At 48.9% G+C, this 113825-nt stretch overlaps 1 protein-coding gene and 1 long non-coding RNA gene across 23 annotated transcripts; one reads left to right on the top strand and one right to left on the bottom strand.

Moving 5' to 3' along the window:
- Nucleotides 1-428: 428 nt before the first annotated feature.
- On the bottom strand, nt 429-84532 carry LOC111845281 (voltage-dependent P/Q-type calcium channel subunit alpha-1A). 22 transcript variants are annotated; one of them, XM_072711989.1, is made up of 50 exons: nt 83687-84532; nt 83297-83581; nt 61424-61529; nt 61110-61249; nt 48377-48468; nt 47985-48137; nt 47694-47881; nt 46969-47072; nt 46272-46387; nt 44350-44406; nt 43732-43821; nt 42948-43151; nt 42234-42346; nt 41574-41686; nt 40971-41102; nt 40776-40848; nt 40330-40447; nt 40057-40124; nt 39549-39655; nt 38808-38858; nt 38225-38357; nt 37528-38141; nt 36833-37209; nt 35292-35436; nt 35063-35192; nt 34641-34700; nt 34324-34430; nt 28519-28618; nt 28156-28316; nt 27767-27904; nt 27460-27661; nt 27217-27381; nt 26811-26921; nt 26050-26133; nt 22688-22804; nt 22509-22574; nt 22166-22263; nt 21916-22066; nt 21695-21822; nt 18859-18955; nt 13986-14091; nt 13386-13493; nt 12846-12946; nt 11520-11629; nt 11283-11418; nt 9466-9579; nt 7360-7398; nt 6374-6530; nt 4415-4647; nt 429-3768 (listed from the first exon to the last, which is right to left on the bottom strand). In XM_072711989.1, exons 2-50 carry the CDS (start codon nt 83578-83580, stop codon nt 3205-3207), a joined length of 7161 nt encoding a protein of 2386 aa, XP_072568090.1. In that variant the 5' UTR covers nt 83581; nt 83687-84532; the 3' UTR covers nt 429-3204. The 22 variants fall into 22 exon arrangements, 21 of the variants coding, with proteins under 21 accessions (XP_072568090.1, XP_072568089.1, XP_072568100.1 ...); XM_072711988.1 differs by having other exon boundaries at nt 83297-84532; XM_072711999.1 differs by lacking the exons at nt 18859-18955; nt 83687-84532 and adding an exon at nt 18057-18153 and having other exon boundaries at nt 83297-83583.
- On the top strand, nt 69961-75107 carry LOC111845284 (uncharacterized). The gene is made up of 3 exons (XR_002838583.2): nt 69961-70047; nt 70135-70264; nt 75003-75107. It is a non-coding gene; the product is annotated as an uncharacterized lncRNA (long non-coding RNA).
- Nucleotides 84533-113825: the final 29293 nt, after the last annotated feature.

Genomic DNA, 113825 nt, shown 5'->3' on the forward strand with positions numbered 1-113825 from the left:
GAGATGAAGGTGGCAGTAGTGCTAACCAATCAGCATACTGCTGGCTGGTGTGCTTGATGACAGTGAAGAACATGCTCACTGCATCGAAAGCCCAGGGGAAACTAAAGTCAAGTATGACTGAAGAGGCCACGTCTTCTTGTCTCCAGCTCAGTAAAAACAAATGGGTGAACAGCTTCAGATTATGAAACTAAGGACAGCAGGCTATCGTTACAGCACCTCCTGGTGTCTAAAAATAATGAAGAGCCCTGTCCTCTTAAGTTGCTCCCCAAAGACTCAACAGCACCACCCTACAGTCAATGAACAACCAACACTCACCTGTTTCACATTTCACATACATGTAGCTTTAAGAAGCACTGCTTCACATTGTCTAGTGTGTTTCCTTATGTTTCTGGAAGTTTTCAGTGCATTCAGAAATCAGATGCCCAGGGTAAATTTTGGAAAGGATTTTGAGGTGCTTGATCATGCCTTTAATGACCGATATTCCGATTATTGTTTGTTCACCCAAATTTGGAACTACAAACACAGACATCTTGAAATTCATAGTGTACGGAAAGTGTGCATTCCATCACCTTCAGGCAAGCAGGAAACTGAACGAAACATTCTTAAACTGAGTTCGAGAAGTGCCTCAGATTGGTACAGGATGCCTCCAAGCACAATTTTTTTTTCAGGTCAGGTAAACACATTGAAGGCTTGGAATCTGGGATCAGGGGTCGCTGTTGGGTCTTTGAGAAGGTGTGGCTACATCAGCTTGGCTGAAGCTTGACCCCTCCAGTATGGTTTCAGTCCAGTTCAGAACCCCAGTTGTGAGGATCAGTTGAAGGTGCAGGCCAAAGGCATGAGTTTGATTTCAACACTGGTAGGGACCAAATCGGCCCCCCGTCCCTCTAAATATACATGGTAATCCCAAAATTTTGGTAGGGGCATGTCCTTGCCGTCCATGCCCAAATCTACACCCTTGGTGCAGACCTGCCTCCATGTTCATGCTACTTTCACTATAAACAGGTCAGAACCACAAAAAGCCAATGTGGTCCAGCACTCAATGCCACACAAGCCCCCCCCTCCATTCTGCCTTCTTAGTCATTCAGAAGGGTAGCAGTCTCAGCCCTCACATGGCTCTTGGTGCTTGGAGCTAAGAACTGGTTTTCAATGCCATGGCATCTGTCCCACAATGCAGCTGTTTGAAGCAGATGCATTGTGTTCACAATCCCAGGACCCGAACAGCAAACAGAGAAAAACAAATGAGAATACAATAATGGTACCCAAAGTGACCACAGCTGACTCCAAACACATAAAACAAGTTTACAAGACATTCACTCTCTTATAATCATCATCATTACCATCATTATATATATTTACCTATAATAATTTATTATAATTAACTCTAAAAGCTGAGAAATTCTCCCTTTCTCTCTTCTGTACATTCTCCTCTTTTTATATTTTCTTTATTTATTTATCTATTTATTTTTTTCTTTTGGGAAATCAAAGACACGAGAGCTCCACTAGGGGCCGCTATGTACAAACCCGTTCAACACCCCCACCCACCGGTAATGTGTATTTATCAATATAAAAAGCAAATAATAATAATAATAATATAGTGCATACGTTTCATGGTACATTTTCTCTGCTACCATTATTTTGGAATGACTTACAAAAATACAGTGGAATAATGTGTCATTGTCCAATTCAACAACGTTTTATTCCGATAGACAGAGAGAAAGAAAGAATTTCTACAGACTTAGAAAAGGACTGGGAGATACTCTCCCATCATACAGTAAAGCTTCTCTCTGTTAAATATATATATATTTATCATTCATGCAGGATTCCATCAGATTTTACTCTAAAGGGTCAAACAAGGCTGAACAGGTGCAACAAAATAATCAAGCTCGAATGTTCAAGTAGAATTAGACGAAGCAATAGAAGAAATACTTAATGATTTGTCAGTTTTTTTTTTTCCAGGCGAACCCCTTCCTTCTTTTCCATCGTTCTCCTGGTTTGGCCCAGTATAAGGGACTATGGAAAGTGGGGGGTAGGGGGGTGGGTGGCAGAAGGCATTCATCTTTACATCCGCCCAACCCCCCCCCCCCAAAACACTGTCCTGATGTCGCCGTGCTACACTGCTGCCCGAAAGGGGAGCTGAAGTCACAGTCAGCATTAGTGTGACTAACAGTAAACAGTGATGATAAAACTCATCGAAACCGGCCAACATGGAGGTTGGTTTTTGCAGTAAATGCAGTTCAGTCTTTGAAGGAAAAGTGGCCGTTCTCCCTTTCAGTTATTTTTTTTCCAAGGTTGTTTTCTTGGAGGCAAAGGGTGTGTTTTTGTTGTTTTTTCTTAGTTCCCATGGAAACGGGACAAGGATGTGTGCGTGTGTTTGCTTTGGGGGTAGGTCGTGCATTACGGGGTGGGGGGGGATATTTCCTGCCGTACTGGGAACAGCCAATAAGCTCTGGGCTAGGCGTCGGACAGCACCTTCATATCAGGCGGCGGCAGCTCGACCCGGAAGTGTTTCACTCGGACAGGAAGTGGATGTTGGTGTACCAAGACAGAATACCAGTAGGGGTGCTGTGATAAGCACATTGGTATATTAACAGCACGGTTAGTTAAGCCCATGCTCCCACCGTCTCAGTGGAAATGACCCAAACATCATATTGTTTGAAACATTTATAGAAATGTACGCTAAATATATATATTTTTTTCATGCTTCATACACAAAAATATAAGTTTTGTTGTGTGCCGTACAGCACAAATTCACATTTTGTTATTTCTTAGCTGTTTACTCCTGCTTAGTGCACTGAGTCGTACCTCTAACATGTTAGTGCTCAATGTATTTAATGCCGAATGAATGAAATCCTGAAAGTACGTATCAATAAAAAGCCGGAATGTTTCTGGTGGTAGAGGGGGCCTTTCCATAACCTCACGTGAAGGTGCTTCCAGACAGCTAGCCTGTAGCCTTTAGCATCCAGTGCAGAGCGACGCGGCTTCTCTCATGCCTGCGTCTCCCCTCTGCTCCGGCTTCCTCCGCCCGGTGATCTCCTGAGACCGCCTCCCCATTTCTCCAGCGGATGGAAAAGACAAAAAAAAAAAAACAAACCAACATGCCGCCTCTCCCGCTTTGCAGTTCAAGGTCTCCTCAAGCTACTGCCTCTCACTCCACCTTCTCATGGATCCAGGAGCCCCACAGCACCTCCCCACCTGCCCCCGTGGCTAGCACCAGTCGTCTTCATCGGTCTCACTGTACGGTTCATGAGGTCCTTTTCTGGGTCCTCTCGGGTTGGGGGGGCGGTGAGTTGCCAGGTGGGGGCTGCGTCGGTGGGGGGAGGGTGAGGTTGAGCGGTAGCCATTGGGCAGACGGCGGGGGGGCGGGTGGACGTGGGGGTTGGGTGGATGGCGGGAAGTCCTAGGTGAGTGTGGGTGCGGGTTGCCCTGGGGGGTGCCCTGGTCATAGGCGGGTGGCTCGTGCCGGTCGTACTTGTAGTCCTGGCTATAGGGGGCGCTGTCATTGTCCGTGGGGGGAGCCCAGTGGTGGGCGTGGCGGCCAGAGCGTGGGGAGCCTTGCTTGGGCTCGGGAGAAAAACGGCGAAGGGTGGGGGAGGCCAGTCGGCTCTGCTGGCCCCCCTGGGGGGGATTGGCGCCCTTACGGACCACGGGGGAGTAGGTGACATGTGGCCGGGGTGTTGAGGGGGTGGGGGGCAGCTGGCGGCGGCCGTGCCGGGGCGTGCTGGTGCCGGAGGTCGAGGGGACGGGACTCCCGCTCACAGAACTACTGCCCTACACGAAAAGCGAAACAAAGCAAATAAAAAGGCACCACAAAATTACCAACAAAAGGAGAAGAACAAGATGGTAGCCAGACCATAAGACGAAGAAGACGACGAGGGGAGAAGGGGGAGGGGCAACATGGAAAATAATAAAACACCGGAGAGAGAGAGAAAGAGAGAGAGAGAGGCGAGGAATCCCAGAGAGTAAACAGATGCACAAAAAAAAACGACAAGGACAAAATAAGATAAAAAACAACAACGACAGAGAAAGAGAAATTGTTTTATGTGAGCTCTCTGGAATTAAATCGTCTGATTTCTGCACTCAGGCTGGCTCTGAAGCTGGGGCTCGTCTATGCAGACGGACATGTGACACCGTGGGGACGACGTCATCGGGGAACGGCTAAATGCCCATGTGCGCGTCACATAAATAAAAATCTATGGAGACAGAAGCTCTAAGGTCAGTGTTTAAGGTATATCTGTGAGTGCAGTGCAAGGGCACCGGTAGGGTGGTAAAGGTGCCCCCCCCCCACATTTGCCCATCTCTAGTGATGCTCCTGTTACAGTGTATAACATGGTGTGTAACGTGGCTCAGCATGGGAGTACAGGGCTAAGCGTGTGTGTCTCTGCCCCCGTTTGGATTCAGTAGGCATGGGACCCACCTGTCTGTGGGTCCGGCCCTCGCTGGGAGAGCGGGACCAGTGGCGGTCTCTGTCGTGGAGCCGGCGGCCGGGCTCTCCTCGCTCGTGCCCGTAATGTTCCTTGTCCATGGAGCTGTGGTGGTGATGGTGGTGGTGGTGGTGTCGCCGGTCCTTGGCGCGGCCGCGTTCCCGGTCCCGGTCCTTGGCCGGCAGGTCCCCTGACTGCGTGGTGGTGCTGAGGTCGGTGCCGAGCCCTGCCGATCACAGCCAGTGAGGGCCCAGCTTCTTCTAGACTCACTGTGGATCTACTCTGTGTCTCATTCCCTCTCGTACCAAAGCTACGGCATTTCTGTATGCTACAGGGGGGTGGAGGTCTGCTTCGGCTGCAGCATATATACACATGTGTCTGATAATTCCCGATTACCCTTCCTGCTGTCCCATCAACCAGTGTTTCCCCACTTGGTCCTCAGCGACTCCCCTAGACAGTTCAGGTTTTCGCTCCCTTCCAGCTCCCTGCCGGGTACAAATTTGGCCAGTCTGGGGGTCTCCCAGGACCAGGCTGGAAAGCACAGCCCTAAATGATGCCCTGGTACAGGCTTCAGACTCTTTGCAATCCGCTACTGGATGGGTGGTTATGGATATATAGACATTTATCCTCCGTTACTTTTAATGAGGAAAAATGCATCCAGTGCAGAGTTTTGTGGGAGAGGGCAGTCTAACCTAATCAGCAGAGGGCACCTGTATGGGATATTAGTCCACACACACACACACAGACACACACATGTAGGGTAAACATATCCTTATGGGGACCGCTCATTCATTTCAATGGGAAAAATGCTAATGCTAACTATGACAACCTTAACCCCTACCCTGCCCTAACTATAACCATAAGTAACCTAACAAAATACAAAAGTTTTTGTTAGTTTTTTCATGGCAGTCACCGATTTTTATAAAATAGAGTTTTCCCTTATGGGGACCAGGAAACCAGTCCCCATAAGGGAAAAAAAACAGATATTTATCACGTTATGGGGGGGGGACATTATGTCCCCATAAGGATAGGTAAACCCACTCACACACACAGACACACACACACACACATTTGTAATTATATCCTTGTGGGGACTCTCCATTCATTTCTATGGGGAAAACTCTAATCCCAACATGACGACCTTATCCCGTACACAGCCAGTTGTGATTGCATTTGCAGATCTTTGTGAGGACCAGAACAATGGTCCCCACATCAAAAAAAACAGGCTATTATGACATTGTGGGGTAGATTTGGTCCCCACAATGTAATATAAACCTAATCCACACACACACACACACACACAGTTACACCCAATGGGGAATTTAAACACACCACGTCACCCAAACCACATGTGTTTGAACAGCAGGAGGAAATCTATGCCACTTGGGGGGGATGCAAACGGAGCACAGAGCCTGGGGGTGTGAGGTGACAGTCATCTACTGAGGCACCATACTGCCCCCTACATATTTTACTGAAAATTAATGCAGTTTCTCATTTAACTACATTCAATTGGCATATATGGATGCAAGCTGTACTTATAATATGATATATATGAAGGAACACCCCCCCGGCAGGGCGTCCCTGATGGGCCTCAGGGTGTGTCAGTCTGTCTCCCAGCAACAGCAGAGCGACACACCGTCCTTTCAGTAGAACCTACCGTGTAGCTCTGCAGATGGATTGAATGCACAAGTTCTTGTATCGATTAGTTAGGTCTGAATTTTCTGGTTATATAACTGGCTGTGGATGATTGTGACGCCCGTGACCTCTGACCCCAGTGTTCCTGGCCTGTACCCGGCATCTTTATCTCTCTGACTTCACGATCCTTTTCCTGGACCTGCAGGCGTCGAGCGGCACGTCCCTGAGTGCGTCCCTGATCCCTGTCACGTGTCCCCGTGCGGCCCAGGTCTCCACGAGGCTCCACGCGGACCTGGGCCCCTGCCGCCCACACTTACAGCCCTGACCTGTGTCTGCGTCGGTGTAGCGGCTCAGCGACCTCTGGGAGGCTAGGTGGCTCCGCTCGTGGTGCCGGTGCCCGTGCCTCTGGCCGTCCTCGGGGATCACCCTCTCCAGCGAGTAGTCGTCCAGCTGCATGCCCCTCCCGGAACGTCCCTGGTAAAGGAAGCAAGCGAAACACGTCAGGGGGGAGGAGTCAGCGATGGTCTACGGAGGGATAGTGGACATTGGGGGGGGATCAAGGATTATAGTGTCACTGGGGGTTTGCGCTCTTGCCCCCTGTGGGCAGGGCTGTCAGCGCAGACATGCGTCGGGATCCCGGACGGTCCTGCCCTGTAGGGGGTTTCCATCTCCAGGCCCTCATCTTCCTGGCTGTCCCATCGCCGGTCCAGGTGGTCTGCACCAGTGCCTCGAACACGGCTGTCTGCCTGCTGGCGTCTCTCCTCGATCCCGAAACCCAGAGCTGCTCCGCCTCTCAGCCATGAGGCTGGGCGACGGAGGGTCCCCCGGCGCCCCGGACGATGCGGGAGAAGCGACAGCCAATGGGAACAGGCCATGTCGCAGGCAGGGAAGGAGCAGGACAAAGAGAGGAGTTCCTCCGTCTGCGGTGTCCCAGCAGAGCAGCATCCCGGCCGCAGGACGGCTCTGGGCGGCTGCAGCGCTCGCAGGCTTTACTGCAGTTATTATTGCCGATTTAAAACTGGTTTTAGTGTCACCCTCAGGCCGAAAAGGGCCTGAATTTGGGGGAACATCTGTGATCTTGTTTTTCTTAAAAGCAAATAATTATTTTGAATTAAACGCAGGGGGAATTATATTACATAGAAAAAAAATTTAGAGATGAAATTCTTATTCCGTCAGCCAAATACAAGTGGGCTAATTGCCCCCAAATTTGGTCATATGATCTGTGCCTGGGAGGAATGCCCCTGTAGTGGCATAGCTAAATTGGGGTTTATAGGGCTGGCAAAGTGGGGGGGGGGGTACATACACTGAGGTTATTTCCATGGGGTCTGGGTCGTCTCCGCTGCTGAACAAGCAGGCAGGCAGGCGGGCGGTTCACAGACACAGTGACATTATAGGGACAGACGAGCACAGTACAGGGCCACCGAGGAGACGGCCAGGAAGAAGGAGGAAGAGGGACGGGGTGCAAGATTGGGTTTTAGGGCCAGAGAAGAGTTAAGAGGTTGAGGGTGAGAGGAAGCATAACATTCGTAACATTCCCCCAAGGGGAGAGTGGAAAGGAGGGATAAGCGGTGGGCATGCAGGAGAAAAGAGCAGGCAGAGGTATCAAGAAGAGAAGAGCAATAGAAGAAGGGGCACCAGAAAAAAGAAAAAAATGAAAGAAGAGGAGAAAGCAGAAAGAAAAGCCAGTTAGACAAAGAGAGACTGGAGACCGCAAGAGACGGAAAGAGAGATGGAACGGTAGCACGGCTCACAAGGCCCCGGGGGATACCCCACACACACCATGAGGGATAGGGGTCAGGCCCCGGGGGAATCCCCACACACACCCTGAGGGACAGGGGTCAGGCCCCGGGGGAATCCCCACACACACCTTGAGGGACAGGGGTCAGGCCCCAGGGGATACCCCACACACACCCTGAGGGACAGGGGTCAGGCCCCAGGGGAATCCCCACACACACCCTGAGGGACGGGGGTCAGGCCCCGGGGGAATCCCCACACACACCTTGAGGGACAGGGGTCAGGCCCCAGGGGATACCCCACACACACCATGAGGGATAGTGGTCAGGCCCCGGGGGATACCCCACACACACCATGAGGGATGGGGGTCAGGCCCCGGGGGAATCCCCACACACACCCTGAGGGACAGGGGTCAGGCCCCGGGGGAATCCCCACACACACCTTGAGGGACATGGGTCAGGCCCCAGGGGATACCCCACACACACCCTGAGGGACGGGGGTCAGGCCCCAGGGGATACCACACACACACCATGAGGGATAGTGGTCAGGCCCCGGGGGATACCCCACACACCATGAGGGACGGGGGTCAGGCCCCGGGGGAATCCCCGCACACACCCTGAGGGACAGGGGTCAGGCCCCAGGGGATACCCCACACACACCATGAGGGATAGGGGTCAAGCCCCAGGGGATACCCCACACACACCATGAGGGACGGGGGTCAGGCCCCGGGGGAATCCCCACACACACCCTGAGGGACGAGGGTCAGGCCCCAGGGGATAGCCCACACACACCATGAGGGATAGGGGTCAGGCCCCGGGGGATACCCCACACACACCATGAGGGATAGGGGTCAGGTCCCGGGGGATACACCACACACACCATGAGGGACGGGGGTCAGGCCCCAGGGGATACCCCACACACACCATGAGGGATAGGGGTCAGGCCCCGGGGGATACCCCACACACACCATGAGGGATACGGGTCAGGCCCCAGGGGAATCCCCACACACACCATGAGGTATAGGGGTCAGGCCTCGAGGGATACCCCACACACACCATGGGGAAACTCCACATGCAAGCACACACACACGCCACCCTGGTCTCTTGCTGTGTTGCCATGGTAACATCTTGTGGGGTTTATTTTGACTGCCCCCACAGCTGCCCTGCCTACCTAGGCTTTAAAAAGGAACAAGCACATGCCCATTTTGGCGAGACGAAGGTTTGGGCACCCTGACCACCTGGTGGAAATGTGACAGGAAAAGCCTGACACATCAGTTTCTGAGACTCGACCGATGTAAAAGACAGGAAGAAGGAGACAGGGAAAGACAAAAACAGACGGCGATTAGGGTTACAAGTGTGTGGGTGGCATTCTATTGTATTGGGTGTCTTGACTGCATTCTTCCTTTGACTAGGTCGCCTCTCTGCAATTCACGTAGGTGTCTGCCTGTCCCTCACTCTCCAGCTTACAAATATTCCAGTACCAAATATTCTAGAATTTTTATTAACAACCCCACCAGCACCTCATGGACGTGATACTCCTCCCCTTCTTTGGAGATCCTCGGCTCTGGACTGAATTCCGGGAGACAGACCGAGCAACAGAGCGTGCGGCGACGGGCCAGAGGTGAAGAGTGGAGAAGATGGAGAGAGGTGGGGATGGGGGGGGGGGTGATGCTCACTTGGTAGTCTGCTGAAAGCCGGGGCATGGAAGTGGCCCTCCCATGCCCTTCCACTGGGGGGCAGTGCTCACTGTCCGAGTAACCATCACGCCTCATCTCTCTCATCTCTACTGTCTGCAAAACAAAGGGGGGGCAGGTGTGACTATCACTAGTCTGGGGTGGCCAAAGTGAGGCCTGGTTTAGCCCAGGTGTGCATCAGTAGGCACCCGGGGAGGAAGCCAGACAGGGCCCCAGCATGCCGGCATGATCCGCCGCTGTACCGGACCCCCGAACGACCCCTCCATACATCCATCTGCGTGTCCATCGGTGTCAAAGCCGGGTCGCCACCGCAGGGCTGGGCTGAGGGGGGCGCTCTGCCAGGGTGCGGGACATGGGTGTGGAAGGGACCCAGGGCGGGAGGCAAAACTCAACAGTGAGGATGGAGGCTCATTTGTGAGCTGATTTTTTTTTTTTTTTTTGGGGGGGGGGTGTACAGATGGAACTGCGTGAAGGCTGTTGGAGAAGTGTAGATGGTGTGGGGGCATAAGATTTCATAGACACAAACTGAATTGTGGGTTGGGCACATCATGGGACTGATCACATATGATCTGTGCCTGATTTTTAAGACTAAATAACATGGCTAACACAGACTGTTTGAGTGTTTATCACATTATTCCTGTTAAAAGAGGGCTGTAGGAACCCAAGAGAGGCAATATTCTGCCCAGTTCTGTTGATCATGTCTGCAATATGATTAATCGTAATTGTGTCAGGATCAGCCCCTACCCTGTCCTGTTTTTTCCCTGTCTGGCCAGCAGGTGTCACTGGTCACCCCTTTCCTAATGCTTGAGTCCTTCATGATAATGACACACACCCAAGTCTTGTTAGTCCTGGCTATACTGTTTGAGGCCGTTGTATTTTTAATGTCCCTCACCTGTGCCTTGCTGCTCCCAGCCACAGTGTTTGGTTGATTATAGCCCGCACCTGTCCCTTGTGGAAGGCCTTGCCTGCGCTTACTCTGTTCTCCAGTTGGTCATTGTGTCGCTTACTGCCTGTGCTGCTTTGTGTTTTGTTCTCTGCTTTGCTGGTCCCCACAATGTAATATAAACATAATCCACATAGACACACAGACACACACCTATAATGGAAGTTGACGAGTGTCCGCTTTGTACACAATGAAGAAAGGTTGTAATGAAATATCTTCCTCACTGTTTTAACTGAAAACAGAGTTTTCAGCTCTGGTGCCAGACATTTGCATTGTGTAATACATTAACCCTGCACAGTCATACCTGCGCAACGGCGTTACCAAGATAAGACTGGACTTCTAACTGAGCAACGCAAGACTCTTCCAGATGCTAATGACGGCCTACACTGTACCGCAAAATTCTGACCACAGTCCTACCGGGCATCTCACCGTCTCCAAGCTCTTTCTGTCATTTTTTTGGTGGCATCAGTGAAAGGCACATATTCCTCAACAGGATTCATTTCACCACCATGGGCACCATTTCTACCAGCACATTTCACAGCCGCCTGTGCCCATTGCATCCAGAACCTTCCACAGGTCTCTCTAAAGGAGAGTCAATCACTCGCAAGTGGCATATGAATGTGACTCAGCACAGAGATAATGCACTGGTGTATAGAGTGAAGATCAGTTAGCTTCAACAGTCCATGGGTTCTCCTGGATTCAACTTTAAATGTTATCACTTAAACACGGATATTTTTTGGTACTAGTCCAAGTTCGTACATTTGATAATTTTTGCCCTCTGTGGCTGTTTGAGACACTGCAAAATTTATCTGCAAATCTATATTTGGGGTTATGTGCTTGCGTGCACATGTCTTACCCCAGGGTCATGCTGGTTGCTGTGCAAGTCATCCAGGTGTGGCCTCTCTGGACTCCAGCTGTCAGCTTTCCGGAACATCTCCTGTGAGCGTGAACCCACCCAAGGCTGGCTGTCTATCATGCCTCCCGCTGGGGGCCTGTGAGAGTACGACAGGAAATCTAAGTTTGGAGGAGGGGGGGGGGGCACTATGGTCCACCTGTGGCCTTAAGGAAAACTACAACAGAGGAGACGACTTACAAAGCGCTGACTGGTTCTGGACGTGTTTCCGGGGGGAGGGTGACTCCTTGGCCTCCGTCCTTGGCTGGGGAAGGTGGCTCCATGCGTTGAAACATTAACGGCGTTCGGTTCTGTGTGATAAACGACATGGTTCTATAATTGGTATCGCACTCTAATGGGAAAGCGGATCACAACGTCTGCAGTACAAACGAAGGGCTCCGGCAACAGCAGAGGCACAGTCCAAAGGCTGTGCTGTCATGCAGGCACCAGAAACTGACTATGCCAATATACAAAAAGACTGGCCGGCGAAAGAAGTATTCCAACAAGTTCGATTCAGCGACCCTGTGGTTCTTATAAGTTGGGCACGTTGCATTATTGGAGAACAACAAACCACAGCAGTATGTTAGCTAAAGGCACAGAGACACCAGAGAATAATTATGTTCTCCAGTATATCAAAAAACAGCTTAGAGATAATTACGTCTTGTCGCCAACTGATACCCAGGGATTCATAGAATTGCCTCAAAATGTGTCTAATCCTATGGCACAATGGTACTAAAGATGATGAAGAGTGCTGGGTCCTTCAGAGTTCAGTGTTCACCAAAGAGAACAAACCCAACACGTCAACAGCTAGAAATGGAGGCCAGTGAGAGGACAAACAAGCAGAAATGTGCATCACCGATCTGAAATCAACGGAGGAACTTGTCAGTCAAAAGTCTAGCACGGTTCGAGCTGTGCATCGGAGGCTGGAGAAACACAGGACAGACATACCAGAACAAGTAAGAAGGGGTGCAGAAGAATTCGAGGTATGGAAAGAAGTCAGGCCATGGGCTGGAGTGTCTGAGGAAAGCTTATACACCGAGGGAACATGCGGCTCATACACAGACTCCAGCTTGGAACAGAACCATCCATGGATGTTGAGAGGACTTGGTCTCTTTATTGAATACAGGCTAATTATATTCTTTATGGGCCTCCAGTCACCCTACGCCTGAAACCGACAGTATGCATGATCTACTTCATAACAGGACCACAAAGAGGCACCAGAGTAACCACTGAGCTTGTCGTTCTGTCAAGGAGAAACAAAGGCTGCCTATTTCAGGTAAACATAAATTTGAACAATCGACTGTTGGGACAGATGAGCTCTAGTTTTATAGATTGCAGCAGGGATAAGGCAGTGATCACATGTACGGTGCGGTCTCTAAAGCGATGGAGAGCAGGGGTCTGCAGGAAACAGGAGAGGAAGAGAGGATATGGAGACCGTGAAGTGGGAGGCAGAGGTGGAGGTAGAGCAGGTTCTCCATGCGGTGAGAGAGCACATGGAGAGCCTGTGTGGTGAAGCCAAACCAGTACCTGCTCCTCCCTCAGAGCCTGAAGCTTCTTAGCCTTGCTCTGTCGGTAGTACTCCATGATCATCATGGCTGCATAGATCTTCCCTACGGTCAAGTCGGTTGCTGCCAGGAGAAACAAAAAGTTACCATGAGTGATTAGTCGATGTGAGATGGGCCTCTGGCGGGGGGAACGGGAGCGGCGGACGAGATGAAGCACAGACATGCTAAGTTGCATGCAATATTTCCTCGCAATCAGGAATGTTCTAGAAAACCAGCTTTGATTCTGAGTGGATTTAGCATTTATGGGAAGGTGTGGAGTGGTCTTGGTTGCAGCATATTGTGTCACATGATGCTCCCAGCAGTCACTGAGAAGGTACTGGGTAGTACTGTATAGGACTGGGCTGGGCTCCAGCACAATGCTGTCTAACAATCTGGAATACGGAAGCAGAAATGGCAAGCCATGCTTGTTCAGGGGGTCCTAAGCAGTGAATGGTGCTGAATGAGACAGAAGCTGTCTTCTAGTGGTCAGGTGATTTGGGGAACCAATCCCTTTGCGGCTCACCCTTGTGCGGGGTAACCAGCATGTCCAGGTTCTTCTGAGAGAGGTTGGGCCATATGGCCATCATCTCTTTCCGCAGCTCTGCATCCATCTGGTGTTTGTCTGCGCCCCCTGTTCATGGGCATCGACACACACGCACAAACATTGGACACACGGGAGGACAGGCACCCACACGCGCATACAACAGCCTAAATACACAGCTAAATCACAGGCATGCATCTGTACGTGGGCGTGGTTATTTTTGTGGATAAGTGCTTGTAGACACCACCAGAAGGTTGCCCCCACTGTGATTACACTGTCTGGGGGAGGAATTGTCTCTCTAACCCACGTCACGCCAATGGATCTCCAGCCACAGAGATCAGCAGAAAAGGCTGATTTCCTTTAGCCACCCTAAAATATTATTATTTGTATGCCTACTTTTGCGCTACTTATAGGAATGTTGTATTAAATGTTAATATAAGGCTATTTCTATTGTTATCACTACAGATGGATAGCTATGTCTAGCGGCATAAAGGCTTTACTTGTAATGGATTTTTCAGTGTTTAAATGGCAGCCTGATGACTGTAAGGCGAACGAGGACTTTGAGATACTTTACTCACGTACCCTTGGCTATCTTGATATCCAGCGCTGTGCGGATTAAGGCCATGAGGGTAGAGTTGAAATAGACAGTGTTGTCGTCACCGACTGGCAGGTCCATCCTTAGCAATCTCTGTGGAGAGTCAGTCAAGGTGGATGAGGGAGGGGGGTTTTGGAAGGTTGAGCTGGCGTGTTCTGATCCTCATGGAAGGGGGGAGGGACAGGGGAGGCGAGATTCGGAGGGGGGCGCTCTATAGACTTTGACGTCTTTATGCTTCTGCGTTTGGCGTCATTTAAAGGCCAGAACCAACATTGCTTCACCGATTCTTCTTTATAGTTCCAGAATTTGGGAGAAATCAAGCCTAACCTATTGTCACTTTCATTTCCAGTCAATTGCCATGATCAGAATGCACTGGAACCTACTAGTTTTTGTGCTAATCCATTCAAGTCCCTGAGTGCTTGTGAGGGCCATGATTTCCAGTCCAAGAATTGAACTGGTGGCTATTAATTTACTAATTCTGATCCCAGGCAGGAATCCACTCTCAAAGTGCGCCAGCAAGCGCTGTCAACCCGTACGACTTCTGCAGATATACAGCTAGGTGTGTTTCATTTTAAGCAATACAATTAGTTGTAAACACAAGCTGCAGCTTAGCAATTCAGTGTAATCCTATAATAATGCATCCAAAGGAGCCCTTCTGTATAATACGTTTATAGCTGTGTAAATGATGTTTATTGGTATACAATGAGTCCTTACCACTAACGCACAAATGTTTGGGTTTTAATAAATTGTCCTAATAAGGGCCCCCACAAGCATCGAACAGCAGCATCGCGGTCAGCGTTTCAAATGTTCTTATCTTAGGGTGATATTTGGGCGGGGGGGGGGGGGGGTAAACCCCCCCAGCCATAGAGCACCCCACCTCGAAGGAGGTTCCCTGATTCTTCACAGAATAGTTCCTCGCTCAAACCAACAGATAAACGAAGGATTGGAAACAGTGAGCCGAACGCTTTGTGTTCAGCCTTCGTTTATCGTTTCTCTGGTCCACCACAGAGTACCGAAGCACATGACTGGCAGCGTGTCAGGCTGGCCGCTCAGCACGCGTGGGCACGTGTCGCCACGATGCAGCCCGGCACCTCCACTGCCCAAGCGCAGCCATGCAGCAAGACAATTCCCAGACCCCATGCAGCATGCAGCAGGCGCATAACACTCACTACGGGACAAGCAGCAGCGCAACCATGCACAGAAAGCGTTGCTGGTTTGGTTCGGTTATTTTTATTTTTTTAGTTTTTATTAGTTGAGTACAAACTTACTAAGACTCATTCACTGCTAGCCTAAAACAATGGTGCAAATCAGATTTTTTTTTACAGATAGTCTGACGTTAGTGCAATTTATAGGGTTAGACTATATTAACATTCCTCAGAGAAAGTGGAAAAAAAGTAATGGTTTGACCAACCAAATTTAGGGCGAATAAGCAAATGCAGGGGAAAATGTTACTGTAAAGTTATGGGGTCATACTACAAAAAAGGTACAAGAAAGTGCATCGTTAGAGAATCAAAGAAAAAATGTAGTTGGAGTCATGGAAGGGAGGTGGGAAGAAGACAAGCAGGAACAGGATGAGGAAATGTGAGGCAAAGAAATGAGGAACGATATCCAAGCTGGCCAACGATATCCAAGATGGCCAACGATATCCAAGATGGCCAACGATATCCAAGATGGCCAACGATATCCAAGTTGGCCATGTTCACTAAGCAGGGGTCATACTGAAGGGTGAAGCTCCTCAGCAGGAAAGATCTGGGGTGACTGGGGGGTGCTGGATGTCATACGATGCCACGGGCTTTCACTTTCACTTTCAGATTAGGGGAAACGGTCTCATCAGAGTGCTTGGAGGTCGCACACAATGATTTGCTGGGAGCTGACATACAGCTCTGGAAAAAATTAAGACACCACGGCAAAACTTTCAGTTTCACTCATTTCTCAGTTTATGGGTACACGCCCGTGTAAAATATACATTTTTTTTTTCTAAGCTGCAGCCTGGCTTTTCTCTGTTTCTTGTTAATGAAGGGCTTCTTCCTTGCTTTCTGGGTCTTCAGTCCTGCTTCTAGGAGCCTGATATGAACTGTCCTAGCAGTGCACTTCACAACACAAATGTTTCACATTTTTTTGAAGGCTACTTGAGGTCACCCTCCGATTTATGAGGCACTGCTGGATAAGTTGACAGTCATCTCTGTCATTAGAAAGTCACTTCTGCCCTCTGCCTGGCTGGTCATTGCCAGTGTCTCCTGCTTCCCCTGGTTCTTGTGTACTGCTGTCTTAGAACCTTTCAGCTGGGAAGCAGCCTGCCTTGCAGTGTAGCCTTTTTCCAGCAGAACCAGGGTTATACCAGGATTTAAAAATGCAGAATTTTTTTAAATAGAGTGGTCTCTTAATTTTTTCCAGAGCCGTATGTTTCATCTCCTATGCAAACCTATTCCTCCCCCATTTAATCAGTACAGAAGCCCACAGTAGCTGAGCTGTGGACCTTGGGAGCGGTTCCATTTGGACAACAGGCCCAGAGCCGTGGGAAAGCAACCACAAGGTGGGGCAGAAGATTCAGGTGAGACGGAGAAGCAGTGGCAGAAGAGCATTAGGGAGGATGTGGCGAGGAAGCGAGGACCAGGTGATGCGGTCTCCTTTCTGGGGTGAGCTTCTGCGGAACACTCTCCCAAAACAGCTTCCCTGTCTCCCTCATGACCCAGCATCCTCTTAAATATCCTTCTCCTATCTACTGTGTCCTACTATATGCTTCTACTGGACACTTAGCTTAAACCTTCAAACCGTGCAACCGTTTCCGCTGCTCCGTTTGCAGCCCAAGGCTTCATTAATCATGGATTCGGCCACGAAAGTGTTTAGACAGCAGTGACCTGGACGTCCTGCTGACCCAGTAGGCGAAACTGAAACAGGAGCTGATCTTGTGTATGAGGGACATCAACCATAGATAGAAAAAGTAACTCTGTGGGGTGTGGCCAGGTAAATGGGGAGAACAGGAAGGGGGGGAGAGCAGCGAGGGGGGGGAAGAAGGGCAGGCCTGTCTGCCAAGGCCTAGTCTGACCCCATGCCACTAGGAGGGGGGGAAGGGGGCGGGGGCTAGGCATGGTGGTTAAAACTTAGGGGGGTGGCATGCAAAGCAAAGGGAAGAGATACTAGGCACAGCAGGTAGATTGGAGGGATCAGAAAAAGACTAACTGCATTGATATAAACAAAGAAAGGACAGGAGGAAAAGTCAGTCCACAGGATCCCTACACTGTCTGCTAGGAAGAGACTCTCATTCAGTAAAATGTCTGCCTGTTAGCACTGTAACTGACATTAGGCACCTGTTATTTTAAACCTTCCCATTCGAACATGATTGGTTCTCCTCAGCCAGTGGAAAAGCTTTATGTGTGTGAATTAATGTACACAGGATTCTGGGAAATAGAGAGAAACCCAGCCTGCCTGCCGTGTGTGTGCGGGACGTTGCCGGGTGGCTGGCCGCAGGAAGGGAAGACATGGGGGACCGAAGAGCCGCACCCCTCATCCGCCCCTCTGCATCTGCACGGCTGCGCGCACGTTTGCACGTTTTCACGTTTGCGCGTTTGCCCGAGCGTGGCTGACCTGCGCGACATGCGCCCGCGCTGGGGCCCTTCCTCGAGGAAGCCCTTACCGCCATCCTCGCTGCTTTGGCTTCGAAGGCGGTCTCATGAAAAAATCACGCGCCATACATTAGAGTTTCCACTTTAATGTATCTTTTTTTTCATGGGTCTCGGTGGGGGAAACACGGAAAAAGCGGGGGAGCCTTTCGACGCGTGATACTCCCGTTCGGCCGCGGTCGCCGGCACGCTGACGGCAGCCCAGAGCTGGCCCCTCGCCTCGCAGATTACGGCGGACGTACGTGGGCAGAGTGCGGCACAGAGAAGCGGACAAGGTCGCCCCGTCCCCCCCTCCTAGCGGACAGGCTGACCGGGCTGGCTTCACTGACCCTTCACAAAACCACAACCACGACCAAACCCCCCCACCCCGGGCAACTCCAAAAAACACCAACACTACAGACAACAGCGCCACCAGCCCCCCCATCCGGCTCGCTCTACCTTGTAGGCAACCCGGGCCGGGCATTTCTTCCCCAGACCCAGGGGGGGGGGCATGAGTCTGAGCATCTGATACATATCACTGTAACTGATCCTGCCACTGCAGTGCCAGAAAACACACGGGGGGGAATATATGGGATTTAAAATGATAGTAATAATAATAATAAAATGAAACAAACACCAAAATAAGAGGGGAAAAGAAAAGGAGAAGAGCAAAGTTACTGTTTTGGCTGGTCAGGTCTGGGGAGAGATTTGATCTGATTGCGTTTAATGGTTCTGCACAGAGGAATATGGGAGGGAGGAAAAGGTGGGGCGATATTAGGGTTAAAAACAATTCTATGCAAGCTGGGCATAGAACAGCAGGGGGTATTTGGCAGGCAGAAAGCACCCACTACTTGTCTGTACAAACGCAGTGATGTCAATGCAGTAAAACACCACCACTCCCCCCTCCCCACCCGGGCCACCGCCGCCCCCACCTTGATGCAGGCGGCTGTACCCACTGTGCCAAGCCACAGCCGAACAGCAAGCCAAAAGAAAAAAAAAAAAAAAAAACAATGTGGACACGCCGAAAAATCAGACGCGCTGCGCTTCTGGTTCTAAGAAGAGCCTCTTTAAACGGGCCCGCCTCATGCGTCTCTGGGCGGTCGCATTGCCCCGCGCATTCTCGCTTTGAGTTGGCATGGAGGAGAGGGATGGAGGGAAAGTAACGGAGTGAGAGAACGGAACGGAAATGAGAAAGAAGACAAGCGACATTCATTCCAGTCTCGATGCTAGCAGTTGGTTAAGGTTTTAGCGGAGTTCAAACCTTGCAGGCCACCCTATGGGGGCATTTCTTGCCTAAGCCCAGGGGGGGGTCGATAACTCGCAATAAACTGTACATATCCTTATAATGAATGCGCCCGCTGGAAGAAGAATACAGGGAGTTAGAGCAGGGAGAGCTGGAAGAAGAGCACACAGTTAAGAGACACAGCAATAGCACACAAGACTCCCTGTCCCAGCTTCAGGTCCGGGGTGCTGTTCCAGTGCAGGTTCCTCTTACCCGTCTCGGAGCCGCAAACGGCGGACCCCGAGCACCACCACAATGGTTAACTCTTCGCACGCTGATCCTTGACCTCCTCCCTCCATTTCATTGGCTACCCTCCTCTACGTCTACTGCCGAAATGATGAAATGTAAATTTTAAGACATAGTGTGTCCCTGAGTGTGAGAGAGACTGCGGCATCGTTGAGAAGCGCACATGCTGTAGATGAATGTTCATTACTATACTTTCATTTCTTTTCGTCTCTCTCTGTTTAATTGGATGATGCTTTACATTAACTGCACCTTCATAATGAATTCATTACTGCATTCATAGAATATTCAGTGCACCTTCGTAGTGCATTCGTAGAACATTCACAATCAGCATGTAAGTATACCTTAACATCCCAACATGCTTTAACGGCAACAAACATTATACGACTATACGATTATAATGTTTATTATTATCATATCTTATTTGTTATTAATGTATAATAAAGCTGTAAAGGTATGTTAAGAGGTATACTAAAGCATTGCAAGTCCCACTCCAAAGTACTGAAGTACCAAAAAAGTACCCCAGCTGGTTTGGTAGTTTAGGTACTGGAAAGTACCAAGTACTGTACCAAAAGTATGGTACTTGGTGTGGTGGAAGCACCCTTACATGCTACTTATGAATGTTCTATGAATGCTTTATGAAGGTGCACTGAATGTTCTATGAATGCTTTATGAAGGTGCACTGAATGTTCTATGAATGCTTTATGAAGGTGCACTGAATGTTCTAGGAATGGATTATAAAAGCATAATGAAGGTGCCGCTAATGTAAAGCGTGTAATTGTAAAGTTTAGGCTACATGTGGCTTCTGTTCATTTGTTCATGTATGATCAAACAGTAGCCATACTGCTGGACCTGGAGAGTTTATGTTAATAATAAACGGCAAGCATTGTGTTAATCCCCATCCCAGTGTGAATGTGGAGTTTTCTTTAACATCTTCTTTGAGCTATTTCAACCGAGAAACAGAAACCCAAACTGATACATATTTAACAGTCCCTATAAAATTAAAACGCCATTTAGCAGAAATGGAAATCTTGCCACTGATTCTTCTGTGTCTTTGCATTATTCCTTGGGCTCCATTTCCCACTGTCCCGTGCACCATTCCTACCCCCAGGATTTCGCAGAGCCATCCCTGGAACAGCACACTAGGGATGCAGGTACCGGGGAACATCGTGTTTAAAAGCTTTAAGCTTTCTGGGTGGGGATGGGTGGAGTTGGGGGGAGGCACAGTAAGGATTTGGAACTGAGGCAATTCCACAGGGAGTCTTTAGCATACTCAACTCACTAGATGCTGCGGAAAGAAACACAGAGGGCAGAGGGAGTGAGGGGGTAAACAGGTTGGTGGGAGAACAAGAAACACCCAACCTGTTGTACCTCAAGGTGTGTCTCGCTCTCCACCTAGTCTCACACACTGCCACACTGGCAGCAGGTTTAAGGCAAAAATGTGGGCTTGGGCTAGCACCTAGGGAAAGGTATGGGCTTGGGCTAGCATACAGGCAAGGGTGTGGGCTTGGACTAGCACCTAGGCAAGAATGTGGGCTTGGGCTAGCACCTATGCAAGAGTGTGGGCTTGGGCTAGCACCTAGGCAAAAATGTGGGCTTGGGCTAGCACCTAAGCAAGGGTGTGGGCTTGGGCTATCACATAGGCAAGAATGTGGGCTTGGGCTAGCACCTATGCAAGAGTGTGGGCTTGGGCTATCACATAGGCAAGAATGTGGGCTTGGGCTAACACCAAGGCAAGGGCGTGGGCTTGGGCTAGCACCTAGGGAAAGGTATGGGCTTGGGCTAGCATACAGGCAAGGGTGTGGGCTTGGACTAGCACCTAGGCAAGAATGTGGGCTTGGGCTATCACATAGGCAAGAATGTGGGCTTGGGCTATCACATAGGCAAGAATGTAGGCTTGGGCTAACACCAAGGCAAGGGCGTGGGCTTGGGCAGATTGCCTGAGTCTTTCCTTTATTGTTTTTTATATGTTGGGGGGGGGGGGGTTTATTACCAAACATTGAATTGTTGTCCCAAACAACAAAACGTAGTAGCCTAAGGGCAACCTGACATGGGTGTAAGGGGAAGGCTTATTATGAGAGAGGGAAGTGGTAATCCTCTTATAGTGACCCTGGGTGGCTGGTGACATGGTTGCAGACCAGGTGTTGCTAAGGTCCCCTTTTGGCCTCCTGTGTGACACTTCTCCCCTGGTGAACCCTGTATCTGCTAAATGGACAGAGATAGTGGTGCTGATATGTTAATGTGTGTCTGGGTGTGTGTAGAGAAGAGGCACATTCAACAATATAGGTGTCCTAATCATTCATATCTAGTTGTTCGTGTCTATGTGTCGACAGAATTTGAAATCCCACTTTTAGCTTAAATAAGATCTGGACTGGCATCGTTGCTACTGCTGTAAGCAGATTATACTTCTGAGAGAGCAGAAGGTAAAATGACTCTCTTCCATATAGTTATCATGAGCGTGACTTTACTTGTCTGTATATGAAAGTTTCTATGTCTTTAAGAAGCATCCTGTTCAAAAGGTCATCGAGTGCCAGTCTTTGTGTGTGAGTGTTGTGACCATTTAGACCCTTACCAGGCAGCAGGATCATACTCGGCCCAAATCCTAACATACTCGTCCAGGTGGTGAGGTCCCAAGATGGATGAGTCCCTTGTCAAGTACTCAAAGTTGTCCATGATGACAGCCACAAAGAGGTTCAACATCTAAACGCAGAGCAGGAGATCCAGATGAGAACTCATCAAAAATGAATGTCAATTGATGTAGTCTAGAGTTTTATGGGTAAGATACTTCCTTACCAGGAACGAGCAGAGGAAGATGAAGGAGACAAAGTAGACATAAGCAAACTCGCTGCCACACTCCGGGTTAACATTGCCAGAACGTGGATCGCATTCCTTCCCTCCAAGACATGCCAGCATGATTTCATGCCATGCCTCTCCTGTAGCGCTCCTGTGTCCATGGAGTTGTGTGATTGGACAAGGTCATTATGGAGGAGGTGGGGTTAGAGCACAGAGAGCCAATCACAGCTGAGTAGAAGCACAGGAGTACCTGAAGAGCAGCATGAGGGCCATAACAAAGGTCCGGAAGTTATTGTGCTCGTTGATCGCACTGTCATCGTCCTCGATGAGGGCGAGGTTCCCAAACAGCTGTCAAACCAACAATGACTGTCAGATCCTGCTCTAAGCCAGAACATTTCAGCTTGTCTTAAACCAGGGACCTCCTGTTAAAAACAGTCAATAGCAAGGGTGCCTCCTACTCCTAATGCATCACCTGTTTTCATTCCAACTGGGGGGGGGGGGGTTCCCTTTGAATGTTCAGTACTTATAGTCATACCAATATTTCATACGTGGGAACATGTGGGATTAGGGCAAAGCATCAGCCGGTTACTAACCTGCATCCCAATGATGGCGTAGATGAAGAAAAGCATGGCAATAAGCAGGCAGACATAGGGCAGCGCCTACAGGGACAAGCAAACATGCCAGTCATCCAACCAGAGTCTCCAGGCCTCGGCTGCTGAATGTGCATGGGAGGGGGGTCTCCTCGTGGCTGCGGCCGGCGCAGTGCGCGTACCTTGAAGGACTGTACGAAGGTCCACAGCAGGATGCGGATGGTTTCTCCCTGCCTGAGAAGTTTGATGAGGCGGGCCGCCCGGAAGAGCCGCAAGAAGCTCAGGTTGATGAAGTTCTCCTGGAATGCAGAAGTGTGTGACCGCAGCAGAGAGAGAGACAGAGAAGGAGAGAGACCAAGAGAGAGATAGAGAGAGTGAAACACAAACCAGACAAAACACATAGAGGGGGAGAGAGAGAAAGAGAGAAATGAAAGGAGGAGAGAGGAAAAAATATGTTAGTACGTCGCCAATATGTTCCCTCTCAAAAGCCAAAAAAGTTGGGGGAAAACAAAAATAGACTGAAGGGACTATGGGAATGGAAGAACCCCTTGTTTGAACTGAATATAACTAAAGGAGAACATTAACATAGGAACTAAAGAATCAAACCCTCATCATCCAAACGGGGAGAAAAAAAAATCTAGAAAAAAAAAGACAACCAAATGCACTGATCTTTCAGGACAAGCAAGCCAAGCAGTCTGAAGGCGGCCCAGGACACTTCAGCAGGCTGCACACACTGAAAGCAGTCAGCACCTTTACCCAAAAAAATGCTGCCTGGCTTCCATGGTCATGTGACGCTCCATGGTTCACAGTGTCATGATGACGAGCGAGAAGATGACGGCTGGGGGGTGGAGGTGAAGGAGCAGGGGTGGGGTGGAGGTTCAAGGGGCGGGGGTCTATGTATGTGAGGGTCTGTGTAAGTGTGTGTCTGCGTGAGAAAGTGTGTGCGTGTCTGTGTGAGCATGTGCGTGAGTGAGTGAGTGTGTGAAGGAGTGTGTGGCTGTGTCAGTGAGTGTGCGTGAGAAAGTGTGTGAGTGTCTGTGCAAATGAATGTCCGTGTGAGTGACTATGTGAGTGACTGTGTGAGGGTCTGTGTGAGGGAGTGTCTGTGAGTGAGTATGTGTGAGTCTCTGTGAGCAAGTGAGTGTGTGAGTGTCTGTGAGAGTGTCTGTGTGAAAGAGTGTCTTTGTGAGTGAGTGTCTGAGAGAGTCTCTGAATGAGTGTATGTGTGAGTGCGTGTCTGAGTGCATGTCTGTGTGAGGGTCTGTATGAGTGAGTATCTGTGTGAACGAGTGAGTAAGTGTCTGTATGAGTGAGTGAGTGTTTGTGTCAGTGTCTGTATGAGTGAGTATCTGTGTGAACAAGTGAGTAAGTGTCTGTGTGAGTGAGTGTCTGTGTGCGTGACTGTGAGTGAGTACAGACCTCCCAAATTTTTAAAAGTTACAATATCTTCCTGCGTGTTTCTTTAGAGGTATCATTCCATATACAGGCCATGGGTCTCATCATTGTATTTTTTATGTTCCAAAGGGGTGGGGGGTATTTATTCCTTTGTTTCCACGTTACACCCAATTTAAGAGCAATCCAGTCAGCTGTTGACAGGCCGCAGGCAAGAGATGCAGGCGAAGCCTAAGAGATGTGTGAGCGGCTGCTAACTACCCAAGCCTGGATGTCAGCTCACCATCGACCCCACGGGCAGAGAGTGTGCAGGGGGCAGGGCAGTGAGCTTGGGGGGAGCGTCACATTGGAGCGTTCATGCAGTACCGTCTGCTGGGTGGTGGGGGGTGGGGGGAGCATTGCCGTGCGTCACAAGACTGGTAAAAATCCTGTCCAGAACATGCAAGGACAGGCAATGCGGCACCCGCATGCTGGGGCGGCTCGGGGACGAGCCAATGAGATTAGACAGTGGCGGATGGACATGGTGACGGAGGAAGCCTTCTGTGCATCCCGTGTCCCTCCCCAGGGAACGAGCGGGTAAATAGTTCGAGCGGCCCAGGGAGGGCACATGACTCAGGAATGAACACAGACGGACGTGGGGCAGTCAAAGCTTTCATTTAGCTTGTCAAATAGGGAGGAATTGCTTTTTCTCTTTTCAGTTACATCGTAAATTACATTATTTGTGTCGCTTCGTCAAAACAGCTCGTGTACCACATATTGTCATGGTCTGCCTGTAGCTACTGTGTGTGTGTGTGTGTGTGTGTGTGTGTGTGTGTTTATCATGGGCATTTGTGTGAGTGGCAGCATTGTGTATCTCAGCGCGCCATTGCTACTGACACAGGGCTTCTCCGTGCCGTGCTCCATGTGCTGCAGCATAGCAGGGCGTAGCAGAAAGCGAGCGCGCGGGCTGTCCGTGTGTGGCCATCTTGAGGCCCGCAGCCAGACGTGGACCTTCTGCTCGGTGCACCGCATGCAGGAGCATCCAATCACGATTCCTGGCGGCAGGACAGGTCAGCGTGCACGGCCTTTGTCCCAGAGTCAGACGCCGGACGCCCGTACGATCTGCCCCTCCAGTGTGTTGTCGGCCTTGACTCCGCCCCCCCCATCAGACACGATATGTGTGTGAACTAATGGTGTTTGTGTCTGTGCATGTGTGTGTGTGTGTGTGTGAGACAGTTCTACATCAGGCATACAGGGCTCAAAGCTACAAGGCTACAGAAGCACATGCGATGAGATCACGCAGTAAATGCACTAGAGCTATATGAACTACGAACCAACCGGTTGCTATACGTAGACGTGTATGAGCATATATATGCATATATATATGCATATATATATATATATATGCATATATGAGCATATATACACATACATATATAACAATAGTTTAATATATATATATAAATATATTTATATAATATATATATTGAGATATATGGGTAGGAGTGCATTGATTAGCAACCAGAAGACATGGTTGTTATGGAGACACCAATTCATGGATGGACACGAGTTTTATAGTGCATTTTGATTGGATGAATTTATCAGAAGGCGTAGACGCCAACAAAGCAGTATAAAGAAAGCATGTAAAAAGATAAAACAAGAAATAATCATTATGTTTATACTGTAGGGATAAACTTAGTTTAATCAAATGTTTTCACATATGCAAGCTATCATTTTGTGATCACATGTGTCATAACAGGCAGAATTTGACTCAAAAACTCCCATTTACACTAATGCTGGTATAGATGTTTTAGACATATACAACACATTTTCACACCAGACACAACGTATACCGACTAGATACAGTAACTACATCTCCAAATATTCATACAAAAAATGCTGAATTCTTCTTATTATAACCTGTACACAGACAGACATTTAATCAACAGAATCACTTTAACATTATCCAACCATTATCCTGATTAACTTCTGTATTCTATGATTAAATGTTAGTCATAGCAAAGCGATTCTTTGTCAGAAGCTACTCTTGCAGTAATCAATGAGACAGTTCTAAGGGAGTTTCGCCTTTTTGATTCATAATAGTTCATGAGACCATGCTATACAGTGGACACAAACATGACCACACCTCCCACACCCACCTGCCCCTACTTACCCATATCTCTGTCACTAAAATGTCAGTGATGCTCCCAAGGACTGTGACACAATCGAAAATATTCCACGCATCTTTGAAATAATTCTTTAGTAGGAAGGGAACAGACAGGAGGAAGCCTGTTAGCATATTAGCATGTACAGAATGGTGGCGATTTAGTCTTCAACAACAAAGCCATGTCACAGTCAACAAAAGCCAGCACGAGATCCGACCTACACCTCAACCAGAACCACAACACCCATACGGCATGTGTATACCTTTGATTTATCCCAAATACTTTCTAAAATCTATCAGAAGGTTCTGCTCAGTACGGTCTGCCTTACTCATTTCCTTTTCTCTCTACATCAGCTTCACGAGGCCATGTACTGTTCTTAGTTACAGTTACAACTGCCTCTGCATTTTCACACTTTTTGTACTTTGCTGCAAAATGTAACCCTGGCAGGTACAACCCTATAAACAAACAGGATATGACAGGATCGCCATCTCTGGTCAGCTGGCTGGAGTGAGATTTTCGATTCGCTGCAAGTCTGCACACACATGCACACGCATTTACACGGATGTGACAATTTTATTACCTTATAAATAGTCTGTATTGGCTTGCATATTGCCCCAATGCTTTTGATGTAGCGAACTTTAGGATTATAATTGAATAATATAGATTTACTGTAAGACTTCTTGCGTGAGGGTGTCACGACAGATGCCTGAGAGTTGGCGACCCTGCTCTAAACATAAAGCTCATGCCTTGTAGATCATCGCACACTCACCAGAAATCCAAAGGCAATGATCTTCAGCACGCACTCCATGGAGAAGAGGGAGGTGAATACAATGTTGAGGTACTTCAGAACCACGTCATATTCATTGGAGGATCCGTCATACTAGGTTTACACACAAATATATGTGCATGTCCATAAGTAAAAGTAACCAGAAGAGAGACATACAAAACAGAAAAGAAATAGGAGCAAAAAACTCACATGCAGCAGAACAGGAAGTGCTGAATAAGCAAGGATCCGTATATATAAACTGCTATACTAGTTTTCATGAATCGAAAGGTTATAAAAAAAAGTTTGCCATTCCAAAGCATCAGAGTGATCACGGATTAGATATGTCCACCATATTAAGGTGACATAAATGCCCTTGACTGTGTTTGTTGGCAGTAAACCAGAATCTCACCTTCATCATGAGGACGATGGTGTTGAGAGCGATCATGGCCATGATGGTGTACTCAAACGGGGGAGACACCACAAACTGCCACATCCGGTACTGAAAGCTCTGCTTGTTCTGTGGCATGTGACGCGTTAGAGGCTTGGCATTGATGGCAAAGTCTATGCAGGCTCTCTGAAAAAAAAAGCACAGAAGCAACGCATGTGACCCCCCTGTAAAGATGCAAGGTGGCATTTTGGAAGAGGAACTCACCTCGTTCTTTTCCAAGCTGTAGTCTTCCATCATTTTGTCTCCCTGCTCCTGGAAGGTGATGATGATGAGGGCCACAAAGATGTTGACGAAGAAAAAGGGGAATACAACGAAGTAGACCACGTAGAAGATGGACATCTCCATGCGGTAACCCGGGCTCGGGCCCTGATTCTCATAAGTCGCATCCACGGAATGTTTCAGAACGCTGAGGAAGGGAGAATTAACAGATGGGATGTGTGTGTGATCCCTTTTGTTTGAGAGCTATATAAAGGTAAGAGTGTGTGTCTTCGTGAAGGTCAGAGACACTTACTCTGGCCATCCCTCTCCAGTAGACACAGTGAAGAGGGTAAGCAGGGCCCAAAGGACGTTGTCATAGTGGAAATCATACTTTTTCCACTCCCGTTTCTCTGACCTGACCACCTCCTTTTCATACACCAGATATTTCCCCCTGAATCAGCAAAGCACATCATAAACACTCCCAGAGACATGAATGCATCACTTTGCCATTGACTTTCCACAACAACGCATACCTCCAAGAGTGCTTATAAAAAACACAGCCATTAAGAAGAGAATCAGACAGATCTATAGGTATGCAAACTCTAATTAAGGCCCGCAGCCAGAAGCAGTTACACTTGGCCAATTTTGGTGGCATCTGAGTGTGACATTTGTCACCACTTCATGTCCTGACCCCCACCCCACCTGCAGTCATGCTCAAACTCCTTGGACTCGTCGGAGCAGTAGAAAAAACGGCCTTTGAACAGCTGCACGGCCACCACGGCAAAGATGAACATGAAGAGCATGTAGACGATCAAGATGTTGAGGACATTCTTCAGAGAGTTCACCACACAGTCGAACACAGCCTGTTCCGGGGATTGGAGAGAAACACGAGCTTAGGTCATTGGGGAGGGGCCAAGGAATAACCAGTGTAACTTCAACACACCCGCATACAAGTACACTGTGTTGAAATACCATTTCCCATGAACCCCTTATGGTGATAGACACAAGTACAACACAAGTACAAATATAGTACAAAACTATGTTTGATTTGATCAAGAACGGTACCTTGAGTTTGGGCAGACGTTTTATGGTCTTCAGAGGACGCAGCACCCTCAGCACTCGCAGGGACTTGATAGTGCTTATGTCTTTCCCCTTACTGCTCCCCCTGTTGGTCAGCCAGAACATAGCAGTCAAGAATGGAGGGAAGGGGTAGACTCACAGGCTGGCAGTGACAGTCAGTTAAAGGATGTTGCTCAGCTCAGACACCCATACAAGGACAGCGATTCCGGAAGTTATAATTCCGAAGCCATTCTTCTGGACTGGAATGCTACCGTAGGCATGTTTGATAACTCCTGGTTTAAATTGTAAACATTACGCAGGATTACATTTGAAAATATCCTTCATGGTGTTTCATGGTGAGCACCCCTGGTGCCTTGGTGAACATCATAAAGTGATGGACAATAGAAGCTGCATACTGCATAGAGAGCACCATCTTGTGGGGTCAGAAAATACAGCAAGTGGTTCATGGAGTTTCATTTGGCCATCACTATTAGAGGTTTTAAAGAATGCAACACAGAGTCTGATGACCTTCATGGCTATCCACCACTCACAACAGTTCCTTCACCCACAGAACCACGGCCTACATGCTGCACCTCCGTTGTCAACAGTACCTTGGTTAACCTTCTCCATTCATCTGTATTCCTCTGTATTGTCAACCAAAGCATAACACTGATTGCAATAATCTGTACCCCAAAAAGCATGCCAGTGTGAATGTGATTCAGACAGAAGATGCCAACCATTCAAGGAATGAGCAAATGCTCTAGAGGATTACTATGTAAAGATATCTGTTTTTCAGATATTCATCACATGTCTCCAGGCCCCGCTCTGTGCTTAACAAGTTTTTCTGACATCACTGTTAATATCAAACTGTAACTTCCTAGTATATTTGTCATGAGGGAGCAAAGAAGTTTTCAACGTCATTCATTCATTACTGTTGTGATCATTCATAGAATCAGCAATAGACTTGGATATCTACAGTGCATTCTGTTTGGTCTCTAGGGCAGGCCGTAGACAGACTAGTGGCATTAGAGGGAAGAAAGAACTAGGCAGACAAAGAGCCAAGAGGAAGGCCAGGTAGATGGGAAAAAGAGAGGAAAAGCCTTCTGGGTGACAGACAAACCATGCAGATCAAGAGGAAGAGAGCGAGGAGGAGAACTTTACCGGGTGCTGCTCCTGTTGATGTGGTCAGGTCGAGAGAGGGAGGGATCAGTGACAGCAAGAGAGAGGCAGGAAGAGAGCAGAGAGGAAAGAGAAGGGGGGGGCAGGGGAGGGATCCGGCAGAGGAAAAACATCCATATGAGAGACAGACAACAGAAAGTGCAGACGGCAAGGCCCATCCCAGTTGCAATCCCCAAAACTCCACCCAACCTCACCTCAAAAAGCCCATCTCTAAGCATCCGTCTGGTCTACGCTACACAATGTGAGGACACAGATGGAATCTGACAATCACAGCCTGCTAGGTCTGTCAAAAGAGCCCACTTTTCTTCATGGTCACCAATTGCCTGGCCGTCAAGATTTGTATTTGAGCTTCGAATAGCTCGGAACGGATTCCAAAAGTCAGGTCGAGCCCAGGAGTCTATGGAATGTAGGCTGGTTTATTCCTCGCTTCAGATGAGCGGCTCTGCACAGCATCCTGATCACCAGGCATCCTGATCACCAGGCTTGCCCTGCACTCCCCTCAGTGCTGTTACATCTGTGTTCCACCATCCCAAGTACCCTGTCCTCGGGAAGCACCCCAGCTCCATCCTGCCACCTGTCCCCCCCCCCCACCCCACCAAGCCAGCTGACCAAGGGGAGGGGAACTTAGTCCTCTGACAGCGGTGGCACGTGGAACTGGGTTTACGCCATGCAAGCAAAATGGGCAAGTGCGCCACCTTGTGGATATGCCCCGCCCCTGCAGCGTGGGACGGCAGGCTGCCCCTTTAGCGCCCAGCCCTGGTCACACTATGCCTGACATTCACAAACACACCGAAAACACGGTACACTCTAAGCTGAAGCACTCCCATATGAGTTGGCTCTTCTATAGTAGAGAGGAACAGTACATCACAAAACCATGTGAGGCAGCTGCTCAGATGTCTACTATAGAGTCCTGGAGACCTGGGTTCCACTGTGATACTGGTACACCAGGGTAAATATGTGAATACCCAGTGACTAGCCCGGAGCCCAAGGGGCTTATGGGTAAATTGGTTGCAAAAGTAGCTGGGAGTTTTTGGCAGTAGCTCTGCTGGAATAAGCCTGACAGCAGTGGGCTCTAGGGGGCGCTGTGCTGTCAGTAACCCAGGTCTGGTGTGGCCTCATATGGAGGGACATGGAGTGTGTAAGCTCTGGCCCCAGAGTCTTACGTGGGAATAGGCTGGTTGGGTGGGGGGCAGGCTTGATGGGGGCAGTGTCATAGGCGGCCCCCGGAGATTGACTCTCTACCCCGACCGGCCTCGTTGGCTAATGAACATGTGGCGTGTGATCTCGCGGTTACGGCAACGCCTGCAACACGCCTGCAACACGCCTGCCTCTCTCCAGCTATGATACTCAAAGACAAGCTTCCACCGGCCACCTGCATACTGAGGGCTGCAGGTCTGACAAAACATCTTCATTACATACACTGTGTCAAAACTGTACCTTCAAATATCTTGTATTACAATATACTCCCATTCAGGTAAAATGCCTTTCTTAATTAACAGCTTAAACATAAAGGGCTCCTACTGAGTGGGTCAGGTTATCTGTCTGATCTCCTTCTCATCACTCCATCATGCTGCCTTCTGGTGCTGACAGATTTTGGGCATCAGACGCCTACCTGTGAAGTCTGCGCTCTGAAGCGATGGACAAAAATATCTGCCCCAAGCAGATATTTTGATGAAAGAGCTCATTTAATTTTGTTCCGAGCATCACTGGGGACAAACCGTCACTTGTACACGCCTTTGTTGAAACAATGAATGCATACTTATCCACTTCGGTTTATTTTCCATCAACAGTATCACTTTCTAGCCTTAATTGGCTGTATCTACATGTCAATCACTCTGGGTGGGTGCTATCTATAAGCCCTGGTCCAAAAGCTTCTTAGCTGACCAGTCTGCACATTTATTAGGCTGTATTCTATAATTTGATGAGTCTAAACAGCACATTCTGATTTTGCAGAGTTCGATGTGTCTCTGGGTCAACAAGTGAGGGGTTTGAGCTTGACTTATTTAACCAATCAACGTCTTCATTGTATGACATCACTGCATTAATTAAAACCAGTGTTTTCTGTTAAGTGGCAAGATGTACAGATTTCAAAAGTTAGTTATTATATTTGATAGCTAAACATCGACAAAACAGGAATATACTTACCAACAAAGGCTGAACAGAGCAATGTAAGATTGCGTCTTTATTTCATAATGATAATAATAGTAATAAAAATAATAAAACTTGAACCAGCAACTTGAACTTAAAGCCTTACGTCATTTAATGTCATACCTCAAACAATGTTATTGGTTAAAGAACTGAAACGCAAACCCCTTCACTGGTGACCCAGGAACACATTGAAATTAGGATGCCTAGTCTAAAAGAGTCCCTTCTATATAAAGGTCAGTTGCACTGGCCCAGTCTAACAGGATAGGTTCTAGAAGTTTCAGTAACTCAGGCTCTATAAATTGTGTTTTCCCACAACAGCATTAATTGAAATAAATTTATTTTTATATAGCGCCTTTCACAACACAGACTTGACAAAAACTTCAAACGTAGGCATTCTGCATTCCTACAGGCCGCTGCAATCCCAGGGGTGTCTCAGACCAGAACATCCCAGATTTACAATGTCATGCCGACACATACGCGCTATACCAGACTGCCTCCAGGCCTCCCTGCCGCTAGAAACCCAGCCCTCCGATCTACAGCAACTTCCGCAGTCCAGGCATGACTGACTGCCTTCTCCTCGGCCAATCACTGGCCAGAGGACCCTTCTCCTCGGCCAATCCCTGGCCAGAGGACCCTTCTCCTGCACAGTCGTCCAGCCCCTAGCAGATGGAGGGAGGGGAGGGGCGTCCCCTGAGGACAACATGCCGGAAAGAAAGCGCAGTGGGGTGATTTATTTATTTTTTTTAAAAATCGGCAAGTTTACAAACCTATCGGCCCGTACGTATTCGCCATACTGGGGACGTCGATAGGTTTTTTTTCTTTTTTGTCCAAATGCCACTATCTACTATACAGCCATTCACATCTAGATGGACACACATATATACCATATTCATACACATTTATGTACGCCTTCCTCAGTCCTGTGGTCTCCGGCCTCCTCGCCCGTCTCCTGACGCCCTGCTCAAGGGACTTGGTTAGTATTACAAGTCATCAGGATCAACATGAAGAAACACGGCAAGGGGAGCACAGGCCGGATGCAGTGTGAGGGTCCCCCCAGGGTGGGGTGGCAATACCCAGCACGTACGTGCGCATCGATTGGACGGGAGGCGGATCGACGGACAGGCAGGAGGCGACACGGAGCAGCAGAGCGGGGACCTGGCTTCCGGCAGGGACATGCCAGACTATGGACATGTGGTCCATTTCTCGGGTTTCTGTTAAGCATCCTCGTGAGTTTTTTCAGCGTAGGCTTCCCATTTCTGCATCCAGAGGATAGGCCCAACGAGCGGTGAGACAGCGCCCCCTTTCTGTTAGGCATATTCTTTTTTGGGGGGTTGGGGGGAGGTAACGGTGACAGGAAACTTTGTGTGGCTAGGCCGTTCAATGACTCGCCAGGGTCCCGCCCACTGGATGCCATAATACATGGATCCTCGTGATCTTAAAGAGACAGTGCAGTGCATGGGGGGGGGGGGGGGGACGCGTGCATGTGTCACTTCGCGCTCTGGGGGTCGGTGTGCTGCCGTGTCACCTCTTCGGGCATTGCAGGATCCCAGTCCATGTATTACAATGCAAACTTAAATGCAATTTTTTATTCAATTATCTTTTGCAGTTCCTTGCATGAAGCCAGAGCACAGGCGTGTGCAGGACCTGAGGGAACGAGGAGGATGTCCATATCTGTTAACGTGTCTTAAGCACACATATGTCCGTGTTTCTGGACATTGGAGATAAGAATCATCCTACCACTAGGATGTATCAGACTCCTCCTTGGCTCCAGCTCGCCCCCCAGGTCCCAAGCCCCAGGCCGCGCCCTTCACCCACCCACATCCTCCCCTCATCCGGGCCCCCCCCCCCTCCCAAGCAGGCTCCCCAGGCCGTGCAGAGTAAGGTGTCTGAAATACCTGCTCCGAGGGACAGTGGCCTGCTGCTTCTGAACCACCTGGGCACTAAAGGGTTAAAGGTGCCTGGTGTCGTCCCCCCCACGGAAATGAGCCATGGGTCGGCCAATTGCTGAGCAGGGGGAAGGTGCCAGGGTGGACCAGGGGTGGGGCTACTGCTGACACGAAATGACTGACATATGAAGAATGCGGTTATATGAAGATGGAGGGAGGACGTGGCCTGGTGGACTGACACTGTTATGGTGCTGTGAAGGACCAATCAAATGAGGGAAAGGTGGAGCCACGGAGAAACCCAAAGAGAAGCCAAGGGGGATGACTGCAGACGAGCTTAGAGAGTCAAGAGAAGAGATGCAGAGCAGAGACGGGGCCTGGATTAAATTGCTCTGGCCTGAGCAGGCGGGTGCAGGGGCCAGCTTGCTGGGGGGGGGGGGGGGGGGGTACACAGCACAGTGAAGTTTGTGGCAATCACGTGGGTGATGACGGAGGAGGTGCAGTGGGATAGAGAGGACGGCTGAATGGCGTGAGTGGAGGACCAGGCCCCGAGGGAGGATGGCTGGGCGTGTGTGTCAGGGGGGGTATGAGGAGCACTTACGTGAAGGCGAAGGCCACCAGGGCACCACTAACCACTATAAAGTCCAGGATGTTCCACAGGTCGCGGAAATAGGAGCCCTGGTGCAGGACCAAGCCTAGGACCACCATCTGCAAGACAGAGAGACGGGCGTGAGCTGGCAGCAGCTCGGTCTGAGCCAGACCTCCATGCAGCATGCGGGCAAACACAGCTAACCCTCCCATGACATCAAGAGAGCCCATTGATTCCTAACTCTTACAGAGATTATCACGCAAACCGAGTCTGCCCAGGTATTGCCAGCTCCCTGAAAGTGGCACGTGACGGCAGTGTTCAGAACTCACCTTGATGAGCATCTCAAACGTGAACACGCCGGTGAACACATAGTCGAAGTACCGCAGCACCTGAGAACACAGAGCGACAGCTTGGAATGAGCCGGAAGCCTAGCAAGGGTAAAAGCTGACGAGCGCAATGGAAGGTAGGGAGAGAAAATCAGGAAAGGGAGAAAGCCACAGGGTAAAAGAGTGTTCTAAAGAGTGCACGTCCAAACCAGTCTGTATGTCAGTCACAGCTTTTAGCAAATATGTTCCAGAACATTGTGAGGTCAAATCCCCAATCAAGGAAGCAGAACAGCTGCATGAAGCAGCAGCTGCCATCTTTATTTTGATAACAAAGACATGCCACAATTACAGGACACCCCCAAGGAAGGAGATGCAGCAGATGTATTAACAATGGACAGGTCGGGCGGCTGGGGGGGGCAGCTCACATTATTGCGGGGGGAATCTGGCTGAATGGGGTCCTCCGCCGCCAGGGCGATGCTGCTCATGGCGATGACGGACAGGATGCACATCTCGAAGTAGCGCAGCGTCACGATGTAGTGGCACATCCTGCGGAAGCTGCCGGCGAAACACGAGACGGCGTCAGGGGCCAATCAGCAGCCGCCTCCACCGAGATTCTGGGCCAGCGGTCATGTGCGTGACGGCGGGGCAGCTTACGGGTTGGTGGTGGACAGGATGAACATGGAGCTGTAGGGGGGCATGGGTTTGGGCCCGTCTTCGTCGCCCTCTCCGTCTCCATCCTCGCCCTCCTTCTTTTCCTCGTCCTTCTTAGGTGCCGGTTCCGTGTTGGCGTTCTTGTTCACTGGCAGAACCAGGTTGGGGTGGGGGTGCGGTAGTGGAAATATATTTCATTTAATAGGCATTCATTCTTCTTTTATATATCTTGTCCTATACAAAATCATGGGGGTCTGAAGCTTATCCTGGAAACAAGGAAGGGGTAAATCCAGGACTGGGAGTGATCCCATCGCAGGGCACTCACATGGATGATCGGACAACTCCTAATCATCATAGCGGATCATAGAGGAAACAGAACAGTCACAAGCAACTAGGGACTAAAGTGTCCCGAAATTAAAAAAGCTACAAACCAGCACAAACATTTCTCTATTCTAGATGGGGGGCCAGATTAATAATCTCAGAGTAGTATGAGAGGGGGCATATTTCAGAACACAGTTCAAAAAAAGTTCTAAGAGTATTTAGAAACACATAATAAAAATAAGAAACAGTGACTCAGATGTAGGATAATTTTGGAGTGAATAGGGAGTACTGACACATTAATTGTTTCCTCTGAATTTGTACATAATTTGTATGTATCTTTATTTTAAATGTCAGTTTATTTTGTCCATAGATAGCAATAGTTTGACGTGGAATTAATAATAACATTTTGAGAGTGGTGCTGTACCATAACACAGGCGTTTTTATAAGGGTTTCTAAGTACATGCTTCATTATATCAGAGCTGTTTGTGATTTATGTCATTAAGGCTGCTAGTGTTTCTTATCGTATTCGGTTAATGAAAAGAACAAAGTAAAGCAATATCTTAATTACGTACTGCTACTATTTAAGAGTGATTCTGCCGACGTGATTCTTCTGTATCTTTATTTTTTATGCTGCAGTTTTTAAAAATAGCCCACTTTCGTCATATGTTCCCATTTTGTCAATCCCCCCCATATTTTTACCTGGAATTTACACTTATAACACTTTTCTCATAAACGGCGTAGGTGGAGAAGCAAGATGTGGAAATCTAACGAAAAGCCTGAAGTGACACAAGCCACTGACTGACATGCGATTATTTTTATCTTGCTGAAAGACCAGTGGGGCAATGGAAGGGGGACACCAGAGATGTCAGGGGGATACCCCATGATGTCATGGGGGTAGCACACAGGGAATCGAACCTCAGGCCCCAGGAATGTGAAGCCACTGTCCTAACCATGGTACCACTGTGACATAATTAAAAAGACAATGAAATATCTTGAATATGTATGCATGTAGGTCAAACAGATAGACATCTGCCAGTATGGAGGGTGAGAGAGGCATGTCTTCGAACCAGTACTGTTAGAAATTCAGAGAGTGCCCTAGGTTAGATTTGCTGCTTCTGAGACAATGTGAAATATGCTTGTAAGTCAGCACCCCACCAGAAGGTGGCGCCCTATGCAGTTGCCTATGTTGCCGGATGGGCAGGCCGGTGCTGCTTCCTCCTTACCCTGCAGGATGGCATTGCTGGAGGGGTACACAGGAGGCATGTCCAACACTGTGTGCTCCAGCTTGTTGGCCACGCTCTTCCTTAAGTTGTCGGGGCACATGGGGACAAAACCACCCTCGGGGGCTCTCCCGGGGTTACCGGCAGGCACCTGGGGACAGGAGATGGGAGCCCCGAGCTCCCCAGCGTTAATGGCAGGCAGGGCTGGCGGGGAGGGGCTGCGGCTGAGTCCCACCGCGGTCCTCATGCCCGGGGCCTGCGTGGCCAGCTGGCTGTTCTTCACGTTGTCCATGTCCTCACTACGCTGGCTGTCCTGCCGGGGAAGTCCTTGCTGGACCGGCCGCATGGTGGACAGGTAGGGGCCGTTGCCCTGGCCCTCTCTACCATGGGAGGGGGCACGGGAGAGATCAGAAGAATGAGGCTATGTTTGCAAATATTATATCACATCATTACTCACACATAAATCAACATAATATCCGTCGATCCCTCACAGCTGCTTATCCAGTACAGTGTCACAGTGAGCCTCGATCCTATCCCAGGAAGCACAGAGGACACACTCATACTCAGAGCTAACTCATACCCAGCCTGCTAACTGACTTTACCAGCCTCCATGATTACCTTCACAGGTTGATTTTGCTCTCTTTGGTTTGGTACCGTGCTCTTTTATCCCATCTTCTCCCAGCTGCCTGCATACTCACTTCCTGGGGCGGTGAGGCCGCATGTGCTCCCTGTCCCTCCTCCCGTCGTTGTCGGCGCTGGATTGCACACCATGTCGACTTCGCCTCGGCCTCCTCTCCATGGCGTCTGCATTGTCGCCGTCCTCCACCTCATCGGGTCCTCGGCGCCTGGCCCCCCGGCCTCCCCCTCCTCCGTCCTCGTCCTCCAGTGGCCGGCGGTGCTGTCGGGGCCGCCACTGCTCTGGCGGGCCCCCCCCCTCTCCGCATGGGGTTCGGCTGCGGCCTTCCCTGGGCCGGCCTGCTGGATTCCTGTGGGGCTGCCTGCGGTATGGCTCACAGCTACGGCCTTCTGGACAGTCCAGGTGGTTGAGTGACAGCTGGCTCTGGCTGTGGGGGCCCCGGTACTGCTCCCTGGAGTCCGCCCTCTCGTAGGACCTGCCGCCCCCTCCCCCACCCCCGGCCCGCTCATTGTGGCGCACCTGCTTGCGTAGGAACTCTTCAGCGCGCTGCTGGCTCAGTCGCTGGTCCTGAGACACTGGGTCACTGGGCCTAGTCTTGTTGGTGTTGTTGTTGCGGTTCTCCACCACCAATGGCCGGTCCAGGTGGGTCTTCATGTGTCGCGAGTAGGCCACCTGCTTACAGACCAGATATCATAGAAGAATTTGAGTCAATGCTCACTACCAGCCTCTAACTTCATCAGCTAATTGCTAATCCTCACCTTCCATTGGTCCTCGGGGTCCAGTTCATTGTATAACGCCTCACGACTCGTCATCAGGTTATGCCTACGAATCTCGCTAGTCCGCTGTTCCCACACTGATTGGCTGGCCCTCTGGTTCTTCTGCTGCTCCTTACTAAACAGAGTTAGGAATGAAAGAACATCATGAAGCATCATAAATATGGCTTAGGTGACACCAAAAAGGTATTGCTAACACCTGCAGCTTTGACAAAGAGCTTTGGCAAGATGGTGCACAATGCCAACAGCCATCTTCCTCTCAAATCCAGGAGTTCTGATTTGAGAAAAGCCACGGAGCTTGTAATGGTTTGGACAATGAAAAAGTGATGAGGAATAAAAACAATGAGAGTCTCAAAGAGAGTGCAGCAATCAGCGGAAATGGGTTGGGAAAAGTCACTGCTGTCCACAGGCAAACCAAACAAAATGCTTAGCCTACGATGCCTCAGGGTGTGTGGCAGAGCTACAGAGAAGAGCGAGAAGGAGCAGACAAAGAGAGACCAAAGAAGTGGAGAGGAAACATTAACAGAAGAACAAAGGAAAAGAAAAGAATCAGTAAATGAATAAATACCAGTTCAGAAAAGTCTCTGTGGTGCTGAGACGCTCAGTGTTTACTGTCACTCTGAGGAGGAGACAGTTGGGGTGAGATGACACTATGGACCATGGGAATGTAAAGAGAGCCCTGATAGATTCCTCCAAGGTCTTTCCACAGTTTTTTTCCAATCTAGGCTCAAGTGCATAACATGCGAATGAGCTTAAAACAATCCTCATCTTCTATTAATGACATCTTCAAAGTACTAAGACAGTGGTATCATGGTTCTACGATTTACAGAACAGTACAGATTTAGAAATGGTCCCAGTGATTCCAGATTCTAAGTTCTCGTGTCTGCTGTCCAAGCTGCAAAGTACCCATTTACATATTTCTGGCATGTTTCCAGTGCCGATGTAAAGATAGTCACCATGGTCACACCTTGCCTGATGTTCACAGCTCGCCTCACCATGATAGTCTGTTTCTATGAAGCCAAAAGCATCACATCTGAGCCCAGAACATGACTTTGTGCGTGTGAGCTTGCTGACTCTCCTATCAATGGTAGGATAGCCCCGGGACTCAATGCGCTAATAAAAGTGAGTAAAAGTTCCTCTCTCCTCAAATGTCAAACTGGAGTGATGGAGCAGCGATTCTACGCCCATTTTCCGCAAAGTAATGAACTCCTGATTTCTCTGGATGTCTGGGAAGCATCAGCATCCACGGCTAGTAGACAGATTCTCAGCATTTTTCACTGTGACATTCACTTTAGCAGAAAGTACTTACGCCGCGATGGAGAGATTGGCTGCCGACAGTGGGCTGACCTCTGCCATCTCCTTGGCTTTCTGGAGGGCGATCTTCTGGTTGGTGGCTTGTTCCTCCTCCTCTTCATCCTGCCGGAGATTCCGGGGAGGAATGCTGAGATTGGTAGCAATTACACCTCCAGTGTACAATACTGGGTGAGAGTAAACTCTTACGGAAGTTGATTTCGGATTACAAGTTTCCTCGGCAGAAAGGTGTACTTCTGATGTACACAAACATGAGGTAGCTTTAATTAGTAATTTATGACATTTACTGTATGAATGTATGACGTTAAATTGAAACTTTAGAAGGATAAAAAAAACAGAAATGATACAAACACACGAGATGTATTAGCGTACAGGACATGAGATGAGCCTCCTAACCAGTCATAACTAGGAAGAGAATGAAGGAAAAATGAATGAAAGTTTGGGTGATACCAGCAGACTCCTATGAGCTGAATTTGGAGTGGGGTGGGGCGGAGGGGGGGTATTACCTTAGTCAGCTCTTGTGCATTGGCCAGGTTGTCCACAGCGATGGCCAAGAATACGTTGAGCAAAGTGTCTGAGATTGAAAAGTTAAAGAGTACACACCATATATATGACAGGCTTTAGCTGTCTGGGATTAGCTGCAAAGCCCTCCTGTATCTCTGTACTGGGAAAGCAGATGGGAGATGATTGGGTAGGTGTGACAAATACAGGGTTTTTAATCTTTCAGTGATACACTTAGTGCTGCGTCTCCACACCAAAAGAGGTACTGATCAGGATACAGTTCCCAAAGAGCGTGAGGACAATGAAGAAGATGGAGTAGATCATGCCATTATTAACGCCACCCTGAGACTTGATTCCGTAGTACATCACCACGTTCCAGTCCTCTCCTGTTAAAATCTTGAGGGGGGGGGGGGGTAAATTCAATCCATCAAGCAACATCAAATATGAAAACAACAAAAACTGGGATCATTACAAAAGGAAAACCACTAACGATATAAATTAAAGACTATAAATGAGCTGTGACAGTGCTGAAAGATTTCATTGTAATCTTTATTCTCTGACATATAAGGTGCTGTCACCGGTGCCGTTCCATCTTCAAAATGCAAGAGGATGGAAGTGATGGACAGTGAGAAAGGAGGACAAACTTCTGGGATGCTACCACCACATGAGAAAAAAGGCGGGAGGGAGACTGAATCTGTCGTCACTCGTCTTTAATGATTCTTACCTGAAACACTGTCATTATTGCTGCTGGGAAAGTATCAAAGTTGGTGGATGGAGTGCCTGACTCAAAATTGAACCTGCAATGGGAAATTAAAAGGGAAGGGGTTAGGAAGGCAGTCAGATCTACTAGGAGTGAAGCATGGGGAGGGGGTGTTTGTGAAGGGGCCCTCTGGGTGGGGGAATGTGGTTTGGTACTGACTGGCCCCCGAAGAGCTGCATGCCCAGCAAGGCGAAAACCACAATGAAGAGGAAGAGCAGGAACAGCAAGCTGATGATGGACTTCATCGAGTTCAGCAGGGACACCACCAGGTTGCGCAAGGAGGACCAGTATCTGCAATAAAGGCACCCAGTTACAGACTCATGGTTATGGTCAGCTTCCTCATTGCACAAATAAAAATGACCATCATCATGTTCAAAGTCATCATCACCATAACCATCATCATCATATCATCAACTTCTTCATCATCAAAGTCATCACCATCATCATCAGTCATTACCACCATCATCAAAGTCATCGTCATCATCACCATCACTGTCATTGAACTCATCATCATCAAATCATCATCAACTTCATCATCATCATCAGTCATCACCATAATCAGTCATCACCACCACCATCAACATCATTATCATCATCATCAAAGTCATCACAATCACCCCTGTCCTCAGGGGATATCAGACCTCAAAGTAAACATCAGACTTTGCACCATATGATTTCACACTGAGTGTGAAAAGGGACGGGCCAACACACAAGGTAGCGTGCATGAAGCGGGCACGCTAGCGCCCCCGTGTGGCGACTCACTTGGTCACTTTGAAGATCCTCAGCAACCTGAGCGCTCGCAACACGCTGATCCCAAAGGAAGTGCCTGGCTTGATCATTGCCCATATCACCTCGAATATGCTTCCCACAATGACCTGCCACACACACACACACACACACACACAGCTTTGTGTTAATTACTGTACAACACTAAAGCTACACCCATTAGTGTGTATGGTAGCATGGACTGGCTGCAATGTATGGTAAAAATGCTCAAGCTAATCTGGCCACAATCTAGAGCAGTGTTCCTCAATCCAGTCCTCGAGGAACCACGGTTAGTCCCGGTTTTTGTTTCAGCAAAAATGTGCCCTGTCTGTGGGACCCCGAGGACTGGATTGGAAAACACTGATCTACAGTAAGCACATTTTAGTGTCTTCTGATAATACATTTATTTATTAGATGCTTTTGTCCATAGCACAAGTACAGACCAGACAGCAACTGAGAGAGCAAACTAGGCCAGTCACAAGGCCAACTGGGGTCAAGGGCCATGCGCTGAAATCGCTCTGCTGACCACGAGAGTTAAATTGCGACCCTGTCATCCAGAGCCACAGAGAAATTCACCGTCCTGAATATGTTTATGAACCTGATCATAGAGGCTAAGCGAGCCTCCATTTGACGAGCACGAGGCAGAAAGCGACTCACGGCACAGTCGAAGCAATTGAAGGAGGAGTGAAAGTATGGCTGAGTGCCCAGTCCGTACATCTTTATCAGCATCTCCAGCATGAAGAGGCCCAGGAAGATGAACTCAGCATAGACTAGGACGGAGAGGAGAGGAGAAGGTAGCAAGGGGAGCGAGGGATTGAGTGAGGGAAACAAAAAGATACATTACTGATCCATGTGGGGAAATTCTCTTTATGATTCCCCCAATGTGCTCTCTGTAGGTGAGAGCAGGCTGGCCACGAAGGGCAGCCACCCATAGCAGCAGCCATGGAGCTGAGGGTTAAGGGCCTTGATCAAGGACCCACAGATGTGCTAAGGCTGGGGCTCGAACCAGTGACCTTCTGATCAGAGACACAGAGGCTTAGCCCAATGAGCCACGCACAGCCCCTCATGTTACAAGCTATATCACATAAATCACTTTGGTTCCCTCTTTTCGGGGAGCCAGGAGTTTTCTGTCCCGGGGTGCAAGCTGGAGAGAGAGAGGACCTGTGGTGGCAGAAAGAGGGCAGCGCTGCTTCACCATCAGATGCTGGGCTCACAGGAAGATCATCGATTTAATGCACCAGGATGAGCCGGGATTCAGCACTCGGCAAAATGGAGCAGTATTGACAGCTCAGAAGGTGACTGAGAGTCATGGGATGGGCCTGAAATCCCGGCAGGGTCTGGGGGGCGGGAAGGGGCAGGGGTGGGACTCACAGAGGAAGTCGGAGAGCAGCTCCGGCTGGTCGTAGTGCACGATGGCCACGCACAGCGTGTTCAGGCCCACCAGGCTGAGCACGGTCCAGTAGAAGGCCTGAGTCTTCACCATATGCCGGATGAAGAACCGTAAGCGACGCTCCTTCTTGCTGAAGTTGGAGCCCTCCTTGCCACTCTTGATGCTGGCCCGAGCGAAGGGGGACCCTGTGGAGGGGGATTGTGGGTAATCCGGCAGGGTTACGTGAAAACCCTGGAAAGTGCTGACGCCGTTAAGAGCGTGGCGACGGCGTGCCAGTGTCTGCTTGCCGCTCTGCTCGTTTTAAACGTGAAATCTGCATTTTTAAGGCAACCGAGAGCTCCAGATACATGCTGGTCCAGCCCAGCTATACCTGGAAATTCCGAGACAGTTTTGCAGGACCATTTCCCTGGGCCTTTTCTGGGTATGAAACCTAATTACACCTCCATTATGACAGCTAATTACACCCATGGTGGGGACACTCTGTCATTCTAATGCTACTTCATGTCATGCTGTGAACTGAATGCAGTAACAATCCCCCTGTCTTTTCTAATTGTGAGCTGTTAGGGCTTTTCTACAAATGTATTGACTGGGCTTGCAAGTTGTTATGCTGGTTAAAGACAGAAATTTCTCTACGGTGTGAATCACACTCAACAGGCAGGTTCTGTGCTAATACACTTTGTTTTAAATTTGCCGCCCTCCACACACCGTCGACCCCCCCCACCCCGGACAATGTAACCGTCTGCCCCCCCTGCGGGGCTCTCTTACCCACAGTCATGTCCCCCAGGGGGTCCTCCCCTTCCTCAGGGTTCAGGAGGTCGGTTTTGCTCTTCTTGATAGTTGGTCTTCGTCGTGATCCTGAGTATGATACACACACACACACACACACACACACACAGGTTTGTAATTATATCTTTGTGGGGGCTCTCCAATCATTTTTATGATGAAAACTCTAATCCCAACATGACAACCCTAACCCCTACCCAGCCCTAACCTTAACCATAAGCAACCAAACAAAATGTGAGACTTTTTGTATTTTTAGTTTTTTGATTGCATTTGCAGATCTTTGTGGGGACCCGAAAAAAGATCCCCACAATGTAATATAAACCTAATCCACACACACACACACACACACACAGACACACACACACACAGACACAGGTGATAATATCTTCTTCCTGGCCTCTATTCTACACCCTTTATTTAATGCCTGCTCTCTGCCTTCTCCCTCATTTGTCTCCTTATCTCCCCCCCCCATCACGCTGGCCTTCGGCACCCCAGCACGGCCTGTTCAGCTGTCACTGCTATAAGAGAATGAGAGGAGGCGTCCACCCCACTGGAGGGACAGACAAGAACATGAATAAGGGATAAAGGAGGAGAACGTACCGTCAAAGGGCATTCGGTCGCCGGTGACATTCTCCTCCTCCGCCAAGATGACCTCCTCTAAACAAGGGGGGAGAAGGGCTCATTCAGGCAGCCAGCCAAAGGCAGCTCAGCTCATCACTGTGTCCCCAAAATCAAACTGTCAGGCTGCATGTTAGTGATTGTCTCACTGTGCAGATCAGTCAGCGTGTCAGTCGCAGTGTCAGTGTGTCAGTAAACAGTGTCAGTCGCAGTGTCAGTGTGTAAGTCAGAGGTGTCATTGTGTGTCGGCATGTCAGTCAGCGGTGTCAGTCGCAGTGTCAGAGTGTCAGTCAGCGGCGTCAGCATGTCAGTTAGCGGTGTCACTGTGCATCAGCGATGTCATTGTATCAGTCAGCATGTCGGTCAGTGTCGTCAGTGTATTAGTCAGTGTGACAGTCAGCGGTGTCAGGGTGTCAGTCAGTGGTGTCACCGTGTCAGTCAGCATGTGAGTCAGTGGTGTCAGTGTGTCAGTCAGCGTGTCAGTCAGTGGTGTCAGCATGTCAGTCAGTGTGTCAGTCAGTGGTGTCAGCATGTCATCAGTGTGTCAGTCAGCGGTGTCAGTCAGTGGTGTCAGCATGTCAGTCAGTGTGTCAGTCAGCGGTGTCAGTCAGTGGTGTCAGCATGTCAGTCAGTGTGTCAGTCAGCGGTGTCAGTCAGTGGTGTCAGCATGTCAGTCAGTGTGTCAGTCAGCGGTGTCAGTCAGTGGTGTCAGCATGTCAGTCAGTGTGTCAGTCAGTGGTGTCAGCATGTCAGTCAGTGTGTCAGTCAGCGGTGTCAGTCAGTGGTGTCAGTCAGTGGTGTCAGCATGTCAGTCAGTGTGTCAGTCAGCGTGTCAGTCAGTGTGTCAGTCAGCGTGTCAGTCAGTGGTGTCAGTCAGTGTGTCAGTCAGCGTGTCAGCATGTCAGTCAGTGGTGTCAGTCAGTGGTGTCAGCATGTCAGTCAGTGTGTCAGTCAGCGTGTCAGTCAGTGTGTCAGTCAGCGTGTCAGTCAGTGGTGTCAGTCAGTGTGTCAGTCAGCGTGTCAGCATGTCAGTCAGTGTGTCAGTCAGTGGTGTCAGTCAGTGGTGTCAGTCAGCGTGTCAGCATGTCAGTCAGTGTGTCAGTCAGTGGTGTCAGTCAGTGGTGTCAGTCAGTGGTGTCAGTCAGCGTGTCAGCATGTCAGTCAGTGTGTCAGTCAGTGGTGTCAGTCAGTGGTGTCAGTCAGTGGTGTCAGTCAGCGTGTCAGTCAGTGGTGTCAGCATGTCAGTCAGCGTGTCAGTCAGTGTGTCAGTCAGTGGTGTCAGCATGTCAGTCAGCGTGTCAGTCAGGGTGTCAGTCAGTGGTGTCAGTGTGTCAGTCAGTGTGTCAGTCAGCGGTGTCAGGGTGTCAGTCAGTGTGTCAGTCAGGGTGTCAGTCAGTGGTGTCAGCATGTCAGTCAGTGTGTCATTCAGCGTGTCAGTCAGTGTGTCAGTCAGTGGTGTCAGTCAGTGGTGTCAGTCAGTGGTGTCAGTCAGTGTGTCAGTCAGGGTGTCAGTCAGTGGTGTCAGTGTGTCAGTCAGTGTGTCAGTCAGCGGTGTCAGGGTGTCAGTCAGTGTGTCAGTCAGGGTGTCAGTCAGTGGTGTCAGCATGTCAGTCAGTGTGTCAGTCAGCGTGTCAGTCAGCGTGTCAGTCAGCGTGTCAGTCAGGGTGTCAGTCAGTGGTGTCAGCATGTCAGTCAGCGTGTCAGTCAGCGTGTCAGTCAGGGTGTCAGTCAGTGTGTCAGTCAGTGGTGTCAGGGTGTCAGTCAGTGGTGTCAGTCAGTGGTGTCAGCATGTCAGTCAGTGTGTTAGTGTGCGTGTCAGTGTGTAAGTCAGTTTGCTGGTGTGTCAGTGAGTCAGTTAGCATGCTAGCAGCTCAGTCAGTTTGTGTGCCAGTCATCCTGCATACCTGCTTTGCAGATCCACTCCAGATATCCATTCAGTTCCCTCTCAATCTGCTGCTGCCTCCTTAACTTGAGAAACTCGCTCCTGTTCTCCACACGCTCCCTCTCTTTGGCAAACTCCCTGTTACACACACACACACACACACACATAGTGTGTCAGGGCAAAATAACAGCTCACTGCTGTCACCAGAAGGGACAAGTTCCAATCGTGCTGAAAAGCTGTGATTCCGATTTAGTTATTCTGCTGAAAGTCAACTTGTGTCGTTTGGGGAAGACAAGTGATGTGTCTCACACCTGGCACACTTCCACACTACTGCAGCAGCATGGGCGGGTGGTCCAGGGCCCTCCATTCAGCGCTCAGAGTGAGCGATACAGTACGATGAAAAGGTCGTGTCTGACAGGTATGTGTGTGCGTTGCTAGAGCAATCAGAGAAAATGTGCTGTCTAGAGATTAATAGATTTCTCTTTCATTTTGTTCACTTGGTCTTATTAATGTCACGGCTCTGTAGTGTAAAATATTACGTGACTGGCCCACCTGATTGTCTGCTGGCCCACGCATGCTATGATTTCTGGCTCAGCCACTGCTTACACATCGTATGGTCGTCCCGTTTTCTGTCAGCGGCACTCTTTCTCGTGTGCCATGTGTACGGGGACACAGATGGACATCCTTTAGGTTAGAGCAGGACAGGTGGCCCAACTCACCCGGAAAGGACCCCGAGGACCAGGTTCAGCATGAAGAAGGAGCCGATGATGATGAGCGGGATGAAGTACATCCAGTTCCAGGCGCTCCCAGCGGCGTCGTTGCTCTGGAAGGGGAGATGAATTGGTTTGGGCCGCTTTTCTGCAGTGAGCCTAGAGTCGGCTACTAGGACCAGCATGCAGTGACGGGCAGTAGTGGAGGGGTGTCACTGGAGGGTGCTGTGCATGTGCTCCAGCAAGCCTCCATAACGTCGCACTGGCCAGTCGGGGCTGGGGTAGCACAGTGCCTGCCCCCCTCCTCCCTCTGCCTTTTTCCTTTCTCTTATACACACCTCATCTCTCTCCTCCCCCACACTCCCATAAGGATACCTGTGGCCAAGCAGTTGACCGAGACTGAGAAAGGGTGAAACAGGACAGCAGAGAACGATGAGCAAGGCGATGGGTCGAGAAGAAAGGGGCCTGCTAATAATGAAACTGAATAAGCTTGTCTGCATTTCTGAGTGTATCTGTGCCTGTTTGTGAGCGCCCCCTTGAGGCAGCCATGAGTAATGAGCTGTCAGGTGACTCTCTGGTGTGTGACTCATCGTGACCCAGACGGAATAACGCCCCCGGCTTCCAGGGAGGGACATCCCTCTTAGCAGCAGGAAGGAGAGTGTGAAAGAGCACATGGATGGGACAGGATCTGATGGGGGGGGGGAATTGGCTAGCCAGTGAGGGCCATCACTCACGTAGTAGAGAAGGTCGGTCCAGCCCTCCATGGTGATGCACTGGAAGACGGTGAGCACGGCGAATAGGATGTTGTCAAACTGTGTGATGCCGTAGTTGGGACCCGCCCAGTTACCCTTGCAGTCTGTGCCGTTGGGGCATTGGCGTGCCGATTCGGAGATTCCGCAGGGCAGCTCATCTAGCGTCTCGTCTGGAGAAGCAGAGAGAACAGGGTAGGGCTCGTGGGCACCTCACATGCGGCCGTCAGTCTGCGGGGCGGCGGCGCTGCGGGCACGGCCGGGCGGGGCACTCACTGGTGTCGTTCTCGTAGCAGGTGAAGTGGAACTTGCCCATGTAGAACTCCAGGCCAATGATGGCAAACATGAGGATGGCGAAGAAGAGCAGCAGGCCGATCTGCAGCAACGGGATCATGGCCTTCATGATGGACTTCAGCACCACCTGTAGGCCTGGAGGAGGAAGCACAGATCAGCTGCAAGGCACACACCATGTTACTATAGCAACCGTCTACATCTTCTGAGTGACTCGAACCCAGGTTCAGATGTTAAGTAAATGAGAAAACCAACACTGTGCTTTGTAGCCAAAGATCAGTTAGTCTACTTTCCTGCATTCTGCCACTTCCTCTCCTCCAGTAGCTAAGACCTCGCGCGCCCCCCCCCCCCCCCCCCGGCCAAGGTGCTTCACTCACTGGGAATTCCAGACACCAGTTTCAGGGGCCTCAGCACTCGGACAGCACGCAGAGTCCGCAGGTCAAAGTCTGACCCCACCCACGACAGGATCCTGTGGGAGAGAGTGAGATGTCTAGATGATTAGCCAATGGGAAATGCTCAATGGGTAACAGAAACAGCATAACACACTTACATTTTAACATGGGGGGGGGCACTGTCATTTTAGCCAAGCTAGTACAGCAGGCAAAACAAGGACCAGCGGTGATCCCACCCTATACAGAGTTTGGAACCTGCCAAAGCCACTGTTCCTGTCAGTCTGTAAGCTGATGTCACCAATACTGTGTTAGCAGTTCAGACGGAATCGACGGTTAGAAACTCCTGTTGGACCTTTGAGTGGTCTGCCTTGTAGATCATGTTAGCTGCTCTAGGTAGAGCTTTCAGGTAGTTAGTAGCATTCTGGTGAGCATACACTCATTAACACAGAGCACAGATTCATAAATACCTAAAAATAAAAAATACATACATACTACAGAGAATAAAATACGGAAATACATACAGGTAAGGCAAGCCTTACATACATTCAGGGAGGATTCACGACGTAATTTCCATGAGGGCTATTAATTAATATTTAGATTTCCCAGCTAAATGGAGCGGTTTGTTTTCCCAGCATGCACCTGGAAGGGTAAGCGGCGTGAGAAATTTCTGGGGTTTGTGTGTGTGGGGGGGAGGGGGGATGGGGGACAGTACACCACACAAGTGAGCTGAAAAGCTGACTGCGAGTATAAATGGGGGAGGACAGAAGGTGGGGGGGGGAATGAAATAGGGAGATTGGAAAGAGGATGACAGGGGTCAAGCCAGGGCATGGATCTCCATTCACAGAAGCACCCCCACCCACCCGCCCCATCTGGTACGCAAGATGCTAATTTCAGTAAAAGCTCATTCATTAAAAGCTGTGATATACAGCCCTGTTACTCATTCAGCCAAAAAGATTTTAACGGCACCAGCCCGGGGCCAGACGTGGAGAGCAGTGAACAACAGGAAGCGCAGCGAACACCCGCCCCGCCTCCGTCCCAGCCTCTGTCCCCGCCCCGCCTCCGTCCCAGCCTCTGTCCCCGCCCCGCCTCCGTCCCAGCCTCTGTCCCCGCCTCCGTCCCAGCCTCTGTCCCCGCCTCCGTCCCCGGCTCCGCCTCTGTCCCCGCCTCCGTCTCCGCCTCTGTCTCCGTCTCTGCCTCTGTCCCCGCCTCCGTCTCTGTCCCCGCCTCTGTCTCTGTCCCCGCCTCTGTCCCCGGCTCCATCCCTGTCCCCGGCTCCGTCCCTGTCCCCGCCTCTGTCTCTGTCCCCGCCTCTGTCCCCGCCTCCGTCTCTGTCCCCGGCTCCGTCCCTGTCCCCGCCTCCGTCTCTGTCCCCGGCTCTCTGTTCCCTGTCACCTCTCCTCTCCTCCTATCTTTTTATCTACCAGCTGTAAATCAGCATGGCTTTGCCGCCCCCTCCCCCAGCAGGCTCACGCCAAAGCGCTCCCTGTAGCTGTCCGGTCAGGGGAGCGCGTTCGGGAACTAGAGGGGCCAGGCTTTGGGGGGGTGGGTTGAATGGTACCAGCCCGCACTTACAAGGACCTGCCACTAGAGGGAGAGGTGCACTCTCTCTGCTGGGCTACACCTACAAGGGAGGGGGGGGAAACAGATGGAGAAATGATGGAAAGTGGAAAAAACTAGTCACACGGAGAGAGGGGAAAAAGAGAGACAGAAGGATAAAGAGACGTACAGTCTGTTAGGACGGGTGACCGATGACCGGGGCATGTTAAATAAGCAGCCGACACCCTGCTTGCCTTGAGGGCCATCATGGCATCCTGCCATTGGTTCTCCAACAGTGATATGCAAATTAGGGGGTGTGGTTTCTGAGCTGGCATCTGAAAAGGCCAAGCGGTTGTGAAGTTATCTATGACAAGGGGGAGGGTTTGTTTATAAGGCAGCCGTGACTGGACTATCCTGACCCATATTTATTATCCATCCATCCATCCATCTTCCATAACTACTTATCCAGTACAAGATCACTGTAAATCTAGAGCCAGTCCCAGGATGCACAAGGGACGAAGCAGGGGACACCCTGGACAAGATGCCGGTCCATCCATAGGGGTACATTAACACACAAAGGGCACTTGAGAGATGCCCATTCACTTAACTGTGTGGCTTTGGACTGCAGGAGAAGTCATGCACTAGCGTGGGGAACCGCATACACGGAGCCAGGGGCAGCAGCTGGACCCCGACCCTGGAGGTCCGAGGCAACTGTGGTATCCCTGTGGAACCTAGTATATATGGAACATGCAGGCCAAAGAAGCTCGATACCGAACGAGTGAAAGTAGGGAGGGACAGGCGTGGTGTTTTCTTTCAAACTCCTGCCAGTGGAAGAAAGATGGTGGTAATATTGGGGTGACACTAGGAATGATGGGAGTCACCATATTGTGTCAGGGATGCTGGGAGATGTGATGACATCACTCTTTGATATGTGTGACATTTTTATCTATATATGGAACTAGATTGCTTTTAGTGAGACAAAGCTGGTAAAATCTGATGACATTTCTCAAAGGTACAACAGCCTGCCCTTCCGGGAACCACAATTCTGGATTCACTGGAAAAGGCCACCGTCTGCCGGAAGCTCTGGGAGGGATCTGCAGTGTGAAATGGTGAAAACGGAGGGAGTCATTCTGGGAAGGGCCCCCCCCGCTGCGTTTCGGGGAGCCCGCTGATGCAGATTGAGGGGGGGGTGTAGGCGATGGCTGGGCACATGGAAGGAGAGATTCACACCGAGCGGGGAGGTGGTTGGCAGGCGTTGACGGCGGCACTCTCAGCTGGGACGCAACCGCCCAGTTGGGAAAACAGCGAGATCGCACCGTGAATGACAGGGAGCCGCTGCCGGAGAGACAGGCCGGGCCGGAGTGGGCGTGTGTTTGTGCCTATACATATCCGGACACCTGCCAGCAAACACCACCCCCCGGTGGCAGGTCGCTCTAACTGCAATCCAGACTCTGGTTCCTCTAGGTGTCTTTCCTGGAGGGGGTCCTTTATCTGGCCTCTCACCATAACAGGATGAGGAGTTTAGTGATCTGGAGGAACTTCAAAATAGAGCTGCTACTTCAGGCCACTTGGATGGCTGCCTAGGGAGCTGCTCCAGATGGGCCCCACAGGGCAGAGGCCCTGGGGCCGACCCTCGACACTCCAGAGGGATTATCTCCCATCCGACTTGCGGACAGCTGGGGATCCCCTAGAGGAGGCTGGAGTGTGCAGCCATGGAGAAAGATGTCTGCTGTGACTGCTGGTCATGCTGCATCAAGACTCTCACTAGGACAAGCGTTGGGAAGAAGGTGATCATATGTTCAGAAGTACAAGTACTATTCCTAAAAGAGAAATAGATTTTCTCTGGGAAGACCCCTTTGACGGTGTGTGTGTGTGTGTGTGTGTGTGTGTGTGTGTGTGTGTGTGGGAGAACACTATTTCTCAGTGGCACAGATCTGTCTTGTTTAGTGATTAGTTTGCTAGTTTACTTATTATTTGAATGATGATGATGGTGATGATGATGATTGAAGTCTCCCACCAACAGTCTTTTTTTAATTTGTGGCATTGCCATAGCAACGGACCGTTCTGCACTCACCCGGTTTCCACGGTTACCGGCTACCTTTCATTCATAACTGTTTCCTAGGGAACAAGGTCTTAGCTCATTGATAGAATCTTGGCATTAGCACAGCAACCAAGGCAGAGCAATGGCTCGTTTACCGTTTTCTCTTTTTTTATATATGTATAAATATTCTTATGTTGCTGTTCTGTCGCACAAAAGGCACCGAGAAGAGCAGAAGTGCCCAGACGGACGCTCAGTAAAACAGCCACCTACGCAGACGCATACAACTGACTCAAGAAGAGTCACCAGATTAAACAATCACGTCAGCAATGTACCTGCTTGTGTGCGCACATACACAAGAGGATCTTACGACCAAAATAGGCCAGACATGCACTTCTAAAGAAGGTTGGCACACAAGGATAAAACTGCGGGAATGAACATATATGTTTGGATTTATCAGCATGTTTGGCTTGTGTCTATATTTTTAGGTATGTGCTGCGTGCGGGACTCTGACTCTGTATCTGCCTGTCACCCTCTGACAGTGTGTGTGACTCTGACTCTGTATCTGCCTGTCACCCTCTGACAGTGTGTGTGACTCTGACTCTGTATCTGCCTGTCACCCTCTGACAGTGTGTGTGACTCTGACTCTGTATCTGCCTGTCACCCTCTGACAGTGTGTGACTCTGACTCTGTATCTGTCTGTCACCCTCTGACAGTGTGTGTGACTCTGACTCTGTATCTGCCTGTCACCCTCTGACAGTGTGTGTGACTCTGACTCTGTCTGTCACCCTCTGACAGTGTGTGACTCTGACTCTGTATCTGCCTGTCACCCTCTGACAGTGTGTGTGACTCTGACTCTGTATCTGCCTGTCACCCTCTGACAGTGTGTGTGACTCTGACTCTGCCTGCCATCCTCTGACAGTGTGTGACTCTGACTCTGTATCTGCCTGCCACCCTCTGACAGTGTGTGTGACTCTGACTCTGTATCTGCCTGTCACCCTCTGACAGTGTGTGTGACTCTGACTCTGTATCTGCCTGTCACCCTCTGACAGTGTGTGTGACTCTGACTCTGTCTGTCACCCTCTGACAGTGTGTGACTCTGAATCTGCCTGTCACCCTCTGACAGTGTGTGTGACTCTGACTCTGTATCTGCCTGTCACCCTCTGACAGTGTGTGTGACTCTGACTCTGCCTGCCATCCTCTGACAGTGTGTGTGACTCTGACTCTGTCTGTCACCCTCTGACAGTGTGTGTGACTGTGACTCTGTATCTGCCTGCCACCCTCTGACAGTGTGTGTGACTGTGACTCTGTATCTGCCTGCCACCCTCTGACAGTGTGTGTGACTGTGACTCTGTATCTGCCTGCCACCCTCTGACAGTGTGTGTGACTCTGACTCTGTATCTGCCTGTCACCCTCTGACCGTGTGTGTGACTCTGACTCTGCCTGCCATCCTCTGACAGTGTGTGTGACTCTGTATCTGCCTGCCACCCTCTGACAGTGTGTGTGACTGTGACTCTGTATCTGCCTGCCACCCTCTGACAGTGTGTGTGACTGTGACTCTGTATCTGCCTGCCACCCTCTGACAGTGTGTGTGACTGTGACTCTGTATCTGCCTGCCACCCTCTGACAATGTGTGTGACTGTGACTCTGTATCTGCCTGCCACCCTCTGACAGTGTGTGTGACTGTGACTCTGTATCTGCCTGCCACCCTCTGACAGTGTGTGTGACTGTGACTCTGTATCTGCCTGCCACCCTCTGACAGTGTGTGTGACTGTGACTCTGTATCTGCCTGCCACCCTCTGACAGTGTGTGTGACTGTGACTCTGTATCTGCCTGCCACCCTCTGACAGTGTGTGTGACTGTGACTCTGTATCTGCCTGCCACCCTCTGACAGTGTGTGTGACTGTGACTCTGTATCTGCCTGCCACCCTCTGACAGTGTGTGTGACTCTGACTCTGTATCTGCCTGTCACCCTCTGACCGTGTGTGTGACTCTGACTCTGCCTGCCATCCTCTGACAGTGTGTGTGACTCTGTATCTGCCTGCCACCCTCTGACAATGTGTGTGACTGTGACTCTGTATCTGCCTGCCACCCTCTGACAGTGTGTGTGACTCTGACTCTGTATCTGCCTGCCACCCTCTGACAGTGTGTGTGACTGTGACTCTGTATCTGCCTGCCACCCTCTGACAGTGTGTGTGACTGTGACTCTGTATCTGCCTGCCACCCTCTGACAATGTGTGTGACTGTGACTGTATGTGTGTGTGCGTGTGAGTTTGCATGCACGCGTGTGTGTGTGTGTGTGTCTGCATGCGCGCGCGCGTGTGTGTGTGTGCGAGATGGCAGTATGGCCATGCCATGTGTTGTCTCAGCATGAACTCCTGTCCACTCAGCCTGCTGCCTCTCCCAAACTCCCGGTTCCACATGATCACCTGACCCACAAAAGACTGCTCCTGCCACACACACACACACTCACACACACACACACACACTCACTCTCTCTCCCTCACTTATCCAGGTCACTCTGACAAATGGAGGCTCTGTATCTGAGCATTCAGCTATAAATATCTTAATTTATGAGCATCAACACAAATTGCATTTAATTAGAAACATAAACAGCTGTTCTTGTCTGGTTAAGGTGTCCAGATTTTAAATTCTCCATATTTACATTACGCGGTAAATGTGCAAATTCCAGCATTTATGTCTCTATGAGCCATCAGCATATTCCAGAATGCAGATTTGTCCCACCCTTGTACACGTGAGCCACTCACCAGCCCGTCGTCACAAGCGCTACGTCGTTCCTGAGTGATGTTGGAAGGTAAATTTCCATGGGACACCTGCACAGCAACCCCATGTGGTAGAGGTGGGGGGGAGGGGCATGACACGGCCCAGGACCAGCAGAGGGGTAGGTGGGCACGCCAGGCCAGCTGCAGTGGCCAGTACAGCAACCAGCTTGGTGTAGGGGAATTCTGGGAATAATACTTGGTCTGTAAGTTCTCCTTGCCTGGCTGATCTCCCCTGCCTCCAGGCCTTTCCAGTCTCGGGCCCCCGACCCACCGTGGGGCCCCACCCCGAGACCTAGCCTGACCATCTCCCTGTTCGCTAACAGTACCCCTCCCCCGCCCCATGAAGACAGCCCCCCATACCTCCACCTCTCTCACAAATGGAAGGTAGGCTCAGATCAATATATGTTTCCTCCTCTCTGCTCCTCCAACCGTCACCTTTCTAGCTCCCATCAGCTACATTGCAGAGTATGCCTCCCCTCCCACTCCCCTACCAGCCCCCCTCTCCTACTGGCCACACTGGGGTCTGCGTCTGCGTCTCCACAGAGGAGGGTGGGATCTCTGGTATGAGAAGAGCAGTAGTGTCCATCATCGCATGCCACCTGCGTTTGTGTGTCCACATGTGGCTTAATCATGTTGTCCTTTCCATCTACAATAGTCACGATTGAGACCCCCCCCCCCCCCAAGTGACACTGTATAGAAGCTGATGCCCCCCACAGCTGAAGCCGCTGCTTACTTCCCTCACCATTAGCCTTCATTAACCATCATCATCGCCACTGATTGCCAAGCTGTGATTTCTGTGCTCCAGCTCCAACAGACAGGCATGGAGGATGCACACCGAAACTCCCATTTTGTGCACTGACATATTTCATGATGTAATCATCTGTTATAAATAGCTCAAAATCAGACACAACAGTGGATTCTAGCTACATCTTCTCATGTAAAAAATCAGCCAATCTTTGAATCAGCTGAACTTGATATGGTCACATATAAAGAATCTTTATGGGACATACATCCTTCCATCAATCCATCCATTCCTCCATCCATCCATCCATCCATCCATCCATCTACCCATATCTGCTTAACCAGTGCAAAATTACAGTGTAGATATTTCATAGGGACTCAAAGACAGAAAAAAACTCCTGTATTTTTTCCATGGGGCTGAGTTTTGGGGCAGGCATGACAGACACTACAATGAGGATGTTGCAATGAGGGTATTTTTGGGGGGATGTTTGCATGTGACAGCGTACGTACATGGGGGAAAAGTGCCAGTGAGCTCTCCCCTTCTCTGGGGGCCATGGAAGCAGCAAACGTGGCCACGACTCACCACTCCACCGCAGGAGGCCATCCCAGAGATGGACAGAGCTCACCGCTAATGACAGGATCAGGGCAAGACCCCAGCAGGACGTCCAGAGCTGAGTATCACAGGATGACAGGAATAGCAGGTCCAGACCCTCTGCACCAGAAACAGAGCTCAATATCAGAGGTGGAGCTCAGTATCAGGGGCGGAGCTGAACATCAGGGGCGGGACTCTGCATCAGGGGCGGAGCTGAACATCAGGGGCAGAGCCGAACATCAGGGGCGGGACTCTGCATCAGGGGCGGAGCTGAACATCAGGGGCGGTACTCTGCATCAGGGGCGGGGCTGAACATCAGGGGCGGAGCTGAACATCAGGGGCCGGACTCTGCATCAGGGGCGGAGCCGAACATCAGGGGCGGGACTCTGCATCAGGGGCGGGGCTGAACATCAGGGGCGGAGCTGAACATCAGGGCCGGTACTCTGCATCAGGGGCGGGGCTGAACATCAGGGGCAGGGCTCTGCATCAGGGTGGAGCTCTGTATCAGGGACGAAGCTGAACATAGGGCAGGGTGGAGCTCTGTATCGGGATGGGGCTGAACATCAGGGGAGGGGCTCTACATTAGGGTGGAGCTTAGTTTCGGGGTAGGGCTGAACACCAGGAGAGGGATTCTGCATTAGGGTGGAGCTTAGTTTCGGGGTAGGGCTGAACACCAGGAGAGGGGTCCTACATCAGGGTGGAGCTTAGTATCGGGGTGGGGCTGAACATCAGGGGCGGGGCTCTACATCAGGGTGGAGCTTAGTATCGGGGCAAGGCTCAGTATAGCAGAACGACATGCCTAAGAAGAACAGAAACTCAGCACTAGACAAAGAGCTCAATATTAAGGATTAGGTTCAGAATGAGGGGCTGCAGAATGAGAGATCTGCACTCTGCTGCTTATCTAGGCTCAAGACAGAGATAAGAAGCATGAAAAGAGCTCAACTGTAATAAACTGACTGGTCTTTGAGCCAGAGGAGCTAAAAAAAACCACAGTGGCTGATTTCAGCACCAAGGACAAGAACAAGGCTCTCTGCAAACAGCATAGCTAGGAATCAGGAACAAGGCTCCAAAAATGGCTAGGGAACAAAAAAGAACAACAGGGAGCTTGGTGCCAGGAACCAGCCAAGAAATGGGCTCAGAACTGTGGGAAGGTGTTCAAAAGCATGAATAGTGTTCAGGCCCCTGGACAGGCTGTCCATAACCAGGGAGAGAGCTCAGAACCAGAGAATAATTCAGGTCAGTTTCTGTCCATAACCAGGGAGAGAGCTCAGAACCAGAGAATAATTCAGGTCAGTTTCTGTCCATAACCAGGGAGAGAGCTCAGAACCAGAGAATAATTCAGGTCAGTTTCTGTCCATAACAAGGGAGAGAGCTCAGAACCAGAGAATAATTCAGGTCCAGTTTCTGTCCATAACCAGGGAGAGGTCAGAACCAGAGAATAATTCAGGTCCAGTTTCTGTCCATAACCAGGGAGAGAGCTCAGAACCAGAGAATAATTCAGGTCAGTTTCTGTCCATAACCAGGGAGAGAGCTCAGAACCAGAGAATAATTGAGGTCCAGTTTCTGTCCATAACCAGGGAGAGAGCTCAGAACCAGAGAATAATTGAGGTCCAGGTTCTGTCCATAACCAGGGAGAGCGCTCAGAACCAGAGAATCCACAGAATCCACAGAACCAGAGAATAATTCAGGTCCAGTTTCTGTGCATAACCAGGGAGAAAACTCAGAACCTGAGGATGAGTTCAGAACCACAAACAGTGGATAGGGTTCTCTGGAAGCCCAGACCACTGATGCCTGGCTGGATGTATGATGCTTGGAGGTCGATTGAAGGGATCCATCAGAACAGCAACAGTGAAATACCCTGAAGCCATGTTGGAGGTGGGAGGGTGGGGGGCAGTGCCTTTTAAAAGCATTTACGCATGCAGCACTGTTAAGACCCTTTACAGTCTGCCATCCACACTCACTGTCACCGATCATCACGGTTATTCTGCTTGTAGTGAGAAATCACTCTGCGTGTGAGTCACTCAGGCGTGAGCCCCCGACCCAAATTAAAAAGCGGGCGACGCTCTGCGTTAATATTTAAACGTGTGTGTCTGGGCACGGCTGTGGGTTGCAGGAGTGGGCGGACATGCAAACGACAGCCAGAGGTGTTGCAAGGGGGTGGGGGGCGTGGCCTTCCACTATAATCCATTTAACACATGGGAAGGGAGGATCTGACCGTGTGTGTGTGTGTGGATCCTGTATATATGTAATATATACAGTATGTGTATATATTGGGGACATTTTATTTTTACGTTGTGGGGACCACCTTTTCGGTTCCCACAAGAGGAAACTCAATTGTATAAAAATATGTGACAGCAATCAAAAAACTAAAAATGCCAAAAGTATTGTATTTTGTTTGGTTGCTTATGGTTAGGGTTAGTACTGGGTAGGGATTGGTTGTCATTGTTAGGATTTTTCCCATAGAAATGAATGGATGATCCCCAAAAGACATTGTGTGTCTGTCTAAGGGCTAAGCACAGCCTTCCCTGCTCTCTCAGAATAAGTGGTTTGGAAGTGTGAACCCCATTAGGTCACAGTACAGCACAGAGTCACATGACCTTCTGCTCATGGGCCCACAGTAGTACCCACCTTCCCGGTCTCCCTTCCCCTCCCCCGCGCGTGCCCACTCCTCTCGTCTCCTCACGTCTCTGCGGGGCCACACCCACCCTTGGCCTCCTGGAGGCCACGTTCCCAGTCTGGGTTTATGCTCCCGGCCGCTAGCTGCCTTGCTGGAACATCCAGCCGGATAATGGAATGAGTCTGAGGGGGGCGGCGAGGCCCGCGTGAGGGTGCAGCTTAATGATGTAATCCGCGCCTCTCTGCGGCTAATGCTCTCCACAGCTGCCTCTCCCTCACGGCTCTCTCTGCTCCTTTAATCTCTCCCTCTCCCGCCCCCCTCGGCCCTCTCCTCAGCCCCCTCCCCCCGCCCTGTCACTCCTCCCTCCCACCCTCAGTAGCTTTCGTTCGCTCTTCTCCAGTCTCCTTGGATCCTTTCATCCTCCGTGATCTCTCCTTCCTGTCTTCCCCCCGTTCTCCCCCTGCCTGTCTCTCTCTCTCTCTCTCTCTCCTCAGGTGACATTTTCCTGGGTGGCCCTGGTCGGGCCCTCCCGCAGTTGGGCTGTGATCACGGTTGCGTCTTGCCTGCCTCATTAAGGTTGCAGAAGCAGCGGGGAGCAGCGGGGAGCAGTGGGGAGCAGCGAGGAGATCTTGTTAAACAGGGGGCGCCGTCACCCCTAGTGACATCGCCACCGCGTCCAGGGAGCGCTTGACACACTTTAGTGCATTTCTGTGCTGAATATTTTGATGTAGTCATATATTTACATTGTACATTTTTATTTATCTGGTATTTTAATTATTTAGCTTTTATCCAAAAGCGACATACATTTGTGCAATTGGTGGCCTCAATTAAGGGCCTCAATCAGGGGCCCAACAGTGACAGCACTCTGCAGACTGTAGGATTTGATCCAACAACCTTTCGATCATGTGTAAAGCATTCCCTCAGTATAAATACGCTTTTGCAAACACGGATGCATACATGTAGATGCACACATATGTGATGCACATATGCATATGTCATGTGTTGCTGTTGCCCCTGGATTTTCAGGCAGGGGGGTAACGGCGTCGCCGTCCGGGCCCCCAGCACCTGCCGGTATCCGTATCAGAGGCATAAATGGTAGCGCTCTCCTTAGGTGCCTGATTCTGCTCGGGACGCCCTGCCGGACTGCACATGCCCACTTACTGCTTCCCTCCCACTCCCCCCACCCTCCCCCCATTACAGAGGAGATCCTCTCAGCTCCTGCACGTTTATATCTGCACATCACACGAAGGCGGGGGAGGAGAGGGGAGGGGTAGCCCACTCTCTCCAGTGGGAGAAAAGGGCATTTCTCAGGCTCTCACTCACTCACCTCCTGAATACTAACAAAGGTGTTCCTGGCTGATCAACAGAGGCCTGCACACACACACACACATACACACATACAGACACACACACACACACACACACATACAGACACACACACACACATACACACATACAGACACACACACACACACACATAAACAGACACACACACACATACAGACACACACACACACACATACAGACACACACACACACAGACACACACACACACACATATAGACACACAGACACACAAACACACACACACATACAGACACACACACACACACACAAACACATAGACACATATAGACACACACACACACACATAGACACATATAGACACACACACACATACAGACACACACACACACACACACAAACACATAGACACATATAGACACACACACACAAACACATAGACACATATAGACATACACACACACACACACACACAAACACAAACACATAGACACATATAGACACACACACACAAACACATAGACACATATAGACATACACACACACACACACACAAACACAAACACATATAGACACACACACACACAGGTTTGTAATTATATCTTTGAGGAGACTCTTCATTCATTTCTATGGGGAAAACTCTAATCCCAATTACCTTAACCCCTACCCAGCCCTAACCTTAACCATAAGTAACCAAACTAATATGAGACATTGGCATTTTTAGTGTTTTGATTTCATCCACACCTGAAAAATGGTCCCCAGATCATCAAAATAGCAGGTTTTTATTACATTGTGAGGGACATTTGGCTCCCCACAATGTAATATAAATATAATCCACACACACACACACACACACAGTTCCATCCCCACCAAGTCCTCACGGTTTGCATTTCTTCCCCAGCACCTCCTTTGGCAGCATCCTGACGGCATGTGGGAGTGTAATTTGTGTGTCCACAGCAGCCGCACACTGCCCCCCCCGCCCCCCCCCCAGCCATGCTGCCATATCGACCTTCAGTCTACTCACTTAGCATGTCTGACTTCGACAGGTTGTCCTTTTCACCGCGCGAGACCCAATGTGTATGCGTGTGCGTGCGGGTCACACTCACCCAGTGAGCACCACCACAAAGTCCATGACGTTCCAGCCGTTGCGCAGGTACGAGCCCTTGTGGAAGGCGAAGCCCAGGGCCAGGATCTTGATGCCCGACTCGAAGCAGAAGATGCCGATGAAATAGGGCTCCGTGTCGTCCTGGGGAAGGCAGGGGCCGTTGGAGGGGGGCGTGTGGGGACATCCATGTACACACAACCCCCCCGTGCACGCACGCACACCAGTCATAGCCACGCTGAGGTTTGTTTTTGTTGTATTTGTGTGTGTGTGTGTGTGTGTGTGTGGTGTGTGCACACGCGCGTGCAGGCGGCTCACCAGGCGTGCAGACATGGGCGTCTTGTCGTCCTCGGGCAGGTGCTGCTCCAGAGCCAGGACGATGCAGTTGGCGATGATGGTGGTGAGGATCATCCACTCAAAAGGAGTGAGGATGTGGGGTCAAGGAGCTCCACAGACGTATAAGGCAGACAAACACCACCCAGAGCAGCCTACGCCCAATCAGGTACTCACTGACAGCCAATCACAAATAAAAGACAGGGTACCCCCCCAATCAGGTACTCACTAACAGCCAATCACAAATAAAAGACAGGGTACCCCCCCAGTCAGGAACTCCCTAACAGCCAATCATAAATAAAAGACAGGGTACCCCCCCAGTCAGGAACTCCCTAACAGCCAATCATAAATAAAAGACAGGGTACCCCCACAATCAGGTACTCACTGACAGCCAATCACAAATAAAAGACAGGGTACCCCCCCAATCAGGTACTAAGAAACATCCTTCCATCCGTCCATCCATCAATCCATTTTCTATACCCGCTTATGCTATGCAGGGTTGTGGTAATCAGGTACTCATTAACAACCAATCGTTAAAAAGAAAGGGTTCCCACCAATCAGGAATTCCCTAACATCCCATCATTAATAAGGAAAAAGTCACTCACCAATCTGATGCTCATTAACAACTAATGTGACCTTTCGGATGATCGGTTATTATAATACTTAAATAAATTAATGAACACAATGCCAGGAAAGCCCAAGTCAAGCTAACGGTGTAATTCCACTATAATGACTATTGTCCAGGGCAATGATTAGTGTCACAGGGCAGAGACAAACAGAGCGGAGCAGGAAATCATCGTCTGTCAAGCCATTGGCCTGCCCAGACAGCGCCATCCACGGCACGGCTCTCACTGCCGCCACCCGCAGGTCAAATGATGTAAACACAACCTGCTGCCCCTCTTCCTACCTCTGTGGAGGACAGATGCCCTCTCTACTTTGGACCAGAGGTGGAGGACTGGCCAGGGAGGGGAGTGGCGGTGAGGAAAAGGAGGAATGGGGAAGGTTGATGGAGCACAAGAACATGAGGCAGCCAAATGGTATCCCGGGTCACATAAGATTGCTCCTGCTTCTGCCGACCAATCAAATCACACGTCTTACTAAATCACAGCCTCAAATAGCTGAAGACAGAAACTGTTTGAAGATCAGTTCAGCTCAGAAAAAGGGCAGTGGGAGGCAAACTTCAAAGTGGAACATGTTTGGTTTGAGTAGATTATGCCTCTACTGTAATATGCTGTAATATTTACTCAGTTCTACTGTTTGGAAAGGCTTTGCACAGATCCCAGGAGGAACCCAAGTGACAGAACGCGCCAAACCCGTCTCACTCTATTAATGGTGTCACAAAAAGGACCTGCCAAGTACGAGGCAGGGGGATGGAGATCGACGCACATCCCTCAGGAACAAACGGGTCTGACCCCTATGAGTAATAGCTGGAATATAGCACATGCTGCAGGCTCGACAGATCCCACACGGGTTGAACAGGCTGGGCGTTAGGGATTCAGGTCCCGTTCTCCAGGCAGAGTGTGACGACTGCTGGAAACAACCGTAAACACCAACCCAGTGACTCACGGGCGATTAATGAGGCCGGGGATTTAACCCGGCGACCAAAGAGGGGTCCGGTTTCAGAATAACATGGCGACAGAAACATGCGGTGAAACTTGAACCACGGGGAGTCCATCAAATAAGGGCACGACCGTGCCTCTTAAACCGAACCAACTGCCTGACCAAATCGCGGTTTCCCAAACACATCTACCCATAATCCCTGAAATCAAATCACATTCATCCCCAGCAGAATGGCCCCACCCGGCCCCTCCCTTGGGATTGTGCCTGTGTCTGTCCCTGCCGGGGCCCCCCGCAGCACACGACGCCGGTAAAGGCGCAAGCTCTCAGTCCTCGGATAATCTTTTCGGTTATATAACACATGATGGTACATTACCGGAAAATGATATTCAATCACGGTGCTAAAGCTGTCTGCTGCCCCTAATGGACCGTTAATAATTCACAGTTCAATTTGGAGAATGAGGCGGTGGCTGCGAGAGGAAGAGGAGGATGAAGGGAGGAGGCAGAGCTCTAGAGAGACTGACGTGGAGCTCTGCGATGGTGATGTCAACGTCTTGGCAACCGCAATGAGTAAAAACGCTAATGCGGGACTGAGTGGGGGGGGTAGGGGCGTGGGGGCGTGTGCAGTGAGGTGGGCATTGGACGCCCCAAGGAGACAAATCTCTGCATCAGCAGAACAAAATGTGTATTAGGATAATAAAAGGCAATAGTGATGCCAGAGCTGCCCCCCAGCAACAAGTGCTTCCTCTCTGCTTAATTAAAATGGCTCTGAGATGGGGGGGGTCATGGAGGAATGTGCCAGCACAAGTCATCCGCTTCACACAGACTTCCTGGCCGAGCAAAAGGGGTGACGTCTGGAAGATGGTCTGGACGGCTCGGAAGCGAAAGAGCATTCTCTGTTACTCACAAGTGCACACAGAAGTTTGATGGGGCTGTATCCCTTCTTTTCACTTAGCATATGCTTTTATCCAAAGCGATATACAATCGAGAAAGTAGGATCAGGCCGGGCCTGCGGCAATTGGGGCTTTTTTTCCAGTTTTTTTCTAGATGACTCGAGGATTTGAACCTGAAACCTTCAGATCATTGGCACAGTGTTCAAACCCACTCGAACCACACACCACCCGCATGGGTCTGTAAAAACGCTCCAATTTTAATGATCGATAACAAAGCTACAAAAACAATTAAAAATAGACAACAGCAACGTATTTCCAGACCGAAACACAGAGCTCAAGAAACTGGAATCCTGGCTGAATCTGAACCTGGACTGTGTCACTTAAAGGCCATATTGGTGATAGTGGGCTCACCTGGGCGAAGAAAGCAGGGGTGACAGCCGCAGAGGCGCAGCGAGCACCATCACCGGCCGCCTCGCAGATGGAGCAGCAAAAGGAGCTGTCCCTCCAGTGGCATTACTCACGCACGGCTGGGATAATCCCTGACAGGCTCCACGCGCGAGGTGGGGCCGGCTGGCACTGAGCTGGGACCGGCTGGTGCAGGGGCTGACCTCCCCCCCACACACACACCCACGAGCCCAACAAGGCTGGCTAAGGAGGCCGGGAGCTGTATGACTTAGGAGAGGATGAAGCCACACCCCACCAAGGCTGTATGCAAAGGTCAGCAGAAAGACAGAAAATGTTTTTGCTATTGCTCCATAGTCATGCAGTATTACCACTGTGGACTCATGCTGTACTATTACTGCAGGGTCACACAGTACTACCATTACAGAACAGAGTCATGCGGTACTATTACTGGAGAGTCATGCGTTAGTATCGCTACAGAACTGAGTCATGCGGTGCTATTAGTACTATCACTACAGAGTCACAGGGTACTATTGCTGCAGAGTCACGTAGTACTATCATTACAGAATAGAGTCATGTGGTACTATTACTGCAAGTGATGCATTACTATCACTAAAGAGCAGAGTCACACAGTACTATCAAGTCAAGTGGTACTATTATTACAGAATAAACTAATGTTGTACTATCACTGCAGAGTCACCCAGTACTATTACTACAGAGCTACGCATTACTTTCACTGCAGTGTCATGTGGTACTATCACTGCAGAACAGAGTCATGCGGTACTGAAGAGTCACCCAGGACATTTGCTGCAGAGTCATGTGACAGTGTTACTTGGCACTAGTAATGTACCGCTCTCAGGCCCCGCAGCTCTCAGGCCCCGCCGCTCTCAGGCCCCGCAGCTCTCAGGGCCCGCCGCCTCTCTCAGGCCCCGCAGCTCTCAGGGCCCGCCGCCCCTCTCAGGGCCCGCAGCTCTCAGGGCCCGCCGCCTCTCTCAGGTCCTGCCCCTCTCAGGCCCCGCAGCTCTCAGGCCATGCCACCTCTCTCAGGCCCCACAACCGCCGCTCTCAGTCCCCATCATTCTCAGCCCCGCCCTTCTCCGGCCCCGCCGTCCTCTCTGGCCCCACCGTTCTCAGGCCCCGCCCCTCTGAGCCCCCGCCCCTCTGAGCCCCCGCTGCTCAGACCCCGCCTCTGTCAGGCCCCTTCCGGTTCTCGCATGCACAGAACAATTCGCCATTCTCAAGTCTCGCTACTCTTATGACCCCGCGTGTGTAAAACAGAATGAAATTAAAGAATAAAATGATCACAATGTAACAACATTGCTTCAGTATTTATTTAATCTTGATCTAAATGTATTTCATGTATCCAACATGAATAATGCAACAGATAATGCGGTAGATGTTTCCAAACCCTCATAATATTGAGAATGTTACAAGTAATATAAAGAATGCTTGATTTTAAATGATCAATAAGTATCTAGGCACGACTTTGACAAGTTATTGCAGACAACTGCTGACATCAATATAAATGCTATTTGCATTTTTGTTGTGTGAATTCTATGCATAAACAGTAAAACCTTGAACAGGAAAAAAATAAATGTTTAGATTTATAATACACTGACAATCATGAAACACAGATCATGCACAACTATATACGCAGCACATTTGTTTCCAAACACGTTAGATAGATAAACTTCACTTCGAAACTCGTGAAACGGATAAAGAACTTGTTTCTTTGTTGTCTGCGTATGCATCAACCCAACCAGAAGGGTTCTGAGAGCGGCCTGCCTGAGAAGGGTGGCTGCAGCTGAATGTTATTGGACAGGGCGGAGTCACGTAACAACACACGCGGCATTTGAATTTGTGAGTTTTTAAGGGGACAGTACATGAACACATGTACATGAAAAAGCATTAATAGAATTTAAAAATCCAAAGTAACCAAAGTGACATGGGAAAGATTAAGTTGATTAGAGGTTCTCTTATCTGTCTGGATTCATTTTCGATTAGCTGCCCAGTTCCACTGTTACTGCTGTCACACATTACTGTCTCTACAGAACAAAATCATGTGGTACTGTATTGCAGAGTCACAAGTTACTATCACTGCAGAGTCAAGTGATAGTTTTGCAACAGAACAGAGTCACATGGTACTCTTATTGCAGATTTACGTTATTATAACTGCAGTCACAAGCTATTGTCACTGCAAAGTCACATGTCACTATCACTGCAGAACAGAGATACATGTTACTATAACTAGTCACATATCATAATTACTTCAGAAGTCACATCACTACAGAAGAGAGTCACATGTTACTATTGCTACAGAAGAGTCACATTCAAGACACATTCAAGACATACAGAAGAGTGCACACTCAAACTATGCAACTTAGACTATTTATTATTATTATTGCTGCTACACCACTTTGTCTTTGTCTTCTATGTCTTGTGTGTATCTTGTCTTATGTTCTGTCTGTGGGGGGGGGGGGGGGGGGGTTTCAAGTAAGAATTTCATTGTGCTCTGTACGCTGTACTTGGTACACATGACAATAAACTTCAACTTCAACTTCAACATGTTACTATTGCTACAGAAGAGTCACGTTACTATTGCTACAGAAGAGTCACATGTTACTATCACTACAGAAGAGAGTCACATGTTACTATCGCTACAGAAGAGAGTCACATGTTACTATCGCTACAGAAGAGAGTCACATGTTACTATTGCTACAGAAGAGTCACGTTACTATTGCTACAGAAGAGTCACATGTTACTATCGCTACAGAAGAGAGTCACATGTTACTATCACTACAGAAGAGTCACATGTTACTATCGCTACAGAAGAGAGTCACATGTTACTATTGCTACAGAAGTCACATGTTACTATCGCTACAGAAGAGAGTCACATGTTACTATTGCTACAGAAGAGTCACATGTTACTATCGCTACAGAAGAGAGTCACATGTTACTATTGCTACAGAAGTCACATGTTACTATCACTACAGAAGAGAGTCACATGTTACTATTGCTACAGAAGAGAGTCACATGTTACTATCGCTACAGAAGAGAGTCACATGTTACTATCGCTACAGAAGAGAGTCACATGTTACTATTGCTACAGAAGAGAGTCACATGTTACTATTGCTACAGAAGAGTCACATGTTACTATCGCTACAGAAGAGAGTCACATGTTACTATTGCTACAGAAGAGAGTCACATGTTACTATCGCTACAGAAGAGAGTCACATGTTACTATTGCTACAGAAGAGAGTCACATGTTACTATCGCTACAGAAGAGAGTCACATGTTACTATCACTACAGAAGAGAGTCACATGTTACTATTGCTACAGAAGAGAGTCACATGTTACTATCACTACAGAAGAGAGTCACATGTTACTATCGCTACAGAAGAGAGTCACATGTTACTATCGCTACAGAAGAGAGTCACATGTTACTATTGCTACAGAAGAGTCACATGTTACTATCGCTACAGAAGAGAGTCACATGTTACTATTGCTACAGAAGAGTCACATGTTACTATTGCTACAGAAGAGTCACATGTTACTATCGCTACAGAAGAGAGTCACATGTTACTATCGCTACAGAAGTCACATGTTACTATCACTACAGAAGAGAGTCACATGTTACTATTGCTACAGAAGAGTCACATGTTACTATCGCTACAGAAGAGAGTCACATGTTACTATCGCTACAGAAGAGAGTCACATGTTACTATTGCTACAGAAGAGAGTCACATGTTACTATTAATACAGAGCAGAATATCGGGTCACTATGGCTGAACACGCAGTCAGAGGCATAGCCAGTGTGTTGCTTTTGCAGTTATGCACCGACATAGGAGGACAGTAGAGGGGCGCTGGCTTCAGTAAGGTGACAGTGTGGACTGTGGAGGCAGTGTGGTGCGTGGGCGGGGGATGGGAAGCCGGCCCAGGAGTTCTCCCCGCGTCCGGCCTGCCATGGCACCACCCCCCCCTTCCCTGCTGATTTCCTGCAAACTGCCTGATGGCAGCAGCTGCCTGTAAGAGAGGGGGACAGAAGCCCTCAAGAAGCCCCCCTCTTCCAGTGATGTCCTGCTACACTCTTTGGGGCCTTGAGTACCCAGGTTTTAACACATACTAGCCCCCTGAGCTATACTCACTTAAGTCTTCCCCCATGTGACCGAGTGAAAGAGTATGTGTAAAGAATTAGTATGTACAGGGCCTGAGCCACTGACCCTGATGAAAGCTGATTGGCCCCTGGAGTGCCCCATCCCCTGTCACTCACAAATTCAAAGCATATCATTGGCTAATGAAAAGGTTGCCCACATTGTATGAATTATGGGACCTTTAAAAGAACCCTAGAATTGCCCCTAGTGTAAGGGATAACGTAGAGGGAGAGCAGGTGTGTTTCCATGGCAGGAAACGGACAATGACTCTAAGCCGGTGCGCGAGTGCGAGCATGAAAACAGAGCAGCCAGTGTGATTTTAACGGGACACTGTTCCTCTCGACCTGCCTCTACAACAAGGCACAAGAATGAGGGAATCTCACAGAAAGCAGAAGGAGAGAGAGCCACTCTTCGCTGCCCACACTGCTCGCCTTCCCCGTGGCTGTTACTTAACGGCCGAGCAGCTGGGACATCTGCAGCCGCGCCGAGCGCCAGATGGGATCCGGGTCGCCGCGTGCCGGAGCAGCAGCCGGGCTGTCAAGTGGCCGGGCCTCCACGTGTCCTACAGAAGAATGCCCAGCGGGGAGCGTTTGGCGCTGAGAAAGGCCAGGGCTGGCTCTGCCTGGAGAAGAACTCACACCACACCAGCTCTGTCCAGGAATCCTGAGCAGGCGGATCAGCAAAGCCAGAAAGAAGTGTTCCAAAAAAAGACCCATGATAATATATTGGGGCGGGGGGGGGAAGTCTTCTGCAGTATTTTGGACATAAACAGCGGGGGAGGGAGGTAAGAGCCCTGGAAGGATGGAGCCACAAAAGCCAGAAGGCTGGAGGCGTGAAGATGTGATTCAGATTGGGCACCTCGGGGAAGCTACTGTGGTGAAGAACCAATCGGTGAGACCCAGCTGTCCAATCGCATTCGGCCCCCTGTCTTCTAGGACCCAGCCTCACTTTGAAGTTGCAGATCTGTATGTCACAGGTCAAAGATCAGAAATGCACTGCAGTTGACGACTCTCAGCCATTTAAGACGTTTTGTAAAGCTGTGAAGCTTTTAAATGCCAGCATTTCTCGATCTTTTCTGTACACCAACTGAAAATAGATCAGAGCTAGGACCCCACTCCCACAAGTGCAAAATTAGGCTTGGAGAGAGCTTTAAGGCTACCTTTTCTGGGGGGGGGGGGGCGTTGGCGTTATTTTTTTACGATAACCAGCAACTGTCCAGTGGGTCCCCAGGGGATTGTGGAGCACAGGTTATAAACCCCCCTGCTTAGGTAAATTTAATATCTCATATCTGTAGTTCCTTATATCTCCTGATATCAAGACAGGTTCATGGCCCAATGCTTTGATGTTCACAGCACATTAAAAATATCAGTCTCCATGAAAAACTTTCACCTCAGTATCTGTGTGACCGTCACACAGGGTGAGAATTCCCCATTCCTACATGCCAGGTCACCGGCTGTCCGTTACGAAAGCCAGCGGGCACACACTTAAACCAACGGAACACTCCGGAGCCTTTTAACGGGGCTGGGTGTGTGACAGAGAGTTGCCCGAGCGTGGTGCACTGGACCGTTTCCGGATGCCTTCGGTCGAAAAGCGGCTTTCAGGCCAAGTAAGGGACTGCCGGTCCTGCATCAACAGAACTGAAAAAGTGCCACGTCACAGACGGACAGAAGCACTAAGATCTCTCATTTTCCAGGCTTGAAAAGCTCCTTTGGTAATGGCGGCTGTCTGATAAACAGAACACCTGGAGGGATTTTGGGGAGACTCCTCGTCTTTATTCGAGAAGCCAAACGGAGGATGAAGGAAACATTTCGCAGGAAGTACAGGTGAGAGAATTGTGGCCATCGGCAAGAATCGGCAGGAAATTGTGGTTTGGACCAAAACTTTGGGTCCCAGATACGTTATAGTGGCTAGGAACCAAGACTCATCATTGTGGTTTGGCCCTGATGCCCAAACCCTATCATTCCATTTGGGGCCTAGTATGTGGGGGTGTGGCTGTGGTCCGCCTCCTGTCTCTGTGCTGCCATATGACCGCCATTGGGGCCAGCGATTCCTTCGAGGACCAACAGGCAATATCGTGGCTTGGTCTCAGTCTCCGCCGGCTCCATTGAATACTGGTAAAACGAGCCAATCGGGAACGCAGCCGCCTCCCTGGGCACCTGCGTGTGCCGTCACATGTGCCGTTAGCCCAGCCAATAACGCGAGGGCGCGCCTGTGATCCATGCTGCCACCGCCTTCCATTACGCATTCCTCTTTGCTCTCTATATACGGCGCTAAAAATAGCTGCATGGGAGATAAAAGACACAGCTCCTCTTCCCGGCTCCCATCTCCCCTCCCTCTCTCCCCAATTTAGCCTGTTTTTTTCTTGTTTAAACACCGGTCGGCCGAGAAGAGTAAAAGCTGGAGGCGAGATTCACCGAGACATCAAGGTGGGTGTCCGGGAGCATGGCGTCCCAAGGGTATGGCCTGGCCGCCGCGGCTTTCAGGGGGGTTCGGCAGAATCACACGGCCGAGGAAGTCGGCAGCATGTGCGGCTCGGCTGGGCCGGGATGAACCAGAGCCTCAGGAGGCTCCGAGACGGAATCAGCGGGATCGGAGACAGTGTGGAGGAGAGGGAAAGTAAAGCTCACACCAAAAAGAAGCAGAGCGCTGCGGGTATAACACTGGGGCAGGGGTATAATGCTGGGGCACTGGCCCAGGTACCTAACCAGCGCCACCTACTGGTTGGCAAAATGATGGGAGCACACGGGACTTGGATGTATTCAGCAGGCAGAAATGGTTGTTTACCACACCAAGTCTGCTGGGCACATCGGGCTCAAGGGCAACAGCTAGGCTCAGGGAGTGACCGAGGCTCATGGTTCGAGGCCCAGGAGAAATCCTGTTCCCTTAAAAGGCAGGTGCTGAACCCAGCATACGCTGCCGTATCTTGCTCTAAATAAAAGCATAAACAAACAAACAACAACAACAATAATAATAAACTGGCACCTAAGCAGCACAAGCCAGCCAAAATCACCCCCCTGTTACTCCCTGTTACTCCAGCACTCCTCTTGCTGTCCTCCCAGTCAATCTCTCCATCTCCCCCCTCATCTCCCTCATCTTCCTCCTTTTCACCACCAGTCGTTTTTTCTTTCATTCCCCCGATACTCTCCATTTACATTTACCTCCACACACATATATCCTGTTCACCCTCACTCCTCTCTCCACCTCCTGCCCTCTTCTACCCTCTTGTCATTTCTCTGTCAGCTTTTTCCCACCCCCATTCTTCCTCTGTTCTACCCCCTCACCCTGCTCCATTTTTAGCAAAACTCTGAGCATTGATCATTTGACCTCCCCCACCCCTCCAACCATCATAGAGTCTCTGCTCAAGTAGCTGAATGCTGCCCTCCCCCCCCCCCCCAGCACCCCAGGATGGGGAGAGGGGCGGATGAGCTAGAAGAACCAAAGGGAGGAAGATAAAAATACCTTTCATCAAAGCCAAGGTGCTCCTCCTCCTCATATGCATATTTAAATATAAGATAAGGATCATTTCACCATTCTCTCTCCGGCTCTGAGTGGCCGGGTTAATTTTACCAGACACAGATGCACTTTAAATGTACAGACGATGTTTTTCACTCATGCACACATGCACCTCTACATCCTCTGTGGCACCCGCTTGATGACCCAATGTGACATGTGAACTTCTCCAATTTATCTGACAGCATTTGTTGGCTGAGTAATTGCTTTTAGTCAGACATGACTTGGATTTTCAGCTTTGGGTTAGACTAATGTCTCGCAACCTCGGGAATCCCCAGACAGCCCAAATTTTTGTTCCCAGCCAATCAAGAACACCGAAAACCTCATACCGATGTGTTGGAGTAAAAACGTGGACTGGGGGTCCCCAAAGACCAGGTTAGGAAACACTGGCCTCCTCTCTTCAGTCAATGGGTTCACGTCCCAAACCTTCTGTTCCTCCTTGTTCACCTGGTCGACCAGATGGTGGCCGCAGTGGCTGACTGCGATGTGGCTATACAGACCATGCGGCGTGACACAGCATGGTGTTTGGGTGCTGGTGGCTGCATTACCCCACACCAGCTGCACCTACAGCACGCTCGCATATTTCCTGCGTCTAATTAATGAGGAACGAGAGCCTCCGACATGTCACCATGTAAATGCAAACTGCGATCGATCGCTGCCCCCATCTTGACAGACCAACCCAGATCTCCGGTTTCTACCGACACCCCCTCACACTCTGGCAAACGATGGAAACGAACAGTGGGTCTCCTTTCCCCCCATCTGTCTGCATACTTTAAGGCTGACCGTTTCATTCCATAATCATGCCAATCAGTAGGTGGCGCTGGTTAGGGACCAGGCCCTGTGCCCCAGCGTTATACCCCTGCCCCACAAGCAAGGTGCCTAAACTCTGAGAAAATATGCAGGCATAAACTGCTGCCAGCCACTCAGTAAGTAAAACATCATTATTAGCCTATATCTCCGTTTACTTGTTTATTTTTGGTCGAAATGAAAAAAAACTAAATCTGGGTTATAGACTTTTTTCATTGCCAAGACACTTAATTACAAAATTATTTTGGTTTTGCATTTCATTTTCCGGAGTTAAATTTAAAATACTCATGCCACCGGGCTTAGAGCTTGACAGGAGGCGAATAACAGCGAGGAAAATGATCTGAGCACACGAGTATGCCAACAGGAGCTGGCTCTGCATAGGTGCACCTAACAAGGAAGCCAGTTATGCGAAAGGTCACATGTCAAAATGCTCAGCGTGCCCAAATGCCCACTATTCCATTTACCGTGCACTGAAGAGGAGATCCCTCTAGCCCTTCATACGTTTACCAGCGTGCATTTGTTATTAAACATGGGAACATTTGGGGTCCTTAAAAAAAAAAATGCCGTGGAATGAAAACATGCAGTTTATTTTTAGTATTCTATCGAGCCACTGGAACAGTGTTCACAGACCGTGGTTGCCTAACACACATAGAAATATACTGTATACTTTTTCATGAAGTAAGAAGAATAGATATTTGCTGGGCAATGGAAAAGAAAGTCGTATGGTCAAATGAGTCACTCTTCACCAGGTTCTCAGCAGATAAGCCCACGTGTGGTCAATGCCAAAAGGTGTCTACAGGTGTGAGTGTTTGTTTCTCACCATGTACGGTTCTGGCATTTTTGGCATGTGTGAGGTGCATTTTCCTGGCATAGTTTAGGTCCACCTGATCTCTCAGAATACACTCTGAGGAAGCAGGTCCATCCTACAGGAAGACATGGCAATGCCGAGTGGATCTTTCCGAGATGATGGAGCCCCACCGAAAGGCTACGCTTTGAGAAGCACAAAGACTGTTTCAGACCAAATGCTGCGGCCAGTCAAGTCAGCGCACCTCAACCCAGCAGAACACGTACGGAGGATTCTGGAACGGTACCTGAGATGAAGTTTTCCACCACCATCATCAGCATCATCATCTAAACACCAAAAACATGGAAATTCTAGAAGAGTTACATACACTACCTTTGTTAACTTTGAATGGAGTAATTCTGCATTGTTCAAGAAATGTAGGGCAAATGAAAATGTAAACTAAAGTTGTATTTATAAACATAATTTGTATTTAACTTGATTTTCAAAATCAAGGTCTCTCAGTGCAAATATTCTGAAGTTTATTTTTTTCCATTCTGCCCATTCATGGTTGTGCATTAATATCGTTACAATATGGAGATTAAGATTACGATTAAGATGGGCTTCATTGATCTCAGGGGGAGATTCTGGATCTGAGGGTGAGATTCTCGTCATTATATACTATAATAATGTCCGTCCATCCGTCCGTCTTCTTATGACATCTCCAGGTCAGGGTCTCTGTACACTAAGGCTAACATAATGGAGAAAACTGCAATAGCACAGGGTCTCCAAAAAGCTGAAGAGAACTTCAAATCCACTGACAGAATTTGGGCAGCGCCGTTGGTCTGGATGTGATTCTGACAGACCATGGATGTGCGATGACCTCAAACCATCTAATGGCCGCGTCACCCAACCAGACCAAAACTCCACGCTTGCAAAACAGCACCCGACACACGAAAGACCAACCCACTGGCTGACAAGAAAAAAGCACATCTTGTCCAGTAAAGTCATAATTTCTGAAGGCCCCAAAATAACAGCTAGCAGGATGTCCCTACTGCTACACCGGGTCAAAGGTCACCAGCCTTTCAACCCCCCCTTTCATCTCTCCATTTCTGTCCTTTCTCCTGGGTCCATCTGCTTATTTCCCTGTTCCCCGCACTCCCTGTTCTGCTTCTCCTTCCCATCGACTCCTGCCACATACTCAACTCGGCCTCATAATAAAAATTTATATATGCACTCTGTATCTCCTCTTTGAAACCAGAATATGAGCAAATGAGCATAGAGATCCTCCTTCCAGCACAAACAGGCACCTGAATTAATCTCTTCCATATTACCTTACACAAATCATAATATACCACGCTGGCCTTGTACACTGATCTAGGCAACAGCATCTGCTATATGAATGATAGCAATGATGACAATAATAAGGGTAATAACCTCTATTTGTTTTCCTTTATCTCTAGCCACACCTCCTTCCCTCTCTGCCACCACGATGGCTATTGATCTTCACTTTATTTAGCCTCTGTCCTCATCCAAGATGGCCACCTTCCCCATGAAAACGAAGACAGCAGTGCTACAGGGCCCAGAGGCCAGCTGCCCCCCCCCCCCCGCTGGGAACACAGCACAGAAAGTGGCATTTGGATGGACTTCAGGTAGAACATGCTGTTAAAATCCTTGGCTGTGGAAGCTTGGAGGTGCCCTTATAAATCTCTGGAACATCTCTGAATGTCATTTGTGTGCATGTATGCATTAGTGAGTCAATCATGTATGCAAAGTATATCATTTTTTGGTATTCTGTGACGTATTTCATGTCATCTGCATCTGGGTGGATTCCCTCAGCATGTCAAGGCGTCACGTGGTCTGATTATAATTGAACACAAATTTAAATCACAGTTTTCTTCAAGAGCATAATATCCCACATGATTACTCAAGATTACACCTTGTCCAAAGCAGACCAGTGTGGCCTTCAGGCATGCTTATGGCAAAATGACTCAATGGCGATTCTCAACTGATACGCGGAAGATCCAATTTGACTTGTAATTGGACTTGTAATCGGGCTTGAAATTGGACCGTAATTCGTCTGGTAATGGGACTTGGTAATGGGCCTGGTCAACCTAGGATGGAGGGCAGGACAGCAAGCTCCATGGTGGAGGAGCTGGCCGTCATACAGGTCCCAGAAGAAGGCCGGGCACATCTTAACCTGAGTAATTTCATTAAACCCGCATGTAGACACTGTGCTAAAAGCCTTATCTCACTCCTGGCAGACGCCCAATAAAGAAGTCAAATATAAATACTTTGGATCCCTCTTCTTCCACAGCCTACATTCTGTGAATAAATTAGGGCCTCCCAGCAATGATCTCCCCCAGCAGTGCCCCCAGTGGCAGAGACAGGCACGAACGTTCTGCGACCCCATGGAGTCACATGATGGAGGCTCACCTAAGGTCTTTCGAGATGCTGATCCGCACATTTTGGTGCTGACGCTCTTCTGTTTTGTGGATTTCATGTGACGTGAGATTGACGGACTCGTCTCTCCGTGCTGCTGTTTTGCTATGAAAGACTCCCTCGCCTCCTGTAGCTACCGATAATTACTATATTAATTCCTCTGCCTCACCTGCCCGGTCCGGCCGTAGAGCAGCTTGGATCAGATCCACTGTACCTGTACCTCCCAGACCTGAGCATTTGCCTGTTAAGTACGGTTTAACATCTGGCACCCGCCGCTGTTCACCTGGACCCCAAGCCGCGCATCATTTAATGCTGTTACACACCCGCTATCTGCTCTGCGACGATCTGATGCTGCCAGGGCTGCGGTTCTGCTTTTCTACACGGCAAATCCCCGCAACAGGCCCACGAAGACCATACATCACGCCGACCGCAGCGCACACATGCCGGCGTTATCCTTCCCCGCCGGAGACAAATGGCTCCGATCCGCTGCAGGCTGCGTTGCGAAGCAAAGCAGGCGACGGATTCCTCTCTGTCGTTCCAACCCATTAGCCACCCCAAGGCTTATGAAAGGGCAGGCACACCAGCAACAGCGCCTCCTACTGTTCAAACGTGTGAATGGCACCCACTAGGTGTTACATGGCTGTATGTGATTGCCTCTTTGCTGTCGTATACAGAACACCAATCCAGTCAAATAAAGGATCCTTCGGCAAACATTCGGCAAGGCAAGCTATTACTAGAAGCCCTGGCTGCTTCAAAACACATAGTAAGCATCCTCTCATGAGACACTACGGACAGCATCATCCACACACAGCAAGAAACATACTTCATCCCCATGGGGGTGCTAAATCAATTCTCCCCCCATCCCCCACCCCCTCACTCCTTCCTCTTCCAGCACCGTGACATGTCTGAGTAGAAGCAAATCTGCAGGGACTGCTGCCACACAAAAATCAGTTTGGGAGAATACAGTGACCAGAGGGGGCGCTAGAGAGCAGGTGGGAGCAGAACAGTGGGAGCACATGGACAGAGAGAGAGTGAGAGAGAGAGAAGGGGGGGGAGGGGGGGGTTGATAATGGGCAGGACTCAAATGGCCGCCCTGCATCCTCATGAAACAGGAGAGAGGGAGACTAAAGGGCGGAGGTGTGCAAGTAAGAGCACGATGGAGCAAGAAGGAGAAGGAGCGAGGCAGACGGAGAGGAAAACCACAGCGAAAAGGGCGTGACACAGAGAAACTGGAAAAGAGAAAAGGAGAAGACGACGGCTAAGGGAGGAGGAATGGGGGTGGAGGATGCTGAATCGGAGAGGCGGAGGGGCGAAGAGCCGAATAGAAGAGCAACACATGAGGAAGTGCGATACAGATGGCAGCAGGCAGGCGATAGTGCTGGGGGGGGAGGGGATGGGAGACAAGAGCCGCAGATTCCATCACCCCGGTAACGGAGCGGGGATATACCCAAAACAGTGACAGCGAGGGCGTGAGAGAGAGAGAAGCTGAGGACCACGGGGGAGGTGGAGGGAACAGGACACGTGCTCCATGCTGTGCTCAAAATACCAGGGATCCGACTGCAGCCCATTCGCTCGCTTGTATTCAGCCAGAAAGCAGCCATCAAACCATGACTTAAAAAAATGCACATGCATCACCCGTGTGCCTTTCCCAGAGGCTTACCGTGGCGGGCGGCCTTTGCAGGCACCCCCAGATTGTGGCCAAACGTGAAACCACCAAGCAGCAGTCAGAGGAACCTGAGCTTCAGCTTGTGGCTGCTTCTTTAAAACGACGCCGTAGCTGTGCCAGCCAGCGGGCAAGGGTTTGATTCCCGTTCCCAGCTGCTCCATCCATATGAAGTGCGTATCTCTTTTTCTTCTTAGGTTAAATGTTTATTTTTCCAGAATTTCTGGCTTGAGGTCAATAAAAGATATCGACATTATCGGCGTCCAGTTTATTTACATTAGAGGAACAAAGTAGGGTAATAAAAGGTTCATCAACGGGGATGCCACAGGGATGCTTGGCTGAGGACTACAGCCAGGAACGCGCATCTACCTGCTCCGTCAAGTGGGATCCCTTCCTGCTAATGGGCACCAGCATTGTTGCCTGTCGTATCCCGCTTGCCTGTACTCACAGATCAGCTGCTGAGTCCTCTGCGGACATGCAGCTGCCTCTATGTGCAATTTATCCCTCGCTTTGTGCTTTGTGCCCTAGGGGGATGTACTGCTGCACTTTGTTGCATTAAATGCACCTTCCAGATAAAGCCCAATGGGCTTCACGTTCCCATTTCCACGTCCTCAACCTGTCAGATATCAGCACTGGGAGCAGAGCCGTCGTTTGCATGGTGGTCTGATCGCAGAAGCCGATCTGGGCTGTAGCTGGAGACAAGCCAATAAATAATTTAGACTCTGCAGATTCAATGTAGATCACTAGCTGCACACGGGAGAGAGAACTCTGGCTCATGACTATCTCTCTCTCTCTCTCTCTTTCTCTGCCTCTGTCTGTTTCTGTCTCTCTCGCTCATCCTTCCTTGTTTTCCTTCTGTGTTCTCTCCCACAAGACTGAGCTCTCTCAGAAATAAACAGCTAAAAGCAACCCCCCCCCCCCCCCCCGCCCACCAGAAGTTAAGGTACGGGTTAAGATGGACGGACACCCATTTATCTTCACACACCGAATAAACCCAGCCCCACTGAACCCACCCCACCCAGACACCAAGGTCCGAGGGAGCGAGACCTGCACAGTGCTTAGAGCCCACAAGGTGCAGAAGCCTATTCAACTCATGAGATCCAACCTCCCAGTGCATTATGGGAAGAGTTTGGGCTACAGTTGAATCCTCCTCTTACTCGAATGAAAATGAGAAAAAAAGGAGAACGGCGGGTTTCGAATCAGCGCCACAGCTGTGATTTTCACCAACGTGGCACTCTGTGATGTTCACGTCATCCCAACGTGGCGTTTCATCCCCCGGGAACCATAAACCGTGGAAGCCACACCCGTCTGGCCTAACGCTGCCTACATCTTTCTCCATTAACAGATGCAACCTCTATGCTCTACAACATTCACCAGAGCAAAAGTAATTAAACGCACTGTAATTAAATACATTCCTCAACCTGTCGCCTTTTACTCATGCTATGAGGCAGATTTTCAAGTCATACTTAGTGCATCTCTTGGCCCCCTGTCATCACACCATGAAAAATTGCCAGGCACAGAGGAGAAAGGGAGGAAGAGGAGAGAGGGAAAGAAGTCAGAGGCAGGGTAGAAGAAGAGACAGAGAGCGGGAAGACTGCTGCCCCCTAGGAAGGAGCACACTCCTAGCGTGGCGCGGAAAATCGGCGGCAAATGCCATCTTGTCAGTTGACTAATGCTTTGATCTGCCCGGCAGATAAACAGCTGCTGTTTTCTGTAACCAGCCCATAAATGTCCAGGGTGGCCACTTACCAGACACACTACAAAAGAAAGTCGAGATATTACCTCTCGATATTGCTGACAGGAATGCAGTCACATTCATAGAAGCAATCTTGGGGGAAAAAAAAAGCTTATTAGTCTCATACGTCAGATCTGATGGACGTCAACATGATAGGCTTGGCCGCTCACACACCGGCCATTCAGGTAACGCCCCGCCCCCCACAGCCGGGCTCTGGGCTCGGCCCAAAACTGGCACTGGTGCCTGATGGAGCAGACAGATGGCGGCAGGCGGGGGCGGAGCCTATCTGAGGGAGTGGAGGCCCTTTCAGCTCCTGTCTCCCTACCCACCAGCCTCGGCTGTCTAAGGCTTCCGATGAGGATGACTGGGCTGGGCAAACGTCAGAGGAAATGACAGCCCCGACAACCGACTTCTGGGAACAGGTTTTGAGAAAACTGGATCAATGAAGAGCAAAATGGAAGGTTTGGGAGCAGAGCCAAGATGGCCGCACCCCAACACCCATCACCCTCACACACAGAACAGTATCCCCCCTTCCCCAATCTTCCCCCTTTTATATGAAGGTGATCAACAGCAGGTCAGTCATACAGAGAGGTGTAGTGTGCTGGGCAAACCAATATAAAACCATCAATTCACAATGCGCTACACTGAGTGGCTGATAAGCAAGCAGATCTGTCAAAAGAATTCTCCATAGGTGTTAGTTTTTCCATAGGTGTTTTAGGACACTGGTTTGAAGACCACCCCTACAGGGATGTGAACCAACAACAACCTGATCACAGAGCCAGTTTCCCTGACCACCACACTGTGTGCTGCCATCAGACAAGCAAAGGATGTCTTCATTGCATTGTTACAAGGTAGATGTCATAATGTTTTCAAAGAATTTCTGGCTCTGCTCCCCCTGCCCTGTGCTGGGTGTGGCTCTGCTCCCCTGCCCTGACCTGGGTGTGGCTCTGCTCTCCCTGCCCTGACCTGGTTGTGGCTCTGCTCCCCTGCCCTGATCTGGGTGTGGCTCTGCTCTCCCTGCCCTGACCTGGTTGTGGCTCTGCTCTCCCTGCCCTGACCTGGGTGTGGCTCTGCTCTCCCTGCCCTGACCTGGGTGTGGCGCTGCTCTCCCTGCCCTGTGCTGGGTGTGGCTCTGCTCCCCTGCCCTGACCTGGTTGTGGCTCTGCTCTCCCTGCCCTGAGCTGGGTGTGGCTCTGCTCTCCCTGCCCTGACGTGGGTGTGGCGCTGCTCTCCCTGCCTTGAGCTGGTTGTGGCTCTGCTCCCCCTGCCCTGTGCTGGGTGTGGCTCTGCTCCCTCTGCCCTGAGCTGGGTGTGGCTCTGCTCCCCCTGCCCTGTGCTGGGTGTGGCTCTGCTCCCCCTGCCCTGTGCTGGGTGTGGCTCTGTTCTCCCTGCCTTGAGCTGGTTGTGGCTCTGCTCCCCCTGCCCTGTGCTGGGTGTGGCTCTGCTCCCCCTGCCCTGTGCTGGGTGTGGCTCTGCTCGCCCTGCCCTGTGCTGGGTGTGGCTCTGCTCCCCCTGCCCTGTGCTGGGTGTGGCTCTGCTCCCCTTGCCCTGTGCTGGGTGTGGCTTTGCTCTCTCTGACCTGTCCTGTATCTTCTTTGGTTTTCATGCACAACAAGATGCTTCCTTTCCACAGATCCGCCCTTAGGGCAGTGATGGCAGCCCGTCCTTTTCATTTGTTTGGAACCACTGTCCCACACGTGCACCCAACAGCACTGCCAAATCCACAACATGTGCCTCTCCCTTGGAGAAGCCCGGTGCCCAGTGAAGTAATGTGCTAACAGATGGTCACAGAGTGATGTCCAGTACAGTGCCGCAGACATGCAGGAACACAGTCTCCCTGTGACACATCCACAGCCCTCCCTTATCACTCTACCCCTCTCCACCAATAGGGGGCAGTCTTGCTGTTGGGCTACAAGGCTACCTCCTTCCTCCTGCTGTTAGGCCACATCAGAGCTGATGAAGCTCCTTCAGCCGTATGAAATACCACCAGCGCGGCTCGATTCACAATACGGTTACCAGTCAGAAAGAATGTAATAATGAAGATGTGGGAGGGGCAGATTTACGGGGCCTGAAACTCTAATAAGCCCCACAATACTAATCGACTTCCATTGTGTGAAAAACCTGGCATCCAGTCAAGACAGAAAAAGGAAGCCATCTATCCGATTATCTTCAGGAGCCCCTGATGCATTCTGGGACACAGCGAAGCTGAGGTGCTCCCAGGAAGCATGACAGCCAAAAGGACCATCAGAGGGCGCTAATACATTTTACGTCTGTGAGTCCCCAAGGACCGTGTTGGAAAACACCGGTGTATAGTAACCCACAGCCAGTGTTTCGTCAGCATCAGGAATAATCAAAGCACTTCAAAGAATGGTCACATGACAATCCACCCTTTGATGTCACCATAAGGTGAGTAAAGCCAAACTGAAACCTAAATATTATAAGTTATATACTGCTAAATCACGTGACTGGTGTGTGGTTAAAGCCTCTGTATCCATAACAGGAAGGCTGCAGGTTCAAATCCTAAGGTCGGCGATGTCACAGTTGGACCCTTTGAGCAAGACCCTTAACCCCATTTGCTCCAGGAACTGGCGGATCCTCCTTTCTCAGCTGTAATTCGCTTAGGATAAAAGCGTCTGTTAATTAAATGTAAAGCCATTTCCAACACTAGAAGGACACAGCTGTCCCTTGGATTGCTATGAACAAGTGAGGAGTCCCTGATATTAGGGGGAAATCGGGGCCATCAACAGGAAAAAGTGGCTGAAATCCAAGACTTTCAAACCTGGAAGCTGAGTGAGGGCCAGAAGCCTCCAGCCATGAGGAAGGCATTTAGGATGCAAAGAAGAGATTAACTGCACGGTGTAGGACACCAACTGCCCTTCTGCCCATTGGGAACTTCTCACGCTTGCTGTCAGTCAGGAAGCAAAAACTTTGACACACATACAGTCATCCACCCACGGCTGGATGCCCAAGACCCCAAGACCACCTGTACACCCTACCCACCCAAACCCCCACACTGCTATATTGGCAAAATACATACTATATATATATATATATATATATATATACACCTGTGCCCACTCTGCCTTCCTGCCGACTGCCTCTCCCATTCGATGCCAAGCTTCGCACGTGCTGACATCAGCAGATGAGCCCGCGCCCCCCCAGCTGGTGCCCACCCTCCGCCTGATGGAGCCCCCCGTTCAGCTGTGGCTGGTACGTGTCACAAAGTGTGTCACACACGTCACCTGTTATCTCTCCACACACATCGATGTGTGCGCATGCACCAACTTGCATAAAAAAATATGGAAGATGAGTGGCATGGTGGGGGCGTAAAATCCAGAGGAACCCCCACCCCCTTGCCTACTACAACAGCCTGAGAAACAGGGGATCTCCTGAAAACGGTGTCGCTAGATTGCAATAAAACATTTATTACTGGCACTGAGATGCAACAAAATGCACGCACTGATCGACGGAAAACAAATAGGTACCATCGATAGGGACAGGCATCTAAATATTGTGATTAATGAGACTGACAGACTCCCCTTTGATGGAGCGCTTTAAATGGCACCCTCTGCTGCTTCTGCAATTGGCGCCCTCGCCCTCCACGGCGTGGAGCACGACGAGGGAAAGAGACCACGAACATCGCTGTTTCCGCCAGCGATCACATCGACACAGCAATACACTAAAATGCCACTTAAAAGACACTACTCGTAAGAATCAAGTGTCAAAACACGCTATAAGTTAATTATCGCATCGGGCTGTAATTAAAGACTCGGCGTATGCTTTCGGGATTAGGATTCCCAGCTGACAGCGTCGAGCAGACTGATTTCCAGCCGAGAGGGATCCAAGCAATACTGTACCTTAACCCCGGGGGGAGGAGGGGGCATCTGGCATCTGGGTGGGAAAAAGAAAAAGGATATGGCCATTCGGTGATCTTTTTGGCGTATTTTCTCACCACGTTGTCCTCGCTGAAGAGAAAGAGGGACCGGTTGACTGTAAGGCAGTTCTGCCGGACCGGTATGGGGTTGTAAAGGGCCATGGTACGGGCTCGCTGGGCCATCGACTGCTTGTACATCCTCTGGACTCCCGGCGGGCCGCCCTGCCTGCTGCTGCCGCCGCCGCCGCCGGCGCCGCCGCGGCCAGAGCCGCCCTGGCCGGGTCCGCCGCCGTACCTGGCCGGTCCCTCGTCTCCAAACCGCGCCATTCTACGGACACCAAACGCCAATCGTTACGAAGCAGCCGAGATGGAGAGGAGCACTCAATGCATCCACACCACATTACATCCTTTCTCCTCCAGGACTTAAACATACAAATGTTATGTCCTTCCAGTCGATCTCATCTGAGTCCGAATGACGGTAGAAGCTTTCCCTGTTTTTGTATGCAAATAGTGCAACTTTTCAATTAAATTACTGAATAAAATTGTCACGGTATGGCTGGCTGGTTGACTGGCGGCTGTCGGTCTGGGCGTTAGTGCAGTACAGTCCGTCTTCTGTACCGTTTAAGGGAAAAAAGTATATTTCCAATGTATTTCACTTAAACTTGTTAGATGAGTTCATCTTCCCTCAATACGGATATTTTCCATCCGACGGTAAGCCAGTAGGAACCTTATTTTAAAAAAATCAGTCATCACAAAACGATTAACAAGCAATATCTAGATAAAAATAAAATCAATAATATAAACGTTAAATGAAAACGTTAACAAATCGTAATTTTCCTCAACTCAGCATCTTGGATTTTTTTTTATACAAAAACGTTGCATTAATATTTCATTAACATCCGGAATGTTTTAATGTTTTTTTTCTTTCCTCCAGTCCATAGAAAATCAGGTCTCCCTGGACCGATCAAACATTTGTTGAATGGTGTTTCACGTCGACGCGGATCGCCTCTATGGATGCGCGGATCTTGTTGTTTCACTTTTCTATAAAAGAAGACACGTTGTTGCGTTTCGTTTCCTTCCGCTGGACAGACGGTCTATGCCTTTCGGTCATCATCTGCTCTCCAGGGTCGGTAGAAAAATCCAGGCGTAAAAAAACCCCGAGAAAGTACCACGGGGGACGCCGTAAGTAGCATCATAAAAACCTGAGGAGACGGTGGCAAACTACTTAAGTGTCTCGCAACATCGTGCGTCCCTCCGCCACCAGACAGAGAGCAACAGAGGAACCGTAAGCCGCCCCCGCCCCGCACGGTCCCCCGCCCCCCTACCCCGGCCGTACTGCTCCGCTCCGCCTGCTTCGCTTTTACTAGTCGCGGTCCAGCGCCCCCGTGGGCTTTCTGCCTTCCTTCGACATCAGCCAAGGCAAAAAAGAGGAAGAAAAGGGGGGAAACAGACGAGGAAACGCGACGCGCTCCGATCAGTTGGCAGGTTCGCCTACAAGGAGCATCTGATTGATTTAACCCTGTCGGAGCTTCCTGAAACCATCCTGAAGCCAACTCTTACGGCACATGATGCCCGCGCCTCCCACCGATTCCTGTAGCTTCCCCCTTCATCAGCTCCGCCTGAATGTTTCCGTAAGGAGCCGGAGCATCAGACCAAGTAACTTGCTCGACGGAGCTATAAATTTAATTCAGCGATTCTACTCAACAGAGGCCCCACCGGTATCAACATGCTGTCACCTTTTGCATTTACTCAGCCATCGATCTGAATAAAACCTGTGCATTGTCGAAAGACTGGGGGCAAAGACAATCAGTATTTTGGGGCGTGAGTGCGTCTTTGTATTTTTCAGTGGTCACATTTCCAAATTACGCGTGTTACTGGACGGGCTGTCATCAACACAACCCGTTATTAATGCCTTAGTATGTGTCTGTATGGGCGGGGAGGGGGGGGGGGGAGGGTATCTCCGGGGACCCCTGCGCTCAGAAATAATGCACAGGCAGCGTGGACTATTCTTAGCCGTGGACATATTTGGATATGTGAGATCTTTCCAGAATAACGTTCATTTATTTTTATTTCTATATAGCCTGGGCTTCAGGTGCGTTCGCTCTTTCCCAGCAGAATCAAACTGGCTCTCACTAGGACATAACGTGGTTTAAGTACCAAGAGAAGCAGGCTTCTGATGTTAGAATTTTGTTTCAATAATATTATAAAAACTACAATATGGATAAAATGTATCATGGAGAATAGCATGATTTACACATATGATGGAAATGATTTTCTTACCTGTTTGCTATTATTTTCTTGTTTCATGGCTAATACAGTTGAGTAATCGCAAAAATTTGCTTAAAGCAGATCTTCAGATAATCATATCTCACGACTCCCACCTCTGTTTCTGAAGCCTACTGTCGCTACGCCAAAGCTCATATCAGCCAGATTTACCCAACCCAGATTTTCTTACATGTCTTTCATTTAAATTTGTGGCATCTACAGCATATACGTAACTCCAAAAAAAAAAAAAAAAAAAACGTTGTCAGCTCTTAGTAATGAGTAATCTTATTTCATTTAATACTACACTGAAGAATAATTCTCTAATACTAATCTCATGTACATAATTTACGAAATGGACCTTGTTAAGATAATTGAGGAAATCAACGTTTACCAAGAAGCGGATATTCGCTCAAATATAAGGTGTAAAAGAATACAATACGACACATAAGTTGCTTGTCCACAGTACGCAGTTCAAGGACGACTGTTGTTCGCTTCATTATAATTTTCCTACCGTTATGGTCGACTCCAATTAAAATGGTGACAGGACAACACCAGCAGGAGCGTATGAAGGCTGACAATCCGCGCGCTATTTTTTGAAAGGCCCGAACCGGATTTTTCCCTTGGAAGCTTCCTCCATGTATAGTGTATATACGTACTTAAACGGGTCTGGTTAGATGTTTCCCACGGGATAGGGGGTTGAGAGAGCACGAATTGTTAGTACAACGACCTCATCGCCCCAGCCCTTCATGCGCCGCAAACTCATCGCTGTGCGGCCCAACGAAGCACGAGACCCCTTTTGATCCATCCATCCATCATCCACGCAGATGTGACAGGCGTCAAATATCAAACAACTTTCTTTTAACAATATTGGTAATCAGTAACTAAATTTTAAAATATCGCATTATTCAGAGGGAAACGAATCTCTTTCGTTAATTTTGGGACGTTTTACATCCATAAGCTGGGTAGTTGCGAAGGATTCACCGCTCATTAAAATAAATAGAAACTCACGTACCCGTCCTGCTCCATAACTGTAAACGTCACAGGGTGTCTGGGAGCTATCCGGGGTGCTGAAATGGTCTATCCAGGTCAGAGTTGCCCGTTGATATATAGGCTACAACTAGAAATTTCATCACGTTCTTTTTCCACGACGTGAGAAAATGATCCATGTGTTTCTTTTAGTCCAGACTGTGCCATAAGTTGCTCATTTTTAAACAGCCCCCCTACCCCCAAAATAAGAGTCCCACCGCTGAATTCCGAATGAAGCTTGCCAAGGGGTTCCATGTGGGCAGCCGCACACCCCGTCAGCGGATCGGCCCGAGAGCCGCTGCACTCCTTCAAAGTGAGCCTGAGCTTGTTAAATTTCTCCCCTTGCTTTTCAGAGAGACTCTCCCCCTGCAATCCTTCCCATACAATCCACCCGTTATGCTCTGCTTTGCTATTTCACTCTCTAAAACATTTCAGCTGGTCGGAGGGGATTTATTGACAGGTCCAATCTGTCAAAGTGTCAGCTGTAAGACAGCCAAGGGCAGCCATGCTCACAGTGGCGGGACCGTAACCTCCTCCATATGTTCCGGATCCGTAGACCCTCACTTGCACACATGATGCATGAATATACCCTCGGCACGAGAGCCAGAGGGGTCACACACGTCATGGACGAGGGACAAAGATACAGGCAGACGCACATGCGGATGCGCAATATAGATTTTACTCTAGGATGATATTTTCATCCCTGATTGCTGGCTTGCTTGGAGGGTGCTTCAAGAAGACTGAGCTACCCCCCCCCAGTTTGGTAATCTGAGGCTGCAGTTTCCTGTAGTAAGAAGCTGTGTACCATCGTAAATATAAATAAACTCCACCCATCCATCTTGTTTACTGCTTATCCAGTACGGAGTTACAGTGAACATAAGTTATGGAGCATTACACTTAATTTTTGATTGGCAGTTGGACTAAACGTAAAACCAGCAGATACGCTGTATAGGCTACTGGAATCTGTAGATTGAGTTTGACTTGCCATTCTCCATATTATTATATGCATATTCTTTTTTTATTCATTCAATCTGATCAAGCTAAACCTAAATTGTAATCATGTTGCTTATGTGTTTCATTAGGCATAAGGATTTTTGATCAGGAAAACTGCACATTAATATAGGTACTTATACCAGAGCCTATTTAGCGTTACACAATTCACAGTGCCATTTCGGGCTGATAACGGTAAACTGGGATATCAACCGGGACTGTTCCTAAGTCACGCACTCCTCCGTGATGCATAATTCACCGATAACCGAAATTACAGCTTTAGAAAAAGAGAGTCAGCAAAGTACTAATGACAAAAAATAGCTTTCTTCGAAGACTTATGCAATAGCTGGCGCAGCGGAGGGAAACGACGGGTTTGCGTACTGTGCGTTCATGAGAGAAGAAAAGGAGAGAGGAGGCACTTAGGGTGGAGGATATTAATCAAGAGACTTCGTGTGTATTTGTGGCCAACCGTTGACACAGACAAATCTGCGTGCGCTCAAAGGGGACCGTGCAGACCCTAAACTGGCATTCACGGGACAGCGAGGGAGCGGCATGATCGCCGCGAATCTTTCCTCCGCGGCAGATGGGCTTGCTGTCCACGCGCCCCTGAATGTATGCCCCCACCCCCACGGCTGACGCTCGCCGTTTCTCACGATCCGAGGATTTTCTGCTGCTTCCAGACATGCATGGTGGCTAATAGAGCACAGAAAGGGAGAAAGGAGGAATTTGCCAGAGCCAAGATGCGGTTTTTTAAACGCTGAGCCATTTCCACGTTCCGCTGAGCCGCTGCCGGCTTCAAGCTGGCTTGTTTTCAGGCCAGATTCAGTCATTACTCACGTTCTCTAACCGGTGCCACCCCTGTTCAATGTGGCAGATCATTGCTTTAGCTGAAGCGCAAGTTTCTGTCGCTCCAGGTGGGCACCATTCTGATTAGATTTCAAATTAGCCTGATAGTAAACCGTAAAATTGCTGACGTGGTAGCTGTGAGTAAAAGTAAAACGAATCCAAGTTAATCTTGTGAACAACTATTTTCAGGTTAGCACCTGAAATGGTTTGCCTGGGTGAAACTAACCTTATCCCTGTACACGGAGTGTAAAGAAGACACCTGCTATGACTAAAATGTTTTAAAAGACAATAACATGAACAGGAAGCAGTAATACAGGAATAATGTCAATAAAGATATTTTTGGTGGCAAAGAAAAGTCTTTTACTGCCTTAAAAAAATCAGACTACCACAAAAGCAATCCACTAAGGCCTCACATTACACAGACAGCCAGTGAGTTTCTGTGCTTATGACCGCAGACAAACAGTCCTCTACCTCTAGGTGCGAGAACCCGAACGTCAACGGGAAACGTGTGGCTGCAGACTGGCTTAGCACAGCCCGCACTTACACGGCGCTGATCACCAGGTTTGGCGAGTGAGAGAAAGTGACGAAAGAGAGGCTCAGTAAAAGAGCGGAGGAGTGACAAAGACAGAGGGAAAGAGGGATGAGCATGGAAGGGCAGGAGTGAGAGAAAGAGTAAAGAGGTGTTATTACAGATAAAAGAGAGGATCTTGGCACCCTGACAATCGTTTCATCCACAAATCACTGGCTGGTACTTTAATTCCCTGAGGTTTATCTGTAGAACTTCCACTGCGACTGGGAGAAATAAAGAATATTTTAATTTTTCTTTCAAGACTTTTCAACCAACATTTTTTTTATTTTTTTTTGATTGAGCTTTAACAACACTGGGTGGTGTTATTCCACGTAAAAGGTGTCGCTAAGTATCATTGAAGGTCACTCCCACTGAGTGTTAGCTGGGGGGGCACTCCACAGGACAGCTGCCCCTGACACGGGACCCCCATGTCCACTTGGAGAGCAGCAGATGTTTCAGATGATCTGCCGTTGGCCTACTGAGACCCAACAGGGTGTGACTCTGGTGCTGTAGCTTACATAACACACCTGGCTTTGCACAATCATCACGGCTGCAAGATCTCCTGGGCCTGTCTGGAAGTCAGGTACTTCTATATAAGCAAATGCGCCTTAACGCAGCAGATGCATCATGCTCTAGTGGAGGATATGGTCTCTGGCACGGCCGGAAGGCCCCTCTAGTGGAGATGCACACACACAAGCGCACGGTGTGCCAAATGGATCGTCCGAACGTGGGCCATTAAAACAAAATGAAAAAATAAGGAAGGAAAAACTGGGCTGCCTGCTCAGACGGCTGCAGTGCGGAGCAGTGCATTTTAACCCACTTACCGAGCGAACGGCGACCCGGTCTGGACGGGACGAGGCGGACGCTGTTGTGGCGCTGTCTGGGAGCTCGGTGTCTCGCTTTACTGGGTGCGACTGAACCAGCAGCCGGACTCAGGTGGTCTGACAGCCCCAGAAAGTGGTAATCAGACATCAGGATGCAGGAGCAGTGCTGCAGGCTCCCAGGGCTGCCTGGGGGGCCATCGATGCGGGGGCTCATGTGTCAGTGTGTGTATGGCGTCTTAAACGGCGAGGAACGTGTGCAGGAAAAGTGCAGGGTCATCCCGCTCTTCTCAGTCTAGGACTAACGGCAATAAATGATAAATTTTTATAAGTGTGTGTGTCTGTACAGTATGTTGCAAAAGCCTTAAGCAGTCAAAGAAAATCATATTTTATATTATCTTCATGTTGCTGTGAAACTCGCCCAATGTCACCCCAACATTTTTGAAGTAGGATGTCTATTTTCGTCGCACATTTTTTGCACGAAAAATTTTCAGAGCAGGATGTACATGTGTCTAGATATCACAAACATCCATCTACCCATCCATTTTCTGAAACCGTTTATCCTGTTTAGGGTTCAGAGTCTATGGGCGCAAGGCAGGGAAGAACCCAGGATGGGGTACCGATCCATCGCAGGACATACTCACACACCATACACTCACCCACACACAACTATGGGCAATTTGGCAACCCCAATTAACCTTAGCATGTTTTTGGACTATTGGAACAAACCAGATTACCCAGAGGAAACCCCACGATGACAGAGGGGGAACATGCAAAGAACATGCAAAATCACACGGAACCCTGGCAGAGACCACCACGCCACCCTATCACAGACATATGCCCCATATGCAGCCCTGGAGATCATTCACAGCAACCATGCAATTCATTAATCAATACTTCACCAACTTAATAAACTACCTTAATTAAAATCAATTAATTGAACTGGTGGTGAAATACATACAAATACACGGAATGGCTGAGGTGCCCCTGAGGAGAGGTTTGGGATCCGAAGCTGTGCTCTTCTAACTATCCAACTAGATATCAGTAACGTTTTTTTTGAACAGAAGAAAGTGTATTAATTTTTTACATTTTGTGTTACTCCTAATTTGCATGTGTTCTAATGTTAAATAGTGTATTTTCTTCTGAGCAAATATACAATAACTACCCAGATAAATACCTTTAAACATTTCTTCTGACTGGCTAAGAGCTTTGCACGGACAGTGTGTGTGTGTGTGTGTGTGTGTATATATATATACACACACACACACACACACACACACACACACACACATATATCATTTTATATTGTATATATACCATTATTATATACACATACATCATATACAATATAATTAATCTTGCGAAGGGCTTGGTGGCGAGCTGGTCACACAGGCGTTGCACCCCTGGATAGAGCAGACTGTGGGTGCGTGCAGGGTCAGGCAGCGGCATGAGGGTATCTCCATACCTATGCCACAATAATACTACATACTCTGCCAGAACCATACTCTATACTCTGTCATAATCATACTCCATATTCTGCTATAATTATACTCCATACATCATATTCCATACTTTGCCATAATCATACTCCAAATTCTGCCATAATCATACTCTTTATTCTACCATAATTATACTGTGCTCCATACTCTTCCATTACCACACTCCATACTCCATACTTTGCCTTACTTATACTCCATATTCTGCCATATTCATACTCCGTACTCCATATTCTGCCATATTCATACTCCGTACTCCATATTCTGCCATAATCATACTCCATATTCTGCTATAATCATACTCCATATTCTGTCATAATTATACTCCATACTTCACACTCTGCCATAATCATACTCCATATTCTGTCATAATTATACTCCATACTTCACACTCTGCCATAATCATACTCTATATTCTGTACTCTGCCATAATTATACTCCATATTCTGCCATAATCATACTCCGTACTCTGTACTCTGCCATAATCATAATCCATACTCTGCCATAATCATACTCCATACTCTGCCATAATTATACTCCATATTCCATACTCTCTCATGATCACACTCCGTACTCCATACTCTGTCATAATCAGACATCATCTACTCATAATGAATCACTTAAGCACCTTTCAAGATCAGCAGGCTGCATAGCGGCGAAGCAGCAGAAGTTGGCCTTGCTGTTGAACCCTCAATCAGACAATGTAATGGAAATTTCCAGTAAATATCTAGCTATGAATACAAGTGTAACCGCAGGTGGTGTAAGATGCTGCAAATGACCTGAATGTGCTTCCAGTTCCTGCATTACGAAAGACGGAATGTAAAAACAACTTGCAGCTGCAGAATTCAGCTGGGGTCCCTAAAATTATTTGCCGTGAATGTAACCTGTTCACCGCGGCCTTTTAGGTCAGCAAATGCTGCCACAGAGTAATTTGCAGAGAAGAAAAGAGTGTGAGACACATGGAGTGACAGGATGAGCAGTGATGCTCAGAATTCTCAGGTAAGTACGAGTGTGTTCTTCCGGTCAACCCAGTTAGAGCTGAAGAGGGAGGAAGTAAGGGAGGGGGAGTGGAGGGAGATGCAAACAGACTGCAGCTGGGCCCCAGTAATTAGGAGATTGGCATTTTTTGGCCATCCTGCTTGTTTTTAAAAAGACTGAGTGTGTATTAATTGATCCGCTGATTGATGATGGTATGGCGGGGAGGGACGAAGCTGCCAGGGGGGGCCATGTGGGGTGGGGGTGGGCGCATGTGGGTTTGGCTGCTGCGCCGGACTCAGCTAATGGGTTGGACACTAGTGTGGAGTAAGCACTCTGTTGCGGATGGTCAGCACTTACAAAAACAAATTCACGCACACACGAGTGCACACTCACACACACCCATGCATAGTCACACAAACCTCATCCAAAACCTACTAACGCCTCCCCCCCCTCTCTTTTTGCAGAGATCTAGCTTTCATACTTGCACAAACGAGTACTTTGATTAACTCCCTGACCCGCTCGATGTCTGACCCAATCCGGCCGCCACACAGGAGGGCCGCCACACGCCTGCTGACACGTGACAGGTGGTGGGCGGGTTATTAAAGTGGGCCGGCCAATAGCGGCGTTAGAAACGCATATAAATCTGGACGGCAGCCATTTTAAGTCCCACGAGGGGCTGCCCGCCAGTGCAGGCTTGCACAGGGCTTCTCATCTGAATGAATTAGTCAGCTGTATAAATCAATACGGGACTAAGCTGGGCCGGCCTAAATGTTTGGCCGGCCAGATGAAGGATAGTAATGTATAACAGAGGGAGACTAAATGGGAGGAGGACAGCCTACGCTGGAGAAAAGAGGGCCAGGAAAGAGGGAGAGAGAGAGAGAGAGAGAGACAGAGAGGGGGAATGTTCTAGTTTGAGATGAGTGAAGGGACTGAGGAGCTGGGGTGTGTCAGCACAGCCAGAATGAGGAGGAGGTGTGTAGGCGTGTGTGTGAGTGTAGCGGGGGGGGGGGGGGGGGGATAGCGAGTCTTGGCTGAAACCACCAGCCACGTCAGCCCCTCACCCCCCCCCATCTAATCCATCCATTCTGCTGAGCGGCTTTTTGTCTAATAGCGAACGGCAAATCCCATCTAATGATTCATCACTGACTGCCATTCAATTAGGAAGAAAACACCGAGCCCCTCCATCCTGGGGGGGGGGGGGGGCGCAGTTCCGGGAGTAATTAAATGAGAGCCTTAATGAAGCGTTTGAAAGACAAGGGGCTGATCTAACGAATGAGCAAGAACCTTTCCCAGAAGCGAATGCGGAGATGGTGGGGTGCATATGGGGGCGCGGGGGGGCAAAGGGAAATTTATACATATCACCCGATAAATCAGGTCGCTTACTTTGCTTATTCTGTAGGACTTAACTGTTCATTATTCCCAATCAGCATTTAATTAGTTTGACTTAAGTGATGTATCACAATCGGTTTTTTTCCACTAAGCCTGCTGAGAGCGATGAAGAAGGAATTGCACTGGAAACTAGATAGATAGATAGATAGATAGATAGATAGATAGATAGATAGATAGATAGATAGATAGATAGAAATGTGGATAGATATATGTGACATAGTCACTGCTTGTCATTCTGGTTCCGCCTGCTCTGCCACACCACCCCTGTAAATCAAACCCCGCACGGCAGTTCATTGAGAAAAGAGCAGGCAGGCCTCCCAGGTTGGACTGGCCAGTGGGGTGTGGGGACAGACTGGAAGGGGCGGGGCTTTTCATCCTGGAAAGGTGCAGTCGGAAAGGACAAATGGAATCAGCCCTCTGTCATGCTCTGAGTGGCCAATATCAGTGTTAAATGGCCCATTCCAACACCAACTCACCATAACTGCCCCACAAGTGCCTGTTTTACACTTGGCAGCCTATATTCTGAAATAAAAATAGGCAAACCTATGCTGCGTGTCCCACCTCACCTATTTCCAACCCAGGTCCTAATCAAAATGCAAGCTTTCCACGGATGGTATTATTTATGAACACATACCTTTTCATACTGCACTGTGAATCTCTGAAATCATAGATATTTTTACACTAAGACCCACTGCCTACTCAGGGTGTCATAAGAGAGCGCAGGAGCGTCTGTGCTCAGAAAAGACACACACACAACTAATATTACACCTCGATGCATTAACAACAGCCTAAAGGAAAAAAGCATATCCTGTCTATATATATATATATATATATATATATATAAATAAATAAACACACACAACACTGGCTGATAACCTAAAAAACAAATGCAATGGATGCCAGCCTTAAAAGTTAATTAAGCTTTGCCCCACACCACAAAAGTTGGGGACGCCCCCCGTAATGCAAAAACAGCACTCAGAAGGGATCAATGACGGCGCTCATCATCTGCTTTGGGGGGGGGGGGCGGAGCAGAGCGAGCCCCAGTAGCTACCAGGATGAGCCGCCTCCCGTGCGAAGCAGGTACCCTATAAACGGGGTTTCCCGGCCCGGCTTTTTAGGGCTCCTCTGGCAACAGCGCTCTATGACGGCTCTTGGGGGTGTCTGCGCCATAGTTGATGCAGAGCTGAAATCTGACGCCGATCCACCAGCGTAGGCTGAGAAGAATGCGTTTCTGCCGCCCCGTCAGCGCCTTCATACGTCGTCGGTGTCCCTCACGTGGTCCGTACACCACGGTGGAGGTTCGGCAGACGTTCGGCATCCCCGCCCCAGGTGGATGACCCCACACCCGCGGGCAGCTTCCTGTGCACATCGCTCACTGTCAGATCTTGCAGTGAAGCTGCGAGGCACCAAGCCGCTTAATCGCTGCTGTTAACCTATAAAAATACACACATGATTCCGATGAGCAACAGCTTGGACACCTGCGTGAGCTTATCCGCTAACGCGGCTCCGTGCTGCCAAAACGACTGTGAGCGGAGAGTCCCGGTAAATGGGGCGGGGGAGGGGGGGGGGGTGGTGCGCATCTGTCTCAGCACCGGGGCGGTGCCAGAAGCGCAGACTGTGACTGCACCTCATTGAGCCTGTGCTTAATTGGCGCTGACCGCAGCACGCAGTCAGTATCCGTGTTCAGTAATTTAGCTGATTAAAGCCATTCGGTTCATATCGATAAAGACTGTCAATATGGGCTGTGAGCCTGGTTTACTCCTATCCTATTACCTTAATAGCCCATGGAATAGAGTCCTGTTAGTTCGTATTTGGGTGTTTTAGAATTTGCGTCCGAGGGCATTTGGGTGCAAGAAAACTGGGAAAAACTTTGAAACAGGGAAATTGAGAGTATGGGGATGATGCAGAAAAGAAAAGTAGAATGGAGATTCATTATGTAAGCAGTGAATATCTTAATCAGGATGAGACCTAGATATAATACTTAAGAGAAAATCGTCTATTTGTGTCAACATTTTTGTTGTTCTCTTTTGCTATATAGCCAGTAGACACCAGGGGGAGCCATTGCTCTTTTCTTGCCGTCATATCTTCCCGCTCATTAATACTGCAGGGAGCCCAGTACTGGAGTTTCTCTCCACCCTTGTACTACTTTGGCACTAATAATAGCTCTTGTTCTCCTTTCCTTTACGTATGTGATGTCATACACAAGCTTCACACACGTGCACACAGAGTTCATATATTTGTATCTTTGTGGGTACTCTCCATTCATTTCTATGGGCATGACCTTAATCCTAACTATGACAACCCTAATCCTTACTCAGCCCTAACCTTAACCATAAGGAACCTAACAAAATAACAAAATACAAGACCTGTGGCTATTTGGGTTTTTAGACCAGTTATTTATTTATTTAACAATTGAGGCTTACATTGTGTGAGGGTCTTGAAAAATGTCCCCCCAAGCTAAAAGGTAACAGGTTTTGCCATTTGATACCATGTGGTAAAACACCCCCCCCTCACCACACAAAAGACACCTCCCTCCTCCAAAATTCAAACTGTGTTTTCTTCATGTTCTCTCTCATTCTGGTGTGCTCATAACAGAGCTGTTAAGCGTCGATCAAAATATAGTCACTTACACTGAATTACCTGAATCATCTACGCTTCCCTCCAGATCCAGTCACAATCACCTGCACTGTAACAGCTATAAGATAACATCAAAATACACAAAGAACAAATAACATACAGTCTGGACTCAGCGGCATCATGTTAAGGAGCCACATCACACTTAGCTTTGGTGGTTTTTTTTACCTTTACATTCTGCTTCTCCAGATCGTGTAGCCCGTGAGTCATAACCCATCACAGCGCTGTGACTCACTGCCTGTCCTGGGAGGCTTCGCTCGACGCAGCCTGTCTTTCTAAAACCTTACACGGGATGCTTGGTTTGGTGACGCCGGTGCACTTAGTGTATGACAGTTACCTACAACCTACAACCAAAGGCGCATGGGGTCTCTGGAAGCGTCCGTGGAAACGCTTCATAGTGCCACATTCCCTTCTCTGTGCCTCTCTCTGTCGTCTTTCATCCTTTCTCCGTTTACACCCCAACTTTCCCTCCCTTTCTTTATTCACCAGTGCTGCTTCCATCTCTTTCCGTCTTCCTGTTCCCTCCGGTCTTCCCACTCTGCCCCCTCGCTCGCTCTGTCGCCGCTCTTTCGCACGGCCAAACGTCAGTAGCTGAGAGTGTCACAGACAAACCCCAGTCTCACAGGTGCCCCGTCCTCCTTCGTACGGGAGATGTTCTATCTGACACACCGACACCAGCTTGTCGTCAACAGCACCTCATATCCAAGTAGCAGAACTCCCTCCAATCTGCACGTATTTGCTATTTTTCTATTGTTGGCATACAGAAGCAGGGAGAGGCTTCAGTAAACCCTTCACCACCTCCCAGAATGACCTTGACCAGACTAGTATACCCACACCCACGTCTAGGTCCCCCTCCATCCACCTTGCTGCTTTTGGGTGAGGAGACCATATAAGGAGGCAGGTCAAGCCCTGTTTCGGTCACTGTTTCTCATCCCTAACGGCACTGCTGACAGACTCCGCAGATGGGGCTGTTTTTATCATCAGAACAGGACGGCGGAGCAGCATCCTGCGCTGTCAGACCAGCCTAATGATTCTGCGTCTCTCAGACCAAAACAGGAATATAATAAGTACAGCATCTGGACTATTTCGATTACACTCTGCATTCCAATTTTTCAGATTTTTCAAAAATAAAACACAGGATCCTCTCTTGACCCCCCTGAAATGATTCTCCTTCTAGCATTTATTGTCCCTTGGCACCATGCATTGCTTTATGGCTGCGTGTAGCTGACGGAAGGCTTTCCGAGTTCAAAATCCCACAAATTTCCGACAAATCAGGCAACCCCAATGCTGCTAAAAACAACAGCAAAGTTTGCCTGCCCGAGGTAGCAGCCAAGACACAGAAACCACCACGCTGTCCTATACTGAAGGCCCAACATCACATCACTGAGATTACAGGGACGAGACTGCGGAGGCAATATTTAAGGGGAAATAAAATGAGGTGATGTTGCTGGACATTGTAGCAATATAGATTTTCACAGCTGATTTGTGGAGCTCATTCTGGCTGGGCAAAATTAAATGATACAGGTACTGATATGAAAGAAATGGAGGCGGAAGGTATTTTTCAGCCTATAATTACATCCTGCTACACAGAGATCAATATTGTAATAAACATCTTATCTTTTACTGTCAACTCACCCGCATCAGCTACATGATCAAAGACGCTCATTATATTACAAAACCAGCTCATTGTTTTAATTGTTCATTTTAAATTTTAATTGAATCCCAACCCTGCACTTTTACAAAAATTGATGCATAAATAGATGTATACAGTGGTACAGGAAAGTATGTGAACCCTTAAGGATACAAATAATGATTTGATTAATATTTTATGAATATTTGACAGCAATAAGCTGAACAGCAGATAAAGTAAAATACTACATGTTCTATGCAATACTACATACTATGCAATACTACATGTTGTACGCTAACTCAAAATATAGTGTGCAGAAATAAATTAGCTATTTAATTCAGCACCTCTCACAGAACTTAATATGCAGTTCTTACTCTCTCACGCCTTCTTCAATGAGTTCTTGCCCTACTCTTTCGTGTAGAACTACTTCACCTGCTCCAAATTTGTAGCCTGTTGGCGCAACATTTCTATCGGACATGAAATCCCTTCCTATTGGTTGGCTGGGTTTTGGCGTGTTTGGGATGACCGCGGTGCCTCATTGGCCGTTTGTGGAAGAACACGGACAGATGGTGATATTTCGCTGTGTTGTCCGTGGCTCCCTCGGCGACGGGGAGCCCCTCTTAGCGGCAGATAGGGGAGACATGGCACTTTCTCTGCGCCTGAAGGTCGGGCCTAGGATATTTTGATTTCAGCAGCGCCCATTGTTAGGCATCTGGCAAACATACTCTTTTTGGTCGCTGGCTATTTTAGACTCCGGAGGGAACACTCTTCAAATCTACAGGGTAATCCAGCTGGAATCATACAGACCAGATGAGCAGGTTCTTCCACAAGGTTCCCCCCCCACCCCCACCCCCAATGCCACCACGGCTGACGTGAACACGGCTGTAGCCCAGGGCGTCCTTCACGCAATAATCTTCTGACATCATTTTTTGTGGCAGCATAGCTTCAGTAAACTCACCATGGTGTAAAACCTACGTACCCCAAACTGTTTCACTGGTACTACCCGTAATCCTTTATTGGTAACCACTGACACCACTTTTCCTGGGAGGCACCACACTAAAGCTGGCCGTCTAACAACGGAACAAAGTCAAACGGATTTGGCATCGTTTTTGCAACATGATGTCATATGACGTGTAATCACTGCGGTGATCATTTCGCTGCACAGCAAACCATTTCATTTCTTCTGATCCCACCCCCTATCCACGATTGGCTGACATAAATGTGGTGCTACGGGGTTGGTCAGCAGGACTAATAATGCAGTTACCAGCATGCTTTGCGTCACGCTGCACTTTAAACAGTGTAAATTAATATGTGCATTCGTGAGTCAGTAGTAAATGTTGTAACCATATAATGTTTGCTGAAATGTCGTGTAAATTATCGCTTTCCCTGTCTGTGCCACTACTGGTATTAAACCAATAGGGGCTGTTAATAAAGATAGTATCTTCCATATAGAAAGAGCTGTCATCTCCTTTTTAAAAATGACTCACGCCCTCCCTACAATACGTTTATATGGTCTCTGTCTGAAAACATTCAGCATTGAATTATGGTGTGACGTAGACCGAACATTCTGTGTGACGTAGACCAAGCATACTGTGTGACGTCGACTGGACAAGTTGGCGACGATATTTTAACTAGACAGACTGCTCTCGCTGACGTGTTCAATGTCTTTTTGCCACCTTAGGTACCCGTACAGGTAAAATAAACTGACCGAGTTTACTGCCTTTATACTAGAGGGTCACCTAAACTTTAATCCCATCACTGGCTCTTTGATGGGTTAACTTGTTTATGCTGATTGTAGTAAAAATAGATTATCATGTGACGTTTTGATCTATCATATGCATGAATTACTCCGAACAACAGATCAAACTGATTAGTATCATCCATTTGCCTCGAAAGACTGTTTTAAAATAAATCGATTTCACTGTACTGTATATAAACATCTGGGATTCATGTTACGGTGCGTTACTCATATCATTTCATGTGTGGATCCTCTTTGCATCTATTTTCAGCAGAATGAAGGTCACCTTGTTCCAGTCTGCATTTTCAAACTCAGCCTGTTCAGAACCTTTGAAATCCTGCCCCAGCATCCTGACCCTCACATCCCTACTGCTGTGCTCCCTCTCCCCCGGCATCCTGACCCCCACATCCCTCCTGCTGTGCTCCCTCTCCCCCTGCATCCCGACCCCCACATCCCTCCTGCTGTGCTCCCTCTCCCCCGGCATCCTGACCCCCACATCCCTTCTGCTGTGCTCCCTCTCCCCCGGAATCCCAACCCCCACATCCCTCCTGTTGTGCTCCCTCTCCGCCGGCATCCCTACCCCCACATCCCTCCTGCCGTGCTCCCTCTCCCCCAGTATCCTGACCCCCACATCCCTTCTGCTGTGCTCTCTGACCCCCACATCCCTCCTGCCGTGCTCCCTCTCCCCCGGCATCATGATCCCCACATCCCTCCTGCTGTTCTCCCTCTCCGCCGGGATCCTGACCCCCACATCCCTCCTGCCGTTCTCCCTCTCCGCCGGCATCCTGACCCCCACATCCCTCCTGCCGTGCTCCCTCTCCCCCGGCATCCCGACCCCCACATCCCTCCTGCTGTGCTCCCTCTCCCCCGGCATCCTGACCCCCACATCCCTCCTGCTGTGCTCCCTCTCCCCCGGCATCCTGACCCCCACATCCCTCCTGCTGTGCTCCCTCTCCCCCGGCATCCCGACCCCCACATCCCTCCTGCTGTGCTCCCTCTCCCCCGGCATCCTGACCCCCACATCCCTCCTGCTGTGCTCCTTCTCTCACACGCGCAATCTCCTCGAAGCCCCCCACCCCCTCCCAAAGACGTGCTCAGAGCGAGAAATAAAAAAACGCAAGACCTACATTCCCACATTTCACGTAACGTGCTGAAATACTTCCACAGCACCCGGTCACTGCTGCTGGCATTTAGTAAAATGTATATAAATTCAATAAAATTAAAAATTTTAGAAAGGTAGGTGGAAGAATGAAGGAAAACACAGAGAATCATAAAATGTTAGGACACAAGGTGGTGGGGGGGGGGGGGTAAGCGGCAGAGTTTAATCTCAGTGATGACAGTGGGCTCTCCTGCCAAGAGGGAGGCCAGCTGCTCTCATCATCATTTCCCATTGAAGCCTTCTCTACTTCCCCTCAATCACTCCTTCCCTTTCAGAGCGCCTGCCCTCGCCGCTCCCGGCTCGGTTCTCCCATTACATCACTCTGCTTCCATCCCTCCACTCTCGGACTTTCTCGACCTCTACTTCCCTTCTCTGGGTTCCCTTTCTCTTTCTATCAAAGCCAGTGTGCATTTTTTTTTCCCCCCGGGCAAGAAGCTTGACTCCCCCGCCGGAGCATTTAACCTACATGATGAGAGTAAATATATGTAACAGCATCTGCTGGCACAAGGCAGGATGCTTTGTTTAGAAGATGTTTTGTAGCTCTTGTTCCAGTCCTGCTTACGCTTGTACCTGGCTGTTCATTGGAAGCTCAGCCAAGCTGGCTAGTCGACTCCTTGGCAGCATGTTTGCAATGTGCTATTTGCTCAGTTGAACATCACTTGAAAAAATGTGGATGGATGGATGGATGGATAGATAGATAGATATCTTTGATGGTCCCTTCCATGTCCACCCTTCTGACTCTCATCTTTTATCCTGACCTCAGATCTACCTCCTACTTGTACTTGCTGAATCCTTACAGCGGGAGGAGCTCAGCGGCCTTGGCTCAGGTCGGCGGGCACCGCCCCCCTCCCCCATCCCGGAGACACCGGTGGGCTCGAGGCCAACGTGTGACTCACCAAGCAGGGGCGGTCCCCGGTCCTGGGGGAGGTGTAGCCACTGGCAAGGTGACTTCCCAGTGGACCGCAAGGAGCTTTACAAGGATCTGTGATTAGGAATGAAGCCTGCATTTCACCCCTAGCCTGTCGACCAGCAGGGCGGCGCCATTAGCATTAAGTCTGAAGCGCTGGGCAGGGAGCTTCCGGAATGATACACTTTCGGGCCGGTTTTGTTGTGCTAAATGGGGATCTGTCAAACAAGCTCTTATCTTCAATCTGCTACTCACTTGTCATGCTGTGTGTAATCAGCTACTGGGTTTGTTAGCAGAGCGGTATTTTAAGGTTTAATCAGACTGTTAGCCATCTTGAGGGTGGTATTTATGTGTGTGTGTGACTGAGCTGCACGCTTAGTCGTCGTTGGTCCTCACGGGGCGCGACGAGGCGTTAAGATGGTGAGGAAACTGCAGGAGTGTTGTGAGCGGGGGAGAAATAGTGGAAGGAAAGAATGAGGGAGAGCAGGAGAGCAAATACCGGCAGCCGAGTCTCCCAGCCAGGCACGTCGCTCTTGTACGTTGCTCGTCATCAGAGACTGACCGACGCATTGTGGCGAGAGAGAGAGAGAGAGGCAATCGCCAAGCACCACCTATGCTTTGGAGTACAGAACCAGCATCCGGACAGGCTGAACAGGAACACTGACACCCCCGGTACTAACCAGACAGACATCTTCAGTTCAGAGAAAAACCACCAGCTACCACATCAGTGCCGAGTACATGCACCTGGCGCCGCGTCCAGCTGACAGGCTGCGATCCTTCGTGTTACTCAGCCCAGAAACATGATGACTTACCAGCAAACAGAAATATCCCAGTCCCACACTTTTCACGTACTACATCCATCACAGACCTACAATATAACAAGCTATAATTAACTAAGAAGCTATGTAAAGTGGAGAAAATAATATTTGGGTAAAAATACCATAAAGGTCAAATATCATGCGCACTTAAAAGACATATAGCAACCCCCCCCCCCCTTTGGCATGACATGAAAATTTGGCTGAAGACCCCTTGTTTGTTTGTGTATAGCTCCTATCACAAGATCCCCTTAAAGAGCTAAACAAAGAGTTAGCAACACCATTAGCAAATATGAACCTAACACATACATTAAATAATAACCACACTACGTCGGTGTGCTAAAGCTTTGCTGAGGTATGAATCTCCTAAAGTTTGGGACTCATATTTTTGCACCAATGACCATCCACCTTCGCAATGAGCACGTGTATCACCAGTCGCTCAGCCGGCACTGGTGGTAGCATGGCGAAATGCTAACGGAGGGTTAGCAGTCTTTTGGGTGCGTTGGCGGGGCATGCTGGGTATTTTTGTGGCCCTCCCTATGGCACCATATGTGCGTGGGGTTCAGCACTGAAAGCCGCGAGACCCTTGCGGGGAGACGCAAAATGATTTCCAGAGGTTCTTTATGACAATAGTAAAACATGAAAAAATTAAATTGTAACCATAACCACAATCATCGATCACGATAAACCTACCTAGGGGGACTCCCCCCCCCACCCTCCCCAGCTTGTTGGAAAAATGGAGGGGGCACTGGCATTTATTTTGGTGGTCATGGGCTGCAGAGTTTAGGAACCCTGTCATTCACTGTGAGCCTTCAGGGTTCAGTTTCCTTCCAGGAAGCTAGGGGGAGACGTGGCCTCTATTTTCACCTTCTTCCTAGTGAGCCACAGAACAGAATAATTGATCCAGGCAGGACACAGAAGACTCATGAATGTGGCACATAGAACTATAAAAATTCATCATCAGTCAAAGCCTTTTACAGGTCTTCCTACTGTGTAAACTATGCGTCTTTGAACACATATGATAATTCAGCGCTTACCCCCTTATTTGTCAGAAACCATACATCCAAGATATGTTGTTGACCTAATTTGCTCACAGGAGACCGAAAGCTTGTTTGTATTCTCACCTGTTTTCACCCCAGTTAAATGCAGGTTACACCATTAAATTCCTGACTCTCACTCAGCTTCACGGACCACCCTTCTGAGTTCTGATTGGCTCAGACTAACAGACCGCTCTACAGCCAAGCTATCACCTTTGGGAAGCTCTGGCCAATGAGTGAAGCAGAATCCTCGCCACTGAATGAGGCTCGTTACCAATTGGTGGGGGAATGCAGTGCAGGCTCTCCTAATTGGCGGTCAGATGTTACTCACTCCCAGTCCTTGCGACGGGCCTGCACCGTGCTCTGCATCTTGTGGGTCTGGTGCGCCTTGATGACATCCCTGTGGTCCACCAGGGCCCCGCGTCTGTGAGCAGGAGGTGCCGACGAGTCTCCAGCCACCAGCGAGTAGAGGGCACCACCCACCACCCCCTCCTCGGGGGATTTCCTGGTAGCGTGGCCAAAGGAGAAGGGCACATCCCGGCATTTCTCCACCCGCACGTTGTACACGGCGTGGTAGTAGGTGGGGCTCCGGCACCTACTGCCCCCGCCTGGTCTGGGGTGGTAGTGTGCCCGTGGTTGTGCCACGTGAGCCGGCTGGAGGGGTGGGGCTCGTTGTATGATCACAGAGCTGTCTGCGTACAGGGGGGAGAGCATGGAGCTGAGGGGGCAATAGTGGAAATAGGGGCAATGGAACAGGGCAAGGAGAAAGAGAAGGGGAAGAGAAAACAATAAATTCAGTTTATTAAACTGAATCATTTTCTTAAACTACGGGCCGCATTGGAGAGGCGATAGTAAAAACACCCTGCTAACCCAGGGATTCAAACCAGCAACCTACTGGCAATGTGCCCTAATCCACTAAGCCACAGAACAGCCCTGGCAGCCTTGTATATAACTTCCCATAGTGGTTATGAGCTGACCCCATCAGGCTAAGTGATTATCCTAAAAGCATGGCTATGCATGTCAGTGTGAATGCATGCTGTGTGTAAAGTATCGGCTTGTGTCATCCATGATTCCCCTACTGGCATGCAGTACAGTGGCTCAGTAAACCTTAATAATATTGTGGGTGCAATTCTGCATTCATTATGCATTCATTTAGAATCTTATACTAGGAAGTCCCGGTCATTGCATGGTCACTTGGCATTGTCTCCATATTACTAAACCCAGACAAGATCTACTCAATGCGATCGATCTGTCTTAACATTCTATCACCCTCTGTCCCTCCAGGGGACCCCTGATCTAAAACCACCCAGTGGTTTAAAACATTCTCCTTTACTGGAAAGCGTAACAAAGTAATCGCGATAAAGGAACTGCTCGAACTTTGTGAGGCCTGGTCAATAGGTACCAGTAAAAGCACAAATTTACCAAAGTCTTTGCATAATTGCACGGCCCAACAGTAAAGAAGAGTGCACCGCTGGATCATTACCTTTGCACGTTGAATTATATGGAGGCTAAAGAGTAAATGTCCATCTAAACTATAGTGTAAGCAAAAAGACAGAGTAAAATGAATACATCACAGTCTGTTACCATCACATACACAAACACAGCTGAACTAAGGTATCGAAGCAGATTTTAGAGAATAAATTTCTACTCTTATTTTACTAGCAGGGTTTGGCAAACTGACAGGAGTCGCACTCACTAATGTACTTGAGTAATCAGCGATTAATCATTTTTAAGCGACTCGTTCCCTATGTAGGTGTATGTGTGGGCGTGTGTGTGTTTAAAATACATCCCCTTTCGCCCCCCTCCCTCGCATTTTTGAAGCTAGGCTGGATAGCGGAGCACAAATTAAAGGTTTCGACCTTCATAGGAGACGCATGCGCGTTCCGCGTCACCGGCCACGGGTCCCGGGGAATGGTCCGAGGACGCGGTTTCCATGGCAGCCCCTGAGCTGCGTGGCATGCAGGTGGATGCTATTCAGGGAATGGACAGCATATTCTTGGCAGATCGGACCCAATCTGCTCAGTGCTTGGCCTTCACATAAAGCCAGACCAGTCCGAGTGCCAGAGCTGCAGCCTCTGCAAAGAGGGATTTTTGACGTTTAAGCTGATCTAGACAAAGGTGCTGTAATTCAAGTACACTCTAATAACTTTAATAAAAGAGGCTGTTGAACTCGATGATTAAAGTGCGACCTCTTCTTTCTCATAAGCATCAGGGAACAACGAATCGTTGTTTTCATATATGCATGCAATCTAATGTTTCTGTACTTTGATAACTGGATATTAAGCCCTATATGACCCAATATTAATCCTTCAAATTATGAACTGTCCAGACATCTACCAAACGATTATGCTAAGTGAGGTTGCAGGGGGGGACCTGGACCGTATCGCAGGAAACATAGCAAAAACGCACCCTGAATGGGATGCAGGGCCATTTGAGGGCAAACAGTCAGAAATTATGGATAATTTGCAAACGCCATTTCACACAGCTGCCTCCCAGTAAGCAAAATTCCCAGAATTTCCAGATTGGGACGAATGAAGCCTTTGGAGTTGGGGCGAGGGACACACGAGAGCACACAGATGACACAGAGGGAGTGGGTCTGGGATTTGAGGCCTTACTGCTACTCAATGAGCCACCATGACCTCCATAACAAATTGTTATTTTATTAAAAATCCATCCAGCCGCCCCCCCACCTAGGCTCGGAGTGGCCAATCAGGAGACTCGGGAGAATTCCCACTGGGCCCCTTAGCTGTTGTGCCAGTCAGAAACAAAATAATTTTACAACTTTAAAATTCTACAGCAACACTTCAGAATGTTAACCAGCAAGTTTTCTTATGCACGTACACATACACACACACACACACACACACACACACACACACACACACACACACACAGGTTTGTAATTATATCTTTGTGGGGACTCTCCATTCATTTCTAAGCAGAAAATGTCAGGGTCAGCACCTGTTTGTCCCAGTCTTTCGTCTTCTCCCCGTTTGGCCAGCAGGTGTCACTGGCCATCCTGTTCTCCCCGTTGTTAGTCAAGTGTTTCCCTCCTGCTTCCCTGATGGCTGCATAGCTCAATGAGCCGAGCATGTAGCTACTAGTCAACCCCTCACTCGTGTGTTCAAATCCTGACTCCTCCGTTTTTGTAATTTTTATTGCCTAGTGTTTCATTTGTATGAGTTTTCTAGTTCCTGTGTCTTGTAATTTATATTCGGTTTTGGTTTCATGCTTTGTGCCTGTGGTTGTGTTTTTCCCTGTTTGATCCCCTAGTTCCTTGATTTAATTATTAGTTTCACCTGTTGCCTGTTGTCTTGTGGCAGTACTTGTGTCCTGCCCCCTTCTTGATTGGTTAATTGTTTCATGTCTGACTTCTCCTGTGTCGTTACCTGGTTCAGTTGTGTATTTAGGTCGCTTCCTTAGTTCAGTTCCTGAGTGGGTGATGTATGTCAGTTGTGATATTTGTACTTTGCCTGCTAACCTGCTCCTTGTTGCTCTAATCCATTTGTAGTTAGTCACTGTTCTTCCCCTTTTTAGTTTCGACTCCTCATGGTCTGTTTTTGTTTTGTGTTTCTAGTGTTTTCAGTTTTGTTAATAAACCCCGTTCATCCTGTGAGCCGCAAGTGGGTCGCCCACCTTCCTGCCTGCACCGTGCCCCATCCCTGTGCCAGAACCCCTCGGGTTCATGACAGAGAACCCCTACCCAGCCCTAACCTTAACCATACGTTACCGAACAAAATACAGTGGTACCTTGGAACACTAACTTAATTAGTTCCAGAAGGCTGGTTGAGTTGCGATTTGGTCGAGGTCCAAGTCGCGTTTCCCCATAAGAAATAATGTAAATGAATTTAACCTGCTGCAGAGCCTCAAATGATTGCATATTTAAACTTAAGAGGCGTTCGAGTTCCAAGACTTATGGCATTTTTACTTTTTTGACTGCATTCACAGATTGATCTCAAAATAACAGGTTTTTAATCACATTGTGGGGGATATTTGGTCCCCACAATATAAACATAATACACACACACAACCACGATTGCTCTGCATAGAGAAACACACAAATACGCAGCACATGCATCAGTGCGATCACTTGTCATTTACAGCTGAGTGAGCACAGCACGCGGTTTCGGCGAAGGCATCACAGCTAATATCGTGTCACTGCTAATTACTGGAACGCTGATTGTTAGAAAGAGACCAGGCAGGGCTGAGAAAGTCAAACTGCGTGAACAGTTTAATAGGCTATTCATTATTTATTTCCTTCTTGAAATATCAATAATAAACTTATTGGGATAATAAGGCCTGAATTGTGGCATCATTTATCAAGATTCCCCCAGAATGAAGCCAAAACAGGCCAGTCCTGGGCATAAAACCCAGGGTTGAAAATGAGCCCCCCCTCCGTGCCTTAAAATATAATAATCAGTTATAAATAGATGATTTAATGATTGATATATTTATAGTAGTGTATGCTTGTTGCTGTCAGCCTGCCAAAGCATGTATAATATCTCCCACTGGGTATGTTTAAATTCTACAGGGTCTCCATGCTACTGAGCATGAGTATGCCTGACAGCTCCTGAACATCTGTATCTCCTCCAAGCCTGTGTTACTGGACATCTGTACGTCCAACAGTTCCCTTGGACCTGTTACTGAATATCTGTATCTCTCTCAACATTCTGTCACTGAACATCTGTACGTCTAACACCCTGTTACTGAACATCTGTACATCTGACAGCTCTCTCAAGAATGTGTTACTGAACATTCCGTCACTGAACATCTGTATCTCCTTCGAGCTTGTATTATTGAATATCTGCACAACCCACAGCTCCTCAGAGCCTGGGTTACTGAACATCTGTAACTCCCTGGAGTCTGTATTACTGGACATCCTGCCTTCCCCAAACTGTTCCCACAAAGTCAGAAGCATAGTCAGAAGCATAGAACTGTCCAAAATATCTTGGTATGCTGAAGCATTAGGAGTTCCATTCACAGAACTAAGGGGCCCAGCCCAACCCCAGAAAAACAACCCCATACCAAACACAGATGACGTTCTCCTGGCATCTGCCAAACCCAGACTCATCCATCAAACTGCCAGACAGAGAAACATGACTTGTCAATCCACAGAACACGTTTCCACTGCTCCAGCGTCCAGTGGCAGTGTGCTTTACGCCATTCCATCCAAAGCTTGGCATTGCACTCGGTGATGTGAGGCTTGCATGCAGCTGCTCAGCCATGGAAGCCCATTCCATGAAGCTCCCAGCACACAGCTTTTCTGTCAGAGGAACAGAGCATTGGCAACTTTTATGCACTATGTGCCTCAGCACTTGGTGACCCTGCTCTGTTACTTTACATGCTCTACCACATCGTGGCTGAGTTTCTGTTGTGCCTAAATGCTTCCACTTGGGGAAGACGGTGACGCAGGAGGTAGTGCTATCGTTCGCCAACCGGAGGGTTGCAAGTTTGAGCCCTGGTTCCTCCTGACCCCATCAAAGTGTCCTTGAGCAAGACACTGAACCCCAAACTGCTCCCGGTGTGCAGGTTGGCATCTTGCATGGCAGCCTCCACCACCGGTGTATGAATGTGAGTGTGGATGGTGAATGTGAGGCATGAGTTGTAAAGCACTTTGAGTACTCGTAGGAGTAGAAAAGCGCTATATAAATGCAGTCCATTTATCATTCCACTTTGCAATCATACCACTTACAGTATCTAGCAGGGAAGAAATTTCACAAACTGACTTATTGCAAAGGTGGCATCCTATGACAGCATTACGCTTGAATGTGCTTGATTTTATACACCTGTGGCAAATGAATGAAACACCTGAATTCTATGATTAAGAGGTGTGTTCCAGTACCGTTGTCCATATAGTGTGTGTACTAACATTAATGTTTACTACACAGGCTGCTGTATACCGGAAGCACAGTGACTTTCTTTACCTGTTTCATATCCTTGTTTTTAATATTTTTTATAATTCAGATTCTTGTTTTTTATTTATTTAACTTGGTTTATCTTTGTTCCATTAATATTGTTATGTACCCGAAAGCATCACTAGGGAATCACATGCACTGAGTTTCATTATAACTTGTAACATTCTAATTCAATTCAGTTGAATTCAATTCAGTTTTATTTGTATAGCACATTTTCACAAAATTACATTGTCTCAAAGCGCTTTACATTATCCCTGCCCAAAGGCGCCAGTGGGCAAGCCAGAGGCGACAGTGGCAAGGAAAAACTCCCTAGAAGGAAGAAACCTTGGGAGGAACCAGACTCAAATGAGGAGGCTGTCCTCCAGGGGCTGGCAGGGGAAGTCAAATGAGCAAGATAAATTCCACACCTCCCCCACACCTGCGCTACTGAACATACGTATGACCTGTGGCTCCTCCAAGCCTGTGTCCTGGAACACCTACCCTGTGTAGCTGTCTGTGTCAGATTCCCGCGCCAATTCAAGAAATGCCTCAAAACCCATCTGTTTCAAGAACAACTGTACTAGCCTGCACCACTGCATAATCCCCAAATGCTCTTGTTGGTGCCTTTGTTTGGAAGACATTGTACAGCTCGTCCTCCAGTACTGTTTACACTTGTACCAGGGTTGTGCAAAATTCAGAATTTATGAATTATGCCCCATTTCATTCATGAATTGGAATTTGAATTGAATTGGCCACACCCTACAGGAAGATGAATTGGAATGACAAGAGGAATATAATTAATCTCTATTCAAAGAAATTCAATGCAGGCACGGAACACACAAATGTCATTTAACCTAGCAAAACATAAATATTGAAATATAGTAAATTTCTAGACAGTAGATAAATGTATACTGAGTGTTTATTTTGGCACGTTTGTTTTAAATTGCTTATGTAAATTAGCAGGCTCATTCCATTTAAATTCAATGAATTTCAAAAAAAAGTTTAGCATTTTTGATTATCTTTGCCATATGAATGACACATCTTCGACACTCCAGGAAGCAAAAAATATTTCAAAATGCTATCTATATTTACTATTATTGTGCAGCAAACCAGCTCTGACCCATCGAGGCACGAGCTCTACAAAATTTCTGAAGGTGTCCTGTGGTATTTGGCACCAAAACAATAGCAGCAGATCCTTTAAGTCCTGTAAGGTGTGATTTGGGGCCTCCATGGATCAGACTTGTTTGACCAGCATATCCCACAGATGCTCGATCGGGTTGAGATCTGGGGTATTTGGAGACCAAGTTAACACCTTGAAATCCTGTTCAAGTTCCTCAAACCATTACTGAACAATTTTTGCAGTGTGCATTACCCTGCTGAAAAAGGCCAGTGCCACTGGGGAATATTGTTGCCATGAAGGGGTGTAGTTTGTCTACAACAATGTTTAGGTAGGTGGTACGTGTCAAAGTAGCATCCACATGAATGCCAGGAGCTAAGGTTTCCCAGCAGAACGTCGCCCAGAGCATCACACTGCCTCCGCCGGCTTGCTTTCTTCCCATAGTGCATCCTGGTGTCATCACTTCTCGAGGTAAACAACCCACACGCACCCAGCCGCCCACATGATATAACAGAAATGACGCATCAGACTCTATCACCTTCTTCCATCGTTCCAGGGTCCAGTTCTGATGCTCACGTGCCCATTTTAGGTGAGTGGACAGTGGTCAGCATGGGCACTCTGACTGGTCTATGGCTACACAGCTCCATACTCAGCAAGCAGCGATGCACTGTGTGTTCTGACACCTTTATATCACAGCCTGCATTAACTTATTCAGTAATTTGTGTTACAGTAGCTCTCCCGTGGGTTCAGACCGGACAGGCTAGCTGTTGCTCAAAGAGCCTTGGGCGCCCATGACCCTGTCGCCAGTTTGCCAGTTGTCCTTCCTTGAACCACTCTTGGTAGGTACTGGCCACCGCATACTGGGAACAGCCCATAAGACCTGCAGTTTTGGAGACGTTCTGACCCAGTCATCTAGCCATCACAATCTGGCCCTTGTCAGCGTCGCTCACACCTTTACACTTGCCCATTTTTCCCGCTTCCCACAAATCAACTTAAAGAACCAACGTTCACTTGCCTAATATATAATGGCCCCCTTGACAGGTGCCACTGTAATGAGATAATCAAGGTTATTCACTCCGCCTGTCAGTAGTTTTTATGTTACGACTGATCCGTTATATTATATTTCATTAAAAATATCAACCTGTTTCTCAAAGCCCTGTTTCTCAAAGCACTGCTTTCTTAACCAAATGTAGTTAAAAATGTGGTTTGCAAGAGCACTATCTTATAAATATTAAAACAAATGCATCACCCTGTATTACGATTATCAATAGCAACTTTAAAAGAATACTGGTTGCCACGGCATAAAGGTGCATAAAGTTACTATTAAGTGATGACCTTAAGGATAAGAGAGGACGGTGCTAAGCAGGACGGCAAACCCCATACCCACTTGGGGAAGATTGCGGGTCTTGATAAGCAACCAGCATGCACTTAAAAATATACATCAGGATCCTCTATTGCCCTGAATTATTACAGAAATGAATGGTCATGGCCTAGCCTGCGATAGCTGGTACTGTACAGCAAGGTATTTGCTGTGCCAGCTCAGGAAAACTGGATTGGTTTCCTTCTTCCAAAACTTGGTTGACGCAGGTATACAGTGACATTATGTAAAGCTTTGGTGACAGAGGAGGGATTAGTTTGACTTCCAATGTAAAAAATAAAAATAAAAAAAATTGGGATATTTCCATAGTTGGGCACTAATTATATCCAGCACTGAGTTTTGTGGGAAGACACTCAACCTTGAGAAGATCAACCATGGTACACAAATTAACAACTAAATTATTTATTCTACAGATGACACTTGAAATGCCCCAATTTTTTTGTTCTGAATATTGGAATAGCATGACATTTTAAAGACAGTGGGTAATTACACAATGACTAAGACACGTCAGGATCAGGCAAGAACCAAGTACAAACACACATAATGGTACACAGCACAACAAGTACACGATATTGCCAAAAGTATTGGGACACCCCTCCAAATCATTGAATTCAGGTGTTCCAATCACTTCCATAGCCACAGGTGTATAAAATCGAGCACCAGTGTGCAGAAATTGCCAACTGTCAATAGCTACAGAGCTCCAAACTTTGTATGGAATGGGTTTCCATGGCCGAGCAGCTGCATCCAAGCCTTAAATCACCAAATGCAATGCAAAGAGTTGGATGCAGTGGTGTAAAGCCACCACCGCCACTGGACTCTACAGCAGTGGAGACATGTTCTCTGGAGTGACGAATCACGCTTCTCTGTCAGGCAATCTGATGATTGAGTCTGGGTTTGGCGGTTGCCAGAACGGTACTTGCCTGACTGCATTGTGCCAAGTGTAATGTTTGGTGGAGGGGGGATTATGGTGTGGGGTTATTTTTCAGGGGTTGGGCTTGGTCTCTTAGTTACAGTGAAAGGAACTGCGCACCAGTGCACAAAGCAAGGTCCATAAGTACATGGATGAGTGAGTCTGGTGTGGAGGAACTTGACAGGCCTGCACTGAGCCCTGACCTCAACCCGATAGAACACCTTTTGGATGAATTAGAGTGGAGACCTTCTCGTCCAACATCAGAGTCAGACCTTACAAATGCTGTCTTGGAAGAATGGTCAAAATTCTCATAAACACACTCCTAAACCTTGTGGACAGCCTTCCCAGAAGAGCTGAAGCTGTTATAGCTGCAAAGGATGGGCCAGCTCCACATTAAAGCCTATGTATTAAGAATGGGATGTCATTAAAGTTCATGTGTGTGTAAAGGCAGGTGTCACAATACTTTTGGCAATATAGTGTATCTACGCTAACAACAATTACACACTGGAGCGATTTAAAAGTTCTCACAAGCCCATCGGGATATTCAAATCCCACCGACGCTGCAATATGTTTATCTAGAATTCATATTGAAATATTAAGCTGTATTGTTAAAAGCTGCACCTGCACTATGTGTATGAATTTGTTTGAATTCAATGCAATTTTTATTCTACTTCCTTAAATTTAAATTCCAATTCCAATTCTGTATCCTGTTTTCAACTGCAATTCAAATTAAATTAAAATTTACTAAATGAATTGGAATCGGTCTTTGTCAGTCACGTGTCTGCAGTGTCTGACACGCCCCCATTCGCCATTTTGAAGGTATTTGCGGATGCAAACACTAGGAAGAATGGAGAAGAAAAAGCAGAACGAGAAAATTCCTTACAGAGAAAAACTTACGAAGGACGCCAGGGATCAGTATTTGGCTAAATTGTCAACAATCAGCAATATAGATCCGTATGATCTCAAATAAAAAA

Source organism: Paramormyrops kingsleyae, chromosome 5, assembly GCF_048594095.1.
Source record: "Paramormyrops kingsleyae isolate MSU_618 chromosome 5, PKINGS_0.4, whole genome shotgun sequence".
NCBI lineage: Eukaryota > Metazoa > Chordata > Actinopteri > Osteoglossiformes > Mormyridae > Paramormyrops > Paramormyrops kingsleyae.

What these genes read in the sequence shown, in the direction of transcription:
- LOC111845281 (XM_072711987.1), bottom strand. Translation starts at nt 83,451, where the DNA reads ATGTACAAGCAGTCGATGGCCCAGCGAGCCCGTACCATGGCCCTTTAC. An exon ending in GAGTTTGAGCATGACTGCAG is followed by an intron (nt 27,905 to 28,155) that starts GTGGGGTGGGGG and finishes TTGCTGATTCAG; the next exon opens with GGGGAAATATCTGGTGTATG. An exon ending in AGGCTCTGAGGGAGGAGCAG is followed by an intron (nt 11,630 to 12,845) that starts GTACTGGTTTGG and finishes TTTATCACACAG; the next exon opens with AACCGAACGCCGTTAATGTT.